This window comes from Boleophthalmus pectinirostris, unplaced genomic scaffold (genome assembly GCF_026225935.1).
Source record: "Boleophthalmus pectinirostris isolate CB_2022bp ecotype Guang Dong unplaced genomic scaffold, ASM2622593v1 HiC_scaffold_15, whole genome shotgun sequence".
Taxonomy (NCBI): domain Eukaryota; kingdom Metazoa; phylum Chordata; class Actinopteri; order Gobiiformes; family Gobiidae; genus Boleophthalmus; species Boleophthalmus pectinirostris.
Genome location: NW_026571070.1, coordinates 12,202,973 through 12,338,366, shown reverse-complemented (window position 1 = coordinate 12,338,366; position 135,394 = coordinate 12,202,973). Strand labels below are relative to the sequence as shown.

The 135,394-nt window shown below is 39.4% G+C and overlaps 1 protein-coding gene across 1 annotated transcript; it reads right to left on the bottom strand.

Moving 5' to 3' along the window:
- Window positions 1-15,400: 15,400 nt before the first annotated feature.
- Window positions 15,401-100,389, bottom strand: LOC129408186 (uncharacterized). The gene is made up of 4 exons (XM_055151250.1): window positions 100,271-100,389; window positions 82,069-82,354; window positions 81,287-81,474; window positions 15,401-15,509 (listed from the first exon to the last, which is right to left on the bottom strand). The coding sequence occupies exons 1-4, from the start codon at window positions 100,387-100,389 to the stop codon at window positions 15,401-15,403; spliced, it is 702 nt and encodes a 233-aa protein (XP_055007225.1).
- Window positions 100,390-135,394: the final 35,005 nt, after the last annotated feature.

Sequence of the window (135,394 nt, the reverse complement as noted above, 5' to 3'; positions counted from 1 at the left end):
GGACCCTTCACAATGTACTTTAAAGACATTTTTTAGCTAACCCCCAAAGATTGGATACTGAATGATAAATGTTCTTTTCCTCACTAATATTACATGAGTATATGTTGTCTTCTTAGTAACATTCTTGCAGTGGACATATGGAGCCTTCTGATTGGCTGGTGCGATGGGCCATGGCCTGGGTTTGCACTAGTGTCAGTGAAAGTGATCGAGCTCCTGTTTCTTTGGCCCACTTTCAGCAGCGGTGGAGTCGTTAACGTTTGGGTCACTCAGAAGAATGTGCACATGAGTCTGATACTGGAGCCTTGTATATCCACTCCTCCACTGGGACATGTGGTTTCCCTGCTCCAAATATGATCACTATTTTACACTATCTCACAATATGCTCTGCTACTGCTCCCTCCTACTGCGGCCCCATTAAGTTCATGTCCTATATTACGCAAAACTGACTCTTGTGAGCTTTAAGCCGTGTTATAATGTTGTTACCTGCTCAAAAACATACCTGGAGTTGTGTTTTCTTTCATTCACACGTTTGATTAATCCTTTATTAGTCTACGGCAGGGGTCGCCAATCTTTTGCCTCAGGTGAGCTACCTTTACAAAACAAAAATTCCAGAGAGCTACTACGGAAATTAAGTTAAGTATATACAGTATAAGAGCGATGGCAAGACTTAGATAGGGTACAATTAGATAAAACATAAACCATTATTTATTTATGAGTGCACAGTCATTCATCATAATGATAGGTTTACAATAATAACACATTTAATTCATCAAATTTGAGTTATTCAGAATAATACGTGTAATTCAGAAATCCCTTGGCGAGCTACTTGGAAGGGAGTGGAGAGCTACTGGTTGTTCCTGAGCTACAGGTTGGAGATCCCTCATCTAAGGCTTTACACATAGCCGTGTATATTGAGAAACAAATATTTTTCTCCCTATGTTTTCCAAAATAGCATCGTGCACATAGCATTGTTTTCCAAAAAGTTTTCGTTTACATCAGCCTGCATGAATACGCCAACGAGCGCCGTCATATCTACGCCAAGCCTCTGGGCGACACCTGGATTAGATTGAAACCTGTAGCTTTTATTTCATTACAGTTGTAAGTGTTACTCAAAAACACCTCGAAAAACGTGCATTACTGGTGGGCTCACCTCTCCACAGATATGATAAAGTAGTGGTAAAATCACTGACCTCCGAGCCTCATTCGTCTCTGGTCATGGACATGAAACATCAGCTGTGTGCGAATGTAAACACATGAAAAGTGTTTGCACCAGAAGAAATGCGACTGCTGCTCTGAATGCTCCATCATCATCATCAGTGCAAAAAGGTAAACACTTGTCACACTTTTGGCGCGTCACTTTTGGCGCGTCACCGTTTATCTCACTTTACACGCAAATGCGAAACCAGTTTTCAAGAATCTCCACTGTAGCCAGAGTTTTTAGAAAGATTTGTTTTCAGAGGTGAATTCACTGTTCATGTAAAAGATTAGTACAAATGAAGAGAAATATCTCAGTTTTAAAAAATATCCATGTATGTCTCTACATCTCCAAAGCTCAGAATGTTCTTTTCCACCTTATGATGCCATGATAGTTTTCAAGTTAACAGCTACCTTTCACATTTTGTTCAGCAGAGATTGTGAATTCCAGGGCTGACTTTATCTAAATGATTCTAGTGAAGGTGTATGAGGTTTAAAAACACAGTGAAGCACTTCCTGTATTACCACATGACATCAAATGGTGGAAGAGAGTGTTTTCTGTTTAAGAGAAGAACTTTAAAGCCTAAATATGCAGGGTTTGTGTGTTAAACATGTGTGAATGAAACAAAACACAACTCCAGGTCTGTTTATGATGAGGAAACAAGATTATAACATAACTCAGAAATAGTGTAATCTGGGCCCTTTAAGGTATGATCATTATTTTACACTGTCTGTCTCTGTTACAGCTGCTTTGTGCCACTGTGGACCGTTTCTGTTTACTTAGTGTCTAAATATGAGGACATTATTGATCCACAGCTCTGCAGGTCTGTACTCAATCAATACAGAGGATGAGATGTGCAGTCTGCGCTCCCAAATGCATTGTATCCAACAAGGTTATAACATAAAGAAATATATACACACACACACAATCTCGACCAGCCGCAGACCAGGCACATACACAATGAAAATGTACAAGCACTTAGCCACATTTTTGTTCATTTTATTCAATTTGACTTATAATTCAGTGTCATCTCATCCTCTACAGGTTATCACATTTTTTTGACACCTAAATAAAGCAAAATTATTACTCCCAGAGATCCACCGCCAATGGACTATTTTACTTATAAATGGACTTTTATTTAACCTTTTATTACTGGTTTTGAGTGTGAAGATAATGATATAAAAGTGATACAAATAGACTATATTAACTCACTTAGACCTTTATGAATTGTACAGACAGGCAGCAGTAGCTCAAATGGTAGAGCGTTTGTCCACTGATCCAAAAGGTTGGCAGTTCGAATCCTACATACAAAAAAAAAAAAAAAAACATCACTGGTTGAGCTGTCAGATCTACTGACCCACAGGCTGGCGATGCAATTCTAGCTCAAACAGATGAATGTTGTCATTGTGTCCTTGGCAGTGTTTGCATGAACGAGTTCAAAAGAACGTGTAACACCATTTTTCAGTGAACTTTGAACTGAACGCAACACTTTGTAAATCAAGAACTTGAACGTGAATTTGTTCAAATTATGTGTGATGAACGACGTACGTGTTGGGGTTCAGTTAAACGTCGGAATTTGACGAGTGACGATCTGCTCGCATTCACCTCGCGAAACCACAGCCGGTGTCAACGCGAAGGCGACTCCACCGGCAGCTCTAGCGGAACGTACGGTCTTGTGTTCTCAATGGAAAGTCAATCAAACTTGACTGGGCGCGTTTAGCTGCTTGTAACCTTCTGTACAGTCTGACCACGGCAAACGCAAGGATTTCAAAAGTAAATTTCAAAGCACTATTAAAGTCTATGTGATCTGGCTCTTTCACATGAATACACAACTGCCCAGGGAGCACGATGTGCTGATGGTAAATGCAAAATACAACAGATACATGCTCTCTGTGGATTTTGACGGGGACGCTCGGTAAGCGTCAAAAAATAGGATGGATCCTATTTTCTGAAATCTACACGCACAGGACGTCTGCTCCGCGCGCGTATTATTTTACTTGGTACATATGTCAGTAACGCGCGTCACAATTCTTTTTTATCCTGGATTGAAATGGTGTGTTTTTCGTTTTTCTTCATACAATTTGCTAAAATCACCGCGATATCAGCAGCGGTGAAACGCGGAGGTGCGCCCGGTAGACCGTGATCCTGAGCGAAAGACGACGCAGAAGTCCGCGTCCACCGAATAAACGCAGCTGACGCTCGAACTCGGGGTTCTCTCAGGGGCGGTCCTAAATTCCAAGTTCTAGTCCAGGATTAGTCTGGTTTGGTCCTGGTTTAGTCTTGGTTTAGTCCTGGTTCAGTTTTGTTGGTTTAACCTGGTTTAGTCCTGGTTTAACCTGGTTCCCTGGTTCAGTCCTGGTTTAGACTGGTTTAGTCCTGGTTTACCTGGTTCACCTGGTTCAGTCTATACGGCGCAGAAGTTCAGCATCTTAACAGTTCTTTTGGTGAGAGTAAATTAAAGTGCTGTAATAGTCATGTAATGTTTTACATTTTAATACAGTAATATTGTAATGTAACAAATGACTTAGAAATTACAGTAACAAGTCATAAATAACACATTACAGTTTTAAAGTCACTTGTCCAACAGTATCTTGTAAAGTTGTTGTAAACTAGAAGTCAGTTTGAAAAATAAAAGCAGCCTTTCATTTACAGATCTCATCTAAATATAAATGAACTGAACTTTGAACTAGTTCGAAATTAAATTGTGAACTATGAACGTGAACTAACTTTGAACAAGTGTGAACTGAACTTTGAACTAGTTCATGAAAGTGTGAACTTGCACAACACTGGTCCTTGGGCAGACACTTAAACTCGTCCCTAGTGTCTGTGTACACTGGTATATGAACGGGTGAATGGTCCCTTGTTGTAAAGCGCTTTGAAGGTGGAAAAATTATATATAAAAATGTGACCATTTACAAACTTCCATACTCTAAATATAACAACTAAAATCATAAATCAAATCAGTCTGATCCTTTGTTGTCATTTTCTGCCTCAACTTTACCCTTAAACTCGAACTAAACAACAAAACTCCACTCACAACCACATTTCAAATAGAGCTGCTGAACTGGTCAATACCTGAAGAACTAAAGAAGAGAGTGAGAAATATGAAGGGGCGAAGTCTGGAGGTGTAAGGAGCAGTGTGATTGGACTAACATGTATCTACACTTCAAACTCCGCCCCTTCAGCCAAGTATTTGTATCAGAAACATCTGGGCAGTCATATGTGATGTCCCCAACTACTTGAAATTGCAGAGGCTACTGAAGATAGCACAAACTTGCAAATGTATCTACTTTGCACTAAAGTCGCCAAAAAAATGACTAGGAACAGTAGATAATCCCATTAAAACACAATTTAGTAGTGAAACAAAGTGGATTTATTGTTTAGTTCCTCTTTAAAAAATCAAGTATACACCAAAACATAATAATGAATAAATAAACATTTGCATAACTGAATGAATAACTCCAGATTACAAAACATACACTGACTTCACAAATGGGTCCATCTGGCCACAACAATTGGACAAGAACTTAAATGCCCTTATACCAAAATACTGTAGATAATGTCCAATACAAATACATAAAGCCAACATTAATTTTATCAACATATATCCCGTGTGAAAGTAGCGGTCCATGTTACATAGTACCGATGAGGTCCTGTTCGTGAGAGGGGGCACAGGGACAATGGGACCACGTACACTGTCTGCTATCTGATCCTGGAGTCCTGCAGTTCAAATACACACAGCCAAAAGAAAATATATTACTCCCCGAGATCCACTGCCAACGGATTATTTTACTTATAAATGAACTTTTATTATTTTCATGGAACTCTGTCCTCTCCGCTCCGCTGTTTGGCTTCACTTAGGTCAAGGAAACTCCATTAAAGAGCTAAAGATTAAGGAGAAGACTTGAGAGCAGATGAGGTACGTTTAAAAGGACAAGAGCAGGAGCTATTGAATGTAACATATTAAAAGGTCATATATATTACGCAAAATTGACTCTTGTGTGCCATTTTATGATGCTGTTACCTCCTCAAAACATACCTGGAGTTGCATTTTCTTTCTTTCACATATGTCTGAGTAACTCTTTATTATTTAGTCTGTATATCTCCAAAGTTCAAAACACTTAGTTAGCAGCTACTTTTTACCTTTAGTTCGGTAGAAATGGTCAATTCCATGTCTGAAATCATCCAAATGATTCTAGTGAAGGCGTATGAAGTTTAAAAACACCGTGGGGCTCTTCCTGTATTACCACATGCCATCACAAGGTACAAAAATAAATAAATAAATAAATAAAATTAAAAAAGTACATAGATCAGAAAATGCACATATGGGCTCTTTAGTAATAATATTAGTCTTATATAGTGCTTTTCTAGAAGCTTGTACATACTCCTTACTAGGGGCAGTGTTGGGAAGGTTACTTTTAAAATGTAATCCGCTACAGATTACAGATTACACACCCCAAAATGTACTTTGTAACGTAATCCATTAAATTACTTAAAGTGAGTAACGTAATCTGATTACTTTGGATTACTTGATATTGTCATGTTTTTTTAAACGACATGAATGTAGCAACCACATCCTGAAAATTCTTGTTTGTTGTCTTCAAATTGTCTGAGCCCAAGTCTCCATGAATAAGCAACTGTTTGGTGTAGAGAAACAAAGACCACGATATCTGAACATAAGAGGTTTTGTCTGTTAAAAAACAGTAACAAGATAAGCCTTTCCTTCACCATATTAAAAAATATTATTGATAGAGAAATTATTTTTTGTATGAGATCACCTTAAATTATGGTCAACCTACTGTTAGGTGTCGTTTAGTTGTTTAGTCCTGGTTTAGTCCTGGTTTTAGTCCTGGTTTAGTCCTGGTTTTGTCCTGGTTTTAGTCCTGGTTTAGTCCTGGTTTAGTCCTGGTTTAGTCCTGGTTTAGTCCTGGTTTAGTCCTAGTCCTTTAGTCCTGGTAGTCCTGGCCTGTTCTGTTTGGGTTTCCTGGCAATGAGTGAAATTACCGAAATAAAAAAAATAAATAAATGGGATGTAGCACAAAATGTGAAAACAGGAAAATACCGCCTTGTAATCCACTTATTTCAGCAAAGTAACTGTAATCCAATTACCACTCATTGAAACAGTAACTGTAACGGAATACAGTTACTCATAATTTGTACTCTGATTACATAACGGCGGTACATGTAATCCGTTACTCCCCAACACTGACTAGGGGTGTGCAAAAATATTGAAATATCGATATATCGTATTGTCTAATGTAATTACACAGCATCAATATCACGGTCTGCTGAATCGATATATCGCCAAGAATAATTTTAGGTATATTTGACTAAATTATTTTGTAAAAGCTACTATTGTTTTGACATTTTCACTGTTTTGATGAGTAAAATAGGTGTTTTTCATTTTAATTTTGCACAGACTTAGTGGACTTCAGTTGACTTTTAGTATCACAGCCATGATTTAGCCTTGTTTTCAGTGAACTGTATCGAATCGATTTGAAATATATCGTATCAAATCAAACGTGCACTGTACCAAAAAACGTATCTTATCAAGGCCTATGTATCGAGGTATGTATCGTATCGGCAACTTCTTAATGACACCCAGCCCTACTCCATACTTAGTTGTGGTAACGTATGGCCACATCTGCCCTGGGGTAGACTGACAAGAGAGAAATTGCCTATCTGTGCCATCAGCCCCTCACTCAAACACAACAGTAAAATTAAGGAAGCAGGGGAAAGTGTCTTGCCTAAGGACAGCTCAGAAGAGCTACAAGCTTCTATGTCCAGAGGTTTTTTACTGTCACTAGGTCAGAGGTCAAACAAGACAGGGAATTCTCAAGGTGGTACAGGCAGAGAACTTTAGTCTTACTTCTTTTTATTAAGTTTGAGGTGCCATTGATTATCTTAACTTAAATTATTGCACTATGACAATCCCTTCTAAAATATCTCTCAAGTTATGTGTTTACTCAAAGATTTATAACTTTGCAAAAGCATTTAGTTGTCAAGAGCCTTCAGGTCCTGTTGGTCCACCGGTACAAAGGTTCAAAGGTTCAAATAAAACTAGTTTGAACTCTTTAAATCAGATAAATCAAATTATTTATCCACCCAAAACAGAATGACATTTTGATTTCTTGCATCGTTGCTGTCAGAACTTAGTAGCCTAATCCTGTATTGACTCAATTATTATGAGAAAGTAGTATGGTGCTATTGACTTATCTTAACTTTTAAGTTCATTGGCCACTATTGCAAACCGTTCTAAAATCTTACTCAAGTTAAAGATTTGTAACTTTTCCAACAGCATTTAGTTCCAGATAATCCTCCTAAAACAGGGAACTCAAATTCACAGAGGGTCAAAAGAAAAAAGAAAAACTGGGACTAAGTCGTGGGCCAAACTAAATATTTATTGTATAATTTCAACAATATCTGCATGTTTTCTCTTCTTTTGAGATATGTAATGTTAAACCTTTTCTTATTAAAATAAATGTTTAATAATAGTTTTGCTTAAACACTGAATCCACAAGTATAATATAAAATAACAACACAATTTTAGATAAATAAGGTCTATAGTCTATCTGTAGCCGGTGGACCAGCTCTAATACATATTTGATATGATCTCATCGGCCAAATATAATTATATCGTGGGCAAAATTTGACCCCCGGGCCTGAGTTTGACGTGTCTGTACTAAAACACTGGATGCTCAATATTAGTAGTACAAATTGATTTCTTTCTCACAGATACCAAATCAGGGTCTTTCATTTTAATAACATAACATAGTATATTCTGTCGCCCTCTCAAGTTAAAGATTTAAACCTTTTCCAACAGCATTTAGTTGTCTAGAGCCTATATGTCTAGTCCTATTTGTCTGCCCATACCAAAATGTTCAAATAAAACTATAGTCTGAATTCCCTTTAAATTGGATTAATTAAAGTGTTTATCCACCAAAAACAGAATGATGTTTTTTGCATTGTTGTCAGAACTTACTAGCATCCATCTGTCAACTGTATTTAGAGCAAGAAGGGTACATAAACCTGGCCAGGATCCAGGTCTGGAGAATAATCCTGTACCGACTCAATTAAGCATGGCATTATAAAGTTCCTCTGATAACATCAAAACCTCTTTCCAGGATTACATTAATTTGATTCTGCCTCACATCCTTCTTCATTAAGCGTATGTCTGTTTACTTCAAGTGCACCTCGTCTTTGGAGTCTTCTGATGACTTTGTTGGTTGATAGATCTGAGGAGGACCCAGCACCAGCCCAAGGTCAAGTTAGCTTTGCCCGTCTCCTCCTTAACGCGGCGTGAAGTCTCTGATACTGGCTGTTTAATGGAATGACACAATGCATCTCAGTGGGCCGCTCCGAACAGGTTTGATCATCTCCACCCAAGCAGAAACCCCACCAGGAGCACCGCGAAACTTCAATACTTCTCCCGACAGCTTGTATTAGGCTAATAGGGGGCTAACCCGGCTTGGCGTGGGGTGACCGGGGTCCGTGCCTCGCCCCCCCCTCCTTGGCACCGGGCGGGCGCAGCGAGGGCCGTCGCGGAGGGGCAGGATCGGGGGTCCGGATTGGAGAAAACGGGACAATAATGGCACAGGGCACAGCTCGTGTCAGATAGGCTTAATGACTGGAGCTGTCCCATCACACACGCAGGACAGCACAGGAATGTGAGGAATGGGGCAGAGCGAGGGTCCACAGAGGGTGTACGGGCGCTGCTAACATGAGGAGTTAATCTACTCTGCAAGTTGTTCATAACAGACTAATTTTGGACATTTATGTAACAAAAAATATTGGAAAATCATGTCGGTGAACCTGCTTAAAGGCACTGCTCTGTCTGAAGCTCTGTTAGTCAAGTTAGACTTTAATCTGACTGGAACTACAACAGATGAGCTGATTTGTACTGTCATTGTGTACTTTTTTTTTTTTTTTTTTTTTTAAGTCATTCCTATTTATGCTAAAAATAAAAGATAGGTTGTGCAAAAATATGATGATACAGTATTGATATCGTGAGCTGCTGTATCAATACATCGCCAAGAGTATTTTTTTGGTATATTTTAATACATTATTTTATGACAGTGCGACAGTTTTGTTGCTTGTTTAGAGGAAGGAAACTCATTTATGCGACACATTTGACATTTTCACTGTTTTGATGATTAAAATGTTTGTGTTTCATATTCACTTTGCACAAAAAGTGGTTTAACAAAGACTTTTAGTATCACAGCCATGATTTTTTTTATTGAACTGTATCGAATCGTTTTGAAATATATCGTATCGAATCAGAAGTGCACTGTATTGAGATATGTATCGTATCGTGGCCTATGTATCAAGGTATTTATTGTATCTGCAACTTCTTAATGATAAACAGTCCTAAACCTAAGGCTCACAAAATGTAATTACTTAAATCCATTTTGTATTTTTCTTCACTTTTCAGTCAGTCTAGAAACATAGCAGGCTGTGTTTGTATGCATTCTGTCATCGTAGTAACCTGCTGAACAATCCACCACAGACATGCACACGCTTCTCCCCAGCAGGTGCAGAATATTACTTTTCCAGGGTGACCAGATTTTCAAAATGAAAAACTGGGACACCCCCGGTTTTGGGTGGTTAGTAATAATAAAAACTGTGAAACATGTATGTAATTAAGGAAAAGTGCAATCGGCCCCTTCAAGTCAGTGTAGTCACATTTTCCTTGTGTTTCGGTAATTTTTAAGCAACTTTTATGTATTTTTACCTAAACAAATGACAATTTACGTCTCTCTTTACTGCTGGCAGGTATCAAAATGGTCAAAAATAGGGACACCTGGGACATTTCTTGTATAAAACTGGGACAAATCAATGGTTTTGGATAAATTTGTTGTGACAGGGGACACAGGGCTCAAAAATGGGACTGAAGGGACGTCTGGTCACCCTATACTTTTCTAAAGGAGGGTCCGCCACATACTAGGAGACAAGAAAGTAGGGCTGGGTATCATTAAGAAGTTGCTGATGCGATACATATCTTGATACATAGGCCACGATATGATACATATCTCGATACACTGCACTGCCGGTTTCAAATCAATTTGATTAGTTCAATAAAAAATAAAGGCTAAATCATGTCTGTGATACTAAAAGTCTTTGTTAAACCACTTCCTGTGCAAAGTTCATATGAAACACAAACATTTTAATCATCAAAACAGTGAAAATGTCAAATGTGTTGCATAAGCGAGTTTCCTTCCACTAAACAAGCAACAAAACTGTAGCTGTAACAAAATAATTTAGTAAAACATACAAAAAAAATAGTCTTGGCGATATATCGATTCAGCAGTCCATGATATCAATACTGTATAATCACATTAAACGATACGATATATTGATATTTCAATATTTTTGCATGCCCGTACAAGAAAGTCTAGGCCAAGCACAGATTAGATCTCTGAAGAGGCAAAAATAGAATAAATACAACATGGACACGTTTAATGCCATATTGCTGAACTTTAAATAACAAGTAGTAACATCTGGAGACGAAGCAAGTGGTAGAACCTTCATAAAACAGAAAGCCTAAACTGTCCATCTTTATATAAACTGGATAAAAATGTTAATAATCAATCAAACTATATTCAGGCTAATTGACGGAGTGCTGTCAAACCCCAGATCCTCGTGATTATTTAAATATCTTTGCTGGTTGATAATACTAATTTAGTTTACAGTAAAAATACCCACAGTAGCTTAGACTGTCAAGCCGTAATCACAAGCCGCAAAGGAAGATAAACATAAAGCATAAAACGGTGAAAAAAATGTTATAATTTAACACGAGGAATGCGAAACGTAACACCGATTTATCTAAAAGTGACGTTTTTATACACAAACTTTCCGCCGTAAGACATATGGCCCGCGCATTCCAGCGTCTGCCGCAATCTGACGAGTAAAGCCTTGACCAAACTCCGGCGCTCGCTAATGGAAGTCAGACAAAACATTTTCTTAGCTCGATAGCATCTGTTTGCACTGCTAGCGTGTTAGCGTGTTAGCCCGTTAGCGTGGGGAGCAGGGCACGGTGACACATTTCAGACAAGTGCTAATGAATGTAAACACCACTTTTGTAAAGACACACACTGGGAAGATTGGCGGTCGCTAAGGAGACGCTAATTCAACTCGGTTTTTTTTTTTTTTTTTTCCCCCTAAATGTCGCTCTCTCAACCTTATCATTGTCATCTTAGGAAATGGAAAAACAAGCCGGGGATTGTGGTGTTGTGTTAGCCGCGGTAGCTCTAGCCAGACCTCCCGATGTGAACATGAAGGGGACGTTTTCAGCGAGAGGAAAGGCAATTGGAGGCGCCATTCACGCGTTATAAAAACAGAGATACAACAGAAGCGTTTTGGGACTAATTGGGAATGAGCTCGGGGTTGTGTGACTCGACAGGAAGTTCAAGTTCAAAAACACAATTATATGAAGCTACAAGATAATGACGTTTAGTTCATAGCATATTTCTTAACCTTTTTTTTTTTTTATTATGACAAGTTTCTTACACCTGTTTTTCATTCAAGTTTAGTTTCACCTTGTAATAGCTGACATAAAGCTGAAGTTTAAAGCCTCACTGTGTAACTTTAAAGGCAGAAAACAGATTAAAATAAATGCTTTTTTGAAATATCGTGATATCATATCATCAAAAGTCTCACAATAATATCGTGGGCCATCGCAATATATCGAATTACAAGTTTCTTTGCATAAATTCATAGTCATAAAAAAAAATAAAATTTAGAACTACATAGACCATGATCCTTTGCTCTGTCTAAGTGATGAAATAATTGTTATAAAGCACTTTTAAATCTCATTATTTTTTGATTATGACAGAAAAGTGGCATATGCACAATTTGGTTTGCCTCCACAAAATATCGCAATAAATATCGTACTGTGAGAAATTTGGATATTGTTACATCCCTACTTTTTTCTGTTTGGCTGTTTTTATTTCACTGAAAAAAAAAATAAATAAAAATGCATTCTTACTATGACCAGGCTTACATCTCCACAAACCAGACTCTTATTTGGCCTAGTGGAAGGTGTTGTTCCTTTTTGCTATAATATTCCATAGTATGGGATGAAACATACCTATGTCCAAAAAAAAAAAAGTTCCAAAGATGAAGCCACAAGATAATGACACTTGAATTAGCATGTTTCTTAACCTTTTTTATGATGACAAGTTTCTCACACCAGTTTTTTCATTCTAGTTTAGTTTCACCTTGTAATAGCTGATGTAACGCTGAAGTTTAAAGCCTCACTGTCTAAGTTTGTAGGCAGAAAACAGATTAAAATAAAGGCTTTTTTTCTGTTTGGCTGTTTTTATTGCACCGAAAAAACATGCATTCTTACGATGATCCAGCTTGCATCTCCACAAACCTGACTCTTATCTGGACTAAAGTAGGGCCTTCTCCTGCTTGTCTCCATGGAAATGTTATTTTTGCTATAATATTCCACAGTATGGGATTAATCATTAGCCAGATTCATCAGTCGGTTTCACTTCGTGGAACTTTTTTTTTTTTTTACCAATCGCTGCTATTTGGTTGTGACATATGTAATGCACCAGTAACGGCACTAACTGGTATATTAAGCTTTTCCCAAATCACATAGGAAGAAGGGCAATAACGTCTTTCCCCTTGATTCCGGCTGTAAATTCTTGATCTTGGGAATCATTGCCAACACAGAATGTATGGCTCTTCGCTGGTTGGTGCCCAGACTCGCACTTCCGGGGTTCTTGCAAACCGTCTAGTGTATTCTGATTCTTGAGCTAGTCGCTGGAGAGAAATGAAATTGAGCAGAGGCACTAGGTGGCGCCAGCCTGGCTAATGAAACATATTTTTATTTTCTGTTTCCATGGAATCAGTTGACTTGACATACAATCTCCAGAAAGTTGCACAGTTGTTTTAAATCTATGTATATAAGCTCTATTCATGCTTACATCACAAACCAGGATGTAAGTGTCTGACAAAATCTAGGAAAATGAGAAAAGAACAAGAATCCCTACAAAATCTGACTTTTGTGAAAGCTGTCAATTCCCTGTCAGCCAAACACGGGCAGTTTGAATTCCCAAAAATGCATTGTGATATGGGAGAATTTCTTTCTGGGCCAAAGCTCCCAGGAGCTGCAGTACCTGGAACAGTCGGGCTCAACCGGGACACAGGTAGAGGGCCTTATCCAGTTTTTTATTATAGATCCATGGTTTTATCACAGTGAGTCGGCGAGCCCAGAAGTCATCATTGCTTGTTTCCAAACGGTTCCTGGTTTGTGACGTAAGCGTGAATCGAGCCTATTGTTTTGTAAAGGAGTCAAACCTACAGGAGCCTTTCAGGGACAAAGGTTATCAGAACAGATAAGAAAAACACAGCGGAAGGTCTTAATGCATACAAAGTTTTCTCAAGTTCTCTCAACTTTTGTTTCTCCACTGGCCCCTTGTGGCTGGAGGTTGTATCATTGGACCATTGAATTGTGAAGTTTGTTTGAGTCATTTTTAATTGTAAAGAGCAATGTTGTCTCTCACCAAGAACTAATATTTAAGCTGGTCATCCAAGTTTACATTTTAATTTGCCACATTTCATGCATATTAACGTCATCATTGTGTCCCAAATCATTCCCATTCTGTTCCCTGTTGAATCGCTTCCCATTCCACAAACTCCCGAATCCATTTGTTCTTGTTTAGATTGATAGATTTCCCATAATGCCATTGCAACACACAAACTGTGACACCCGAGGTCCAGCCCCCCGACCTCTGACCCCTGTTGACCCTCATTAGTCAGGCCACACACAGCATTAGCGGGTTCACTCCGGGCCACGTCAACCCCATCCATCTCTGACAGCTAAATGACTGCAGCCAGTGCTCGGGACCCCCACCCCGCAATTGTGCAAATAAATTTAGGAGCAGTTTGAGGAAATTGTAAACACGGTGATTTGCGCTGATTGCTGGGGGCTCGTGGGCTGAGTTTTAAAATTACGACAACCGATAATTAACCTGTCAATAAAGTAATCCGACGTTTGGCCAAGACACCACCTGTGGTAAAGAATGTGACTTAAATCTCCAAAGTTTACTTGTACGTGTATCGAATAAAAAGTAAAAAACATCAAAGTAGTTGGCTGATTTCTAGAAAAGTTGAAATAGTTAAACCTGGATTTTTATGATCTAAAAAGAAGTAAATAAGGTGGAAATATTAAGATTTTTTTGCCAAATTTCTCACTCAAAACCTCTTGACCTCTTCTCGGGTTGTCCAAATTGTACTAACACATTCTGAACGTGTTGATTTCTAGAAAAGTTGAAAGAGTTTGGGGTTAAACCTGGATTTTTATTATCTAAAAAGAATTAAATAAGGTGGAAATATTACGATTTTTTTGCCAAATTTCTCACTCAAAACCTCTTGACCTCTTCTTGGGTTGTCCAAATTGTACTAACACATTCTAAACGTGTGGATTTCTAGAAAAGTTGAAAGAGTTTGGGGATGAACTTGGATTTTTATGATCTATTAAGTAAATAAGGAGGTCGATATTTACTTTTTTTTTTTTTTTTTTCAAATTTCTCACTTAAATCACCTGACCCCTTTTCTCAGGTTGTCAAAATCATACTGACTGATTCGAAAACTGTATGAAAACTGTTCTGATACTGACAAAAATGCATAAACAGGACCAAATCTGTCATTTCCTGAGTAATTTTAGAAGAATTTGAACTATATCTAATCTGTCATAATGTTGTTTCCTTTGGACAATTTCAGACCTGGAATTTTCAATCTCTACTGAACAAAAAAATAAGAAGATAGTTGTTAACTTTAAACTGTTTTTTGGTAACTTTGGGTAGATATTGTGTATTTTTATGTTATGTGGAGAGATTGGACTGTCAATTTTGCATTGCTTATCCCTCGTGAATTTCTCCTTAAGAATGTAATAGGCCTAAAATCAGCCCAAAATCAGTAGCGAGCCTTTCCTTAGTCTCGGAAGATATTTTAGTATTTAGTCATTGAATATTGACACAAGCTACCACGACACGCTGACTTAACGTTCACATTAACACACAAAGCTCAGTGGGTTCTGTCATGACTCAGTGTCTAGTCCTAAATCCAGACCTAAAAAAATCCAGTGATTATTTTCCTTTGAGTTTTAGTGCGTGGCGTGAACGGACTCACTCATCATAGCCCTAACATACACACTCCCCAGAGCGTTCACAAGGATGTCATTTCTCATGGACTGCTTCAAAACACAATATACAAACTGTGTAACACCAGGGGACCTCCGAGAGACCACCAACACAGCACGGCGACAGCTCTCGTTCTCATAAGTGCTCCATTCAGACGAGCAGCCCTGCAAAATAAACACGTGGAGGCTGATAAGAGCTGTCACAGACTCCGCAGACAAATGGACTCGTGTGTGTATAGGGGAGAAGAGGCGGGCGAGTACGGGCAGGTACGTGGGATTCTTCTGTTGTCACTGAGTGGTCTGTGTGATGACATCTGGGTTTGGCTATTTCCATTTGGGTGAATGGGGTCACCGCCGCAATATGTCGACTTCTGGTAACATCTTTCTACATGGAAAACAACCGGATGACATCACCTGGCCCGACTTACTGGTCACGACTGCGGAGGAAGGTATATGAATCCACGTGTCATTCGTTCATGCGTTTTTCAAAATAAAACCAAAAATAAGACAATGGAAAAAAATAAAAAAATAAAAAAAAAGGATAACGATTAGTTTTTTTCAGTTTTCGATTTTGTCTTTAAATGAATAATGAAAAAAAAGGATATCGGTCGTTTCCCATTTCTGTGACTTAAACTGTGAGGTCGGACTTTTGAGCAGCACAGAAACTAAATCCAGGTACTGAACCAGGACTAAACCGGTCTCAGTCTCGGTGTCAATTGAGGTCTGGTTCCAGTTTCAGTCGCAGTCTCCATCGCAGTCTCAGTCCCGGTCTGGTCCCAGTCTGAGTCTAGGTCTGGTCCTGATCTCAGTCCTGATCTTGTCCCGTTCTGGTCCCAGTCTTGTCCCAATCTCAGTCCTGGTCTGGTCTCGGTCTCAGGCTTGATCGCCTGACAGTGTACGCAAGCAAACCACTGGGCCCGTCCCGACACTCCTGGTTCAGTCCTGGTTCAGTCCTGGTTTAGGACTGAGACCGGAACTAAACCGGGAGCAGGACCGGGACTGAGACCGGGACTGAGACCGGTTTAGTCCTGGTTTTGTCCTGGTAGACCTGGTTTAGTCCTGGTTTAGTCCTGGTTCAGTCCTGGTTTAGTCCTGGTTCAGTCCTGGTTTAGTCCTGGTTCAGTTCTGGTTTAGACCTGGTTTAGTCCTGGTTTAGACCTGGTTTAGTCTGTATGCGGCGCAAAAGTCCGGCATAGCAGTTTAATTCACAAAAACGGGAAATGGAATTATCTGTTTTTTCCACTATTCATTTACACACAAAATCAAAAACTGAAAAAAAAAACAAATCGTTATCCATTTTTCCATTTTGGTTTTGGAGACAGGATAATGAAGAAAACAGTTTTTTAGTTTCCTTATTTTCGCTTTTATTCTGAAAAACAAATGAACGAACGATACGTGGATTTATATGGGATTCTTCTGTTCTCAGGGAGTGGTTTGTGTAATGACATTTGGGCACGGTTATTTCTATTTGTGTGATTGAGGTCGCGACTGCAATTTGTTGACATTAAACGAGACAATCGGTTGACGGCACGGGGCCAAGTTAACGGTCAGATCTGTGGAGGCAGGATAAGAGGTGGGCGTGTGAGGGCAGGTCTGTGGGATTCTTCTGTTGTCAGTGAGTGGTCTGTGTAATGTCGTTTAGGATACAGCTATTTCCATTTGGGTGAATGGGTTCGCCACTGCAATTTAACGTCATCTATAATAACATCTAGTAACATATCAATCTCCATGGAGACAATCAGTTGACACCACCATGCAGGACAGGTTACTGATCATATCTGTGGAGGAAGGTATATGGGATTCTTCTGTTGTCAGTGAGTGGTTTGTGTAATGACATTTAGATAAGCCTATTTCCATTTGTGCAAAAGGGGCCACGGCAATTTGTTGACATCTATTACAATATCTATTAAAGCAGACCTGTTATGTAAAATTGGCTTTTCAGAGCTTTTAACCATCTTTATCATCCATAGTTGTTTCCCCTCGACGATTCCCCTCTTGAGCAATCTTTAATCACTTATTTCCAGAACGCCATTTTGCAGATCAACCCCCATTTTCACCATTTTCACCGCCACCAGCAGACGCCCACTGCTCTGTACTGATTTAGTTCTCCAATATTTTTGGTACAAATGAGAAAAAAATAAAAATAAATCCACAGCTTGCTAGTGTGAGCTGCAGCTATCCAGCAGATCTGTCGACTTTTTGTTGTTTAGAATTGGGGTTTACAATCGAAAAACTGTACAAAAAAAGTATAATTCCTAAAGACAGAGTTCAATACCACGCTTTTCTGGTTGAGGCAGGTGAGAGTTTGTCGTCAGAGAAGGTCCACGAAGAGCAGGAGAGGAGTTTCCAGGAGAGAGAAGATACCTGGAAACTCTGACTGACTACTGTGGAACATTCCTAGTCAGGCTGGTGCCACCTAGTGCCTCCGTTCAATTTCATTTCTCTCCAGCAACTAGGTCAGGAATCGGAATACACTAGACGGTTTGCAAGAACCCTGGAAGTTGTAGACCACACATCAGTTAATCAGTGAAGAGCTGAACCAACCCGAGTTGCAATAGCAGACTGCAAACGCTATCCTCCTTTGGACTTCCTTTGTCAAACTGCATGCCATTGTTTGTATGCTTATGTTATACTACCAAGCTATAACAGTGACTCTTTGTCCGCACTTGTATATAGTTCATAAAGTTTAATTCAAAATGTCTGAAAAATGCAAACAATAGCTCATTGTGTTAGATTAGAAGAGTGGGGGTGGGTTTAAATACATTTTCTTCTTCCCATTCCTTTTTGGGCAATTTTTTGTTGTGGTTATTTTCATTTCTATTATGACTTCACTTATGTTATATGTTCCATTGTATAAGAACGCACATCTCTACTTGCCCCAAAAAAAATAAATAAATAAAAATACAAACTTAGAATTTTTTATTGCACCTTTAATTTGCAACTTCATCTCACAAAAGCAACAAGGATTACGGCAATTACTTGGACACATTACATACGTCAAGACCAAATAGCAGCGTCTGGTTAAATTAAAAAAAGTATCTGCCAACTGTCAACTGCAAGGTCAGATGGTTTCCACAAAGTGAAACCGGCTGATGAATCAGGCTAGAACACTGCAGACGTTTCAATAAGTCAAGTCTGTACAGATCGTAGATAAATGATATTGATGCAACTCTTTGTTTACACCAGGGTTTGGGACATGCACCAAAACTACATTAAACCTATTAAAAAGTCGATTTAATCTGTTAATCTGTGTTAGGTACCATTATCGTAATCAACATATTTATAATTTGTCTTCACACTGATGAGAGACAGATGGATTTTGCGAACAGTGTGTTGGAATCTGTTTTAGTACAACAAAAATAATTCATTTCTTGGCTAAAAATAGATTTTAATTAAATGCTTTTATCAATTCATTTGCATCTTGTTTTACGGCGTGCGCATATTAAACCAGCACTTCCAATTTTGACTTCTCCAAAACAGAAATAATCCTGGTACGGGTGTAAAAATGTACTACTATGTATTATTCATTACACATCTGTACTACTCATTCAGCCTGAAGCTACACATCCCCAAGAAGAGCCATTTAATTAAACCCAACTAAATTGACGGACAACTGCTCAAAACTGTTTATTTTCTCGTCCAAATGTTGCCGTGGCGATTACAATGCATCAAATATTCCTCAACTCGGACGCCAATCAAACCGTGTGTTGGGGCGCGTTGCTTTCCTCATTTGAAATATTAATACGCGTTAGCCTTGTGAGATGCTTACTGCGGACAGGGGCAGGGCTGGCACTAGGAGCAAGGCCAAAACTTGACAAGTAAAAACAACAGGATCTGAATAAATGATGAGAGAAACTGTGCGGAGAGGATTTCTGTCATAAACGCACACTTTTAGAACACGCCCAGCCCTGACCCGCGGACGAGAGGCTGACCCCTGCTGGCCCAGAGGGGAATTGTCAGCAAACTCCAGCGAACTCCAGGCGCAAAGACAAATTTAATGAGAATTTGACGGTGGAAACTGCAGGGTATTGACAGCTGCTGATGTGATTTTAAAATATTCAAGAGAAAAAAGGAAAAAAGGAAGATTATTTAGCTTCACTTTGGTCAGAAAATACTTGGAGACTTAAAGATGCATTGTGTGACTTTTCTGGTGGAGGGTCTGTCCAATGCTTTTCTCCATGAAGATGTTGTCGTTTTGTCTGGAATGTTTCACAGTATGGTATTAGACCTTTTTATCTGGAGACTGGTCACAGAGGCGACCCCGCTCACAGTCAGAATGCCTGTTTTTCTAAGTTTTTTGGGCTATAAAACTACCTGTAATTGAACAAATAAGGCAAGGTAGAAATGTTTGCTGTCATATTGTGGAACATTCCAGGCAGAGCAATGACATATCCATAGAAACAAGCAGGTGAAGGACCCTCCAACAGAAAAGTTACACAACGCACCTTTAAATTTGAGCAAAACAATTAAGGCTACATTTATATGATGATGGTCTGAACAGAAGACGCAAAAGTGGTGTCTAGGGATGGGCATTCGATGAAATTTTCTTAATTGATCGTCGGAAGAATTAACGATCGATTATCGATTAGCCATTAACGTTTTTATATTAAAATGATCATTATTATTATTACTATCTGCACTACTAATGTGCATAAATAAATTCAACTTTACAACATATAAACCGTAATGACTCTAGAGTCACATCAATCCATTTGAGATTATAATGTGTTTAATTCAGTTTTGCGCAACTCTCACAAAAACGAAACTTAAAACCGCATCTCTAATTTGCATAAACTCAGGGAAGATAAAACTACAGCTCTTGTGTCGCTGATGCGGTTCAACTTCTGTCGGATTAAAAGACATGACTCAGCGGAATACAGGTTAGTGTGACCATATTTGCGTTTGTCAAAACCAGGACACCGTACGGGGGGAGGGAGGTGGGGACTCGTCATTGACATTGCGCGACTCTCACCTGGCAAAGCTTTTTCCCACTGGACACCGAAACATATGTGCTGCTTTGTACACTGTGCACATGGACTCACACTTGTCCCGAACGCAACGGAAAGCCTGGAATTTCTTGTACAAATCATCGTTAAATACGCATTTGTGCTTCGGTACGCTGCAGACAGACCGACTGTTTGTGTTTGTTCGCTCCTTCTGAGTGCAGAGAGACACATGTACGGACCCTGTTTGGTCACGCTACGCACAGCAACCTACATTCGGTTTGTCGATTAAAATTAACGTAATCGATGAAATTCTTAATGATCAATTATCGATTAATCGATTAATCATGCCCATCCCTAGTGGTGTCATGTCTTCACTTTTTGTTCCGTGTTTAGACAAGCGTTTGAGAGGAAATCTGCGTGCATACGGTGACGCAAAAGTGTGTGGAATTCGACTGGATATGCATGCCAGCTTTCTGTGTACTGTATGTATGTGACATAAACAGATCTGAACAGAGTTTTGCGTCTTGGGCAGTGTAGACGGAAATGCTACGGCGGAGCGTATTCAACTTTTCCACACTGGAGGGTGGTTTCAGATTTTTGTGTTTTTAAGCCCCAAAAACGTCGCCACCATCTAAACAAAAGCCACTTGCGATAAAATATTTTGTTGTTTTTACCCGCAAACAGGCCCTAAAAGTGCAATGTGTTTTATGGAGTAGGGTCCACAACAAGCTTTACCTAGAATATTGCACTGTACTGGTGGGTTTCAGAAGTCATCACAGCATTTTATAAAATACAGAGAGGGGGGGCAGGTATTTAATTTAATTTAATTTATTTCTCCCTCTCTTCATTTTCTTACGACCAATTTCTCTTTTTCGAAAATCTGCTTGCTCGGCACTCCCTAAACTCTCATTCTACTCTGTTCCACCTTGTGATGTCACGTAGTGGTAATTTTCAAGTTAACAGCTTCGATTTACTTTTAGTTCAGTAAAGATTGGGACTCCCAGAGCTGAAAACATCCAAATTATTCTCGTGAAGATGTATGGAGTTTAAAAACACAGTGGAGCACGTCCTGTATTACCACATGACATCACAAGGTGGAACAGTGTTTTTTCATTCTGGAGAAAAACACAACTCAAATATGCAGGTTTTGTGATTAAAACGTGCCTGAATGAAACAAAACACGACTCGAGGAATGTTTGAAATAACATAACAAATCAGGAAATAACAAAATATGGGCCCTTTAAATTATTAGTTTAAAATATAAACATAAAAGTTAAAGATACAGTTTCAAGCCCTTCTGTTTTGCGTGTTTTTATGGTACTGTCAGGACCATATTCACCTTAAAAGCCCAAAGAGAAACTCCAACCTCGAGGTGTAGAGGGGCTAATGAGCCACGAGCCTTCATCCACTGTGGAAGAAAAGGTCTCATCCTAAATAGTTTTTGTTGACTGTTTCAAAACACTTCAAAAATCTGACTTAAAATAACATGGGGCCCTTATTTTGGAGGGAATAAAAAGTATTACAACACAGGATCTACACTTTACCTGTCTCTTTGAGGAAAATTTAAAGTGATTTTTGGTATAGGGGTAATAGATGTCTAGAGGAATACAAATATGTGATATGAGACCGTGGATTTCCTGTTTCCGTGGTGATGATGGAGGAGTGAGGAAGTTACACGGATATGCAATGGTGAGGTTCCAGATTGTTCAGGGATTTGTCCAGATGAGACAAACAGATACGGGAGAAGTAGGGAATGAGAGAATGCTCTTTTTTTTCCCAGCCCAGTATCGAATCAGGCCATAATAAAATGTCTATCTGGTAAATTTATCAAAAATATAGTGAAGTACAAGACTGGAAATCTCCATGGACAAATCTGTGGAAAGGTGATACCCCTCACAGTAAGGAAGCATGTTTTTTAGTCTTTTTTTGCCAAATAAACCTGTAATTGTATAAAGTTACGACACATAGGTTTAATCCCATACTGTGCAACATTTCAGGCAAAGCAGTAACAGTAACAGTAGACAGTTAGAAAGCAAAGTTACAAAGTGCATCTTTAAAACGTCACAATTAAATAAAACTTAAATCAGAATTGTCAGAAATGTCCATGGCCACATTAAAATCAGTGTGAATGATGACATATGCTTTAAGGACTCAGAAACCCATTTATTTAGCGATGAAAACCTGTTTTGAGTCTCTGATATATAAAGAGTGGACGTTAAATTATGTCACTGTTACCCTGTTTTTTGTTTTAATGGAAATATTTGCATTGATTTAAATCATTGCATTATTGCAAAAAAAAAAAAGAAAGAAAAATCTGTGTGAAAAGGTGGGGTTTAAACTTGAGACCATCTGGTTGGTGGGCAAACACTATCAACTATGCCACTGTTGCCTTCATCTGGCTTCTGTGAAGATACAACAGATATCTATAGTACCATGGAAGGATGGGTGGATAGATAAATTAGATAGATTAGATAGATAGAATACTTCTATTATCCTGAAGGAAATTCATTTTTATTCATGTCATGGGGATTATTTGACTAGCAAATTTGTGAAACAATTGTATATCACTGATATTATATCACCAATAGTAAATGCTAGTAGTGTTGTCAAATGCAAAAACTTCATTTCTATATTAAAGATTATACTCAATACTGATTCCTATACCACGATGATAATAAAAAAACTAAATTTCTTTAGAGCAGGGGTCAACAAACTAAGGCCTGTGGGCCAACTCTGGCCCGCCACGCCCCTTGGACTATCCCCCCTGCCCCTCTGCCCCGACCACTTAAACAGGCACTATGAGGCAATCCTCAAAAGTTGTCATGACCAATTTTTTAAAATACATTTTTGGCAAATAACAACACATCTGCATCTTGTATTTTGTTGATCTTTTTCAGTTAAAAAATGATATTTATATGAAGTATTTATATTCTTATTTAAATAATTATATGGCATATGCTGCCAAATTTGCCGCTGAATTTTCATCACCACAGTGACAAACTCGAGATCAAACAGTGACAGTTGCACGTGCAGTGTTCTGTAGTGCAGTTAAGAACAGCAAAATGGCAAAGTGTTAAAGTACAAAAAGTTGACAGAGAGTGCAGAGTTTTCAAAGAACAATGGACAACTGATTATTTTTTTGTTCAGTGTAAAGACCGTGCAGTTTGTCTGATATGTAAAGAAAGTGTGGAGGAATATAATCCTCATGCAATTCTGTTACGCAGCCGACCCAACCCTGGCCCCCATCACAGTCAGGATGTTTAATGTGGCCCCCAGAGAAAAAAGTTTGGTGACCCCTGATCTAGAGAATAGAATGTGATTTTAAACATTATATTACAGTACTTTATTTTATATTACCATGTGGTATAATCCCTCAGTGGTCCAGGTAGGTTCCATAGTGGTCCATGGGCGTGTACACTAGTACACGACCATGTGCTCTTATATTGTTCTGATACAGCTCAAGATCATTCTAAAACTATTCAGAAAAGGTTCATTTCTGTCCTGTGAGTGTGGCTTTTTTTAGTATCGGTATTTGTCCAAATAAGTATATACTTTCGATACTAGTTTTTCTATCAATTTGTATGTGACTTTTGATATTTTTGACAGCTCTATACGCTACACAAGTCCATCAACACAAACAATCTTTCCAAAATACATGTTAAACAGCTAAAAGAAACAACTGACATAAATGGTCTTGTGGGTGGACGGTTTGCGCATCAGAAAGACTTCGTCAATTTGGTTTAGACACAACGTTACACTTGTCTGAACCCGGAATACTGCATTTCCATAATTACAGACACTTCCTAACAATACAGTCCCACAAAAGACTTTCTATTTGTCCGAGCTTAATCTCCTTTTATACGACCTGCCCCATATCACCAGCTAAACTCCCTCACAAACCAACGAACCATGTCTTTATCAACTGTCTGTCATTAAAATCCTCCTTCTTTGTCAAATACGAGCAGGAAATACGAGGGAGAAAGGGGCGAAAAATCAATTTACCTTGCATTTGTGCGCGTCTGTTTGGGGTTTTCACGGCGAAACCTAATTAAATTAAGCTCAAAGGCGACAGGAGGGGCTGGGAAGGGAGGGCATCAGGAGCAGGTCCCATGATTAGCGCATCGATTTATTAAAATGGTGGAGAGGAGACCCAGGTCCCGATTGGGGTCTTGTTTACTCCAGGACTGAGGAAGAGTTAATTAGACGAGAGAGAGGGAGCGGTTTTGGAGATAGCTGGAGTTTAATAGGCACTGCTTTGTCCACTGTGGCAGTAATGAGCGGTGACTGTGTAAACTTGCTGGTGTCTTATCTGACTGCGAAGACTTTTTTACTTGCGGTTTTATGAAAAGTTTTAATGTAAGAAGTTATAGCCTATACTGAGGTGTTCTATTATATTTCTATATGAACCCAAGTCACATTCATTCATTTGAAAACTTCCTGCTGAGACTGTAATCTTAAAAGTGGACCGTTTTAGCCAATTAGGAGGTCCGCCATCTGTTATTGCTTTATCGTTACAGGTGTTTTTATTCAGTACCTTGAAAAACATGCATTCTCAGGGTGGATGGGCTTGCCTCTCCACAGAGCTGGCCAGTCACATGCTTGTCTCTGTTGAAATAGATAAATTTAATGCAACCAGACACCAGAAAGGTTAGTTCTCCTCTGAACTTACTATAGCTTTTATATGATCAATAAGACTCATTCGTTTGCTTAATTTGGAAAACAGAGGTACTTGTGAGACAAATATACCGTATTTTCCAAGCTATAAATCACTCCGGAGTAAGTCACACCAGCCAAAAAATGCATAATGAAGAAGAAAAAAACATAAGTCACACTGGACTCTAAAATCACACTTTTTGGGGAAAACTTATTTTATAAAATCAGACCAGGGATTGACATTTCATGTTGAAATGCAAATTATAGTAATAACAATAGCACAGAGAACAACAGGCTGTTAACGTCACATATGAACACTAATTCAGATAACTATAACATAAACAACATAATATAACAACTTAACTAAACTCTTGCTCTCACTCCTGGGTGTCACAAGTTTCTCGCTCATTCCAAACTTTCTTTTACGGCTGCATATTTTACCACTTACAGCTTGTAATCTGCAAAATACGATTTTCTTTTGGGGGCATTTGTGTTCAATATTCTCAGTTGTCTTTATAAGTTTGTTTAAATTTTTAATTTTCAGTGGTTCAGAAGTAACGGTGCAATTGACTGACATCTGATACAGACAGGACAGAGGCTCTTTCTGCAGGAGACATGCGCAGTAGAGCGAAGTGACAGTGGTACAGGAGTAATAGGAGTAGGAGTATCATATACTGGCATCCAAGCCTTGTCAGTGTGAAAATTTTAATATATAAGTCGCACCAGAGTATAAGTTGCAGGACCACTCAAACCATGAAAAAAAGTACAACTTACAGTCCGAAAAATATGGTACTTCACTTTGCTAATATGTTTTGTTATGGCTGGGATTTTGCTTGGAGATAAGGGATGGTCTCCAACTTGAAGCTAATATACTCAACTATAACCCATTTTCCACATTCTCCATGTTGTATTGTGAAATTGTACAGTGACTGAAGTTTGACCTCAATCAGGAAAAGCTGCAGAGACATGAGGTCGTCGGTTCAAGGTCCAGGTCTCATTTAGGTCATTTTAGTTTGTGTAAAATCTGCTGCTCTAGTCCACAGACAGGATATCCTCACAGCAAGCAATACTCAGTCAGCAACAGGCCAGAAACACATGCCAAGAGAGCTATATGGACAGTTTCAACATGTTCAAAAACAAGTTAGCAATGTCCACACCACCCAAATAAAACAACTATGGACATTTGTGTGGACCTAAACATATACTGTATTTTTCAGACGCGCACTGGATTATAAGGCGCAATATCAATGATGTTGAATTCTCTCATCTATTTTCATACATAAGGTGCATTAAGCGAAACAAACAGACGACACTTGAGACTGATCCCTTAGTCCAGGCATCCATGATCCATTGGCAGATCGTGGCGTAATTTGCCCAGCGTTGCCTCCCTGTCTTGGTGAATCGGGACTATGAATGTTTGGTTTTTATTTCCTATGAGAAGGACTCAAATATATATTGAGTAATGATGTGTTTAATACAATTTTGCACACATTTGTTTACATTTTACAGAAACTAAACTTAAAACCACATGGCTAATTTGCATAAACTACAAGCTCTGAAAAAACTGCTTGCTCCTTGTGCACTGATGCGGTCAACTTCTGTCGGAATCTGTTGTACTCTGCGAGGCTCCTGAGTAAGGTACGACAGTCCATGAAGTTGAGCGGCTTCGTAGTTTACCAAAGTTGTACTAAAATATTCTGACAGATTTTTGAGCGCCATGTACCACATAAAATTGGTTCGAGGTCAGTAAGCACAACCAGAATTATTAAGGCGCACTGTCGATTTTTGAGAAAATTTAAGAATTTTAAGTGCACCTTATAGTCCAAAAAATACGGTAATGTGAATTAATAGACAAATTATTTACAAAAACATAAATTTTCTTGTTTTTAATCATCCAACCTACAATATTATTTTAATAGGATATGATACCAATTCATGCATCTCCTTCAACAGTTAATAATAATTCAAGTACTGACCATCCTGACCCCATAAACCAACCTGATAATTTAAAGATGCATTACGTAACTTTTCTGATGGCGAGTCTACTAAATTCTCCATGGAGATGCTATTGCTTCGTTAGAAATTATCCACAGTATGGTATTAAATGTGTGCAGCTCCATAATGGCAAACTGAAAAATATACCAAAACAATAATGTACATGCAGGTGTCAAAACTGCTACCAGAAATGTTACATAGTACAACTTTAACATCTTTAATCTAATATAAGAATACAACATGTTTCTACCTATTCCCTCTGTATTAGGAAGTATTAGTGTTAATAATTTGTAAGAAATGGATATTAAATGGATATTAAGGGTCTTGGAAAGGCTAAAACATCAGATCTTAAGTTCTATTGTAAACCAGTCATTACACATTTAACTTTTTATTTCTCAATCACATGCTAATATTTCATTTTGTCAGCTCGGTTTATGATGCAATCTTGAATTTCATGCTCTACACTGCCTCTCTGTACCAGGTGCCTTCGGGCTACACATTTTTCATAACAGTCACCTTACAGTGACCTCATGGGAGACGCCAGGTTGGGTTTTAAATAGCGGTGTTGTTCAGTGTCGCTCAATAGCTGGAAGTTGGGTTAGTGACCTTTGACCGAACATTCCGGTCGGGCCTCTGCTGACACTGGCTTTTTGTATCATTATGGTCATGTAACTAACTCATGACTTGCTCGTTATATTATTTATGTTAGAGAACTTGCCACAATTTCTACTGCTTCACTGTATTCATCAACAAAACTGTCATTTTTGTTGTTATGGGACTAAAAATTAACTGTATTCCTATATGAAGTATGATTATTTTATGTTAAAAGACCCAAATCAGGCTATTCTCTGATCTTTGTTATTATGTTGCATTTAGTTTCATTCACACATGTTTAACACACAAACCCTGCATATTTAGGCTGAGTTCTTCCCTCCCTGAAAGGGTGTCCGGCTGGAAATACCTGGGTCTGCACATCACCGACAGCCTAACTTGGTCCACTAATGCAGCTGGCATTGTTAAGAAGGCCCACCAGCGTCTGTATTTTTTGAGGAGACTCAAGGCTGCTGGACTAGGCCTCCCTGCTCTCATGTCTTTTTATCGATGTGGAGTGGAAAGTGTGTTGACCCAGTCCATCACAGTGTGGTACGGCCACTGCTCAGCCCAGGACAGGAAAGCTCTACAGCGTGTGGTCAGAGCAGCAGAGAAGATCACTGGATGTGACTTTACACCCATCTGTGAAGTTTATGAGGAGCATTGTAGAAGACGGGCCTCCAGGATCATGGGGGACCCCTCGCACCCCTCCCACCATCTGTTTGTTCCTCTGCCCTCTGGGAGGAGACTGAGGAGCATTAAAGCTAGAACTTCTCGGCTGAAGTTCAGCTTCTTTCCTGAGGCTGTCAGACTTGTGAACAGTGCACACTGACTTCCTGCTTTGGTTGCCTCTCTCTCTATCTTGCCACGTTTTACTACTTGTTCATTGGAACTGCTAAATGTTGTTGTTTTAAATGTATTTATTTTTTAACATTGCTTATTATTATTGTTTTTTATCTCTTTCTGGATCACTGGGCCTCGGGGAGCACATTTCGTTCTGTCATGTGTTTCTCTCACATGTTTGAATGACAAAATAAAGAACCTTGAACCTTGAACCTTGAACCTTGAAATGGAAAACACTCTGGACAACAGCTTGTGATGTCATGTGGTAATACAGGAAGTGCTCGATATTATTGTGTAGTATAGAAACTTTATAAAAGGTCTATGTATACGCACATCACTGGTGCAAGGCTACTACAGTGTAGCCTGATTCATCAGCCGGTTTCACTTCGTGGAAACGTCTAACCTAGGATTAATTCGCTTGACAGTAGACAGGTTTTTTTTGTTTTTTTTTATTTAACCAATTGCTGCTATTTGGTCGTGACGTATGTAATGCAAACATTCTCTTTGTTTCGGCTTTAAATCCTCGATCTCGGGAATCATTGCCAACACAGAATGTATGTCTTTGTCTACATCCATCTCGACCACTTTGTTTACTGTTGTGCTGTACCACAAAGGGACCCAGACAGGCGTTTGAGTTTGACGTCATGGATTCATGTCTCTTCTCTGATTGGCTGGTGCGTGGTCTACAAATTCTGGGGTTCATGTAAACAGTCTAGTGTATTCTGATTCCTGACCTAGTCACTGGAGAGAAATGAAATTGAGCAGAGGCACTAGGTGGCACCAACCTGGCTAACTACAGTGAATATAGAATTCAAATTCAATACGTTTATTGTCAATTTTCATATGAAACATATGAAGAATTGAAATGGTTTTCCTCACTCCCAATTCAGGTCATTACGATCCACTGATTGAAACGTAAAATGCAAGTTTTGTCTCACTTTCTAATGCAGGAACTTTAAACACACACTACCAGTCAAAAGTTAGGACACACCCTCCCATTCAGTGTATTTTTTTTTATTTTTTTCCCATACATTTTTACTGCTTTCTACATTTTAGATAATACATTAAATATATGAAGCAAGATACTGTATATGGAACTATGTAGTAAAGACAAAAAGTTACTTTCAACACTCTACAAAATATTTTTCGACCAAGCAAAGGATGGCTACTTGACGATTTGATTATAAAATATATATTATAATAAATATTTAGGTGAGTTAATTGTGTTTTTTTCCTCCACTACATTATTCCATACATCTTGCTTCATATATTTATCTTCTGTATGTATATAAAATGTAGGAAGCAGTAAAAATAAAGAAAAAAAAACACTGAATGAGATAGTCCGTCCAAACTTTTGACTGGTAGTGCATACTTTTAATTAACATGATATATTTACATAAAAAGATAACATAACAAAAATGCTTATCTGCTCTGAGAAAGAATGTGGCGCCTTTGGGTTATTGCAACTGTGTTTTTAGAAGAAATAACTGAAGACAAGCCAAACATGGAGAAGGCAGCAGACCCACGAGAGGCGTCCGTCTGGTTCATATAGTACAGTCTTACATACAGCTTCTTATAGTGTATTTTGTTACGTGCAAAGCTCGAATTTCTTACACAACTTGCAAAGGTCTGTTTAATCCCTCAATCATCCAAGTAAAGTCCACTGCAAAGGAACATTTAACTCTGTCAGCTGGACAAAATACAATACTTCAAGTCACTCAAAGAACTTTACATCAAGGAACCACTCACCCATTCACACATACTGTACAATAGGCGTGTGCAAAATTACCAAAATATCAATATATCATATCATTTAATGTGATGATACAGTATTGGTATCGTGGGCTGCTGTATCGATGTATCGCCAAGAGTATTTTTGGTATATTTTACTGAATTATTTTGTTACAGAACTACAGTTTTGTTGCTTGTTTAGAGGAAGGAAACAAATTTATCCAACACATTTGACATTTTCACTGTTTTGATTATTAAAACCGTTTGTGTTTCATATTCACTTTGCACAAGAAGTAGTTTAACAAAGAATTTTTTTGTATCACAGCCACAATTTAGCCTTCATTTTTTATTGAACAGTATTGAATCGATTTGAAATATATCGTATCGAACCGAAAGTGTGCAATGTATCGAGATATGAATCGTATCGGCAACTTCTTAATGATACCCAGCCCTAACGCGGCAACTGGGGGAGAGGGGGGTTAAGTGTCTTGCCCAAGGATACAATGACTGCTCTACCAACAATGATTTTATGATGAGAGAAGAATTTAAACTGGAAACCTTCAATTTCACACACACTTTTTACCTAAATGTGGGATTTTATTTTATTTCATTCTTCTGTTCTGATCACAGTCTGTATATATAACTAGGAACAAATAGGAAGTGAGCACATGCGCTGCCTCATCGTTTTGGCCTTAAAATAATTTGACCATTAATAAATTCCAAATATGGAACTCAGCTCCAAATTCGCCCCTGTAACCGCAAGCCTCAATGAGCTTCATTTGACTGGAACTAAACACTATGGGTGACGTCACAATCCTTTAGCCCAGTGTCTCTCAAACTTTTTTTCTAGGGACCCATATTTTAAAAGTCACAAACTTTCACAACACACGTCAATAGACATTATTCTTAAATTACAAAATAAAGGTGGATTTGAGCATTATTGAACATTAATGAGGATATATTATTGTTGACAATGGAATAATTAGTATTACTGAAGTTTTAAACAATGAAAAACAGTCACTGAAGCAGCGATTCAAGGATCCAGAAGTCGTCTATTTGGACATTAAATGTAGCCCATTTCTTTTTCTTTTCAACATTCAATTGAACCAGCAATATTGGAACAAAATAGTCAATAAAATCATTACAAAAAGATTAGAAATTATACAAAACATGTCTAAACATTTCAACATTTCTAGTGAGATAGGTGGGCCTGTCTGCGTTTTTGTAGTGCATTCTAGTCTGGGGTGCAAGAGGCGCATATCAGGCGACCCAAAAAAAATAAATAAATCTTTTGCGAATGAGTCTTTGGGAAACGATGCTTTAGTCCACTTCTTTATACAGTCTATCGGACTATTACTATTACAAATAATATGTAGTCTTTATGCAATTCAAACACATTATTTCTGTACTATTTACAGTGAAAAATACAATAGTTGTTTGGGTGTTTTGCGATATCTATAATACTGTATCCCCTCTCACTCTATGTATCTCTTATATTTGCGGTGGTCTTTACCTCCCCCCGGGACAAACCACAAACCAGCCCCAGCGCCTCAGATCCTCTCCACTGCTCTGAATGTAATTGGCAGCTCCTCTCTCTCCTTCACTTATTGCTTTCCCCTCTCGGCGATCCCTAGCACCCGTGGGAGCACTTCACACCGCGCCGTATCCCTTGGGTGCCCCTCTGTAGGACACACAGGACTTGATATAGCTGTATTTAAGAGAAGTCTGCAGGCCTGCTCTCCATAATGGGCCATCATAAGGTTTAACTGGTATAATGAGCTGATAAGTGGAGGATTTAATGGACTCAATTAGCATTTTAAATATACCAGTGTTCACTATGCATATGGAGATTTGGTACAATTGGAGAAACACTAATGTTAATCTGCCCATTAGGATCAAGAGTGAACTTAGAATTTACATAGAGGAGATAATAACTTGCTGAGGAAGCTTATACACTGTTTAGCCTTTTTCTGTGGATTTATTTCTTACAAAGACATTAATATTAATACATATTTTGGTTTATATAGGGGTGTAACAGTACAGAAAAATCACGGTTTGGTACATACGTCTTTAAATATGACTGTAAAGAGGCAGAATAACAGTAAATGTCACCTAAATAAACCCAATTTAAAATCCAGTAGAGCCAGAGTTGAGTTTTATAACTAATTGAAGATTTACAGTGAATTTTTACATCACTAAATATATCAGCTTTTATATCAGCTATCGGCAGCTCCAACTTATATTTTATTGGTATCATATCGGCCACAAAAAAAATCCATATCGGTCGGGCCCTACTAATAAGTGAAATTAAATATTCTCAAATAAGCAACAGATGTATGGAATATTATAAAAAAAATTTAAAAATTCCTTGTAAACAGTAAACAAAACTTTTCAAAAAGTAAAGTGCAGCATTAACAGTTCCAGGATGAAGTTTTAGTCAATCTTCATATTTATGGCCAGAAAAAACAACTTGTCCACATTGTTGAAAGCGAGGACCGCGGTGCGACAACAGTAGTTTAGCGAGGATTCTCGTGGTTCGGAGGGACGTAGTCAAGGCGGGGGGGCAACTGTTGTCAAGGCGCTCGTCCTAACTATAAAGCGCCGCTGAGAAACAGTGCCAACAAAATCACAGATGAGTTCCCTCTTGAATATTAAAGAGCCGAGCCTTCCGTGTAGCTGCACATGTAGTGACAGAATGTAAACACACACAAACTGCATGAATTCCCTCGTGCACTGCCCTACACCGAACCAAACGTCCTGTACCGAAACAGTTCGACACAAATACATACACTGTTACACCCCTAGTTTTACATTAGTAGAAAATACTTACATTTTTTTCCATTTTTTTTGTGTTTATTGCACTGAAAAACAAAGAACAAATACGTAACAGGCTTGCATTTCCACAAACCTGACTGTGATTTGACCTCCTCCTGCTTGTTTTAATTGAAATGTAGTTCTTTTAGCTATAATATTCTACAATATTCAATAAATGCCATCTATCTCCATGGAGATTAATGTTCCCAAGTATGGTTTCATCTCTCTATTTTCGTAGAATTATGCAGATGGTGCCCCACCTCAATAAAATTACATACTGCATCTTTAAAATGTATACATTTAATTGATATTAGTAACAGTTGGATACTGCCTGACTTTTTATGATCCACCTATTTTAGACTTTTTATTCCCTCTGTTTCACATGTTTATTGCAATTTTGTGTAGTCATTGTTATACATGATTTACAGTATTTTTACATTTTAGATTCAAATTGATTTATTTTCATTATTTAACGCATTTCCGTGGCACAAAATGACCATGGGTGCATATAAATATGTTGTAAAAAAGTACAAAAAATTTCATTAAAAACACCCTGAGAGGAAAAAAGTGTTACATAGACTATACAATACACTCAATTATCATTCCCAAATATATGTATTTATGTCAAGAGTCAGTGTATGGTATGTTGATATGTTATTCACTATAAACAACCAAAACAATTAGGCGCTAAAAAAGGGTTAGCAAAAACGGGCTAATCGCTCCCTCTTCAAAGACTCGTCTGCAGAGAGGGGTGAGAATGGGTCTACTTCTCCACCGGATCCAGGTCGCTTTCAACTTGACATTTCTTCTGAGCGCTTTTATGATTTATTCCCAAACGCTAAAGTCGTGCAAAGTCAAAAAAATAAACAGGATTTGGGGCTGCTTGTGTCACCGCTAAGTAAACACAACATTCAACGCAATTAGGAGACTCCGCTATGCACCAATCCACCGAAACAGGAGAGGGCACGGTCCATTTCTACTCCAGCTACTTTTCTTCGGAAGTAATTGGAGACCGTGTTTGTATGTGAATGAGGTCTGCAGTTTAACATTTTGTTGACTCAGTTCTCGGCCAAAGTAAACCTTGACGCAGACTTAAGGATGTGCACTGCAAAAAACTCAAATCCAGCCAATTTCAAGCGCCTATGACAGTTTTGGACTACTCATTTTACTGAAATACAGTTAAAATCATTGTATTTAAGATTTATGCAACTACATTCATGCTCGTTTTCCCACTTTGGACATTTTTAAGTTTAAAAATTTCACTTTCTGGTTGGAAATTGTGACACCAATAGGCAATTGCATAACAGTTTCTTAACAAAACTCCTCCAGTGTGCACACAAATAATTATCGGACGAATACAAATGGAAGAAAAACCTTTATTTTGTTGAAATCTTGTTTAAAGTATTCGAAAAAGAATGTGTTTCTTGTGTGTAAACTGTACCAAACTTTTGGATAGAATTGTCCTGGTAATGTCATTAATATGTTTGTGGTCTCTACTTCCTGTAATTTTCAACATATTTTTTCACTTTTCTTTGCAAATAGGCCTTATCCACGTTTATTGAAAGATGTTTGGAAGCTACAATAACTTTTTTTTTTTTTATTCATTTTTCTTGGAGACAAACTGTAATACACAAATTAATAGGCAATTTATAAAAGGAAAAAAAAGTGAATACAATGACATCTAGATAAAGAAAACCGGGAAATTTTTCTCAGTTTTTCCCAGATTTTGTCCAGGTTTCTATTACGAACAGAGCCCAAAGGAAGTCGTCATCCTCATGTTTCCAAACGTCTTCCGGTTTTGTGACGTAAGCGTGAATAGAGCCCATTACTTCTTGATTGTAAAAACTTAGAATGTTAGAATCTCACCAAATTACCATATTTTTCAGACTATAAGGTGCACTTAAAGTCTCTTAATTTTCACAAAAATCGACAGTGCACCTTACGTATTAATTCTGGTTGTGCTTACTGACCTCGAACCGGTTTTATGTGGTACACCGCGCTTAAAAAATTTGTCTAAATGTTTCAGTATGACTTTGGTAAGCTACAAAGCCGCAACGGTTGATGGATTGTCGGAACATTACGGCTGTCGTAGTCAGGGGGCGGGGTTCGGATTCGACCCGATCCACACTTTAGCCTGGGCTGAGTTATTGTGAATGAGTAAAGATTGAAAAAAGTTTGACTTGGACTGTTTTGTTCCACTTACTGCGCCTTATGTATGAAAATAGACGAGATAATTCAAAATTGATATTGCGCACTTATAATCCGGTGGGCTTTATTGTCCAAAAAATATGGTACGTCAAAATGAGAGAATAATAAAATGACTTCAATTAAACACACACAAACTGCATGAATTCCGTCCTGTACCGAAACAGTTCGACACAAATACATACACTGTTACACCCCTAGTTTACATTAGTAGAAAATACTTACATTTTTTCCATTTTTTTTGTGTTATTGCACTGAAAAACAAAGAACAAATACGTAACAGGCTTGCATTTCCACAAACCTGACTGTGATTTGACCTCCTCCTGCTTGTTTTAATGAAATGTAGTTCTTTTAGCTATAATATTCTACAATATTCAATAAATGCCATCTATCTCCATGGAGATTAATGTTCCCAAGTATGGTTTCATCTCTCTATTTTCGTAGAATTATGCAGATGGTGCCCCACCTCAATAAAATTACATACTGCATCTTTAAAATGTATACATTTAATTGATATTAGTAACAGTTGGATACTGCCTGACTTTTTATGATCCACCTATTTTAGACTTTTTATTCCCTCTGTTTCACATGTTTATTGCAATTTTGTGTAGTCATTGTTATACATGATTTACAGTATTTTTACATTTTAGATTCAAATTGATTTATTTTCATTATTTAACGCATTTCCGTGGCACAAAATGACCATGGGTGCATATAAATATGTTGTAAAAAAGTACAAAAAATTTCATTAAAAACACCCTGAGAGGAAAAAAGTGTTACATAGACTATACAATACACTCAATTATCATTCCCAAATATATGTATTTATGTCAAGAGTCAGTGTATGGTATGTTGATATGTTATTCACTATAAACAACCAAAACAATTAGGCGCTAAAAGGGTTAGCAAAACGGGCTAATCGCTCCCTCTTCAAAGACTCGTCTGCAGAGAGGGGTGAGAATGGGTCTACTTCTCCACCGGATCCAGGTCGCTTTCAACTTGACATTTCTTCTGAGCGCTTTTATGATTTATTCCCAAACGCTAAAGTCGTGCAAAGTCAAAAAATAAACAGGATTTGGGGCTGCTTGTGTCACCGCTAAGTAAACACAACATTCAACGCAATTAGGAGACTCCGCTATGCACCAATCCACCGAAACAGGAGAGGGCACGGTCCATTTCTACTCCAGCTACTTTTCTTCGGAAGTAATTGGAGACCGTGTTTGTATGTGAATGAGGTCTGCAGTTTAACATTTTGTTGACTCAGTTCTCGGCCAAAGTAAACCTTGACGCAGACTTAAGGATGTGCACTGCAAAAAACTCAAATCCAGCCAATTTCAAGCGCCTATGACAGTTTTGGACTACTCATTTTACTGAAATACAGTTAAAATCATTGTATTTAAGATTTATGCAACTACATTCATGCTCGTTTTCCCACTTTGGACATTTTTAAGTTTAAAATTTCACTTTCTGGTTGGAAATTGTGACACCAATAGGCAATTGCATAACAGTTTCTTAACAAAACTCCTCCAGTGTGCACACAAATAATTATCGGACGAATACAAATGGAAGAAAAACCTTTATTTTGTTGAAATCTTGTTTAAAGTATTCGAAAAAGAAATGTGTTTCTTGTGTGTAAACTGTACCAAACTTTTGGATAGAATTGTCCTGGTAATGTCATTAATATGTTTGTGGTCTCTACTTCCTGTAATTTTCAACATATTTTTTCACTTTTCTTTGCAAATAGGCCTTATCCACGTTTATTGAAAGATGTTTGGAAGCTACAATAACATTTTTTTTTTTATTCATTTTTCTTGGAGACAAACTGTAATACACAAATTAATAGGCAATTTATAAAAGGAAAAAAAAGTGAATACAATGACATCTAGATAAAGAAAACCGGGAAATTTTCTCAGTTTTTCCCAGATTTTGTCCAGGTTTCTATTACGAACAGAGCCCAAAGGAAGTCGTCATCCTCATGTTTCCAAACGTCTTCCGGTTTTGTGACGTAAGCGTGAATAGAGCCCATTACTTCTTGATTGTAAAAACTTAGAATGTTAGAATCTCACCAAATTACCATATTTTTCAGATTACAAGGTGCACTTAAAGTCTCTTAATTTTCACAAAAATCGACAGTGCACCTTACGTATTAATTCTGGTTGTGCTTACTGACCTCGAACCGGTTTTATGTGGTACACCGCGCTTAAAAATTTGTCTAAATGTTTCAGTATGACTTTGGTAAGCTACAAAGCCGCAACGGTTGATGGATTGTCGGAACATTACGGCTGTCGTAGTCAGGGGGCGGGGTTCGGATTCGACCCGATCCACACTTTAGCCTGGGCTGAGTTATTGTGAATGAGTAAAGATTGAAAAAAGTTTGACTTGGACTGTTTTGTTTCACTTAATGCGCCTTATGTATGAAAATAGACGAGACAATTCAAAATTGATATTGCGCATTATAATCCGATGGGCTTTATTGTCCAAAAAATATGGTACGTCAAAATGAGAGAATAATAAAATGACTTCAATTAAGAAAGTTTTTATCATGATTTGACTCAATTTCACTTGACAAGTAAAATGATCCACCAATGGAAGATTTATTGTTCTTAAAATATGAAAATACATCTTTGCTATACTTGAGATAAAACTCTCAAATAAAGTAAAACGTTCTTTATTTAAGTAATTTTAACTTAACTAGGCATTGCTTTTTGCAGTGTAGTAATTAAACAGAGCAATGACGTGTACCAAACTTGTGATGTGATGTATGTGTAAAGGATCCAGTGGTGAGAGGTGAGATTGGCCATTCTTCCTCTTCGTTGTAAGACTAAATCAGGGGAGAACTGCCTCAACTCCTGCAATCAGTAAAGCAAACATAACCTGCAGATGGACCCGCTGTTGTAATGGGATAAGCAGACTGACTATTCTGCCTATTGTGAGAGCTGGGGAAATCTTAGTTAGTTTCAGCCTTTTTTAGATAACATAAAAACTAGAGCCCGACCGATATGGATTTTGTTGTGGCCGATATGAAACCGGTATAATGGGAGTAGGAGCTGCCGATAGCCGATAAAGTCACCGATATATTTAGTGATGTAAAAATTCACTGTAAATCTTGAATTGATTAAAAAACTTAGGTTTGGCTCTAGTGGATTCTAAATTGGGTTTATTTAGGCAACATTTATTGTTATTTTGACTCTTTACATCATATTTACATACAGTAGATTGGCCTAATAGCATTTTTGCATCACATTCTAGCTACTAGTGATGGGTATTCCAGTTTTTGTTTTTTTGTTTTTTTGAGAACCGGCTCTTTTGGCTCGGCTCACTAAAGCAGCTGGCTCTTTCGGCTCCCAAGCGACTCTTGAGATTGATTTGTTGCAAGCAGGACTAAACCAAAAAACTGAAAAACCAGGACTAAACCAGAGTGTCGGGACTCGGTTTCTATCTCTCTCCTGCACTCGAGCCCAAGAGATTAGTCCTGGTTTATTCATTTTATGCTGAACTGCAGCCAAATATGCACTTTTTTTTAATCCTATGCACACGCAGATTTCTGAAAGTTTCGTTTTCAGCCGCTGCTGCTGTCAAACTACGGGTCTACAAGCGGCATGAAGAGAAAAAGTGAGAAAAAGAGAAAACACGGCTCCCAATAAGCAGGCTTCCGCTGTTCGCTCTAAGAGCCGCTTCGATCGCAACCGACCCATAACTCCTAGCTAGTAAACTATCGCTATTAGCCTTTAGCCGTAAATGCTGCGCACCGCGGTAATTAATTATATGCATAAATGTGGATCATTCACACGTCTATTCACAGCTCATTTACATATCAATGCAGGTCCAGTAACAAATATACGGCCAATATAGTCACTTTACAATAGACCAATAGAAAACAGCCTGTTTATGTGTGGGAGCTACAGCAGCTAACCGCTAACAAAACCTAAACTAGCTTCAAAGTCGATGTATTTCCAACACTCACCGCTCACACAGGCTCCTCCTCACATCACAAGTTTGCACTAATAAATGTCCTTTTAATCCAGACTCAAACCGATTGTCCGAAAAAAGAATATAATCTCAATGTTGTGCGCACCGCTGCGGGTGTAAACAAACACACGTGTGTGAAGTGACGCGACTCTGGTGGTGTGTTCAGGGACAGTACGGACACAGACAAATTACACCGCAGATAAATACTGATGCGGAGCCACATATGAGGACATTTATCTGTCTGTAAATTGGATTAAATGAACATAATGTAGAGAGTCTAAGATTTATAACGAGGTATAACATGCCCATATGAAATATCGGCCCATATCAGCGAGCATATCGGATGATAGCCGATATGTCTCCAGGTGCCCATATTGGCCGATAATATCGGCCAGCCGATATATCGGTCGGGCTCTAATAAAAACTATTGTGTTGAATAAATGTTGTTTCCTCATCACAAACAAACCTGGAGTTGTATTTTGTTTTGTTTTTATTCTCCATACAACTTCATTAGAATCATTAGGAGCCCAGGCATCCACGATTTTTATTTCCTACAATGAGGACTCAAATATACATTAAGTAATAATGTGTTTATTGCAGCTTTGTGCACATTTGTTTATGTTTTACAGAAACCAAACTTAAAACCGCATGACTATTTTGCAACTTATTTGCATAAACTAAAAGCACTGAGAAGAGTTCGCTCCTTGTGCCCTGATGCAGCTTCTGTCTGACTAAAAGACACGACTCAGTGGAATAATTGTGTTTTTTCTGCGACAGGATGTGCTGCTGCTGATGAGTTAATTCTGTGCGTATATCACGTTGGAGATGGTTCATGTGAAACTTTTCGTGGCCAAGCGTGGCTTTGTATCTTACCAAGGTTGTACTAAAACATTTTGACAGAGTTTTGAGCGCCGTGTACCACATAAAAATCAGATTGAGGTCAGTACACACAACCAGAATTAATATATAAGGCGTACTGGATTATAAGGCACACTGTCGACTTTTGAGAAAATGTAAGGATTTTAAGTGTGCCTTATAGTGCGAGAAATACGATACTCTGACATGTATGAATGAAACAAAACACAACTCCAGATATGTTTTTGATGAGGTAACAGTATTCTAACATGGCTAACAGCTCACAAGAGTCGATGTGCGTAATGTAGGACCTTCAATACATTTGTTTTGTTTTCCACAGGGTCACAAGTTCAATTCCCAGATGTAATTTGTCTCTGGATAAGACACTTGACTCCCATTCAGCACAGTAACTTTTTTGTATCCTCTTATTTTAAGCAGCTCTTGAGGTCAAAATTGTGTCTGCTTCAAATTATAAAGCATTTTACTGTCCAGTAATCAGGAAGTGTGTCTTTAGCATGCTAGTTGTCATGAAATATCCATCCATCCATCCATTTTCGTCCGCTTATCTGGGGCCGGGTCGCGGGGGCAGCAGCCTAAGCAGGGACTCCCAGACTTCCTTCCCAGACACGTCCTCCAGCTCCTCCGGGGGGACCCCGAGACGTTCCCAGGCCAGACGAGAGACATAGTCCCTCCAGCATGTCCTGGGTCTTCCCCGGGGCCTCCTGCCGGTGGGACATGCCCGGAACACCTCCCAAGGGAGGTGCCCAGGAGGCATCCGGAACAGATGCCCGAGCCACCTCAACTGGCTCCTCTCGACGTGGAGGAGCAGCGGCTCTACTCCGAGCTCCTCCCGCGTGACTGAGCTCCTCACCCTATCTCTAAGGGAGCGCCCAGCCACCCTGCGAAGGAAACTCATTTTGAGCGCTTGTATCCGCGATCTCGTCCTTTCGGTCACTACCCAGAGCTCATGACCTTAGGTGAGAGTAGGAACGAAGACTGAGCGGTAAATCGAGAGCTTCGCCTCGATTTCGTCATGAAATGTGTCACTATTTTTTCCATGAGGACAAAACCCTGCTCTGAAAGTTGGGAAAAGTGCTTGTAAACTCATCAGTGTGAATAATTATGATGTTCTGAACGCATAAGGTAAATGACTTTGGATCGCTGCAAACTATTTAAAAACTAGTTCTGTTTTTCACATTTTCAAGACATTAAAATCATCACAATAGTAGACACATTGTACTTCAGTCCAGCTATATTTCTCCATCATGATGAATTGCCAACTGTTACTGTTTAAAAGTTATTCTTCTTCTTTGCTGATGTGAATTACGTGTGACACTTCTCGCCTCTCAATACATCTTTGTCTCACTGTCCACAGACACACAGTGGTTTTATTATTTCAAATATCCAGTTGCTTCTTCTTTCCCCTTAATTCAAGCCCCAGCTGTCTGACTAAAGTGTTTAATAGTCCACTCCATCTCAAACACAATGCAGTCTAGACGATAGACTATAAATATTTAACCTGTAACTTATTCTTATAAGTTAATGTTTTTCAAGTAATGTTTATAACTGGGCCAAACCACAAGGAGACTTTCTGTACTGAGCACTGTGTCAAGAAGGGTTTATTTCTCCCTATGAATCTGCACAGAAGGCCAATCCTCCAGCTATACTTCTGACCAAGATCTTAATGCTGGCAGCAGGCGTTGAAGAAGAGTTAAAGGAGAGTGACATCACAGGATTTTAAAGTATATCTAAATATTAAGACTAAACTAGGGCATATTCAATTTGTTTTATGCCCCACGCCAATTATATTTGTGACCGCTACTGCCGTTTTAAGAAGAGTAATGTCGACCTGATAAAACATACTAACAGTAGACGTTCATGTGCATCAACCAGAGACTGTATACATAAATGTACAAAGCTAACCCGCCAGCTGTTGCCTTCCAAACAGGAAGTGATCATAGGTGCACTTTTAGTTCCAATGACTCTACTGAAAAGCCATCGTACCTCTCTCTGTAACTCCTGCAGTCAGACTCATCATTTTGGTCTAAAATGCTTGAACTAATCTGCACTACATGATCCTGATGTTTCCATTTCGCTAATTTGTCTGTAAATTAAGATATGAACATTAACATATGAACATTAGTGCAGCGTCGGCAGTGATGCGGTCGCTGTAACGAACCGTTGTGGTGAAGAGGGAGTTGAGTTGAATGGCGAAGCTCTCGATTTATATGTTTCTATGTTCCGCCCCTCACCTATGGTCATGAGCTTTGGGTAATGACCAAAAGGACAAGATTGCAGATACAAGAGGCCAGAATGAGTTTCCTCTGCAGAGTGGCTGGGCGCTCCCTTAGAAATAGCCCCGGATAAGTGGAAGAAATTGGATGGATGGATCTCCAGCCTTGTAAAACCATGGGACTGGAAAAAAGGCCTAATAATGTAGACACCTGTGCCAACTTCCCAACTAAGGCGGCTCACTAGGCGCGTCTCATTTCTCTTTCCTCGCCTCCTCCTCCTTGTATCCTTTCCTCGATTCAGCAGGAAATGGGTGAGGAAGTCCTGACCACGAAGACACAGCAGTCGTGTTTCCTCCTTGGTTTCCTTCCCTCGTGTGTGCAGTGATTTGGGATACCACTTAATATGGCACATTTGATTGACAGCTGCAAAATGGAAACTAGAGTAGACGAATAAAGCAGCAGGAAGTGGGGAAAGAGAAATGAGAAATGAGCCATGACCACTATCTGGCAAGAATACTACAGACATTAAAATACATGTATTATTGTACTGCTCCAATAATTAAATAAAAGCAAAATGAAAAATATATGTACACGTTCCAACTCAACACCTGGTTAAACTTCACATAAAACTGTAGTTAACAAGGTGACAACATAATTCTTTATTTTAGGACATTATACTGAGGAAAATTTAGTAGCTTTGATCAGCGGCAAAGGCATTAAACAAACACCAGCCAAGTTACACCACCAAACCATAATATGAACCTACAACTGGCCACTTTTAACACAAAATCCAACGCACAAAAATGACCAAAACTATTACGGCAATTAGAGATTTTTATTTTCCATATTTTCCAACCTTTGAAATCGTAATTGGAAAATTGTTTGGCAGTTGCCCTGGTTACTCCAAAGCTTCGAAAAAGCGACTGAAGTTGTTTTTCCAATGCTATAGGTTAATTACAGTAATAACAAATGTGCTGTGAATGAATAGCAAAACCAGAGCCAGGGACTGCAGCTGGAAGGTAGTTATACGGTGTCAAATGCTGAGTAGGAGTTTCTAACGCTAACTGTACATTATATTGAATGTTTTTTTGAGCTGGGAGGGAGCAGGGGTTTTATGAGGGTGACGCTCGCACTGGTCAGATCTGGGAAACCAAAAGGACGAAGAAAATATTTATAAAGTTATGAAAATGTCAAGTCACCGCACTCACCTTCGTAACAGTAACTCAGTCAAGGAAAACGATGTGAAAATGAAAATGACAGTAATTTGGATCTCATTGGTAAGTGGGTGTGAGGTGCAGTAGTTGTAAAAGTAAAAGCAGTAGTAGAACATATAAAGCGGTTAAGTTACAATAATAGAAATGTGTAACTCCAATACTTTTACTGTCACAGTCAGTGTTAGAAGTTGTGGCATATTTGTAGTTTATAACCAAAATAAATCACTTTTTATAGAGCTTATGTTGCTAAGTCAGCATCTAAAACCTCTGAACACCACCGATCATACAGTTGCAGGAACACATTGATGGAATGGTTTAGAAGTCTTGCCCAAAGACACAATGGCAGTATATTTGCTGCATGTAGACCAAACCTGGGCATCGTACAGCTCCTGGGCCACATACAGTCCTTTGGCTGATTCTGACCGGTCCATTTAAGATAATTTGAAATGACAAAATAAACATATTTTATGGTACAGAGAGACTTTTAAAGTTTTTCCAATGGAGCGCCTCAGTGCCCTCTTAAAAGGCAATTCAAACTCTTTCTATAAAATATGGCAACCCTTTCTGGACCATCTACCTCAGGACTTGGCTAATGTGCTTTATTAAAGAGGCTCCTGGTTTATTTTTACTTTGTGACCGTCTTTGTCCATTTAGTTTTATGCAGACTGTGCTGTGCTGGATTGTATTGCTCTGTTTTGTTAAAAAAGGCAATACAATTATTGTTTGTTTGTTTTTTTAAACAGATTTTATCATTTTACCTCAAGCATTGCTTTGTTGTTTGAATTTCATTCATTGAGTCATTGAGTTTTTTTTTTTTAATTACTTTTTTTTAAGGCAGCCTCATTTTTCAGTGCTTAGTTATAATATAAACTCTTACCAGTCTTACCAGCTTGTCTAAACAATATTATTTACTGCTTTGTATAAATACAATTAATATTATGCAGAACTGAGTTAAGCATTTTGGCCTGGCCCTTCACAATATTTTTTGTTTCTCAAGTGACCCCATGGAGAAAATAATTGCCCACCCCTAATGTAGACGAAACTGAACTTCAAATTTCTATGCAAATGAGCCACTGCAGCCTGTACTATTCACCTGTACTAAATAGAATGTTCTTGAACTATATGCAATAGTTTTCACTACTTTTTATTGTAAATATGATTCGCTATAGTAAGAAAATCCAAAAATATGCAAACACTTAAGTAAAAATGAACAGATTAACAGTTTAACAACCATTTCTAAAGTGCACCGTGCAACTTTGTATTATACATTAAACACGTCCGTCTAGAATTCAACTCCGTGGAGACGTACACGATGCCACTAGGCCAATTTACGGGTCAGGTCTGTGGAGTCCATATTACACTATTTTCTGATCACTCACAATGTTGTTTCCTCATGAAAAACAAACCTGGAGTTGTGTTTTGTTTCATTTCACACAAATCCTGCATATTTAGGCTGTGTTTTCTTCACATAGAAAACTGAAAACGCTCTGTTCCACCTTGTGATGTCATGCTGAGGGTAATACTGGAAGTGCTCCAATGTGTTTTTAAACTCCACACACCTTCACTAGAATCATTTGGATAATTTCAGACCAGCACAAAAAGGGTAAAAGGCTGTTAACCTGAGAACTACAGCTTCATGACATCACAAGGTGGAACAGAGCCTTTTGAGCTTTGGAGATATAGACGGACTAATAATGCAGGATTACTACTATTACTACTATTACTATAACTCCAGGTATGTTTTTGATGAGGTAACAATCCCACAGAACACACCTCTGCCCCCTGCCCTCCTCTCCGGGCCCCCTGGCTGCAAGTGACCCGGGTGTTCATGACTTGACATTTTCTGGGTTGAAACTGAATCCAGTGACAGTAAAATAAGATCAATGCTTTTTCTTTCAGCTCCAGAGGCCAGTGCAATGTTGGTCACGCACAAGAAACACGCTCCACCCATTCCTCCTGTGTCTCCGGTATCTCGCACTCACTACCTTCCCAATATGGCCGACCTCTGTACTTAAAAAAAGTGAATGACCTAGATAACTCATTAAAAAAAACAAAATAAATAATAAACAAATGCTACAGTTATAATTATGATTCTCAAATTATGATTTCAAACGTTGGTTATATCATTCAACTTTTGTTTTTATGCTTTTTACTTTTGAGCAATAAGAACACCTGCAACATGGATCAGTTTAATGCTATACTGTGGAACATTCCAGGGAAAGCAACAGCATTAGTCATGCACAACATACACGCTCTGTCCATTCCTTCTGCTTCTCCGATATCTTTCAGTACCTTCCCAATATGGCTGAAGTTAGGAGCGTCACACTTTCTATTCCTATTTTTTGCGTTTACATCACAAAAGCACCTGACCTGTTGTTTATGCCATGTATGTGTTGGAGGTCAAACTATCTGGACCAGCATGTAGTATTTGAGTGGGATAAAATAAAAATAATGAGGAATAAAATAAGGACGTGCTGTGCGGTCCTCAATTTCCACCGCCCGGGGAAGCTACGGCTCTGATTTTGACCCCTATTCCCCTCACTCCGGCTGTTATCAGGAACAGATGTGATGGTTTGGTGATCAACAAAGATCTCACGCATCCATCTACAAAATATTTATAAGCCTCTAACCTCTTGTAACTTTTCAGCTCTTGGTTGGTGTAGGACGATGTAGAATGAATTAAGTAGTTATAAATATCTGAGTTTTGGAGGTTGGGCACAGAGCGAGCGCTGATTAGACTGACAAAGTGGTCAGTCGGAATTAGATAAGGATCTAGTCCGCAATCCAGGAGGATGACTTTACTATTATATCTTTCTAATGATGGCTGATCTAAAGAGCTGGCAATTTCAGACAGTTTTATGTTATTTGTGCTGTTTAAAGTAGCCATGATTATATTGTAATGACTGAAAAACTCCAACCTTAACCTCCAGTATGGTTGCCAAAATATTAAGGCTACGTTCACACGGAAACAAATCACCGTATCGGAAATGATCTGCATCCAGACACGTGGTTTCTGTTTCCGCAAGCTTTCTCTATCCACACAGCTTTCCGCATATTTGTTTACATTTTACAGAAACGAAACTTAAAATCGAATTTGCATAAACTGAGCGCTCAAAAAACTGCTCACTATTGTGCGCTGATGCGGTTCAGCTTCTTTCGGACTAAAGGACACGACTCAGTGGATTGTGTGTGTTCTTTCTGTGACAGAGGGGTGTTCTGCTGATGGTGAGTCTGTTCTGTGCTTCTGTCGTGTTGGAGATGGTTCATGTTAAACTTTTCAGAGATTATACATCTGCAGGTCATACGCATAGACCTTATATATGAATGGACATATATTCTAGCCCCTTAGCGTTTTGGCAGTGAATTACGTCACTGCGCATAGACCTACATCAGCGTTTTCAGGCGTCTACTCAGTGCCCGATCAAATCCACTCAGATGAATTCGTAGGAGCTGGCGGCACCAAATCGTTCCGTCTCTGGACCCATTTTCCAGTGGATTAGTGTGGACAAACACTGCATCCACAACGAAAATGTCTCAAAAAGGTACTAGTGTGGACGGGGCTTAAGTCACGTGACTGCCATGTCACATGCAAAACCTTCACACGTCACACGAAACTACTTCAACTGGCAGTAGTTCTATAATTTTGGCTCTCAAATGGCGATTTCAAACCTCTTGCGGTCATGGACATGTTATTGCTTCAGCTAGAATGTTCCACAGTATGGCTTTAGACATCTCCACATCTCCATACTGATAAGAAAGATCCTCAGTAACCATAAAAATGTATGTATGTTTTTTTGTTTTATTTTTGTTTTGAGGAATAATAAAAACACCTGTGATGAAATGAATGCACCATTGATAAGTTTAATGCTATACTGTGGAACATTCCGGACTAAATAAGACATATGCTCCACCCATTCCCCCTGCGTCTCCAGTATCTCTCGCCCTACCTTCCCAATATGGCCGACCTGTCACCTCATCGTGCTTAGAGGGAGAAGACCGGTAGCAGCCTGATAGAAGTGCTGAGTGTGATTTGTGGAAGGTCTCGTCGGCTTGTAGCAGGAAGCAGAAACAGATGGGCAGACTTTGCACTTTTTTCTTTTTTTTTTTTTGGTTGTTGCATAACTTCCACTCTCTGACAAACGTTTTAATCCATCTGTCAGCGCAGAAGCTTCCGAAACACAGACAGGAAAAGGGAAAAGAGGTCAAAATATAAAAATTCAAGGCCGAGTCCAAGTGCTTTTTGTCTATAAACCCCACGTAAATATATATGAGATCCTAGTTTTATTGTCCGTCTACACACTGTTATGAAATCTTATATTACAAAACATGTCTCGTCTCCATGGAGATGTTATTGCTCTGGAATGTTTCCCAGTGCGGTTTTAAACATCTACTAGTATCTCCGTGTACGCAAGCAAATCAATCCACCAGACCAAGTTACAGGTTAGATCTGTGGAGAGTAGGACTGGGGATCATTAAGAAGCTGCCGATACGATACATACCTCGATACACAGATCACGATACGATACATACCTCGATGCATAGACCACGATACGATACATACCTCGATACATAAACCACGATACGATACATACATAGGCCACGATACGATACATACCTCGATACATAGACCACGATACGATACATACCTCGATACATAGGCCACGATACGATACATACTCGATACATACACATGAGACCACGATACGATACATACCTCGATACATAGACCACGATACGATACATACCTCGATACATAGGCCACGACACGATACATACTCGATACATACCACGATACGATACGATACATACCTCGATACATAGACCACGATACGATACATACCTCGATACATAGGCCACGATACATACGATACATAGGCCACGATACATATACATACCTCGATACATAGACCACAATACGATACATACCTCGATACATACCACGATATAGACCATACGATACGATACATACCTCGATACATAGACCACGATACGATACATACCTCGATACATAGGCCACGATACGATACATACCTCGATACATAGGCCACGATACATACCTCGATACATAGGCCACGATACAATACATACCTCGATACATAGACCACAATACAATACATACCTCGATACATAGGCCACGATACGATACATAACTCGATACATACACATCGCATAGACCACAATACGATACATACCTCGATACATAGGCCACCATACGATACATACCTCGATACATAGACCACGATACATACCTCGATACATACACCACAATATGATACATACCTCGATACATAGACCACAACACGATACATATCCCGATACATACCATGATACGATACACACCTCGATACATAGACCATGACTGAAGTCTTTGTTAAACCACTTCTTGTGCAAAGTTAAACAAAGTTAAACACACACATTTTAATCATCAAAACAGTGAAAATGTCAAATGTGTTGTATAAATGAGTTTCCGTCCTCTGAACAAGCAACAAAACTGTAGAGCTATAACAAAATAATTTAGTAAAATATACCAAAAAATACTCTTGGTGATATATCGATACAGCAGCCCACGATATCGATACTGTATCATCACATTAAACGATACGATATACTGATATTTTTTTTTATTTTTGCACACCCCGTAGTGGACACAGAGTAATCCTTTATTATTACTCTGATTACATCTCCAAAGCTCAAAATGCTCTGTTCAACCTTGTGATGTCATGAAGTAGTAGTTTTCAAGTTAGCAGCCTTTACCTTTGACCTTTAGTTCGATAGAGACTGACAATTCCGGGTCTGAAATCATCCAAATGATTCAAGTGAAGGTTTATGGAGTTTTAAAACACAGTGGAGCACCTCTTGTGTTACCACGTGACATCACAAGGTGGAACTGGGTATTTTCTGTTTGATAGAAGAACTCAACCTAAATGTGCAGGGTTTGTGTGTTAAACGTGTGTGAATGAATGAAAAAAAACCAAAAAAAAACTCTAGGTATGTTTGTGATGAGGAAACATCAAAATTACTGTTGCCATTTTTATTTTTAATTTGTTTTATGTTTATTAAAGGACATCACAATCGCATTAGACAAGCCAGATAGTTTCAACACCTGTCCATATAAAAAAAAATAATAATAAAAATCTAAATTACCTGCATAAAAACAGATAAGACAAGACACATAAGTTACATACAGATTGAATATATACAGCTCAATTTCATTATTTTTAATTTATATTTACATTTACTGTTATTGGTTTCCTACTTTAAATCACCTGATAAACATTTACAGCTATAACAACACAATACAAACTCTTAATCATAAGTTATGTCTAAAATAAGGAATAATTTATGTGTATAAGACAGATAAAAAAAAAAAAAGTAGTGTCACTATATTTTTATAAATGAAAGTTGGGTGGATTGCACCTGTTGTTCCGATGGCATCCAGAGCTCCAGCTGAGACAATGGACGACCCTGAACATTTGCCAAATACTTGATATGTCCAGCCTTACCACACCGCTAATGTATGTGTGCGTAATTCCTCATTTCCTGGCTTTCGTTCTGGTTGTGAATGACTTTTTGTTAAACTAATCCCACATTAAGTCTTGGTTAGCGCAGTTTAAAGCGGGAGCGTATATAGAGCAACTGCTACAGCGCGGCTCAGGTTTCGGGGAGACAGATGTTTTTCATATTTGGGGTTCGTGCGAGGTTTTAGGAGCACTCTGCACCTGTGATTCATGTCACACTCTCAATGAGGACGTCACCGCAGCGCGCCGGACAAAACACACTCTCACCAACACGAGGGACGAGGAGAGGAGGAGAGGAGGAGGAGGAGGAGAGATGGGGGAAGGGAGAGGTGGCATGAAGGAAAGGAGGGTTAGAGGGAAGGAGATATGGAATGATAGAGGAAAGGAGGAAGGGAGGAAGGAGAGGGAGAGGAGAGGAGAGGAGGAAGGAGGGAGAGAGGAGGAGAGGAGAAGGAGGGAGGAGGGAGGGATGGAGGAGAGAGGGAAGAGGATGGAGGAAGGGGAGAGGGGATGGAAGAAAGAGAAGAGAGGAAGGGAGGATGGAGAGAGGGAGGAAGGAGGGAGAGGAGAGAGGAGAGGATGGGAAAGAAGGAGGAAGGGAGGGAGAATGGAAGAGGAAATGAGGGAGAGGAGAGAAAGAGAGAGATGGATGGACGGATGATGGAGGGAGAGGAGGAGGAAGGGAGAGGAGGAGGAAGGAAGGAGGGAGGAGAGGAAGGAGAGAAGGAGATGGAGAGGGAGAGGAGGGAGGAGGGAGGGAGGAAGGAGGAGGAAGGGAGAGGAGGATGAGAAAGGAAGGAGGAAGGGAGGGAAGGATGGAGGGAGAGGAGAAAGGAAGAGGAGAGGAGAGAGAGGAGGAAAGAAGGGAGGAGAGAGGAGGGAGAAGGAAGGAGAGGAAGGGAGAGAGGGAAGAGAGAGGGAGAAGAAGGGAGAGGGGGAGGAGAGCGTGGAGGGAGTAAGGAAGGAAGGAAAGGAGGAAGGGAGAGAGAGATGGAATGAGGGAGGTAGGGAGAGATAGATGGATGGACAGATGGATGGAGGGAGAAGAGGGAAAGATGGAGAGAGAGAAGGGAGTGAGGGATGGAAGGAGAGGAGGGATAGATAGATTGATAGATAGATGGGAGCGAGGGATGGAGGGAGCGGAGGCAAAGATGGAGAGAGGGGAAGGAGAGAAGGCAGAGGCAGAGGAGAGAAGGGCGAGAGGGACGGAGAAAGAGGAAGGAGGGAGAGGAGGGAGCAAAAGAGGGCGGAAAGGAGGGCAGAAAGGAGGGAGGAAGGGAGGAAAGGAGGAAGACAGAAAGGGAGAGAGGAAGGGAGGGAGAGCGGGAGGGAGAGGACATAGGGAGAGAGGGAGGAAAGGAGGTAAAACATAGTCACATGTTTGTGGATGATGTAAGAATAATTCAAAACCCTCTTCTTGTCTTCAAAAATCACTGCTCCACTCCTTCCATTTTTTTGTTTTGTTTGTGCTTTATCTTTCCTATTGAAAAGTTAAAATAATTCCTCTGTATGGAAAACCAGTTCACACATTCAAATATCACATTTTTAAATATGTCCTTTTTAAATTGTATTCTTTGTAAAGCGTCTATTATTACTATTATTAAAGGTTGTATGGAGGATTTTTTTTTAGGTTCAAATTGTCATTGAAAGTTTAAAATAACATTACAGAGACGAAGCAGCCTTGGAATTATGATGACCAAAAAAAAAAAGAATGAAAATCTATCAACTGTGGACGTAGTGAGTCCAGACAAACATCAGCCAATAGATAACGAGGCTCCCTCTTTATCTATTGGCTGTTAGGTTGTCAATCAAACTCCTTATGTTTCTAGTGTAACTGACTCTCGGCGCGCGGGGATGACGTGGTTTATGCGGCGGTTCTTAGAGGCTTTTTTAAAACTGTCGCTTCCTCGCAGTTCGCACAAAGTTTGTCGCGACGGCGGACGAGAATCCACGACCGGTTCGCCGCAAAAGAAAGTCGGTTTTTGAGGTCGCTGAAAGAAGAAGAGAAGGAGAAAAGGAGCAAAGACAAACTGAGGTGATTCTTGGAGATTCCTTCCAGCGACGGTGCGACTGAAGCGGACGAAGGGTCTAAAAACTGACGCGTCGGTTGTTAAATTATTTCAACAGTGATTCTGAACGTGCACTGGATGTAAACAAGTGTGATTTCTAGAGTAAAGAGGCGGGAGGAGGAGATGTTTCTACTGAGGAGCTGTGGAGGAGGAAGGTGGAGTCACACAAGCACAACATTTGACAAAGGACTGTCGCTGTATTTTTCTTCCGTGAAAAAATCCTCTATACAACCTATACAGCCAAGAATTTAAAGAACACATTTGTGCTTCACCCTGCTATACATAAACTACAACATGTGTGCATTATTGTGTTAAAATTTTGACATTTTAAATCATTATACTGATCTAAAACAACTTAATAAAGTAAACAAATTTGCTGACTTCTGTGTTAGAAAACTATGGCACCCAATCAGAGCTGTAAACGTCACCACAACAAAGAGTCGGCTGCTCCGATAGACAGCTGCAGCTCACGCTTGCATTTGTACAAAACTGACATTTTACAGATTAAAACTGGAGAATGAAGAGCAGTGGGCGTTTGCCGGTGGCGGTGAGAACTGGGGGTTGATGGGTAATACGTCGTCTTGAAAGTAAGCGCTGAAAGATCGCTCAAATATGCATGAATCACTCGTACTTTCCACATTTCGAGCCTATATTCGCTTAACAGAGCAGCACCACAAACACCAGAGTGGCCACAACAGACCCAGGTGCACACACTGTTCCCTGTATTTTAACGCGTCCTGTTGGAAAAATAATCTGTTTTTTAATAAGTCCCTCCAGGAGCCGAGAGGGCGTCTGTCTGGGAAACAGCTCTGAGGTGTGTGTGCTGTGTGTTACATTAGACCTGCTGTAAACGCTCTATACTTTCTAATGAAGAACAGGGAGAGGGCTGGGGTGGGATGATCTTAGCATCTGTGCCGGTAGCATGGCTCATTCACTTGTTATTACTGTCACTTTGTTGGATATACAAGTCAATTTGAACATATGCACACACTGTCATAACTTTTTGATTCAGTGGAGGTTGTATTCACTGTCCTGATGTAGATTTGGTTTGGAACTGTTCTGATTTTGTCCAGGTTTAGTTCCGTTTTTAGCCCCAGTTGTGATTTCTTATATACGCAAGTGTGGATGCGAAGTAATTCTCAATACAATTTCCAAGTTTCCCTGATACATTTTTGTTGTCCTACAAATGTGTATAGATAATAACAGTTCCAAATAAATAAATACACTTCATTTCTCTCCAGCGACTAGGTCAGGAATCGGAATACACTAGATGGTTCGCAAAAACTCCAGAAGTGCAAGTTCAGGCACCAACGAAAGAGCCATATATTCTGTTTTTGCCAACGATTCCCGAGATTGAGGATTTAAAGCTGGAACAAAGAGAATGTTTGGTGAATTTTATCAAGGGGAAAGACGAGCCCTTCTTCCTACAGGATTTGGCACATTACATACGTCACGACCAAATAGCAGCGATTGGTTAAATGAAAAAAGTACCCATCTACCATTGAGCGAACGAATTCTAACACTGCGAGGTCAGACGGTTTCCACAAAGTGAAATCGGCTGATGAATCAAGCTAGGAGATATGACCAACAAATAAAATCTTGATTTTTTTGCACGCCCTTTAAACAAAGGAACTTGTAATTCGATACATTGTGACAGCCCACTATATTATTGAAAGACTTTTGACGATTAAGATATCACGATATTTTGGTTATTGTTACATCCGTATAAACTGCCTTCAGTTACATTTGTACAGATATCTAACTGAAAACTGCACAATAACCCTGCTTTGTGAGTAATAAAGTCAGGAGCAAACTTGTTTCATAACTTTTTTTATCTCAGTTATTTCAAACCTAAATTCTTTTCATTCATTGCCCAGCTCTAATTGCATACTTTTAAATTACAGACTAACACAGCAATATATCTGATAGGGGTGTGCAAAAATATCAAAATATTGATATATCAAATCAAATCAAATCAAAGCGCTTTTCATACAAAACTGTAACACAAAGTGCTTTACAGTGATTAAAAACAATCCCACATTTCCATCCACCCACCCACTTGCCCGACCCTCACGCACTAAAAACATAAAATGAGACATAGTAAGATGTGAGGCTGAATACAGCACCATCAGAGGAGCCGTCTACACCAGGAGCAGAGAGACGTCCACCACCACCAGGAGTGAAGCCCAGGCACCATCCCAGGAGCCCACGGGATACAGCCGACCTCTGCTCCTGATGCAGAGGCTCCTACAGAGGAAACACTGGAAAAATCCTAAAATAAATAAATAAAATAAATAAATATATAGACTAGAAACAAGTAAATATCATATCATTTAATGCGATGATACAGTATCAGTATCATGGGCTGCTGTATCGATATATCGCCAAGAGTATTTTTTGGTATATTTTACTACAGTTTTGTTGTTTGTTTAGAGAAAGGAAACTCATTTGTGACTCATTTGACATTTTCACTATTTTAATGATTAAAATGTTTGTGTTTCATATGAACTTTGCACAAGAAGTGGTTTAACAAAAACTTTTAGTATCACAGCCATGATTTAGCCTTTATTTTTATTGAAACGAATCAAATCGATTTGAAATATATCATACTGAATCAAAATCTCAAAGGTTCAGTTATGCCAGCTCCTCCTCTATAACTACTTTAACTTCTTGGGTTCTTTTTAGAGACAATACAGTAAAGTATATTTACCTTGGTGACATGTTTCGGTCCTGCTGCGGTGGTCCTCTATAACGACACTGATCTGGTCGTAAATCTGACTGCATTTGACTTCACTGAGTTGTGAGTCGTATTTCAAAAAGTGAAACACCGAACCCACACTGAGAAATGAAAGACAATATAAGATAAACAATTATGATCTCAATAAAAAAAAGAACAAATTACACAAATGCTTATTTCCGAGTGTTCTAAAAGTCAAAACAAAAGCTTCCTTCTACACACAAACTGTAGTCATTTCTATCACTCCACACATATGTCTTTAAACACACGTCTATGTCGGTCTGTGTCTCTGGCTGACAGTAACAAACCACAAATGAAGCTGTGACTGACGCCAACTAAAACAAAAACTGTATAAAAATAAACACCAAATCTCCCCTCTTCAGCTCCAGATTCCTTATTTACCGAACACTGCTGTCTCGTTGCTTTCCCAATTTGAGCTCCAATTTCAGGAAGTGCATCTGTCTCGGTTTTCTCCACATGTTTTCTAAGTCTCTCAATTATTCAACCACAAATCAATGCTGGCGTGGTCCCGGTGAGAGAAAGAGGAGCTGATCTAGTCTGGATTATGGATTTGTATCAATTTATGTGCGGCCACTCCAGTGAGAAATTGGTGGAAAACACTGCAGCTCCAAAACTGAAAATCTCCTTTTAAACACTGGTGCTTTCGGGGTCCGATACAGCGAACGCCAATTATCAGAGAAAAGCAGGTTTATTTTTAAGGTTGAAGCCGGCTATTATTTGTGGCTCAACTCGATCAATATTTAAGCTGTGATATGTTTGACTCGGGACGTTGAAATTGTACTTAAAATTTGGAAAGTATTTAATATTTTTGCCAATAAATGTGTTTTGTAATTCAGAAGTATTCTAATGTAAGATTTTAAAAACTGAATTGTAAAATGTAAACAAAATTTGGTTGCGACAATAGTGAAAGATAAAAGGGATTGTGTTGATGTTAGAGTTCAAGAATCGTTACTTCAGATTGTTTTCGGTGAAGAAATAAAAATTGAGACAAAATGTAAGCTGATAAACAAAAGGTAACGTACTTTTATTTATTCGACGGAAAGGGATGAAAGACAAAACAAAACAAAAAGTAAAAACAAAAAAACACACATTTGATCAATAGAATAGCAAATTACTTTTTTTTTTGCTAATGTCCGCAAGCCAACACCTGTATTTACGAGTATATGGTACAATTTCCTCGCCACTGAAGTAATGTACACAATAAAAAGATCATACTGGACTTAAAGGTTCACTAAGGAACTTTTCTACAGAACTTTTGCCTGGATGAGTACGGTATTAAACATCTATCTACAGGTGTTTTTGTTTTGTTTTTTATTGCTTGCCTTTCCACAGATCTGTCCTGTAACTTGACCTGTTGGCATCCTCTGCTCGTCTGCATGGACTTAGATACGTTTAATGCCGTAGTGCGGAACATTTCAGGCAAAAATAGCAATTCAAAAATTCAGTTCTGTCAACTGTGGATCCTACATGAACGACTGAGGGTTTACACAGGCAAAGAAATACGATTTGCACGGAGACAAGCAGGTGGCAAAACCTTTAACGCAGACATGTCAAATTCAGGCCCGGGGACCAAATTTGGCCCGCGATATAATTATATTTGGCCCGCGAGATCATATCAAATACGTATAAGAGCTGGCCCGCCGGCTACAGATAGACTATAGAGATATAATTTATTTAAAATGTTGTTAGTATTTTATATTTTAGTTGTTCTGGATTGAATGTTTAAGCAAAAATATTATTAAACATTTATTTTAATAAGAAAAGGTTAAACATTACATATCTCGAAAAAAGAGAAAACATGTAGATCTTGAAATTTTTAATAAATATTTAGTTTGGCCCACGACCCAGTTTTTAATTTTGGCCCTATGAGAATTTGAGTTTGACACCCCCGCTTTAACGGAAAAGTTACATAGTGCAGCTTTAATTCATATGCAGTTGGACTTCATTAGGGTTTGCAGTGTGTTCATACAAGGTCCTAGCCCCACTGTTTGAGATGCTCTTCACTCCTGATTTTGTTTGGGAGCCTGTCAGCATTTAAAACTTAATTATAAAAACTAAAAATGAGAAATGGAGTTACAGGATGAACTTATTTTGACATGTCTGGACTCTTTCCAGCTTTAACTCCCCGTTCTGTCCGTGACCACTTTGGGCCATTCATTACACGGAGTTTGTCAAAGGCGCCTTGCTCATTAACCCAGCTCTAGTTCACTACACCCTCGTCCTAATCAACGTGCCTCGAGTTAGACCGGTTTAAGATCGGTTTAGAGGCAAAAACACGGCAGCGGCAGCGGTCACACATGAGTGGGGAGACTAACAAGAAAAAGAACAACAACACTGTGGTTAGAGAAAGCAGAGAGAGCAGAGAGAGCAGAGAGAGCAGAGAGAGCAGAGAGAGCAGAGAGAGCAGAGAGAGCAGAGCAGAGAGAGCAGAGAGAGCAGAGAGAGCAGAGAGAGAGCAGAGAGCAGAGAGAGCAGAGAGAAGCAGAGAAGCAGAGAGAGCAGAGAGAGCAGAGAGAGAGCAGAGAGAGAGCAGAGAGAGAGCAGAGAGAGCAGAGAGAGCAGAGAGCAGAGAGAGCAGAGAGAGCAGAGAGAGCAGAGAGAGCAGAGAGAGCAGAGAGAGAGAGAGCAGAGAGAGCAGAGACAGCAGAGAGCAGCAGAGAGAGCAGAGAGAGCAGAGAGAGCAGAGAGAGCAGAGAGAGCAGAGAGAAGCAGAGAGAGAGAGAGCAGAGAGAGCAGAGAGAGCAGAGAGAGCAGAGAGAGCAGAGAGAGCAGAGAGAGCAGAGAGAGCAGAGAGAGCAGAGAGAGCAGAGAGAGCAGAGAGAGAGAGAGCAGAGAGAGCAGAGAGAGCAGAGAAAGCAGAGAGAGCAGAGAGAGAGAGAGCAGAGAGAGCAGAGAGAGCAGAGAGAGAGCAGAGAGCAGAGAGCAGAGAAAGCAGAGAGAGAGAGCAGAGAGAGCAGAGAGCAGAGAGAGAGAGAGCAGAGAGAGCAGAGAGAGAGAGAGCAGAGAGAGCAGAGAGAGAGAGACAGAGAGCAGAGCAGAGAGAGCAGAGAGAGAGAGAGCAGAGAGAGGAGAGAGAGCAGAGAGAGCAGAGAGAGCAGAGAGAGCAGAGAAAGCAGAGAGAGCAGAGAAAGCAGAGAGAGCAGAGAGAGCAGAGAGAGCAGAGAGAGCAGAGAGAGCAGAGAGAGAGAGAGAGAGAGCAGAGAGAGCAGAGAGCAGAGAGAGAGCAGAGAGAGCAGAGAGAGAAGCAGAGAGAGCAGAGAGAGAGAGAGCAGAGAGAGCAGAGAGAGCAGAGAGAGAGAGCAGAGAGAGCAGAGAGAGCAGAGAGCAGAGAGAGCAGAGAGAGCAGAGAGAGAGAGAGCAGAGAGCAGAGAGCAGAGAGAGCAGAGAGAGAGAGAGCAGAGAGAGAGAGAGCAGAGAGAGCAGAGAGAGCAGAGAGCAGAGAGAGCAGAGAGAGAGAGAGCAGAGAGAGAGAGCAGAGAGAGCAGAGAGAGCAGAGAGAGCAGAGAGAGCAGAGAGAGCAGAGAGAGCAGAGAGAGCAGAGAAAGCAGAGAGCAGAGAGAGCAGAGAGAGCAGAGAGCAGAGAGCAGAGAGAGCAGAGAGAGCAGAGAGAGCAGAGAGAGCAGAGAGAGCAGAGAATGGGTTAACGCCACAAACTCATTTAAGCAACGGGGATGTTGTTTTGAAAGCTGCTGCAGGGGTTTTGCTGTGGTTTGGCGCCCTCTAGTGTCAGTCTCTACTGTCCAGAGTCAAACAAAAAGGCAAACAAATATAACTTTCAGAATGGATTCAAACACAAACATTAAGTTTTACTATGCAAGCAGTAAACAGTCAAATTATGTTCTGTTTAAGTCGATATTTTCTGATCTATGTTATAATGTCTCCCTATCAAAAACATATCTGGAGTTGTCTTTTGCTTCATTCACACAAGTTTAACACAGAAACATTGCATATTTAGGCTGCATATTTTCTCTCAAACTGAAAACACGCTGTTCCACCTTGTGATGTCATGTGGTAATACAGCTCCACTGTGTTTTCAAACTCCACAGAGAATCAGAATCATTTGGATGATTTTTCATGTATTTATTTATTGCTCATGTTATTATTTTGTTGACATCAATTTAAAGAGAACAACAACAACAACAAAAAATCTGACAATTAACATAACATAATACATATTTCTACCATTATTTGCCTTGTCTTCGCTGCATGAACAAAAGAAACAGGAAGATGATACATTTTATAAAATTTCACACTTGGAACTGCCAATCTCTACTGAACAAAAAGGTAAAAGGTCGCCTGAAAACTACAACTACATGACATCACGAGGTGGAACAGAGCATTTTGGACTTCGGAGATGTAAACAGACTAATAATAAAGAGTTACTCAGACATGTGAGAATGAAACAGAACACAACTCCAGGTGTGTTTATGACGAGGTAACTTTCACAAGAGTCAATTTTGTGCAATATAGGACCTTTAAGTAATAAGCATTATTTAATATATTTTCCGATTTAATGACTTCATCCATATATTTTTATAAAAACTTAAGTTTGGTTAAAATGTTGTAGTTCCCATGGTTGCAAAGTTATCAAAAGCGGTATAGTCTTTCTCAAATACTGGTTCGACAGAGATTAGTGAATTCTTCGAAAATTACGTTAAGTACGTTGAGGAAAATGTACAATATTGGCCAAAATAAGTCAACAATGGATAAACTCAACTCTAATAAGCAAAACAACCAATCTATTTAAACAAAATTAAGTCCATTAATTGTACTTGGGAGTGTCCATATATAACCGCTCTGTGTAATGCCCATGGAATAGCATTAGCTGGACATTTGTGTCATGTGAAAGCTGTTTTCTAACAACGCTGAGAATGTAGTAAACAGAGTACAGCAGAAATACAGGCTCAAATCTGATCAACAAAGTTTCCAGCTGTAATTTACTTTTATTGGGTCAGTTTCTCACCTGATCCTCAAGTACAATGACTATTCAAAAGCAACAACAAAGAATACACAGAGAACTTTTACAGTACTGCGAAGAGATGGTTGGATGGGTATAAGTTGCTTCTATAAACTTATTTTCTGTCTTAAACTTGAACTTGAACTTGCTGTTTAAAATTGGACTTGGGAAGAGATATGGACTAAAGTCAGTAAGTAAAATTGTAAAGTAAGTAACGTAAAGTTGTTTTAATCCGCTTATACCACGGCTACAACCTGAAACGTCTCACCTGCGAATCTGAAAAGCCTGTCCACTATCTGTAAATGTCTGTAATGTTTTGCTCAAGGACACAAGAACAGAATTCAATATTGATGACGTATCCTGTTGATTAATAGGTAGGGATGTACCTAAGGCTGGGAATCATTACGAAGTTGCTGATACCTCAATACATAGACCACGATACGATACATATCTCGATACTGTGCACTTTCGGTTACATACAATATAATTTCAAATCGATTCAATACGGTTCAGTAAAAAAGGTTAAAATATTGTGATATATTGTGATATCGTATCACCAAAAGTCGTATTGTGGCTCATCACAATATATCGAATCACAAGTCTCCTTCCTTAAATTTGTTGTTATGTTATGGTGCCACAAAAAACAGAGGGAACTACATAGACCATGATCCTTTGCTCTTTCAGTGCAGACTACATGAAGAAATAACTGTTATTAAGCACTTTTAAATCTTAATTCTTTGTATTATAATGGTACGCAACATTCACAATTTAGTTAGTTCTGTTGACTTGGTTTAGTCCCGTTTTAGTCCTGGTTTAATCCTGGTTCAGTCCGTTTGTGGAGCAAAAGTCTGGCATCGTAGTTTAAGTCACGGAAACGGGGAATCCGTTTTTATTAATTAATTCATTATTTATTTAAACACAAAATCGAAAACTGAAACAAATAATGAAGAAAATAGTTGTTTTTTTCATTTTCATAGTTTTGGTTTTATTTAGAAAAACGAATGAATGAATGATACATGGATTGTGGAAGTATTGTATCGAGAGATTTGTTTCGTTACATCACTAGTAGTAGTCGTAGGTATGACCAGTTTCTCTTAGGTTATCCCAAATTTATCATATATTGTACTACTACGACATTTTATTTCAAGGCGCACTAACTTTTCAGGTGGAGCGTCCATCATCTGCTTGTTTCCATAGAGATGTTATTGAAATATGGCTTTAAAGTCACCTACAGCTCCACGGAAACAAGCAGCCAAAGTTACAAAAACATTACAGATCTGTGGAGAATCAAACCTGCTTACGGTAAGAATGCAAACTTTAATAGTGTTTTGCGGCAAAAAACACAATAAAGAACAAGCATTCTTGCTGTAATTGAATAAATGCAAAGTAGATAATGCCGCACAGGGGAACATTGAAAGCTACAAGCAGCTGGCACTCAAATCTGATAAGCTTGAGACAGCATTTTCTGTGTTCTCTATTGTTATTGCGAAAAGCGCTCTGGTCTATTCATCACGCAAACCTCAAAACAAAGCACGCGTCCACATTAAACTCATATTTTACTGTTGCATCACTTTTCTTTCTATATCTCCTCGTCTGTCAGTGCCTGTGGTTCTTCATATCTTTGGACGCTCACCCCAAACCTCAGAGCTGCTGTGTTCCTCCCTCTGCACATGCATCTCTATCCACAAAACCCAGCTCCAGAATTAGAACCAGCCTAAGAAGGGACCTGGTCTATTACTATGGGCTTCTTGTGTTTGGATTGGCACATGGGCCGCTGCAGTGCATTGTGGGTAGGCTGCCTGTAACACTGGGTATACACAACGCTCTGAAAAGCCTTTCTTTCAGACAGAAGCCAGAGAGATAATGCGATGTTTGGGATTGAAATTAGAGGAGGGACTGGGCTCTGTTGGTAAAAACCATCTCTGCTGCAATCGGGCCGTTTGTTTACAAAGGACATGCAAAGCGGTATTCAACTTTTACTCGGGTTTAAAGGGCCTATATTACGCAAAATTTACTGGAATGTTGTTCGCTCATCAAAAACATACCTGGAGCTGTTTCTTGTTTATTCACATATGTTCACACAGAAATCCAAAACCCAAATTGGCAATTCCAGGGCTGAAAAGATCCAAATGATTCTAGTGAAGGTGCATGGAGTTTAAAAACATACTGGAGCACAACTGTTATAATGTCATATGTTGTTAGTGAAAGTGAAAACAACAATGATCTAGAACAGGGGTCATCAAACTAAGTCCACACCCCTTTGACCGGCCCCCTAGTCCCTCTGTCCCCCACCACTTAAACTAGCCCTATGAGGCAATCCTCAAAAGTTGTCATTAGGGATGGGCATGATTAATCGATTAATCGATAATTGATCATTAAGAAATTCATCGATTACGTTCATTTTAATCGACAAACCGAATGTAGGTTGCTGTGCGTAGCGTGACCAAACAGGGGTCCGTACATGTAGCTCTCTGCACTCAGAAGGAGCGAGCAAACACAAACAGTCGGTCAGTCTGCAACGCAAATGTGTATTTAACGATGACTTGTACAAGAAATTCCACGCTTTCCGTTGCGTTTCGGGACAAGTGTGAGTCCATGTGCACAGTGTACAAAGCAGCACATATGTTTCGGTGTCCAGTGGGAAAAAGCTTTACCAGGTGAGAGTCGCGCAATGTCGATGACGAGTCCCCACCTCCCTCCCCCCGTACGGTGTCCTGGTTTTGACAAACGCAAATCTGGTCACACTAACCTGTATTCCACTGAGTCATGTCTTTTAATCCAACAGAAGTTGACCGCATCAGCGACACAAGAGCTGTAGTTTTATCTTCGCTGAGTTTATGCAAATTAGCGATGCAGTTTTAAGTTTCGTTTCTGTGAGAGTTGCTCAAAACTGCGTTAAACACATTATAATCTCAAACGGATTGATGTGACTCTAGAGTCGCTACGGTTTATATGTCGTAAAGTTGAATTTATTTATGCAGATTAGTAGTGCAGATAGTAATAATAATGATGATCATTTTAATATAAACAAGTTAATGATTAATTGATAATTGATCGTTAATTCTTTCAACGATCGATTAAGAAAATTTCATCGAATGCCCATCCCTAGTTGTCATGGCCTTTTTTTTTTTTTTTTTTTTTTAACTCTTTGGCAAATAATTAGCCAGGCTGGCACCATCTAGTGCCGCCGCTCAATTTTATTTCTCTCCAGCAACTAGGTCAGGAATTGGCATACACTAGACGGTTCGTGAAGTGCAAGTTCGGGCACCAGCCAAACAGCGAAGATTTATTCAGTGTTGTCAAAGATTCCCAAGATCGAGGATGTAAAGCCAGAACAAAGAGAATGTTTGGTGAATTTTATCAAGGGGAAAGACATTATTGTCCTTCTTCCTACAGGATTTGGGAAAAGCTTAATATACCAGTTAGCCCCATTAGAGGCGCATAACATTCGTCATGACCAAATGATAAAAGGTACAGTCGAGAGAACGAAATCTAAGGCTGCGAGGTCAGACGGTTTGTACGAAGTGAAACGAAGTAAAATCGTCTGATTAATCAGGCTAGCAAATAATAGCACATCTGCGTCTTGAATTTTAATGATTTTTTTCTATTAAAAATTATATTTATATGAAGTATTTATACCTGTATTTAAATAATTATATGACGTATTTACATTTGTCGCCGACTTTTCGTCACCTGACAAGCTCGAGATCAAACAGCGACGGTCAATGCACGCGCAAAGTTCTGTAGTGCAGTTAAGGACAGCAAAATGACTTGTGTTAAAGTATAAAAAAGTTGACAGAGAGTGCTGAGTTTTCAAAGAACAGTGGACGACCGATTATTTTTTTGTTCAGTGTGAGGACCATGCAGTTCGTCTGATATGTAAAGAAAGTGTGGCAGTTTTCAAAGAATATAATCTGCATCGTCAAGGTCATACAATTCTGTTCTACGGCCGACCCGACCGCACCCCCATCACAGTCAGGAGCAATAATGTGGCCCCCAGAGAAAAAAGTCTGGTGACCCCTGATCAAGAAGACATCATCATTCGATTTATAAGATATCGATTTTTTTTGTTTTTATCATCATTCTATCTGGTGATTTATGGAGATTATCTTTTGCAACTCTCACAGAAACAAAACTGCATGCTTATCGTATACACTTATTATCACTACAAACGATATTATTGTTTACTGCTTCATCCCTATTCACGTCCCCTGCTGGATTCCAAGGAAACAGGAGGTTAAAAAATCCTCCGGGCCAAATAAGAGTCAGGTTTGTGGAGAGGCAAGCCCACAGAGTATGGATACCAAATCAGAAAAGAGCACAATATTGTCCGCCAACATCTTCAATAAATCATTCATGAGGAAATGCAGAAATAAATTGGCTCTTGAGGTCAGATTATGTTTACTTTACAATACAGATTATGTTTAGATTTCATTTACATACATTACATTTTAAAAGGCATTATAGTAATCACAATACTTTATAGAATGTCTGTTTCAAAGCATGTAAACAAACCTTTTATGCTGGGAAAGAGGTCAAAGGAAAAACATTTTAATTACAACAAAACAACCGATTTGGTCAGCCGGGAAACCAAGAACATTTTTATAGTGTTTTAGAACGAAAGACAGATTCTAGGAGGGTTGAACGTGAATTTCTCTTTCACACGTTATGTACCTTGAAATACATTACTTAACACAACACTGTGAAATCTTCTGGAGGTCATGTCCTTTGCTGGATTCCACGACAATAGAAAGTTAAAACCTCCTCCAGACCAAATAAGAGTCAGGTTTGTGGAGAGGCAAGCCCACTCAAAGGATAAATGTTTTTTTTTTTTTCATAGTTGATACCAATAGTTTGTAATCCTGAGAAATCGATGGTCAATCAGCTCTTCTGATATTTTTGCGCCAATATATAGAACAGATTTCGATTATTTTCCACAAACTGTTATTAAAATGCAACTAAAAGCTCATCCACAGCCCTTTTTTTTAACCACATACCTGTCAGAGAGCTGTGTAGTCATGTTTTGTGTGGTTGCTTCTTTGCACTAGATCACAGGTGTCAAACATGCGGCCCGGGGGTCAGATCCGGCCCTCCAATACTTTTAATCTGGCCCTCGGCTGATTTTCTAATAAAATATTTTAATTCTATTTTTTATTAAAATATTGTTAATTTTCTGTGGTGCTGCTTATCATAGCAGCGTCTCCAGCGTCTCTGTATGTGGCCCCTCCCACCAGAGCAGCACAAATGAAGACTTGTCTCTTTCCAAACGCTCTTAAAGGACGATCGTTTTGACTGTTGACCGTGACACCTCATCAGCAAAATGTCAAAAAATGAGAAAAGTGGAGGCGAGTGCAGGATTTTCCAAGAAAATTTTACTTATTCCTATATATACAAGTTAATGTTAAACAATTTCATGTTAAAACATTGTGTTAAAATTGTATTTTTCTTAAAGTTTCAGGTTGTTCATAATAGTATAATATTTTGTAAAAGAAAGAGTTCATCATTTAAAAAAATATTTCTGTATTATATTTGTGTTTCTCTGCACAAATATTTGAACTTATTGTTATTTTTGGGGTTTATATGACATGAGTTTTCTGATCCGGCCCCTTTGGGATCAAAGTCAGTTGGATACGGCCCCCGGACCAAAATGAGTTTGACACCCCTGCACTAGAGTATTAAAATGAAGTTTTGTGTGGACTTTTTAGGCAGCAGGTCGGGCAAAATTAAATATCGGACTGTGTTGGAGATTTAAGGCCGATTATTGATCCACGGAAAAGTCCAAATATCGGTCTCTCTCTACTACAGGCCAAATAAGAGTCAGGTTTGTGGAAATGTAAGGCCAAAGTTTGTTGGTGCAATAAAAGCATCCAAAACTCAGCTAAAAATGGAAAAAAAAAAAAAAAGATCCACAATAAGTATTCCATCTGAATTCTCCTCAAATGCCACCGTCCTTACCTACCTCTCTTAACCTCCTCTGACATCCCAAAATCTCTCCTCTCGGACTCTTACATAAACTTCATATTTTGCCCAGTTCCAGAGAAAATACCAAAACTGGAGATCATAGGCCAAAGATTAAAGGAAGTAGCCCCAAAATGCAAAAATAATAACAGAGAATGAGGTCTGAAAATAGAGCGGGTTAAAATACATGGCAGGGAAATCCTATCCTGCACAGAGGGACAGATATGTAATTTGAAAAAAGAAAAATACATGTAAGGGGGTAATTATAGACCGTGAATGGACAGAATGAGCTGAAATAATAAAATTCCACCTTAAAACTCGTGAGGAGAAGGGCCTTGGGTCTAAAAAGGACACAGCCACCCACCGCTACTGCTGGCCTTACGGGAATCATCACTCACATGTTAACTCTCTATTCACTTTGGCCCTGCACGCACGGACTCTGCACGGCACACGAGCAGAGGACTGACTGCTGTTTTGGTTTTGTTTTGGTTTTTGTTCTGTACTATATATATGCAACTTAAAAGTGCACTATAACTTTTTGGTTCGGAGTTCATCGCCTGCTTTTTTCAATGCATATGTCATTATTCTGCCTGGAATGCTCCGTAGTGTGACTTTAAAGAGCTCCACCTTACGTTTATTCAATTGCAGGTGGTTTTCTAGCTCAAAAATGCCTAGAAAAACAGGTATTCTGACTGAGCGGGGTTGCCTCTCCACAGATCTGACCTGTAACTTGGTTTGCTTTGGTCTCCATGAAGATAGAAAGTAAAGCGTTTGACGAGCCCTCCACCAGAAAAGTTACACAGTGAACCTTTAAATGAGCTCAACATTTCTCACGGTACAATATCTGTTAAAATACGCTGAGATGTACATGCCCATATAAGGAAAAGAGTTAGGTGAGGTATTATTAAAGTGTTTCTATCCTGCGTAGACAGGGAAGTAATGCTGATGCGCTGTTAGCATGCTAGTTGTTGTTGTTTTAGTGAAAAACCACTGGTGTCTGTTCTGAAAGTTGCGAAAAGTTGTGAATAATCAGGAATAGAAAAACAGGTATTCTGACTGAGCGGGGTCGCCTCTCCATAGATCTGACCTGTAACTTGGTCTGGTTTGGTCTCCATGAAGATAGAAAGTAAAGCATCTGACAGACCCTCCACCAGAAAAGTTACACAATGCACCTTTAAATGAGCTCAACATTTCTCATGGTACAATATCTGTTAAATTATGCTGAAATGTCCATGCCCATATAAGGAAAAGGGTTAGGTGAGGTCATAATTTAAACTGGAAATCACACATAAATACAATTAGGAACAAACTATCCAAAGTGATCGCAATTATATATAAATATAGATATACCCTAGATAAAAACAGTCTTTTTATTATATATAACTCGCTGGTAATGCCCTACATAACCTACGGTATTGAGATTTGGGGCAATACATATAAGACGAATACAAAGCCAATCTTTACCCTACAAAAAAAGGCAATAAGAGCAATCACATTATCAACTTATAACGAACCAACCAATGCATTATTTATAAACCTTCAAACGCTGAAATTTTATGATTTAGTCGACCTTTACACTCTTAAAATCATGTTCAAAGTAAACAACAATCTCCTGTCGAAATCGTTACAGAACATGTTCAAAATCCGAAAGAGCCGATATGAGCTCAGAGGCACGACCATGTTTATTAAAAAGAAAATCAGAACAAACATTATGAAATTTTGTATATCTGTTAAAGGGGTGGAGCTCTGGAACAACTGTACAGAAAACCTAAAATTGTGCACCACTTTCTTTCACTTCATAAAGAAGTTTAAATGTTTAACTCTGGACAGATACATGAAATATGAGACTTAGTTTGTGCTGTAGAACTTTGTTGTTCTGTTACTGATTAGCTTGTTTCTTCCTGCTGTATTTATGAAGATGAACTGGTGTCAAGATGAAGCTCTGGCAAAGGAATAAAGGGTAAAGGCATAATAAGCTTAAGCTTCAGCCTGCACCTTTTCGGTCTGTATATGTTAAATATGACTGTTTATGAATTAATGTCAAAATATACCTGTGACCGAAATAAATAAATAAATAAATTGGGAAAATAATAAATAAATGCTGGTGTGCTGTTAGCATGCTAGTTGTTGTTTTAGTGAAAACCCACTGGTGTCTGTTCTGAAAGTTGTGAAAAGTTGTGAATAATCAGGCAAAGGGATGGGCATGAATATTCAACTAATCCCTAACTGAACTTTAAAAATGTCATCGATCACGTTCATTTTTAAATCGACAAATCGAATTTAGGCTGCTGAGCGTAGTGTAGAGTAAGGAGATGAGTCCACGTCTGACACCAACACTAGAGTTGGTTTATCTAAATTAATCACCATCTAAAAAACTGAATGTTTGAATCATTTTTATTCTGGATTTTAGTTGGTGAAATTTAGTATACTTTTTCAAGTGTTTAAAATTCAATATAAATCACATTTTAAATATTCAGCACAAATATTATCAAGCCTTGAAATTCCACGGTCAAAATTCAGAGTGTAAAATTCGCAGTGAAAAAAATTCTCAGGAAAGATGCCAAGGCCTAAGAAATCGATCCAAAGTGATCCAATCTAACTTAGTAACAAGGGAAATGGAGCAGTGAAACGATCTCATCAAAACCTCATCTCTTATTTCTTAAGTGTAAACTCCGCCCACAGATGAGAACGACCAATAGGAAACAGACTCTGTCCTCCTCACTCACATAGAATCAACTGCATCTGTCTTGGCATCTTGGATCTTTGCTGTTTTCTCTGTGAATTTTACACTCTGAATTTTTGACTGTTGAATTTGTGATCTTGAAAAAAAAATGTGCTGAATATTTAAAAGGTGATTTCTTTTTCTTTTTATTTATGTTTTTATTATAATTATTATTGCATTTGAAACATATTGAAAATTTATACTTAAAATTTCAGCAACCAAAATTCAGAATAAAAATAATTCACACATTTTTTTTCAGAGTTAAAAAATCCAAAGTGAAACATTCAAAATCTGATGACAAATTATCTTCCATAGAACAGAGCATTTTGAGCCCTGAAGATGTAGACAGGCTAATAATAAAGGATTACTCAAACGTGTGGGAAAAAATAAAATAAAATCAACAACTTTGCATATGTTTCTGAAGGGAAAACAACATTATAACATGGCTAAAAGCTCAATTTTGCGTAATATTGGACCTTTAAGCTGCCCTATGCACTCTGCTATACTACAAAAACATAAAAACAATAATTAAATTCTTAAGACACTGCGCGTAGTCTGTGGAAGGTGAGACTTCAAAAGGCCAGAGCACTTCATTAGCCCGTGTCCCTCGTCTGCTCCACTGATCTCCACGTTATAAGTGTCATGTTATACCTGATGGATCACACCCCCGTCTGCAGCCCCCCTCTTTATCCCCATTAGCCCTCTATGGGTCATTATGATGTACTGCGCGTGTTTGTATAAGTGGATTTGATAGATGACAGCGTGCTAGCAGTGTCACGGTTCATGTAATTATGCCGCTAACCTTTCATTTAAACGCTCTGATGGTTTGTCACAGCGTTCAGATGGAAACCCAAACGGGACACTGGAGAGGATCAGGCACACGAGGCCAAAGGGAGATTTCAGCGTTAATGCAAGCTGACGTTTAGTGGTGGCGGCAAACTACTAAAATAAAAATATGCCTGTGTTTTGGTAATTTCATTAAATGGTGGTTACAGGGTGCATACGGCTAAAACCAGGGAAGTACAAGATCTGGAAGATGAATCAAAGATGGAGTCGCGTTGGTTTCAATGGACCGAGATCACTGGTGCATGCGGCTAAAAGTTACTTCCTAAATACTTGGCCAGTGCTGTCTGCCATGTCATGACAGAAATGTGCATCACATGATCAGCTCTGACCAATCAGCACGATCAACAGGGTACACTTTGATTATTTCAGAATATGTTTTAAAATGTTAGCGTTTTCTCAAGAGGTGTGCAAAGATATCGAAATATTGATATATCGCATAGTGTGATGATACAGTATCGATATCGTGGGCTGCTGTATCAATATATCACCAAGAGTATTTTTTGGTGTATTTTAGCTCAATTATTTTGTTACAGCTATAGTTTTGTTGCTTGTTTAGAGGAAAGAAACTAATTTATGCGACACATTTGACATTTTCACTGTTTTTATGATTTAAAATGTTTGTTTCATATGAACTTTGTACAAGTAGTGGTTTAACAAAGACTTTTAGCATCACAGCCATGATTTATCCTTTATTTTTATTGAACCCTATCAAATGGATTTGAAATATATCAAATCGAAAGTTCACTGTATCGAGATATCTATCGTATCAGCAACTTCTTAATGATACCCAGCCCTAGTTTTCCTTCTTCTTTAATATTTTGCATGTTTTTATATTATATCTTTTGTCACCTTGAGTGTTCTAAAGGGCTTTATGAATAAAGACTGACTAAAAATGAGAGATACTGCATGTAAAAATGTATCAAAATGTACATGTGTTGTTTGTATTATGTAGTGCGTGCAGCATTTCTGCCGGAAGGTATGTCACCGACTTGTTTCTATGGCAATGTTACTTTGCCTGAAAAGTTCCACAGCATATCATTCAACTTAACTAACCTGCATTTACAGATAATTCCTTGACAAATGTTAGGAGTGTAATGGTATATGTATTTGTGCTGAACTGTTTCGGTACGGGACGTTCGGGTCGGTGTAGGGCAATTTGTGTGTGTTCACATTTCGCCACTACACGTGCAGCTACACGGAAGGCTCGACTCTTTAATATTCACGAAGGAACTTGTCCGTGATTGGTGTCGCAGTGTTTCCTACAGCGCTTTATAGTTAGGGCGGTCAACTTGACAACAAAACTACGGTCGTCGCACCCTGGTTCTCACTTTCACCTTTCGTTTGACCCAGAATCTCCGATAACTTCCCCCATACCCATGACCTCTGTCCCAAGTGAAAGTGCATTTTCAACCACTGGGGACATAGTAACTGCAGCAGATCTGCACTTACAGCAGACAATGTGGACACGTTGTTTTTTTCTGACCAAAAATATGAAGATTGAGTAAAACTTCATGCTGGAACCGTTAGTGTTGCACTTTACTTTTTGAAAAGTTTGTTCACTGTTTATGAGGAATTAATTTTTTTGTAATATTTCATACATTTGTTGCTTATTTGAGAATATTTTATTTAACTTATTAGTATTACAAAGCAGCACTTTGCATTTATTTTATTCTTACGTTTGTATAATTTTAAAACAAATTGTTGGTTTAATAAACACACAAATAAAAAACAAGCGAATGGTTTTGCATTTTCAAACAACGGATTCCAGGCACTCCAAACAAGCAGAAAAAGTAAAAAATCGCACGAGGAAAAATATAGTTAAAAGGCCTTTATTTGAAGGCCTGCATTCAAATAAAGGCCTTTTAACTATATTTTTCCTTGTGCGATTTTCTACTTTTTCTACTTGTTTGGAGTGCCTGGAATCCGTTGTGTTTGAGTTTTGATCCTTTTTCCAAGAGCACCCTCTACCTGCTCCTACTGATTGGAACACCTGCAGCAAACAGCCACATTTTTCTTCTTTCTGGTTTTGCATTTTGTTCCCATTCTGTACCGAAAATAAACTGAACCATGATTTTTGTGTACCGTTACACCCATGACACATATGCATTCTTATGTGAGCACATTCAACCAAATGTGTCCTGTAACTTTAATCTTGTGACGTCACCTGTTTGTCTCCATGGATTTTATTAATTTTGGCCTTAGTGTGGAACATAGGCAAAGCAAAAACACATCCATGGAGACAAGCAGACAGTGCACCTTAACCTCACCCCTCCACCTTCGCATGTTACACCAAATACTCAACAGGGTCAAGACATGGGCCATGTTTGTTGACATCAATCACTTGGCAACCTCAACTTCACCTTTGACCTAAACAAGAACAGAACATACCTAAATACATTCTTGACATTTCTCACCGAGGCTCCAACAAATCTCAATAAACATATTTTTGTCTGGAATACAAGCAGAAAAACAGCTATTTAACTGTAGTGGTACACAGAAGAGTCAAGGTTAGACTAGATCCACAAGGGGAATTATTTCATTATTATTTTATTATTATTTAAAGATGTATTGTGTAACTTTTTGGCTGAGGGTATGTCACTTGCTTGTGTCCATGGAGATGTCATTGCTCTGCCCAGTGTTCCACAGTATGACATTAAACAGCTCTACCTTACATTTATTCAGTTGCAGGTGGTTTTATAGCTCAAAAATACCTAGAAAACTGTAACCTCTCCACAGATCTGACCTGTAACTTGGTCTGGTTTGTTCTTCATGAAGACAGAAAGGTTTAATACCAGATAAATCAATAACATCTCCATGGAGAAAAGCATTTGACGGACCCTCGAAGTTACAAAATGCACCTTTAAGATCATTTTCATGGCGTCAAATCAGGAGAAAACATTCATTACCAAGACATGTATATCTTAAAACTTAAAGAAAAATCATCAACCATGTCTTGGCAGTGAAGAGCGATGTTCCAGTGTAATATTGTGTTTGGTGAGCTTTTGGAGAGGGTTCAGTTTTCGCACAGCTCTGTCAGATCCACCGAGCCTGGCAGTTTGCTGTTACATACTCTACACTGTTTGCTGACCAACACTTTTGGGAAATACTTCGAGACACTTTTGGTTCCCAGAAAAAGTGAAGGCTTGTTTTGACGCGGCATTATGAGCCCTGAGAAATAGGTAGGTAGATTTATAAATACAATGCACTGTCTAATGCACGTCTAATAGAGCAAAGTGATTCAACGTAAAAACACACACTAGCAATTTTTGTGTTAAATAGAGGAATGAGGAAAAGACATGATGCTCAATACCGATTCTAGGGCCCGGCCAATATGGATTTTTCTGTGGCAGATATGATACCGATAAAATGGGAGTTGGAGGTGCCGATATAAAGGCCGATATATATATAGCAATGTAAAAATTCATTGTAAGTTTTTAATTGATTATAAAATTTAAGTCTGGCTCTACTGGATTTTAAATTGGGTTTATTTAGGCAACATTTATTGTTATTCTGCCTCTTTACAGTCATAGTTAAAGACAGTAGGTTGACCTAATGGCATTTTTGCAGGACACTCAAGCCAGTAAAGAAAGCACGTAAAATACCACTATCAGTCTTAAGCGGTAAATGCGTGCGCGCCGCGGTAGTTAATTATATGTGTAAATGCCGATCAGTCACACCTCTGTTCACTCTCTTCATTATCTGTCTGGAAATGGGATTAAATTGATATAATATGTGAGGTATAACATGCTCACGTGGACTATCGGCCCAGATCGGCGAGATTTAGGCCGATTGCCGATATGTCTCCAAGTGCCCATATCGACTGATAATATCGGCCAACAGATATATCGGTCAGGCCATGACAAATAAGTAAATGCAAAGATTGTACTGATTGTTTGCCGTACAATGCAATGTCTAATGCATGTTTAATAGAGCAAAGTGATTTAATGTAAAAACACTACTACTACTACTACTAGCAATTTTTGTTTCGATCTAAAATCAAGTACTACAATGACAAGTATCGGCATATCAGTCCGATTCTGATACCAGTCTGTTGTGTATTAAAATGGAATGAAAATCTTTTAATCTTTTAACTTTTAAACAACCACAGTCATTTGTTACAGTAAAAATCTACTGTCACAATACTAGACTAAACTAGATTTTAGTACTAAGGAATAGACACAATACTCAATGATTCTGATACCACAACAATTTAAAAAAACAACAACAACAACAACAACAACACTCTCTCCTTAGACAATAGAACATGATTTTCACCATGAAATCGCAGTACTTTCTTTAACTTTTTACCAAATATCTGTGTAATCCCTCAGTGGTCCAGGCAGGTTCCATAGTGGTCCAGGTCTAAACCAGGTCTAAACCAGGTTCATGAGTGTATACTAATCTCTTACACTTGTACTGAAACAGCTCAAAATCATTCAAAAACTTCAGGAAAGGTTCATTTTTGTCCTGTTAATGTGACTTTTTTAGTATTGACACCTGCTCAAATGAGTATCTAGTCTCAGTACTGGTTTTAGTATCGATTAGTATCTACTTTTCAATCTATAAATAAAATAATAATAAAAATCTTTACCCCCTAAGCAACGACTGACTGATATTATCTCTTGCAAAAAAGTATGAATCAATAGAAACACAGGCTATACTAAAAGGTGAAGGTGTGTAACTTTTCTGGCAGCACTTGCTTGACTCCATGTTGTTGTTTTTTCCTTGAAATGTTCTACAATATGGCATTTCATTTAACTATCTCCGTGCCATCCAAATTACAGGTCAGATCTGCGGAGTAGGGGACCTGCTCACAGTAATAATGCATGTTTTTGTGGTAGTTTTGAGAAATAAAAACACCTGTAATTGAAAATAAAAAGAAGTATGTGAGTTTCAATACACTCTTGACAACTGTACAAGGAAGGACATCAGATTTAACCAACATTTAAGGTTTTAACTGAGAGATTGAAGCATGTATTTACTAGTGATCTACAAGATGTCAAATTGTAGTTCTGGGTCTCGGCCGTGGCAGTTTTTGACCAGTAAATATGTTCTCCACCTCCTGTTAGCTACCGAGTGACGTGCAGAAATGCCAGCCTCGAAATGGAAAATGGTATTGTGGTTAGCGGTCGAACTGAAAACCATTTATGGATGTTTATTTTAGCACATCTGTTCCTAATACTCTCCTTCTGATTTAGGTCCCCGGTCTGTTCCTCAATCTGTCACCACACACAAACATCACATCTGGATTCATAATGGAGCTTCGGTTTAAATTTATACTAAAACCAACGGGCCCACTAACTCCCCGCTCATATATCTAATACACAGGCGGTGATTTGTGTGGCTGAAGGTCGGACTGGGCAGTTTAGAGCTCAAATTATCCACTTGAAAAGAGACCATAGATTTCAATGTAGTTTAGAAACATTCACCGCAATGTTGGTGCTTCGATGTAACAGCTCAATTACTTACTGCAAGGCAAATTTATCATATTTCCTGCTATGATGTAGTAGATAAGGAACAGTTATGTTAAAAGATACTTGCAAAAAAGCTTGATCGATATAATATTAGTAAAAATATTTGATTCAATTTATGCCATATGCTCTCCCCAGCTGTAATCATCTGCCAGACAAGGTTTCTTCACATTTTTACTGCACACAACACATTAAAATTGGGATTAAAAGTCAGAAACTGGGACTAACCCAAAACTAAACCTGGATTTAACTATAAAAGGGCTAGAACTGGACCAGAACAAGTCTATATTGGAACTAAACTGGGGGAAATTAGAGTCAAAGTGTGAAAAATAGTTCAATGGCACTACAAAATAATAATAATTTGGTGAAAATGCACATCAATAACTTTAAATTTCATTAAAACAACAAAACAATCTTGAAACTGGACAACACAAAGGACCAATTTAGAGACTACAACTAATCAGATGGAAATGGATTGGAAACAAATAGAAAAAAGCAAATTTAACAGTAATCTTTAATAAACATTAAAATAGAAATACAAATAAACAAGAGCTTTGTATACATGTGGCAGTTCAGTTCTTTCAAGATTTCTTTACATTTCTACTGCAAACAACACATTAAAATTGGGATTAAACTGAGACTGGGACCAAAACTAAACCTGGACTAAACCAGGACTATAACAGGGCTAGAACTGGACCAGACCAAGTCTATACTGGGGCTAAACTGGATCAAACTGAAGCCAAAGTGTGAAAAATAGTTCAATAGCACTTCAAAAACTAATAATTTAGTGAAAAAGTACATCAATAATTTTACATTTTATTAAAACATTGAATTAAAATTGGGCATTTTTCTACTGCACACAACACATTAAAATTGGGAAACTCAAAAGCTGGGACTAACTCAAAACTAAACCTGGACTATAACAGGGTTAGAACTGGACCAGACCAAGTCTATACTCAGACTAAACTGGATCAAACTGAAGCCAAAGTGTGAAAAATAGTTCAGTGGCTTATGTAGATAATCTGAAGAACTAGAAACTATAATAATTTGGTGAAAATGCACATCAATCATTTTAAATTTCATCAAAATTTAAAAAAATAAAACAATCTTGAATTAAAATGGGGCCACACATAGGACCAACTTGGAGACTACAACAAATCATCTGGAAATGGACTTCAAGTCATTTCAAGTCTTTTAACCAAAATACCAAATACATCTTAGATTTTCTGCAGTTTATATGAATTTTAAACTCAATTGTACTTAAAAGTCATAGTATTTTGTATATGAGTATTTATATAAGAGTTGAAGAAAAGTTTTTTTTTTTTCTTCCATTTTTTTTTCTTTTTTAAATCTTAGTGTGAATCATCACGGTCAGAACAGAAAGAACTAAGAATTAAAAGAGCTTAATAAGTTATTTTGTCAAGTTGTTCAATCTGTTTTACTGTATTGTACTGCATTGTACTGTATATTACTGTAGTAGATTTGAGGATACCATACCCCAGTACTTCAGTTACAACTAAAGTAACAAACAGAGAAGTGGGAGGGACATGTTCCAGTTTGTTTCTGTAAAATTAATCATCACATTTATCAACTGTAAAGGGAAAAGTAGTTTTTAAAAACATATATTTTTAGGAAAAGCATCAAGTCTTTCTCAATTCACAGTCCCAAAAGTCCCAAATCACTGACCTTCACATCCAAGTCGAGCCCAAATCTTAGTCTATTTTATCAAGTCAAGTCTCAAAATCCAAAAATACTGGCTCAAGTCTGAACTGAGTCCAAATCACAACTTGCAAGTCCCCAACATTTTCACTCTGTGCCCTATATTTCTTCAATAGTCCGTTCTCTAGCTGCTCCAACTACTACTTTAAAGCTCTATATTAACTTCCATTTGCTATTTTAGGCCCGCCAGTATCATGCATGAGTACACATTTGGCTGCTCCATGTGGTCCACGCCTAGTATTTATCAGATCACTTCAGACCACTGTATGTTCAATAACAGCAGCAGCGCCCCAGCCCTCCCAGTACACCCTCATCTGCCCCAGCACCACACGCCGTAGTCTATAATAATAAAAATAATAATAATAATGATAATAATAATGTGACTTCTGCTAATACACGCCAGTTTTCCACACACGGTTTTGAAAAAAGGACAGAGAAAACAGCATTTATGTCGAGGCTTTGAAAGTCTAACTGTAATTTTTGGCAGTAGGAGGACGGTGATTCATATGTGGAGGATATGGAGAAGGGTAATTTGCTATAATGTGTGTATTTCCGTGGGCTTCACCTCTGCTGAGTCAGGGGAACATAAGGACAGTGTAACCTTGTGTGCGGTTTACCTACAAAGCTCATAAAAACAGTATTAGGATAAATGGTGTCTATAATGTGCTGTTTTATGGTTCTGTCAATGATTATAGAGAAGTCACGCTGGTTAATGTTGGCAGAGGAGAAATAGAAACGGATACAAACAGCAGTGTGTGTCTGCTGTGAGGTTACGCTGACATCTAGTGGACAGTGAAGGACTTGCAAGTAAATTGTGTAAGTATTCAAAATCTCATATACAGCCATTTGGTCAAATACACTGAATGTTAAAATTAAAAAAAATATACAGTAACTTGTATGTTTATTGTATTAAACAGAACAATGTGGTGGTTTAAGAAATTACTCTAGTAACAGTAAAAAAGTATTTGTGAAAAGTACTACTCTGATTAGGGATGGGCATACGATGAAATTTTCTTAAAGGTTGTATGGAGGATTTTTTTTAGTTTCAAATTGTCAATGAAAGTTTAAAATACCATTACAGAGATGCAGCAGCTTTGTAATTACGACCAAAAAAAAAAAAAAAAGAATAAAAATCGATCAACTGTGGACGTGTTGAGGCCAGACAAACATCAGCCAATAGATAACGAGGCTGCCCCATTTTCTATTGGCTGTTAGGTTGTCAATCAAACTCCCTACGTGTCTAGAGTGTAACTGACTCATCGGCGGCGAGTGGGATTACGTGGTTTACGCAGTGGTTCTTAAAGGCTTTTTTAAACTGTAGGTTCCTCACAGTTATCACAAAGTTTGTTGAGATGGTGGACGAGAATCCACGACCGGTTCGCCGCAAGAGAAAATCAGTTTTTGATGTCGCTGAGAGAAGAAGAGAAGGGGAAATGAAACGAAGCCAAACTGAGGTGATTCTTGGAGATCTCGTCCAGCGATTGCGCGAATGAAGCAGACAAAGGGTCTAAAAACTGACGTGTCGGTCGCTAAATTATTTCTATACAGGTCACTTCAACGGTAATTCTGAACGTGCACTGGCTGTAAAAAAAAACGTGATTTCTAGCGTAAAGAGGCGGGAGGAGGAGATGTTTCTACTGAAGGAGCTGTGGAGGAGGAAGGTGGTGTCACTCATGCACAACATTTGAAAAAGGACTGTCGCTGTATTTCTCTTCCCTTAAAAAATCCTCTATACAACCTTTAATAGATCGTCGGAAGAATTAATGATCGATTATCGATTAATCATTAACGTATTTATATTAAAATGATCATCCAACCTACATTCAAGCAACTTACATTCGGTTTGTCAGTTAAAATGAACGTAATCGATGAAATTCTTAATGATCAATTATCGATTAACCGTCTAATCATTCCCATCCCTAACTCTGATTTATAATTTGAAGTTCATGTACCGGTAATTGGACAAAACATTAAAGATGCATTTTTTTTACTTTTCTGGTGGAGGGTCCGCTACCTGCTCTTCTCCACGGAGATGCTTTCCCTGGAATGTTCTATAGCAGGGGTGTCAAACTCATTTTGGTTCGGGGGCCATATCCAACCTACTTTGATCTCAAAGGGGCCGGATCAGAAAACTCATGGAATATAAACCTCAAAAATAACAATAAGTTCAAATATTTGTGCAGAGAAATGCAAATCTATTACAGAAATCTTTTTTAATTGATGAACTCTTTCTTTTACAAAATATTATATTATTATGAGGAACCTGAAACTTTAAGAAAAATGCAATTTCAACACAATATTTTAACATTAACTTGTATGTAAATAGGAATAAGTTAATTTTTCTTGGAAAATCCTGCACTCTGCGTCCAGTTTTCTCATTTTTGACATTTTGTTGATGAGGGTGTCACGGTCAACAGTCAAAACGATCGTCCTTTAAGAGCGTTTGGAAAGAGCAAGTCTTCATTTGTGCTGCTCTGGTGGGAGGGGCCACGTACAGAGACGCTGGAGACGCTGCTGTGATAAACACCACAGAAAATTAACAATATTTTAATTGAAATATTTAAGTTGAAAATCAGCCAAGGGCCAGATTAAAGGTCTTGGAGGGCCGGATCTGGCCCCCGGGCCTTATGTTTGACACCTGTGTTCTATAGTATTGTTTCCCGAAGACTGGATCGCAAGAGATTTTTTTTTTTTGGGTCGCCTTGTCACAGTCTACATGTTGGAACAGTTTTATACATGGATTTGTGAACTTATTGTCAATCTAGATGAGCATTTCTTCAGAATATCTTGTCCTTAGTAGGGCCACATTTCTATGCTTATTCGTTTCACTACTACATACATGTGTGAGTTGGGATTTTCTGTGCTCACAAAAATGAAGACAAAGCACAGAAACAGACTGAACACTGCACTTGATCTGCTGCTGCGCTCTCCTTCTGCACCCTAACTGGAACACGCTAAAAAAAAAACGCAGACAGGCCCACCTACCTCATTGAAATGTTGAAATGTTAAGACATGTTTTGTATCATTTCTAATCTTTTTGTAATTATTTGTTCCAATATTGCAGGTCCAACTGAATGTTGAAAAGAAAAAGAAACAAGCTACATTTAATGTCCAAATAGGCGACTTATGGATCCTTCAATTGTTGGTTCAGTGACTATTTTTCATTGTTTAAAACTTGAGTAATACTAATTGTTCAGAGAGTCAACAATAAAATATCCTCATTAATGTTCAGTAATGGTCAAATCCACCTTTATTTTGTGATTTACGAATAATATCTGTTGACTTGTGTCGTGAAGGTTTGTGACTGTTACAGCCCCAGGCCTTAGTTGTAATATTTCTGCAGAGTTCTCTTGATTCCTGCTGCACGAGCCCTGGTCTGTGATTGGTGGGGCAAGTCCACGCCCACTTCACCTGCAGCCACCTCCCCCCTATTTAAGGAGATTGCCAGCACCTGTTCGGGGCTGCTGGCCTTGGTGGCCAGTCTGCCATTTTGTTTTGTGTTTGTGTTTGTGTGTAGTTTAGTGCCTTTTTTGATTTGGTCACTCGATTCTGTTTGTGGGTTTATGTGGTTTAATTTGGGGAACTTGTGTTTTAGTTTAGTGTGTGTCCCTAAGTTTTACCACTTGTTTTTGTGTAAGCCTGCGTGACCCCTTTTCTGGCACAAAACTCTGTTTATTCTGTTGTTCTGTTTCTTAGTTTAGGTTGTTTTCTGTATATTTTTAGTGTTTTGTTAATTTACCTTTACATTCCTGTTAATTAAACATTACTTAATTTATTCCATTTTACATCTTGGTTTTATTTTTGTTACTTCCCTCACCCCAAACGAGCTGGGTCGTAACAGTGACTTTTACAATATGGGTCGCAAGAGAAAATGTTTGGAAAACACTGGACTCTAGTATGATATTAACCGTATCCACCGAGCATTTATTCATTAGGAGTGTTTCTATTGCTCAGAAATACAAACATTCTTTCTGTGAATAGGGGCGACTCTCCACAGATGTGAACTGTAATATAGCGTAGTGCTGTAACCTGCTTGTCTCCCTCATGATAAACAGTAGGTTTAATCTATACTGTGGAACTTTCTAGACAAAGCAATAACATTTCCATGGAGACAAGCAGGTGGCAAACCCTTCACCAGAAAGTTGAGCAGTGCACTTTTAAAAGCAAGGGAATACGCTGATTGATAAAATATGTTTTTAGTAACAATTAAAATAAGGAAAAAGTTTACTCTTTGCAAGAATATATTATAAGTAAATGTTAACGGTTCTTACAATAAAGAATGATTTTGGGGTAAAGATAACTCGGGGTAATTGCGTGAACACTCAAATTGTCTTATAAAATGTGGACATGATCAGTATCGTTCATAATATTCCTTGGAACAGTCCGTGACTTTTACTGCCTCTCCAGCTCCTGCATTTGAGTCGTGTAAAATATACAGCCAAACCACAGCACCTCATCTAGGACCAGAGTATCCAGAAACTCAATTAAGAGCTCAGTTTCTTGAAAATAATATTACTCAAGTTGAAGTACAAAGTGGCAGTCGAAGAAATGACTCAAAAATAAAAGTAAAAAGTATTTGGGTTAAGCTTAAAGAGTATGTAACATCAAAGGACAGACACAAAAATAAGACAAACTAAATTATATCTGAAGGAGCAGTGCAAGAAACTCAAATATTTAAAAGAATTTCATATTGTCAGCATAAGCTTTTGTCACTTGTAGACTTGTAAAAAAAACAAAACTTTTAATCTAGTAAGAGTACTGTTACTTCAATAAAAAATATAACTGAAGTAGTGGGTAAAGTATAGTGATAGAAAAGTACTCTGAAAAGTACAAGTTTACGTAACTGAGTAGTAAAAACTGATTTCACAGTGCACCTTTGCAGAGGAGATGGATGAACAGGAGTGGACTTGTTGCTTGTTTGAGATTGATGGCTCCACAGGGGGACGCCGTAGTTCTTCAGGGCTGACAGCGGGGGGCTCCACTGGGCACGGGGAGAGTTGTTAGAGTTGATGGAGATCACAGACTGTCTGTCTCTGAGAGGATGAATCAAGCTCCACTGCTCCTAAACACACACACATACATAAATAAATACACGTGAGGGTTCTGTGTTTTATGGGGTAAGTAAGGACATAACAATATGACACAAGTACACAGAAGAAAGGTTGTTTTTATGAAAATATGGGTCTAAGGTTGATGTGATTTTTTTAGTTTGTTGCTACAGTAGGATGGATTGCAATTTTAAAGGTCCTATGTTACACAAAACTGACTCTTGTGAGGTTTATGCCATGTTATAATAATGTTAGGGAATTAAAAACATGCCTTGAGTTGTGTTTTGTTTCATTCACACATGTTTGAGTAACACTTTATTACGAGTCTGTTTACATCTCAAAGCTCAAAATGTTCTGTTCCAACTTGTGTTGAGGAAACAACATTATAACACACTGTGGATGAGAAAACAGCATAATACGGGCCCTTCACTGTGTAACTTGGAGATGATGTCATTGTTTTACCCGCATGTTCAGTAGTATGGCATTAAAATTATCTATCCCCATGGAAACTAAGAAGTGTCCCAACCAGGCCAAGTTACTGGTTGGTGAAGAATAAGTGTTTTTCAAGATCTTGTATTTAAATATAGATTTTTTTTAATACCACACACCATTCCAGGCTCGGTGCGTCTCTTTCTCCAGCCGGACAGTCCCGCGCGCCTCCGCCGGTGAAACACGCAGGGCGCTCCGCTTGTTTTGCGGAGAAAAATCTTCGGTAAACTGTTTCCTCGCGGTCCTGCACTTGTGTCCCGCGCTAATGTACCCGCAGAAACTTTCTTCGCTGCCTGGACTCTGTTCTCCCGCAGGTGCACACGCCCCGTACCTGTTCCCGTCTCCACGCGGGTCTTTGGTTCACGTGTCAACCCGGAGCACTTCCTGGTCGCGCTGTAAATAGCTCTTATTGGACATCATGTGACCACGGATTAAACTAAACTAAATTATTGATCATTTGTGTGGTTATTCCCTGATTTATTGGGTTTATGGTTGTTTGAATCATTTTGATTAGACTATGTTAATATACAATTTATGGTTATATACATTTATGGTTAATATACAATTTATGGTTATGAGTACAGTTTTTGCTAAATTAAATCTTAAAACCCAATGTTTTGTTAATTGGTTGCGTCAGGGGAGGAGCTAAGAGATATTTAATGGGGAGCTCTACTCATAGGGTTGTCTTTGGTCTATTGTGTGGATACTGGCCTTCTGCACAAGTTCTGCTGTTAATAGGTTTATGTGCAAGGCCAGGAATTTTTTATTTGTTTTTCATTGATTTTTTTTTGCTTTTTATCTTGCATTTTGCATCAGCATGAACTTTGCTGAACTTTGGGTGGGAACTGCTCCACATGAATGTGAAAAACATTTCTTCGTGGCAGTTATATTATAGATTTTTTATTTATTTGGTTTATTTGTTTATTTGTTTGCATCCAGCACTTTTGAACTGTGGGGCTCTGAAGTGACATTAGATTTTTATTTTTTTTTTTTTTGTTAATTATGTCCAGTCTTCTTTTTTAAGGTCAGCGGTTACCCCTCGATAATTGATTTATTGATAGATAGAAACCAAAACTATATGTCATTCTGTAAAACAGCACACTAACTTACATAACTTAACAATTTAATCAAATCTCTGTAGAATAAGATGATTTTAAAAGTGGAATTTCACATAAGAGAGATCACAAATACTGAACCATAACTACTCAAACCGTTGAATCCTAAATGTGATTTGATTGTAAAGCGTCCTGTGCCTGAATATCATCATATCACATTTTTATAGATGATGTTTTCTTATTCTGTCTCCACATCTGGATCTCCGCTGTATTTCCGTGATGTTTTTTTGGCCTGTTTCTTGTATTTCCTGATCCTAATGGGTTTAACATGAACATCTCGCCACAGTCAGTGTCAGAACATCAGTGTAAGCTTGTTATCACACACACATCTGCTTTAATCCGGTTACATGAAGCTTATGGAAGAGCTGGGACCAGTGTTCAGTCTGTGTCAGGTCTGAACACACACACACACACACACACACAGGGATAAACTGTTTACCGCTAATAGCTTTAAAATCTGGTGAGGCTTTAATGATTATAACATGTGCAGAGAGAGGAATGCGTGGAGAAAATAGGGTGTAATGTCTGCGTGTGGCCACCAGGGGGACACCATTGCTGATTATTGATTGGATTATAAAGTATGTGTCTACTGTGCGCGGCTGGAGTCGGTTTTCTCCGTTACACTGGACAAAGCTTTCAAATGTAATAGATTCCTGCCAAAAACAACCAAATAAACAAGGAAATAAATGTCATCCTCACGATATAAAAAGCAGATTCAAATGTCAGGTCATTCCAAAAGCTCCAGCAGACTCCCTCTCTCCCCCTTTAACTCTCTTTCTACTCTCTCTGTCTGTTTCTCTACCTTTCTCTCTCTGTCTCTCTGTGTCTCTGTACTCCTTTGTCTCTCTCCCTCTCATCCTCTCTCTATCTCTCTGTCTCTCTCTGTAGTTTTACTTCTCTCTCTCGCTCTCTTTCTACCTCTACCTTTCTCTGTCTCTCTCTCTCTCTACCTTTTTCTCCCTCTTGCTCTCCCTGTCTCTCTCTGTCTCTCTCTCTACCTTTATCTGTCTCTTGCTGTATTTCTCCCTCTCTCTCTCTCTCACTCTCTTTCTGTCATTCTATCTCTCTACCTCTCTCTCTCTCCTCCTTGACCTCTCTCTCTTTGTCTCTCTCTCTTTTTGTCTCTCTCTCTCTCTCTCTCTAGCCCTCTCTGTCTCTCTCTACATCTCTGTCTGTCTCTCTCTCTACCTCTCTCTCTCTCCTCCTTGACCTCTCTCTCTTTGTCTCTCTCTCTTTTTGTCTCTCTCTCTCTCTCTCTAACCCTCTCTGTCTCTCTTTACATCTATGTCTGTCTCTCTCTCTACCTCTCTCTCTCTCCTCCTTGACCTCTCTCTCTTTGTCTCTCTCTCTTTTTGTCTCTCTCTCTCTCTCTAGCCCTCTCTGTCTCTCTCTACATCTCTGTCTGTTTCTCTCTCTACCCCTCTCTCTTTGTCTCTTTCTCTTTTCGTCTCCCTCTCTCTCTACCCCTCTCTTTCTCTCTCTCTACCTTTCTCTCACCCTCTCCACCTCTGTCTGTTTGCCTGTCTCTCTACCTTTCTCTGTCTCTCGCTGTATTTCGACCTCTCTCTCTCTCTCTCGCTCTCTTTCTGTTTTTCTATCTCTTTACCTTTCTCTCTTCCATGACCTCTCACTCTTTGTCTCTCTCTCTCTTTGTCTCTCTCTCTCTAGCCCTCTCTGTCTCTCTCTACATCTCTGTCTGTCTCTCTCACTACCTCTTTACCTCTCTCTCTCTGTTTCTCTCTCTACCCCTCTCTCTTTGTCTCTTTCTCTTTTCGTCTCCCCCTCTCTCTACCCCTCTCTTTCTCTCTCTCTACCTTTCTCTCACCCTCTCTACCTCTGTCTGTTTGCCTGTCTCTCCACCTTTCTCTGTCTCTCGCTCTCTTTCTGTTTTTCTATCTCTTTACCTTTCTCTCTTCCATGACCTCTCACTCTCTGTCTCTCTCTACATCTCTGTCTCTATCTCTCTGTCTGTCTCTCTCTACCCCTCTCCTTTTGTCTCTCTCTTTCTCTCTCTACCTTTCCTTCCCTCTGTCTGTCTCTCTCTTTCTCTGTCTGTCTCTCTCCCTCTCTGACCCGCTCTCTTTCTCTCTCTCTAGACCTTTCTTCCTCTCTGTTGGCTGTCTGTCTCTATCTTTCTCTCTCTACCTCTCTCTTTTACTCTACCTCACTCGCTCTGTCTCTCTCTTTGTCTCTCTCTCTACCCCTCTCTCACTCTCTTTGTCTTTCTCTCTCTATGGCTCTCTCTCTCTATCTCTCTACGTCTTTGCTTCTCTCTGTCTCTCTCGCTGTACATCTCGCTCTTTGTCTCTGTCTCTTTTTGTCTCTCTTTCTCTACCCTTTTCTCTATCTGTTTCTTTCTTTTTCTCTCCCTCTGCTTCTCTCTCTGTCTCCCTCTCTTCACAGTGACACATTGCATTGAAACCCGCCTTTACGTCTTTTTCTCACATCGCAGAAATCCCCCGCTCCTCCCCTCCATCCTCCCGCACAGTCCGCAGCAGCAGCAGTGGCAGAGTCTATAGCTGGACCTGCTTCATGCATTTCAATGAGCTCCCGGGCAATTTGTGGTGCAGTTCTCCCGTCTCCTGCCTCCTCGTGTGTTGTCTTCGCTCCGGCCCCTCTCACGCTGGATAATGAGGGACTTAGTGCTTGTCAGTGCCCGCCCGGTGATGCTCTGAGCTGGGGGAGAAAAACTACAACAAGAGGGGGAGCTCTGGAGGTCCTGGCTGAAGGCTACGGGTGCAGGTTAATGAGGAGGATACATGGAAAACAGAAGGGAACAATACTGGCACGAGAAAAGGTTGGAAGGTTTTGCAAAGTATCTGTCATACACTTGTGCACTGGTTGTACTTTTTATTGTAAATTATGTTGACAATAAGATAATAATTCACCTCATGTATTCATATCCAAGATCCTAGTTTAACATTTTGACATATTTGATCTCTCAAGGTAGTAGTTCAGTGCATCTAGCAGTTTCCGCAGCAGAACTGGTAGTAGGAAGGGTCAAATGCACTTGGAATAAAGTTCACACTGTACCAAACACCATTAAATATATAAAATGTGTTACAAGCATCAACAGCCTAACAACTTTAAGCTATACACACCTTCACTCGAATCATTTGGATAATTACAAATGGGGCTTGAAAACTACCGCTTCATGACATCACAAGGTGGAACAGAGCATTTTCAGCTTTGGAAATGTAGACTAACACGTTAATACAGGGTTACTCAAACGTGTGAATGAAACAAAACACAACTCCAGATACCGTATTTTTCGGACTATAAGGTGCACTTAAAATCCTTTAATTTTCTCAAAAATCGACAGTGCACTTTATGTATAAATTCTGGTTGTGTTTACTGACCACAAACCGATTTTTATGTGGTACACGATGCTCAGAAATCTGTCAAAATGTTTTAGTACGACTTTTGTAAGTTACGAAGCTGCACCACTTAATGGATTGTTGGACCATTACGGCTACTGTAGTTAAGTCAGGAGCCTCGCGGAGTCATGTCCTTTAGACCCCGTCCACACTAGTACGTGTTTGAATCCTTTTCATTGCAGATGCAGTGTTCGTCCACACTAATCCAATTGAAAACGGCTCCAGAGACGGAACGATGTGGTGCCACCAGCTCCCACAAATTAATTCACCGTCAAACGCTAAGAGTCTGGAATATATGTTCATTCATATATAAGGTCTGTGTGTATGACCTGCAGACGTATAATCCCTGAAAAGTTTAATATGAACCATCTCCAACACGACATACACAAAGAACAGACTCACCATCAGCAGAAAACCCCTCTGTCACAGAAAGAACACATATATTCCACTGAGTCGTGTCCTTTAGCTCGACAGAAGATGAACTGCATAAGCGCTCAACAGCGAGTTGTTTTTTGAATGCTTAGTTTATGCAAATTAAGTTTTGTTTCTGTAAAACGTACACAAATACACTCAAAGCTGTGTGGATAGGGAAGGCTTGCAGACACAGAAACGACGTGTCTGAATGTAAATCGTTTCCAATACGGCGATACAGTGATTCGTTTCAGTGTAAACATAGCCTTAGTCCGACAAAATGCCAATGGATCGTGGACGCCTGGGCTAAAGGATCAGTCTCAAGTGTCGTCCGTTTGTTTCGCTTAATGCGCCTTGTACTCTGGTGCGCTTTATGTATGAAAATAGACAAGAGAATTCAACATTACTGATACTGTGCCTTATAATCTGGTGTGCCTTGTAGTCTGAAAACTACTGTATATTTTTAATGAGGTAACAACTTACATGTCTTAAAGCTCTCGAGTCAGTTTTGCGTAATATAAGATCTTTAAACTTAAATAATCCAGGTTAGTGGTTATAACTACTAACCTACTACTGTATACTACTTGATCCCATGGAGATAGTAATGTTTTGTATTTGTTCCAGTATGACATTAAAGGTGCACTGTGTAACTTTTCTCGTGTAGAGTCCGTCATAGGCTTGTTTCTATGGCGTTGTCATTGCTGTGCCTGGAATGTTCCACAGTATGACATTAAACAACTTGACTTTACATGTATTCATGGTTTTATTGCTCAAAAATACCAAGAACAACAGATATTCTGACTGTGAGTGGGGTTGTTTTAGGTTTAATGCCATACTATGAAACATTCCAGGCAAAGCAATAACATCTACGTGGAGAAAAGAAAGAAAATTTGACGTTCCCTTCACCAGAAATGTTACACAATGCACCTTTAACATTGAAAAAGATGCATATATACTATTAGCAGAATCTACAAATCTGGAGTCAAGCAGTCTACCTAGAAAAAAAGTTACACGATGCAGCTTTAAAGTGAAATTAATACATTTACATCGGTTGCAAACATCAGCAGTAACAGTCATTGATGTCATTCTTAAGTATAACGTAATGTCGGCTTGAATTTGACCCGTGAACAACCCCAGAAACACGTTATAAAATGCACGTGGGTTCCCCTCTCATTATAAAGCCCATGTACAAATCTATGCAGGTGAAATGACGCCCCACATGCTCCGCTCCTGTCACCTTGCCAGGGCTGTCAGGGTCCCGGGACGAGCGAGACAGCCCCTTCTGACGGAGACATCATTAGTNATGAAATTCTTAATGATCAATTATCGATTAAGCGATTAATCATGCCCATCCCTAGTTCCAGGCAGAGTTGTATTAAGCCAATTATTACTTTTTGGCAAATAATGCTAATCTGCATCTTGAATTTTGTTGATTTTTTTCTATTACAAAATTATATTTATATGAAACATTTATATTTTTATTTGAATACTTAAATGACGAATTTATATTTGCCACCCGAAGTTTCATAACGTGACAAACTCGAGATCAAACAGTGACAAGTCAACGCACGCGCAGAGTTCTGTAGTGAAGGTAAAAACTCCAAAATGGCGAGTGTTGACAGAGAGTACCGAGTTTTCAAAGAAGTGTGAACAATTTATTTATTTTTTGTTCAGTTCAGATATGTAAAGAAAGTGCGGTGTTTTTCAAAGAATATAATCTGTGTCGTCAGGGTCAAACAAATCTTTTCTATAAATACGGCCGACACAACCCCGGCCCCTCATCACAGTCAGGAGCCAAAATGTGGCCGGCAGAGAAAAAAGTCTAGTGACCCCTGCAGTACATGATACATGTGCACAGACTTGTGGACTGACTCAACTCACAGATTGAGGAAAGGGGGATTGAATGGTCATGTAATCTTGATTTGTTCAGTATTATCATTATTATTATTGTTGTTGTTATGAAATTTGTGTTGATGATGAGTTATGTATGGCCATTTGACATTTTCAAGTGAATAACAAACATGCAATCATACAAATTTACAAAAAATAAATAAAGTTTGTGTCATGTGGTGCCCCCCGCTGGTTCCAGGTTGAGGGCCTGTTTACACGAGAACGCTTGTGGGTAAAAATTACAAAATATTTTATCGGAAGTGCCTTTCGTTTAGACGGTGACGGCGTTTTGGGGGGTTAAAAACGCAAAAAATCTGGAACCACCCTCCAGAGTGGAAAAGTAGAATAGTGTTTCCGTCTACACTGCCCAAGACGCAAAACTCTGGTCAGATCTGCTCACGTCGCGTTTGTGTTTACGTCACATACATCGCCACCGAGCCCCCTGGCATGCATACTTAATCAAATTCCACACACTTTTGCGTCACCATGTGCACATAGATTTCCTCCTGAAAACTCTTGTCGAAACGCGGAATAAAAAGTGAAGACGCGACGCCACTTTTGCGTCTTCCGTTCAGACCGTCATCATATAAACGTCGCCTTAGTCAAAGTTTTGTCCCAATTCAGATGTAGTGATTGTGATTGTGCGAAGTCAGACTCCATGTTCAACTCTCAAAACACTTTGTCCCACCATATGAAGTCATTAAGTGGCAATGCAGACGTGCTCCTCTGAGTTTTTGAAGTCAATTAACCTTCACCTGACTCATTCTAAAGTATAGCTCATCTTTAGTGTTCAGATTTGATTTAATAAGCTTCTCATTAACTTTGACGACCATTATTAATTGAATCTACATTAATATTAGTTTACTGCCTTGGTGAATGGTAACGGTCACATTTTTATACACAGCTTTTCCACCTTGGAGGCTCTCAAAGCACTTTACATAAAGGAACCACTCACCCATTCATACACCGTTGTACACAGTGTCCTTGAGTACACTGTCCTTGGGTTGAGTGTCTTGCCCAAGGAAACAATGACACAATGTGTGAGTGCTCAGACTGCTCAATCCATGATGTTTTTATCTCTAAAGTAGGATTCAAACCACCAACCTTTGGATCAGTGAACAAACGCTCTACCAACTGAGCTACTGCCAAACACGGTGACAGGAGATGACTGACAAAAAGGTTCCAGGTTTGACTCCCAGGCTCCTCAGGTCTTTCTGTGTGGAGTTTGCATGTTCTTCCTGTGTCTGCAGGGGTTTCCTCTAGTCAGGCCGGCGCCACCTAGTGCCTCCGCTCAATTTCATTTCTCTCCAGCGACTAGGTCAGGAATCAGAATACACTAGACGTGTGAAGAATCCCTCAGTCGTCCAGGTAGAATCCATGGCGAGGAGAAAATTCAGTTTGTCGACTGGACAAAAGTTAGTTTGGTTGAACACATTTCGCAGCTCATCCAAGCTGTTTCTTCTGGTTCTAGAATTGAAGAAGCAGCTTGGATGAGCTGCGAAACGTCTTCAACCAAACTAACTTTTGTCCAGTCGACAAACCGAATTTTCTCCTCGCCAATACAGTAGACGGTTTGCGAGAACCCGGAAGTTGTTGACCGCACACCGGCCAATCAGGGCAGAGCTTTGAAGCCATGACGTCAAACTCAAGCGCCTGTCTGGGTGGTACAGCGCAACAGTAAACAAAGCGGTCGAGATGGATGTACGATTCCTGAGATCGAGGATTTAAAGCCGGAACAAAAAGAATGTTTGGTGAATTTTATCAAGAGGAAAGACGTTATTGCCCTTCTTCCCACGGGATTTGGCGCATTACATACATCACGACCAAACAGCAGCGATTGGTTAAATATAAAAAAAGTACCCGCCTACTGTTGGGCAAACAAATCCTAATGCTGCGAGGTCAGACGGTTTCTACGAAGTGAAACCGGATGACGAATCAAGCTACTGGTTTCCCACATCAACCCAAAACATTCACAAATCCTCCAGCTAAAGTTGTACTGACCAGGACTTTCTCAAGACCTGGAGATGGTCCGCTTAAAGGTGCACTATGTAACTTTCTGGTTGGGGTCTATCACCTGCTTGTTTCTATGGATATGTCGCTGATCTGCTTAGAATGTCCCACAGGGTGACATTAAACAGCTCTACTTTACATTTATTCAATTACAGGTGGTTTTATGGCTCAAAAATACCAAGAAAAAACACATTCTGACTGTGAGCGGGGTCGCCTCTCCACAGATCTGGCCTGTCACTTGGTCTGGTTCGGTTCGGTCTCCACGAAGACAGAAACTTTTAACACCACACTGCGAAACATTCCAGACAAAACGACAACATCTCCACGGAGAAAAGCGTTCGACGGACCCTCCGCGACTCACCTTTAATAACATACGAGAAAAAGCAATCGAAAAAGTTCCGCATTGCTGCTTTAAAGACCGAAGGGGGGGAAAAAAAGAGAGATATATTTTGTTGTTGAAAATATTGCAGAGTCACTGAACCTTTGCACCTGGATTCATCGAAAACACACAGTGACTGAGCAAACCAAATTGCAACCATTTAAATGTCATCTCAGGAATGACCGGCGCATTTGAACGCACCATCTCTGCTCCGTGTGTGTGTGTGTGTGCGTCCGTGTGTGTGTGTGCGTGTGTGTGTGTGCGTGGTGCCTTCACTGACCTTTCGGGGCGCAGGATTTCTCAGTGATTTAAGCCTGGCCCGGTCGCCCTTGTCTCCACCTGAAACTCTCCATCACAAGATTAACTCCTGTGGCTCATAAAATATACAGCGGCCATTACGGGGCGACCTTCCCAAGGCATTCTGGGTAAAAAACAAGACTAAATCATTGTGTTGATGGGCTGAGGCTGCTCCCTGTCGCCGTGGAGGTGAAGGAGGAGGAGGAAGAGGGAGGTAAATGTAGAGGTGGATCTTAAAGTGCCCATGACGAGTTTTGGTGATTCTCTAATTTGGACTTAACCTGTTTTCAATATAAATAATAGTTTTACACCAATCAAGAAGCAGTTTGTGAAGAAAAGTTGGAAAATATGTTGAAAATTACGATTGCTGGCGAAAATATCGTGTTAGTAACGAGTTAACGCGAAACTTTTTTTTTTAAATCTCAAGATTAACGTTCTTTGTGAATTCGTGTATCATTCGTTCATTCATTCGTTTTTCAATACAAAACCAAAAATAAGAAAATGAAAAAGCAACAGTTTTCTTCATTATTTGTCTCCAAAACCAAAATGAAAAAGCGGATAACGATTTGTTTTTTCAGTTTTTGGTTTTGTGTTTAAATGAAAAATGGAAAAAATCGGATAACGGCCGTTTCCCGTTTACGTGACTTCCGTGACTGACTGCGATGTCGGACTGAACCAGGACTGATCCAGGTCCGGGACCAGAGCGGGACCAGACCGAGACTGAGACCAGAGCGGGAACAGACCGAGACCAGACAGGGACCAGATTGAGACTGCTGAGATCAGAACTGGACTCCGAGCTTTGACTCCGAGCCTCAGCTTCGAGCTCCGGCCCTGCTGTGGGCTCTGAGCCTCCGGTCTGGTCCTTGTCTGGTCCCAACCTGGTTTCGATCTGGTCCCGCTCTGGTCTCAGTCTCGGTCTGGTCGCTGTCTGGTCCCGGTCTGGTCCCAGTCTGGTCTCGGTCTGGTCTGGTCTCAATCTCGGTCTAGTCCCGGTCTCAGTCCTGGTCTGGTTCCAGTCTGGTTCCAGTCTAGTCCTGGACCTGGATCAGTCCTGGTTCAGTCCGACATCGCAGTCACGGAAGTCACGTAAACGGCCGTTATCTGTTTTTTTCCAGTCTTCATTTAAACACAAAATCGAAAACGGAAAAAACGAATCATTATCTGTTTTTTCATTTTGGTTTTGGAGACAAATAATGAAGAAAACAGTTGTTTTTTTCGTTTTCTTATTTTTGGTTTTATATTGAAAAACGAATGAACGAAATGACACACGGATTCACACACAACAATCGCGCTTGAGCAAAAGTCCTAGTGTGATTCACCTTTTAGTACAGCGGCACAGGGCAGAGAAACGGTTTTGTCTAAATGGAGATCACTGGACGTCCCTCAGTCACGAGAACTACATCACGTCACAGCACATTAGTATTATTATTATTAATTCGCCCACAGTGGAAACTTGAGTCGCTTTGACTGTTGTGAAGACAGAAGAGGCACTTCGCTCACACTGTTGCAGAGCACTTCATCCAAGTGGAACACTGAACACAAAGTTTTCTCACTGACAATTGTTCTGGTTTGCAATTCCAAAAAACATTTTCACAAAGCCTATCCACTTTTCTCTGTTGATAAGAGTATTAAAATGATGCTTCAAGAGACAAAAATGTGCAATTCATTTGTGCTTAATCGCAAGTTAACTGTGACATTCATGAGACTAATCGCGATTAAATATTTTGATAAAAAATATTCTAAGTAGAGAGTTTTATTTTTAAAGAGTTCCTCACTGAAGACGTCACACTGAGAGAATTCTATCCACAGGTTCAACACAATTTCCACACAAGAAACACATTTTTCTGATACTTTAAATCTGACTTCAGCAAAGTAAAGACGTTTTCTTATATTTTTATTTGTCAGCTTTGTAACTTTTCTGGTGGAGGCTCTGTCAAATGGTATTTTTGAGCTTTAAAACCAACTGTAACTGAATAAATATGAGACAGAGCTGTTTATCGAGTTGTTTTAGACCTAAAAGGAGTTTCTCTGTGATTTAAATCCTCACTAAACTCCAGCACCGGCAGCCGATTATTAATACCTTTATGCGAGGTACTGGAGAGAAACAATTATAAAAACAAGGAGGTCGATTAGACAGACCTGCTGACTTTTAAAACAGCCATTTCCCTGAGACAAAACTCAAGTGTAGTCAAAAACAAACGCTTTCTCGCGGCCATTCATTAAGCGCGTGGGTAATAAATGAGCAGAGGCTGTACTGGACTGGAGATTTAAAGGGAAGGGAGCGGAGGGAGCGCAGAGGGAGCCCACACTCGTCCTTTTGGCCTGTTTCTTCTCATTACTAAAGTAGCTGTGTCCCAGAGCTGCTGATGTGCATTCATCTCACATGGATTATCTGTCGGCTCCTCCTTTTGTTTACACTCCACTTTAAACCAACACGAACCTCTTCTTATCTGCTGCTACGGCAAATGCGCGGCGTTACGTCACGATAAGGAGCCCGAGCAGGAGCACGTACGGGGTAAAATAGTGTGAGGAGGAGGTTTGAAAGTGCATGGTGTGACCTGGTCTGTGGTTCATATCTCTGTGATTACAGGGCCTATCCTGATGAAACAAAAACTGATATAAAGATTGATATGTAATAATAATGTGATATATAATTATAAAATGGACCAGGTCAAGCAGAAGTAAACATCAAGGCCAAAAATTCAAGTTAATGCATCTGATATAAAAATGTATTGAACAGATACATATGTACTCTAGTTTATGAAACTGTTGACCTTTTTTCTGTACCATTTTTGGTTCTAAAGTTCCATATGTTTTAAACAGACCATGTATGAAACATGGAACAAAAATTATTTCCCAAATTTCAAAGACCTGAAAATCATGTAAATAAATGGATGTATTTCATCATATCTTGTGTTATTCCATCTTTGAACTGTTGATGAAGGGACAGGATTTTTCAAAAAACTATTTTTATTAAATTGATGAGGAATATATTGACTTGGATAGCAAGGACCTGAATTATCTCTTAAGAAATACGGTTCTTTCATTTGAGACGTAATAGCCTCTAAAAGGTATGCTGGTTCAGAGAAATTATGTGACAGAAGGAGATTTGTTAAATAATCCTAGCATTTTATAGGTAGAACAATCTGTCCGTGTTATGCACAAGGTTTTTCTCGAATCCGTTAACTCTGTACCTTCCGTATACGCTCCGAAGTTTTATCTAGGAAAATTCTCTCAAACATAGAGTCAAAAAGTTAAGTAGGTTCTTCCAGTTACAGTTGGTTTAAAAATAGTCAACACACTAATCTTCGTACACATGAACTGGTAAAAGAAAGAAGCTATACCTGAACCGAAAAAATAATGTTCAATACCAGTTATGCTTGGAACTAAGGATTGTGTAGTGAGAACCAAAGCCGTTATCACTGTTTGGAATATAATATTATAAGACAAATATAAAGTTTTGCAAGCATATATCCTCGGTATTTCTCCCTTCCGTTTAGCCGGGAAGTCAGATGACATGTAAAATTAGTTTCTTGTTAAATAAATATTTTTTTGGTGTTTCACACATTTTGAGAGATGTAAGTATAAGTTTAACTGTGATCGCCTGGTTTGGAGTTGTAGACTCGTTTCTACTTAGAGAACTTATACTTATTTTCAATAGTCCTCTACTTCAGTTTCTTGAAATATGAGAGACATGATTGTAACTGCTAAGAGGATCGGGTAGCTCCTCTGTATTATATACTTCTACTGATGGATTAACTTTTATCACAAAATTGAATTTGTGAATCAAACGGATACAAGGACTTATAATGTACACTGAGGAGTGGTGACCACATTAGTTTTAATCACCGTTTGCTATGTGAAAAACCTTGATACACCATATAAGCCGAGGGTTGCAGTATTTGCGGTCGCCTCGACACCTGAGTTTCTACTCTTCTTACCTTCGCTAGACAGTCGATTGATCATGGTTCGTTAACTCAAACTCTGTTCTCGAAACATAACAATGAGAAATTTCTTGTACAAGTCATCAATCCATCAATCAACAAGGAGGCTTGAATTTATAGTTCTGTGATAAGCTACCTTTGGCGGAGGAGGAGCCGGAAAGCGGAGGACAGGACCAGATCTTTTATTAGATACGTTGAGTTCGGAGAGAAGATTCACCACTCTTGAGACATTAGTCACTTACTGACACGAGTACAACCCAATTGTGTACCTAAACATAGGAACGTAAACAACTTCAATTGTGGTTTCAACAACAATGTTCCCAACATCAGCAATCACAACCAATTGATGTCACCATATAATTATATTGAGAGAGAGACTACCTCGATAGACGTACATGCGAATGCATTGTATGGATTGAGATCACTCGTGTAAAATTGGAATCACAATAAACAATAAATGATACATGTAGCAAATATAGGAGTGATTTATATATGGATCATAAGAGAGTGTGATAGTCAAAGGTGGAATTTTATATCTTATCACTCTTGTAGTTTAGGGTGTGAGATATACGGATATCGCATTAACACGATAATTATAATATAGTTCCTAGGTCCTAAAAATTTTAAACTCATACATAATCTGATTACCTTTGTTGCGTGATGGGTCTAGGTGACCCCGTTATGATCAGATATTCTAAAAGCTTCATACAGTGAGGAGATGGAACTCAAACATGTGTTGCAGGCTAGGAATATTGACTGTATTACAGACTTTATATATCATAGATCACCAGATACTACTAGCTTCATCGATGTTGTGCGAGGTTATAAAATTTACATTAAGAGTTGCGATGCTTTTAGGACTATCTCAGCTCTATAGGATCGTATGATTCCGAACTGGGTTTGGTTGATGTGGATACAATCTAGTATGGTAACAGCTATCACGTCTGTGGATGAAAAACAGCATAATACGGGCCCTTCACTGTGTAACTTGGAGATGATGTCATTGTTTTACCCGCATGTTCAGTAGTATGGCATTAAAATTATCTATCCCCATGGAAACTAAGAAGTGTCCCAACCAGGCCAAGTTACTGGTTGGTGAAGAATAAGTGTTTTTCAAGATCTTCTATTTAAATATAGATTTTTTTTAATACCACACACCATTCCAGGCTCGGTGCGTCTCTTTCTCCAGCCGGACAGTCCTCCCGGGTGCTTTCGCATTGCCACCACATGACTGCGGCCGAGTCGCTTGTTACATTGCCAGTCGCGCTTCCGCTGTTTGTTGCTGGAGCCAAATCATGCAACAGCGAAAGTTGACAATACAAGAGCATCACGAATTATTCAATAGCATCCATTACATCGTTATATTGTCCGAAAGCTAAGTGTGCGCCCGCGATTGCTAAAGTGCGGAGTTATCATAGAGCCATGAGCACATGATCCTCTGCGGAAATTGCTGCTCATCGTAGAGTTTATGTATCACTGATACCTGCTGCCATAGCTCGGACACGATGCACAGTCAACCTGTTCAAGTGTGCAGTCACGATACGACCAAGCCCCTTATGACTCTGCTTAGATCGTCAGACGAGACTCCAGATCTGCTCTCACAACGCGACAGCAAGGAAGTATCCTTTAGTGTTGAAGCAATGCAGATGTAGCACACGAAGAGGCAGATCGTCATATGAGGGGCGCGACACGCGGAGCTAGGTATTAATCATCAAGAATATCAAAATTGAGACATGCAATCACCACAACTAGAAGAACATCTTCTGACGATGAGTGAAAAAACTGAAATAGATCATAAAGAGAGAGGTATTGATCCTCTTTCAAAGGTTATGTGTGTGAGTAGGTACAGCTGAGTACCAGATCATTAGATAATAGAACATTCTCGTCGTCTTCTCTGCGATGATTGATCTTCACGACAGATTCACCGATTAGGCTTATACAATCAGTGCCTGTTCAGATATTGGAAGTGTATTGGGATACAGCGATGCGGCCTGGCCGTACGAAACTACGCATTATTTTGAGACCTTAGAGACTCAGAGATATGAGGGCGACGAATCTTCTACGCGGGGTACAGATCTTATGATTTTAGACAGAGCGCTCGAGAGCTTTCTTTCTATCTTCTTGCGCCGAGTTGGCTGCCCATCAAGGTGTGTGTACGTGCTTTGAGAGAGGAGGTTGAAGGAGGAGAGTGGTTGTGCGTAGGGGAGTGTATCCTTGTGGTGTCGCACGGGGTGAGAATTGGACTGCGCGAGGGTGGGAGGGAAGCTATTTTAGGGGAGCCGTGCGGTCAGTCGAGGAGTATGGGTGGGTGCGGTGAGGGGTGCGGGAGGACGTGGGTGGGTCTGGCGCTTGTTGCGACAAAGGTGTAGCGCACGTGGAGAGGGGGAGTCATTCGGTGGTTAGGTTGTGTGAGGTCGAGTGTGGGGACTGTGGTGTGGAGAGCGTGGAGAGAGTGACGGGAGGGATGTGTGTGAATGGGTGGTTGGTTAGTTGGATGTTATGGTGTGTGTAGGTGTATTGTATTTCGTGGTAATTTATTTATTCCGACGCGGTAACGACAGCTATCATGGCCTTGTATTCGAGAGTCGCGAAACGAGCGGAGTAGGCGACAGGTATTAGTATATGCGCACTCTCACAGAGAACGCCGATAATGTTGGACTCTTAGAGGATAATTTCTGATATTCCGGGATAGCTAGCAGCGATTGATTATCAGGTTTCGACTAAGAGGAAATATCTCGGATAGAAATCTTCAAATATGTCTATTTGTATACCACACACCATAGACCACGACTTCATCAATTGTACATCGCAGCACTGTACCTCTGAGTATTTAGGATCCAGATGGAGCTGAGTAATTAGTCATATCTTGTATGAATTAAATCTGTCCTCACATACGTTTCCCATTAAGCTAAGAGTATGTTTAAAAATTGTGCCGCATATATTCTTTCACATACTTTGTTTAATGATCAGGGAGATCATTACACTAATACTGAACTTAAGAAAAAGCAGCACAGTCTGTAGTAACTATAGGTTCATTAAATCCTAAACTTGGTTCGAGATAACTGACTATCTACTTATTTTAAAATGCCCACACATAAATAAATAAGATCTCTTCCATCATCGAGATACCTGTCTAAAGACGGTTGAGCATGCTTCCCGGTACAACCTGTCCACGCCACAGGAGACAGGACCTACTGAATCAAGGAGCACAGGTCTTCCTATCTTTTTCTTAATATTATTATAGAGGAAGTGTTCTATAACTGGATTATAATTACACTCGTGTGCATCAGCATAAATAGGACTCTTCATGGAGGAGTAGCTTTTCTCGGTCGCTGTTATAGGTGATTATTCGTGTTATGTTCTCTCGTCGTTCTCTCTGTGCGCCGTGGATTGTTGTTATTGTCTCTCGCTCTTTTTATGTCCTTGTAATAGAAGAAAGGGTAAGCTGTGTGGGGTATTATTATCTATATAGAACTGACGCCTGCTGAGCTAGCACAAGCATTGCTCTCATAGAGTGTATAGAGGTCGTAAAAAAGGCTTGACGCGTAGCCGAACAGGACCGGGTGCGTTTCGATCGTGGAGTTAAATATGCTTGACGATCTGTGAATTTAATGGGAAAGATAACTACCTGTGCTGACCGATCAGGGAACTAATTAGCGAGATGATGGAAGCTTAGTTCACGACACCAACCACAATTCAATGCTATTTAATTTCACAACAGTAGAGAGAATAGTAGTCAACAGTGGAACGATAACTGTAGTGTTGAAAAGCCAATGTCATAGAGCTATAGTGAAACATGGTATGGCAGTTTTAAGATATGGCTTTGAACAGAGGCAGGTCAGGGATGGACCCTAACTCAAGGGAGACCAGGGACGTCCAGCAGATGTTGCCCAGTGGATCGTAGAGCTCTGCTGGGCTGGTGAGGGGTCAAAATGTCGACACCAATAGTGAAGGTCAACAAACTCACTAGAGATCTGAGCTAAAACGCCACACGCGAGCTTACACTACACACACACCGGGCAACATATCACAGATTTAATACAACATGGAGGTCTATAGACTAGTTGATCACCAGGAAGCCGATGAGAGTTATTTATGGCACGTTAAGGATGGAGAAGGGGTATTAGAGTTGATTGTCGTCATCATCTTGACAGTGTGTCCACCGAGACGAGTGTGGTTAAGATGAAGCAAGTCATTGCGATAGGATTATATGCGAATATTGAGTACTGCAGGCGTGGGGCTAGCAGTTAGAACACGGATCTTTCGTGTTGTGCCTGATCCGCACGGGTACATCCATTAATCTGCGTAGATTGTTACACATGCACTGCCTACAGATAGATGTCTTAAGACGCTTCAGTTAGTTTGTCGCGAATATTGAGGTATATAAGGTCGCCTTACAGACCGCTAGGCGGCCGGCGTGGGACATTTTCGGTTTCTCCGTGTAACTTTGTCATCTCTCTCAGGCGAGAGTTTCAAGAGAAAAGAGAAATCAGAATCTCATGACGTAGCATGGTAGTCCGGACGAGCGCGGAAGAGTCAACACAGAGACATACCAAAGTCATTATGAAATCTGAGGAGTATGAGATACCGAGATCGTGGGATTGGCCTTGGACGTATGCATTAGTAATACAGCGTTAATAGAGCGAGTGAGGAGAGGAGTTTTTCACGTTGATCTCATGCTTGGTCACTAGCATGTCTTCGCGTCAGGAGAGGCGCACAACGTACATCCACATACTCACACACAGACAACGATGATGTCTCTTCTTCGTTCGTTCCGTTCGATGAGCTGTAAACGCTCACTTACGCATTTGGACTCCTTGTCTCTTAATGGTCAGGAGCGTAGGGTCTACTCAGCACAGCCTTCAGTAAAAGCACTAGCGTCTAGGTGTTTCGCTCACTCCTTGACCTTTCCTCTTTGCGTCTCTGTAGACTCACCTATTGTCTCATACACTCTTTCTCGCGTCTCCCTCTCCTGTGCGACGCCAATCATCCATACATCATCATCGAGATACGCCATCATGCGTGGCCTTATATACCTGTCTGGAGTAAGATGGTTTACGCGAGTACTTAATCGTCTGGATCGCGCTATCTTATTCATTCTCCATTCTTCACTGTTCTAGTGTGCAGTGATAGAGAGACTGATGGGCATATCTATCCAGATATCGGCCTGGCCTTACATATCTACGATCTTACGCGTCTCCTCATTGCTATACTACCGGTTGGACATCATCATTATGTTATTGCGTATAACCACGCCAATCTCTGATGTCTAATGCAGCGCCATATCTCAAGTTTCTCTGTCACTCGTTCTTGCTTCTCTGGTCTACCCCGTGTGGATACCACTTACCTGTTCGCTGTAGGCTTTACACTCTCCTCTGCACTACCAATACTCATCTACTCATGCTTTCGTAGCTTGATGTCAGATCGACCAGGTCGACCCTGTTCTGAGCGCTCCACTCGCTGTGCCAGTCATACATCCGCTCCTCCTTTGCTGACCTCTATTCTTCCTGCGTGTTGTCATGCTCTCGCACGTGGTGTTTTGGAGCGTCGTGGCTCGCGGCGTCTGGTCTGCCGCTTGCTCTTCGCTACATGCCTGTCTGGCTGTCGCTGTCAATGACTGTCTAGCTGCTCTTCTGTGATGCCTCTGAGCATCTCTCTTCGCTTCTCAGGGAGTTCGATCTTTAGGCCTACGTTGGCGTGCACACTCTCCTCGTAACTCTGTCTGTGCTGGTCCTCTGCTAGCTCTATGCATGCATCGTCCTCAGTGTATCCCTTGTCGCGAGCTCGCGTCCTCTCTGTGGAGAACGCCGCTAGCTTGGTCATCTCCCTCTGTGTCGCTTGGCGTGGAAGCACGCTTGCTGACTGTGCGGGGAGTCCGAGCCCTCCCAGTCCTCTAAATTCTTAGTCATCTTCGAGGCTCCAAATGGACTCGGATATAGTGTTTATTCGCTCCAGACTGTATGCCTGAAGTGACCCAATGATTTTTGGCCCTATGCTTCCTTGTATCTTCGTAATCTTTTTCAACTGCACATTCTTCTGACTATTGTCACAATGTAATCAAGATATTTTTCACTACTGTAGACCACGCGCACACTGGTTATGTGCTCTCTTCAATTCCTCGATCATCATGATCCACACTTCCCTTTGATCTCCATTCTGTGCACTGACTCTCTTCTCTGATTATCGTGTCGTCCACATATGAACGCCCTCAGTCTTGATCCATCTCTTACAACTCTCTGCTCATGCGTTTCTTATCCAACAAGCACAATTGTACACCATGATTCTTTCTCCTTCGTCTGTATTTACTACCTATCTAATTGGGTAATGAATTCCGTGTCACTGAAGCGAAAGCAGCACCTCTACTCTCTCTTTATTCGAGTCTCTTTCTTGGTGTTTCGTCTTCCATCACTCCCTCTACCGCCTTTCCTCATTCATACGCATCCGTCTCGTCTGACCTGCTGCACCACATAACTAACACCCAGGATCTCGATATTGCACAACCTCGCTTGTCCTCTCTTACTCCATCCTCCTCTCTTGAATACACATCGGTCAGTTGTTCTCTATTTTGCTTGTTTTCTGGTCTCAGTCTCTACTGTTAGACCGGAACTTTTCATACATCTCACCTGACGTGCTCGTGCTGCGTCCTGTCACGTCTTGTACATGACTTCTCTCGCTAAACCTACAGAGTACTCTCGTCGCGTGTATGTCCGTGTCGTGTCTGTTCGTGCTTCCTCACACGCGCTCCAATCATTGTGGTGTCTCATCACTTTCGGGTCGTTTCTTAATTTCGTCTCTCTATCTCAACTGGAGTCCACATACGATTCACATCCTTCTCCCACTTGGATACACTTGTCGCTGACTAGATCCCTTGCACAATACTCTATGATTCCTGGATCTTCTCACATAAACAACACATAATATGAATCCACGGCTGCTAAGTCTGTCCTCTGCATGCTCTCTGAACGCTATGTCCTAAGTCTCTGACTGGTCATGTAGGGTTGGGCTCACTGTCCGTGTCTTGGTCTTCAAGTGTGCCAATCAAATCTGGTAAGAATGTCTTCTGACATTACATGCATACGAACAGGTTACAGCCCCTTCTTATATCTGTAATTATTACATACACACATTCCAGGTGGTCTCTCTCTACATCTCTGTCTCTATCTCTCTGTCTGTCTCTCTCTACCCCTCTCCTTTTGTCTCTCTCTTTCTCTCTCTACCTTTCCTTCCCTCTGTCTGTCTCTCTGTCTCTCTCTTTCTCTGTCTGTCTCTCTCCCTCTCTGACCCGCTCTCTTTCTCTCTCTCTAGACCTTTCTTCCTCTCTGTTGGCTGTCTGTCTCTTGTCTTTCTCTCTCTGTGTATCTTTCTCTCTCTACCTCTCTCTTTTACTCTACCTCTCTCGCTCTGTCTCTCTCTTTGTCTCTCTCTCTACCCCTCTCTCACTCTCTTTGTCTTTCTCTCTCTCTCTATGGCTCTCTCTCTCTATCTCTCTACGTCTTTGCTTCTCTCTGTCTCTCTCGCTGTACATCTCGCTCTTTGTCTCTGTCTCTTGTTCTCTTTTGTCTCTCTTTCTCTACCCTGTTTCTTTCTTTCTTTTTCTCTCCCTCTCTTCTTCTCTCTCTGTCTCCCTCTCTTCACAGTGACACATTGCATTCATTGAAACCCGCCTTTACGTCTTTTTCTCACATCGCAGAAATCCCCCGTTCCTCCCCTCCATCCTCCCGCACAGTCCGCAGCAGCAGCAGTGGCAGAGTCTATAGCTGGACCTGCTTCATGCATTTCAATGAGCTCCCGGGCAATTTGTGGTGCAGTTCTCCCGTCTCCTGCCTCCTCGTGTGTTGTCTTCGCTCCGGCCCCTCTCACGCTGGATAATGAGGGACTTAGTGCTTGTCAGTGCCCGCCCGGTGATGCTCTGAGCTGGGGGAGAAAAACTACAACAAGAGGGGGAGCTCTGGAGGTCCTGGCTGAAGGCTACGGGTGCAGGTTAATGAGGAGGATACATGGAAAACAGAAGGGAACAATACTGGCACGAGAAAAGGTTGGAAGGTTTTGCAAAGTATCTGTCATACACTTGTGCACTGGTTGTACTTTTTATTGTAAATTATGTTGACAATAAGATAATAATTCACCTCATGTATTCATATCCAAGATCCTAGTTTAACATTTTGACATATTTGATCTCTCAAGGTAGTAGTTCAGTGCATCTAGCAGTTTCCGCAGCAGAACTGGTAGTAGGAAGGGTCAAATGCACTTGGAATAAAGTTCACACTGTACCAAACACCATAAATATATAAAATGTGTTACAAGCATCAACAGCCTAACAACTTTAAGCTATACACACCTTCACTCGAATCATTTGGATAATTACAAATGGGGCTTGAAAACTACCGCTTCATGACATCACAAGGTGGAACAGAGCATTTTCAGCTTTGGAAATGTAGACTAACACGTTAATACAGGGTTACTCAAACGTGTGAATGAAACAAAACACAACTCCAGATACCGTATTTTTCGGACTATAAGGTGCACTTAAAATCCTTTAATTTTCTCAAAAATCGACAGTGCACTTTATGTATTAATTCTGGTTGTGTTTACTGACCACAAACCGATTTTATGTGGTACACGATGCTCAGAAATCTGTCAAAATGTTTTAGTACGACGTTTGTAAGTTACGAAGCTGCACCACTTAATGGATTGTTGGACCATTACGGCTACTGTAGTTAAGTCAGGAGCCTCGCGGAGTCATGTCCTTTAGACCCCGTCCACACTAGTACGTGTTTGAATCGTTTTCATTGCAGATGCAGTGTTCGTCCACACTAATCCAATTGAAAACGGCTCCAGAGACGGAACGAGGTGGTGCCACCAGCTCCCACAAATTAATTCACCGTCAAACGCTAAGAGTCTGGAATATATGTTCATTCATATATACGGTCTGTGTGTATGACCTGCAGACGTATAATCCCTGAAAAGTTTAATATGAACCATCTCCAACACGACATACACAAAGAACAGACTCACCATCAGCAGAAAACCCCTCTGTCACAGAAAGAACACATATATTCCACTGAGTCGTGTCCTTTAGCTCGACAGAAGATGAACTGCATAAGCGCTCAACAGCGAGCTGTTTTTTGAATGCTTAGTTTATGCAAATTAAGTTTTGTTTCTGTAAAACGTACACAAATACACTCAAAGCTGTGTGGATAGGGAAGGCTTGCAGACACAGAAACGACGTGTCTGAATGTAAATCGTTTCCAATACGGTGATACAGTGATTCGTTTCAGTGTAAACATAGCCTTAGTCCGACAAAATGCCAATGGATCGTGGACGCCTGGGCTAAAGGATCAGTCTCAAGTGTCGTCCGTTTGTTTCGCTTAATGCGCCTTGTAATCTGGTGCGCTTTATGTATGAAAATAGACAAGAGAATTCAACATTACTGATACTGTGCCTTATAATCTGGTGTGCCTTGTAGTCTGAAAAATACTGTATATTTTTAATGAGGTAACAACTTATATGTCTTAAAGCTCTCGAGTCAGTTTTGCGTAATATAAGATCTTTAAACTTAAATAATCCAGGTTAGTGGTTATAACTACTAACCTACTACTGTATACTACTTGATCCCATGGAGATAGTAATGTTTTGTATTTGTTCCAGTATGACATTAAAGGTGCACTGTGTAACTTTTCTCGTGTAGAGTCCGTCATAGGCTTGTTTCTATGGCGTTGTCATTGCTGTGCCTGGAATGTTCCACAGTATGACATTAAACAACTTGACTTTACATGTATTCATGGTTTTATTGCTCAAAAATACCAAGAACAACAGATATTCTGACTGTGAGTGGGGTTGTTTTAGGTTTAATGCCATACTATGAAACATTCCAGGCAAAGCAATAACATCTACGTGGAGAAAAGAAAGAAAATTTGACGTTCCCTTCACCAGAAATGTTACACAATGCACCTTTAACATTGAAAAAGATGCATATATACTATTAGCAGAATCTACAAATCTGGAGTCAAGCAGTCTACCTAGAAAAAAAGTTACACGATGCAGCTTTAAAGTGAAATTAATACATTTACATCGGTTGCAAACATCAGCAGTAACAGTCATTGATGTCATTCTTAAGTATAACGTAATGTCGGCTTGAATTTGACCCGTGAACAACCCCAGAAACACGTTATAAAATGCACGTGGGTTCCCCTCTCATTATAAAGCCCATGTACAAATCTATGCAGGTGAAATGACGCCCCACATGCTCCGCTCCTGTCACCTCGCCAGGGCTGTCAGGGTCCCGGGACGAGCGAGACAGCCCCTTCTGACGGAGACATCATTAGTGTTACTCCTCCTCCCTCCTCCCTCCTTCCTCCTCTCTCTATCTCCCCCCTCTTTCTTTCTCTCCCTCTTCCTTTTGTCCTGTTGCCGTTCCAGAGTCAGTTTTGTTCATTTTGTCCCATCTCCCCCCACACACACTTCTCTGTCACTATATGCAGCCTGGCAAGTCGCTTCACACTCAGGCAACTAAGGCAATAGTAAGTCCTGGGTTGCAGTGACCTATATACATCTGGTATTGTAGAGCCGTGCTTTTTCTGCCAACCTTTTTCATTTTTTTTTTTTTACTAAAAGAAAAAAAAAATATTGTGAATATTTCATGCCACTGTCTGGTTCTTTAATTTAGTCCATGTTGATTGTTTTGCTGAGATTCTGGTGCAGATATTAGTAGCTCAGAACACTTCAGAATGGTAAATTATTTGATTAAATGTGAATCTATAAATTCAAATTGGACATTTTGTCAACTTACACCTGGAAATACAATACCTCAAGACATAAAATGAAAGATGTACATGTCAAACTGAGTTACAGCATCAAGGAAAGGAAATACTGTAAGACTTGAAAATATATATTTTTTAAAAAGCAATTCTATTTTCACTTGACAGTCTCAGCTTTGAGTTACATAATTAACTCCAGATACATTTTGTACTTTCAATTATACAGTCATATTTTATTCATTATTATTAATTAATTGTAATTAATCATTGAATTTCTATAGCACCTTTCAAGACACCCATAATGCTTTACAGATCATTATTCATTCACTCAACACTCAGCGGTGGTAAGTTAATACTGTAGCCACAGCTGCCCTGGGGCAGACTGATGGAAGCAAGGCTGCCAATCTGCACCATCGGTCCCTCCGACCACCACCATCACTCACACACACACATCACTTTCATACAAGACAGTGTGGGTGAAGTGTCTTGCCTAAGGACACAACAACTGCTTTTTTTTTTTTTTACAACTGGCGCCCCCCTGTGGCTCCTGGGATTCCCAGTGTCTCCCATCCAAGTACTGCCCAGGTCCGGCCTTGCTGAGCTTCTGAGATCTGAGGAGATCAGGCTTTGACAAACCGCATGGTCACCAATATTGTAATTGTATATTATTCATTTTTGGCTAACCCATGTTCTAAGCACAGCATTATGTGCTCTTACCATCCAGGTGATTAAAGTATTAATACTTTAAAGTATTAAAGTATCTAATGTCATATCTACTTTGCATGAAATTCATACTACTGATTCTAAACCTTAAAGGAGCATTGTGTAACTTTTCTGGTCCATCAAATGCTTTTCTCAATGGAAATGTTGCTTTGTGTAGAAAGTTTCACAGTATGGCATTAAACCTTTCTACCTTCATAGAGACCAAATCAGATTAAGTTGCAGGTCAGATCTGTGGAAAGGCAACCCCGCTCACAGTCAGAATGAATGTTTTTCTAGGTATTTTTTGAGCTTTAAAACCATAATGTCATACGGTGGAACATTCCAGGCAGAGCAGTGACATATCTGCAGGTGAAGGATGCTCAAAGAAAAAGGTAAAAGGAGCTCTTAACTTGAAAACTACCACTTCGTGACATCACAAGGAGCTTTGGAGATGTAAACAGACTAAAAAATGAAATAAAACATGACTCGTGCGTATGTTTTTAAAGATGTAACAACATTATGTGAAGGTTTAAAGCTCACGAGAGTCATAAGATCTTTAAGACGCATTGTTAAATCAAGTGTACGTATTATTATTTTTGTTCCACCAGTAAACCGATGCAATATCTCCACGCTCATAAACATATAAACTGTGATCACAATGACAGTAATTAATCCAATGATATTTTAGCTTAGCGACATATGGCCTGCTACGACTCAGAGCCAATTTAGCGAGCAAAGAACCCCAATAACTGTCTTATAATTATCTTTGGTCTGATGTTTATAATCTGCTAATTAAAGATATCACTGGAACCATCAGACACCATAAACCAGACCATAAAAGACCAAATCAAGTCACGGGAGAATCTAAATTAAAATTAATTAGGGGGCAAAGAAGCTGTCGCCCCGGCAACAAAAGACGGTTAAAGATTTGAGGAGACAATAAAGCCGGGGTTACACGTGTGCATCAAGGCGACACTGTTGTTTTGGGGGAAATTTGAACACATTTTTTACCAGCGTGACCTCGTAAAACTCATAGCAGCAGCGTAAATGTCTGAGAAAATACTAAAACTTACATAAACACTCAATTGGGTTTTATTGCGAGCTAATAAGAGGGTCATTATTGAAGAGACTAAAGAGAAAATATAACACAGAACTACTTAAAAGTCCAGTACCTAATTTTATTTCCATGTTTTTATTTATTTTTTTGGTCTTGTTCCAGTACAGACAGATTGTATAAGCAGATCTAGAGGTCAAAATATGTCTGTTTGTCTAAGAATCAGGAAGTGTGTGTTTGCATTCTAGTTTTTGTTCGCTTTACCGTCACAACAAAACTCTGTAAAAGTTGTGAAAAGCGCTTCTAAAGTCATCATGGTGAATAATTACTCTGAATTGCTCGTGAGGCAAGCGAGGAATAACTTTGGATCACTGCAAACTGTTTGAAATGAACTAGTTTTCATGTTTTTAAGACAGTAAACCACAAGTACAATGATTTTAAGATGTGACGTGTGCGTGAGTGTTCAGCGATAATAGGATTTTGATGGAACATTGTGATAACTGTTGGCTCCAAAAAAGAAGTGTATCAGATCACAAAGGTTATATGAAAAAGTCTAAAAGAAAAAAAAAAAAAATTGTGTTGACTAAAGAGAGAGAAACTGAGGTTATGAAAAGTATTAAAGGTGCTCTGTGTAAATGTTCTGATGAGAGGTGTGCTACCTGCTTGTCTCCATGGAGATGTCATTGCTTTACCTGGAATGTTTCACAGTGTGGTATTAAACTAATCAATATCCTTAGAAACAAACAGGTGATGCCACTAAAGTTACAGGTTAGAGCTATGGAGAAGTGACTCTTTTTACAGTAAGAATGCACATGTTTCCTCAAGGAATTTTAGTAAAACATTTAGAAAAAAAAACAAAAATCAAGATGTAATGCCATAATGTGAAACGTGAAACTATACAGGCAAAGGCTAACATCTCCATGGAAACAAGAAGGTGACCACCAGAAAAGTTACATAGTGAACCTGGATTGACCAGATGAGATTGGCTGAAATTAGCCCTGACACATGAAATAATAGACAAAAAAAAAATTCAGATTTGATATTTAACTCTTTATTGGACCTTTCAACAAAATGTAAAAAAAAAAAGAAAGAAGTCTGACCATTTTTTTTTTTTATAAATAAAATGTTTCATATTTGATACTTTGGGCCTTCATGGACAGTATATAGAACCCAACCATGTTTATTTTAGGACAAAACAAAATTCTCTTTGGCTACGTTCAGACTGCAGGGCTTAATGCTCAATTCCGATTTTTTTGTGAAATCCGATGTTTTTGCGAGGTCGTTCACATCTCCAATTAAATGCGACTTGTCTGTGACTTCAGTGTGAACGGTAAACGGCCCGAAAGTGTCCCGCGTGCGCACTGGAGACACGATGACGTCAACCCCATGCGTCAGCCGCAGCGAGCGTGCTCTGTGTTTATGGAAGTTGTCCAAATATGGTCGCGAGCATTGAGCACCTGGCGATTTTACAGTTCCGGTTTCCGCCCGCTTCAGCGCAGAATAGTGACGTTTGTCGCTTGTTAATGACGTGTAGGTCGGATGGATGCGCTTTGGCCGTTCAGACTGAAGTCGCATGTCAAAAGATCGGATATGTATCGGATTCAGGACCACATATCCAAGTGGCCTGAGTCGCATTTGAAAAATTCGGATCTGTGCCGTTCAGACTGTCATTAAAAGATCAGATACAGGTCACATAGAAGCCAAAAAATCGGATTTGGGTCACTTCAGGCTGCAGTCTGAACGCAGCCTTTGATGCATTTAGAACTCAGAGAAACTTTTCTGAACATTTCCTTTTATAATTTTTTTTTTAAATGTCTAAACTGGATGCTTTTTATTTTACCATGTGGTGGTGAGAAAACAGTTTCTGTCCTTGTTCAAGCACAGATGTACATTATATTTCCCACCATAGAAAAATGAAATGAAATGATTATAAATATATGTAAAAAATAAATGAGTGAATCCTCTATAATCAGTAAAATACAGATAATTGGTTATTTTGTGTGTGAAAATTGAAGAGTTACTACCAAATAGACCATTGCACCATTCATTTACATACAAGTCATGTAAAGATCAAAATTCCAGTAACATTAATAATAACAATTGAAAACCTATTTTTAAGGTGACATCTTAATTATGAAATACTAAAAACTGTGTGGGGTTAAATTTAGTGATAGATGAGGAACATAATCAAAAAAACCTGCTGTATCAAATTTGATACATACAATTTTAACATGATTTTTGATTGTGATTTGCTGATGATGCATAGACAATATTTTAAATTTTCAAGCCTGTCACAAACCTGTAGTCTAACATCTGCCTCCAGTCCATGAGAAACACCAAACTCTTCTCTACACACTTTACAGATTGCTTTCATTTCACCGCTTAGAACTTTGGCAATATTGATGGATACTTCCCCACCCACTGATCCCCGGTACCTGCATTGACACTTTTACTTTTTAGCAGCGTGTTGGGGTTCTGATACACCAGCCAAGTTGAATGAATGAAATTTAGCTTATCCTTCGTGCATATTCTTACCTAAATGCAGAACGTCAAAAAATAAACAAAATAGATAGATTGAAGCCGGGGCTGCAGCCACTTAGAAACTGTCAGGGGCTACGTTCAGTCGACTCAACCTCTCTACGAACAGTTTTTAATGTTTATCAGAAAATAACCACTCAGTATTCTGTTTGAGTGTAATTTTCTGGACATTTAGGGACAGATTCTGGATTCGGGACAGCAGTTTATACTCCGTGAACCTTTACTTAGACTTAAACTTTATTGATCCACAAGGTAAATAATTTGGACACTTTAGCTCGCACATCACAATAAATATAATAACAAAGAGCAAAAATATAGGCAAGGCAAGGCAAGGCAAGTTTATTTGTATAGCACAATTCGTACACAAAGTAATTCAAAGTGCTTTACAGAATAAGAAATACATTAAAATCATAATAAAAACAAATCAAAACATAAATAATCATGAAGATTAAAATTAAAAAAGAGAGACATAAATTGGAGAGAAGAGTGCGGAATGAAAACCTTTCAGTTATTTGCACAGTTAAACAGAAATGTTTTGAGTCTGGATTTAAACAGCGTCACAGAAGAGTCTGTCTCACATGTTCAGACTGTTCCAGGTTTTAGCTGCATAAACCTGAAACGCTGACTCCCCTTGTTTAGTCGTGACTCTGGGCACCAGCAGGAGGCCGGTCCCTGAGGTCCTCAGAGTGTGAGATGTTCATATGACACTAACATGTCACAGATGTACTTTGGTGCTCGGCCATGGAGAGACTTGTACAAGCAGAGCTGCTTTAAAGTCTATTCTCTGAGCCACAGGGGGCCAGTGCAGAGACCTGAGCACAGGACTTATGTGCTCGTACTTCCTAGTTCGAGTAAGGACCCGAGCTGCAGCATTCTGGATGTTCTGCAGCGTCTCACAGCTCGTTTGGAGAGACCAGTGAGCAGACCATTACAGTATCTAACCTACTGGAGACAAATGCATGGATAAGTTTCTCCAAGTCTGATTTAGACAGTAAACCTTTGATTTTTGCTATGTTTTTTAGATGGTAAAAGGCTGCAGATGTTATTGATTTTATGTGACTGTTAAAGTTCAAGTCTGAGTCCATTATTACCCCTAGATTTCTTGCCTGATTTGAAGGTTTTAGAGCGAGAGACTGGAGGTGACTGCTGACACTGTCCCTTTGTTTCTGTGGACCAAACACTATGACTTCAGTCTTGTCAGAGTTTAGCTGGAGAAAGTTGTTTTGCATCCACACACTGATCTGTTGGATGCAATGAATGGATGAAATATAAGTGGTAATAACAAATTTAAAACAAGAATAGACAGATTAGAATGGATTCATGTTTCTTTATTCGTCCAAAACAATGTGGAAAACAAATCGCAGCTACATTTTCATATCCAAAGATGACTGTACACTTCTTACATAGATTACCAATAAAATACGCGGAGTGGATTTCCTTTGGGACGAGCACTTACAGCTTTTAAAATCCCGTCACCCTTCGCTAACCCCCCTTTACCGTAAACCTGAATCATATCGACATCACACTACACTTAAGGTCAATAGCCTCGCATACGTTCAGAGCCAGCCCCTCTCCACGCCGCCGCCGTACGCAGCATTAAATCTGTATAATTTGCTGCTCGGGGCCGGTGTCATGGTGCCCTTGTACGAACATATGATTCACCATCTGTTAGCGCTCGCTTTAGCATCACAGACGGCCATTAGCGGTTTTATAGCCGCGCTGGATGCGAGGATGCTAAGGTCAGAAGATCAGAAATGTGTGGAGATACCTGGACGTGGTGTTAGCGTGGAGAGCGACGGCACTGAGTGGGCGGTATTTGTGCTTTTATGTGGTATTGTTAAGTGGATAAATATAAATTGTGGAAAAAACAGGCAATTATGAGCCGAGGTTAGATGTTATAAAGATGATTTCGTTTGAAGTGCGGCGGTAAAGAGGACAAAGAACAAGTAATAGTGATCTAATGTAGCCCTGCTGTTAAAGGTTCACTCTGTAATGTTTTTTTTGGTCTGGGTCGGCCATCTGCTTGTCACTTTGGAATTTAGGGCTGGGTATCATTCAGAAGTTGCCAATACGATAAATACAGGTTATCCCCAGGTTTGACTACCCCAGATTTAAGACGTTTCTAAAGACCTTTTTAAGACCACTTAACTGAAAATTAATTTAAAAAGACTATATCTAGAAAAGGGGTGCCCACACTTTTACAGCATCCGAATAAAATTATCTACCTACTACAAAGCCAAGCTGCACTTAAACACTCTGAGCCTCTTTTTTGGACCCTCACCCACAGTTTGAGAACCCCTTCTTCAAAAGAACTTCCCCTGGCACTTTACAGAAAACTGAAAAATGTGAAGAAAGTGGGTAGGATTTTTAAACCTGTTTTTTCAAGTTCCTAACTGGAGTTAAATTCTCTTACTGGTTTTGCAGTGGGATTCAGCCTCTGCACATTTACTAAACCAAATGCACATTGTGACAATGCAGATGCACTGGTGCACTTTTATCAGGCAAATTTCAGCTTCACGTTGTTGCTGTTGTTGTTGTTGTTTTTCCCTCCATTTAACATTGCACTGCCCAGTTGAGTATACAAAAAAATAGACTAATGAAATTTATAACCTCTGTGACAAAATTAAGACTTGGACAACATAATTTAAGACTTTTTAAGGCCTTAATTTAGGAACATGAAATTTAAGGCCTTTTTAAGACCCTGCAGCTACCCTGTAAATACCTTGATACATAGGCCACGATATGAAACATATCTCGATACAGTGCACTTTCAATTCGATTTGATATATCAATAATATATATAATATAAGGGTCACATGTTTCATTAACTTTGGACTTGATTACAACCTGTTCATTTTGATGTGTATTCTATAGACTTTAAAGGTCTTATATTATGTGCAACTGACTCTTGTGAGCTTTAAGTCATATTATAATATTGTTACCTTCTCAAACATACATGGAGTTGTGTTTTGTTTCATTCACACATGTTTGAGTAACCCTACATTATTAGTCTGTCTACATTGCTAAAGCTCAAAATCCTCTGTTCCACCTTGTGATGTCACGAAGCAGTAGTTTTCAAGTTAACAGCATTTTATTTAACCTTTTGTTCAGTAGAGACTGACAATCCCAGGGCTGAAATCATCAAAATGATTCTAGTGAATGTTTGAGGAGTTTAAAAACACAGTGGAGCTGTATTAAATAGGGGTGTAACAATAACCAAAATATTGTGATATCATCTTGTCAAAAGTCTCTCAATAATATCGTGGGCCATCACAATATATTGAATTACAAGTTTCTTTGCTTAAATTCATAGTTATGGTGCAGCAATAGCTACAAAAACAGAGGGAACTACATCGACCATGATCCTTTGCTCCATTTTGGTGCAAACTACATGAAGAAATAACAGTTCTAAGCACTTTTAAATCTTAGTTCTTTGAATTCTTGAAGTCTTGTCAAGGCATTTTAAGAGGAAAAAGTAACATATTCACAATTTTGTTAACCTCCACAAAATATTGTAATAAATACCATACCGTGAGATGTATACCGTGAAAATATCGTACCGTGAGATTTGGATATTTTTACATCCCTAGTCTTAAACTGTATTATCACAAGACATAACAAGGTGGAACTGAGTGTTTTCTGTTTGAGTGAAGAACTAAATATGCAGGTTTTGTTTGTTTAACATGTGTGAATGAAACAAAACACAACTCCATGTCTGTTTGTGACGAGGAAACAACATTATAAATAAAATAGATCAGTAAATAGTGTAATATGGACACTTTAACTTATTCTGTCGTGTTCTTCTATCAGTATGTTATTCATTGAGATCCAAATATAATGTTACATATTTGGAGGATTCATGTAAAAGTAACACAATACACACACACACTCACAGGGAGACTTGGCATCTAGCGTCCGGACAAAATGTTTTAAATGTGGACAGCTGAATAATCTTGGCTCACAAAATACTACAAGTCTGTGTGCAAGCTGCCGAAGAGAAAACAATGAAGTGTAACTCAGCGCTGGCTTTGGGCCTAGTTATAAATATTGTGTCTGCTTTGTCTCTCAGCTCAATTTGGGCGATTGCTGCAGACCGCGGACACTAGGTGGCACTGTAGGCTTTGCAAAGACTCGGATCTGCGGCGGCAAAGCGCTGCAGCAGAAACCTGGAGTCTCCATTTAGTCGGTGTATCTTGAGCACATGCCACTGCACAATCTTACATAACGAGCTCAACGCAAGATTCATTCATTATTACGACATTAGAACTGTAAATAAAGCGCTGTTTCTCGATATGTAGTACCGGCAATGCGAGTGGTATGGATAAAGGTGCATTTTGAGGGTTAATTTCTTCATATTTGCAAGTTTTACGTCTGGTACTTCGGCTGGTATTGGTTTTTGTTTAGTTCGGATTCAGGCCCGGTTCGATACTGCTTTGTACGTTTGTTGAAATCCGTATTACACGATCAATACAGAGTCCCATGTAGTTCTATGTTAAATCCTTCATTTTGTCTCGTTTAGTTCTCATTCAGACTTGCTTTCTCCAGTTTTAGTGTTGTTCAGATTAAAGTCTAAGACCTGGTTTTGTTTAGTCCTGCAAAATACTTCTGATATTTAGTCTAGGCAAGGTTTAGTCCTTTTAAAATCTCGGTTTAGTTCTTGTTCTGACCTGGAAATGCCCTGCTAGTTTGGACCCAAGACCTGCTTTTCATCTGATATGATTTAAATCTGGTTTAGTCTTAAGAGTTTTTGGTTTTATTTAGTCCTATATTACGTAATCCAGAGTCCAGACATGGTTGAGTTCTGACTGAGTCTTGGTTTGGTTCTTGTTCAAACGTGGATTTTTCTTGGTTTCTTTGAGTTAAATAAGGCTGCTCTGAAATATTCTTACTTAACGTTTCTAGAAATCACAAGTACTTTTAAAAATTTTGATGTAACAAGGCCACTCTTTCTTATAAAACACGTTTTGGCGTGTGGTAAGAGTTCGGATATCGACTCACGATTATTAAAAAGGTCCACTAAATACTATATTCTGATTTAGGCTTACACTATAGTCCTTATTTGCAGAGTTGGGGACTTGTGACTTGGACTTGACTCAGACTTGAGTCACTATTTTGACTTGATAAAATGGACTAAAACTTGGGACTTTGAAGGTCAGTGACTTGGAACTTGAGGCTTGTGACTTGAAAAGCCTTGAGAAGCACTTTTAAATCTGATTTTTTTTCAATTTTGACCATAATTATTCACACAAAATTAATTTCTCCAATTCTTATTTACTCTATAAATACTCAAATATAAATATACTATGATTTTTTAAGTACAATTTGTTTGAAAAGTCAAATAAATTGCAAAAATATCAGCTATATTTTTGGTACTTTGGTTTAAAGACTTGAAATGGCTTGAAGCTCAAAGCAGACGACTTGGACTTGACTTGGACTTATGGGCCAGTGATTTGAGTTTCGACTTGGACTAAGACTTGTGCTTATTAGACTTGGGTTACACCTTTTTTTTTCAATTCTGTAACCCATTATCCCGAGTCCTGGTCTAGACCTGGTTTAGTCTTGGTTAAGTTCTTTTTTTAGACCTCAGTTTGTCCTAGTTTGGTCCTGGTAAGATCTGATTTTGTGCATTTTTAGTGAGAAAGCCAAATATTTCCAGAGATGGGACTTGACAGAAATAAAGTACTCCCACGCACTCTGTAGGTAGACACTATGCAGTATTGTGTGTACGTGTGTGTATATGCTGTACTGTATGTTGTACTGTGTATATGTGTGTGTATCTGCATGCCTATACGAGTACATCTCATAATTTGGAAAGGTTAGCAGTGCACAGTGTCAAATTGTCAGCGTGGAAAATTAATGAGCCCTCCAGGGTTGTTTCAGTGCCAGTCCCATCTCCGTTCACACCAGCACGCACTCGGAGCAGGCTACGCTCCCCCTGCATCTGGAGATTTGACTTTAGTGAAGACACAAAGTCGCTCTGGACACGGAGAGAAAGACAGAAATGGAGGGATGAAGATAGAGAAAATGGAGTGAGATAGAAGGAGAGGATGAAAAGAGTTGGAGTGAGTGAAGAAGGAGATGGAAATATAAGGGGGGACTGCCTGCATAGCCATTAAAAAGGTCGACATGGAAGAAAGTAACTTAGGCTACGTTCAGACTGCAGGGCTTAATGCTCATTTCAGATTTTTTTGTGAAATCCGATGTTTTTGCGAGGTCGTTCACGTTTCCTATTAAATGCGACTTGTATGTGACTCCAGTGTGAACAGTAAACGTCCCAAAAGTGTCCCGCATGTGCACTGGAGACACGATGACGTCAACCGCAGCGAGCGTGCTCTGTGTTTACGGAAGTTGTCCAAACATGGACGCGAGCATCGAGCACCTGGCGATATTAAAGTTCCTCTCGTACCGGAGCCAGAACATGAACAACTTACTTGTTTTTAGGAGGAGATTGAGAAGGAGAAGGACAAGGTTTTTGGCATTTTGTGGGGCAGTGGCAGTGACGTCCGTTGAAAGGAACGTGTGGATGTGGAGACGTAGCCAAGAGTGGTGAGTGGTGATGTGTTTCGCTTCACTGACATGGAGTTCATTAACAATTTTCACCTACTTCAGCGCAGAATAGTGATGTTTGTGGCTTGTTGATAACGTGTAGTTCGGATGAATCAGACTGAAGTCACATGTCAAAAGATCGGATATGTATCGGTTTCAGGAACACATATCGAAGTGGCCTGGGTCGCATTTGAAAAAATCGGATCTGTGTCATTAAAAGATCAGATACAATTCACATAGATGCCAAAAAATTGGATTTGGGTCACTTCAGGCTGCAGTCTGAACGTAGCCTAAGTAGAGCTTACATAAAGGTGCACTATGTAACATTTCCTGACAGGGAGTTTACCACCTGTCTGTCTGTCTCCATGGAGATGTTATAGCTCTCCCTGCATGTCTGTAGGTGTTTTATCGCTAAAACAATAACTTGGAAAAGGGGCTTGCCTCCTCAGATCTGGCCTCTCTTCTGTAAATCATGTGACTCAAAGCGATTCACAAAAAGATAAGTTAACATGGGAATCCCCGCACTCATCCGTGAACCCTGACCTTTGCCTGCGTGGGCTTTCGGATGTAACTCAGAAGACAATCTGGCTCAGAAGGAGAGATTCTCACGTAATAATTCTTAGGAAATGTTTGGAAAAGATTCTGGTGGGAAAGTGGGAAGTAGAAGCAGTCATAGTAATTCATCGTATTAGAGGCTGTAAAAGCACACTCCCGCCTCACAGCTTCAAAGACGGTTCCTAATTCAACTTCCGGACCTTTCGTTGTGGAGTTTGCATGTTCTCCCTGTGTCTGGGTGGGTTTTCTCTGGGCACATGAGTCTACAATCTGCCCCTGACAGTTGTCCCAGTGGCATTCATTGAAGAATAGCTCAAATGCAGAGGACGAAGTAAACCCAAATAAAGTCCTGGCAGCTCCATTTTGTTGAGTTGGGTCCTTCAACTTAAAGCAGAATAATAATATTTTGTTTAGGGGTGTAACAATAACCGAAATATCGTGATATCGTATCGTCTAAAGCCTCTTAATAATATCGTGGACCATCACAATATATCGAATCACAAGTTTCTTTGCTTAAATTCATTGTTATGGTGCAGCAATAGCTAAAAAAACAGAGACAACTACATGCTCTGTTTTGGTGCAAACTACATGAAGAAATAACAGTTCTAAGCACTTTTAAATCTTAGTTCTTTGAATTAAGTCTTTTCAAGGCATTTTAAGAGGAAAAAGTAGCATATTCACAGTTTTTTTAAGCAAAATATCGCAATAAATATCGTACCGTGAGATGAATATCGTGAAAACATTCTATCAAGAGATTTGGATATTGTTACATCCCTAATTGTGTTGTAGTTTTTCTATAGCCTGATTCATCAGCCGGTTTCACTTTGTAGAAACCGTCTGACCTTGCAGCATTAGAATTCATTCGCTCGACGGTAGGCGGGTACTTTTTTTACTTAACCAATCCCTGTTATTTGGTCATGATGTATATAACACGGATAACTGGTATATTAAGTTTTTCCCAAATCCCGTAGGAAGAAGGGAAATAACATCTTTCACTTTGATAAAATTCACCAAACATTCTCTTTGTTCCGGCTTTAAATCCTCGATCTCGGGAATCGTTGCCAACACAGAATGTATGTCTCTTTGCTGATTGGCTGGTGCCCAAACTCGCACTCCTTGGGTTTTTGCGAACCATCTAATGTATTCTGATTCCTGACCTAGTCACTGGAGAGAAATGAAATTGAGCGGAGGCACTAGATGGCGCCAACTTGGTTAATTCATTTGTGTTACCTAATAACTAAATCTGGTTTTACTTTTTACTTTTCTTGCTCTAAGACACAGGTGTCAAACATAAGGCCCGGGGGCCAGATCCGGCCCTCCAAGACCTTTAATCTGGCCCTTGGCTGATTTTCAACTTAAATATTTCAATTAAAATATTGTTAATTTTCTGTGGTGTTTATCACAGCAGCGTCTCCAGCGTCTCTGTACGTGGCCCCTCCCACCAGAGCAGCACAAATGAAGACTTGTCTCTTTCCAAACGCTCTTAAAGGACGATCGTTTTGACTGTTGACTGTGACACCCTCATCAACAAAATGTCAAAAATGAGAAAACTGGACGCAGAGTGCAGGATTTTCCAAGAAAAATTGACTTATTCCTATTTACATACAAATTAATGTTAAAATATTGTGTTGAAATTGCATTTTTCTTAAAGTTTCAGGTTCCTCATAATAATATAATATTTTGTAAAAGAAAGAGTTCATCAATTAAAAAAGATTTCTGTAATAGATTTGCATTTCTCTGCACAAATAGTTGAACTTATTGTTATTTTTGAGGTTTATATTCCATGAGTTTTCTGATCCGGCCCCTTTGAGATCAAAGTAGGTTGGATATGGCCCCCGAACCAAAATGAGTTTGACACCCCTGCTCTAAGAGAAGACGCCTCATCCATACAGTCTTCTAAAACTGCCCCAAATTGCTTAAAAGTAACACAGATGTTTTCAGAGCTGCTTCTGCATTAACTTTATCTCAGTTTTAAATCCGCTGCAAGTAACAGCTCCAGTTCTTCTCATAATTTTGATATATCTATTGAAACCTCTTGTCTGCACTCCTCCGTATACATCTATCCCTCATCTATCCTCTCCTCTATCCCCTTTTTCTCCCCCCTTCTCTCCTCTTGGACCCTTTGCTCAGATCTCCGGAGAATTGACGCGCCCGGCAGCAGTACACGCCGACAGCTTGTACCACAGCGGAGTAGGACACACGCTGCTAGGACTGCGAGCTTTGAACTCTGCCACAAGATCCTGAGCAAAGAAAAGAGCAGTGTTGTACAAGAGAGGTAAAAGTGAGTGCACCAGCGAGGGGAGGACGAGAAGAGAGAGAGAGAAGAGAAGAGAGAGAATAAGAGAGGTGAGAAGTAACATGAACTGAGCCTGAACCTGAAAGTTTAAGGATTTGGGAATATTTTGTTATTCTAAAAGTACATTGTCAGACTCGACTAGTGGTTTGCATAAAAATCTATATGCGACAAAAGTAAGGCCATGAAAAATGTATACTAGAATAAAATTGTGTTGGAATTAGGGGAGCAGTAGGTAGTAGTAGTTTGGAATGAAAGTTGTAGTAGTAAAAAATGTAGTAGTAATAGTTAAAGGCAGGAAGCAAGAATATATTGAGAGGTTTTGATCATTTTCAGCATTCAAATAGAAGGAGACTTTCTGATTTGGAGTCCGTCACCTGCTTGTTTCTATGGATTCCACAGTGCGACATTAAACAGCACTACTTTACATTTATTTACAATTTTACCGGTGGTTTTATAGCTCAAAAATACAGAGAAAAAGAGGCATTCTAATCCATGTATCATTTGTTCATTTGTTTTTCCAAATAAAACCAAAAATAAGAAAATGAAAAAAAAAAAAAATGTATTTCCTTTATTATTTGTCTCCAAAACCAAATTTTTTTCAGTTTTCGATTTTCTGTTTAAATGAATAATGAAACAAAAAAATGTTTCTGCGACTTAAACTGTGATGTCGGACTTTTGCGCTGCATATGGACTGAACCAGGACTAAACCAGGTCAAACCAGTGCTAAACCAGTCTCAGTCCTGGTCTCAGTCCTGGTCTCAGTCCTGATCTAAGTCTTGGTACTGGTTTGGTCCCAGTCTCAGTCCTGGTTCTGGTCCCGGTCTGGCCCCAGTCTGGTCTCGGTCTCTATCTCGGTCTCAATCCCGGTCTGTCCTGGTCTGGTTCTGGTCTGGTCCCGGTCTCAGTCCCGGTCTCATTCCTGGTCTCAGTCCTGGTTTGGTCCCAGTCTCAGTCCCGGTCTCAGTCCCGGTCTCATTCCTGGTCTCAGTCCTGATGACCCAATAGTCTATGTAGGTGCGCCTCTCCGACACTCAGTCCTGGTTCAGTCCTGGTTTAGACCTGGTTTAGTCCTGGTTCAGTCTGTATGCGGCGCAAAAGTCCATAAAAAAGGCATCGCAGTTTAAGTCACAGAAACGCAAAATCACAAAATCGAAAACTGCAAAAAACAAATCTATATCTGTTTTTTCATTTTGGTTTTGGAGACAAATAATAATAATAATTTTAAAAAGTTGTTTTTTCATTTTCTTATTTTTGGTTTTATTTTGAAAAAAACAAATGAACGGATGATTCATGGATTCATTCTGACTGTGAGCGGGTTTCCTCTCCACAGTGTTTTAAATAGTAAGTATTAAAAGTGAATATTGTTTACATTCTGGAAAATAATCCTGAAAGTAATTTTAATTTGTTTTTAATACGACAAGACTCTTATAAACTTATTTGCCATGTATATTTTACTATAGTTGTATGTTTTATTTTTACTTGTACATATACATTTATATAATTATGCCTTATATGACACTCTTTTAAATTTTTTTCAGAATTTATTACAATGTATATTTTCTATTATTATTATTATTATTATTATTATTATTATTATTATTATTATTATTATTATTAATGTATTAATTAATTTATGTATTTATTATATTTATAGTGATGTGTGAGCCTCTGTGTCCAAATAATTTCCTTTGTGTATCAATAAAATTTAAGTTGTAAGATATTTTAAGGTGAGTAGTTCTTTTTCTTTTAGTTATTTAAAATGGTGCCAAGAAACATAGCTTTTTTTTTTTTTTTTCCAGGGGGGGCATCCAAGCATTTTTCTGTGTATTAAAACTTCAATGATGAGCCTAAACATGTCCGACAAAGCCAAAATAATGCTCTTTCTGCAGACCCATGTCCTCAGAGCTCATTACAGATTTCTCCTCCAGCAGACGAGATAAAAAGTCCCAAACAAAACCTCTGTCTGTGTGGCTGTTGTCTAACTCATGAATGACATTTGTTCAAATCAGATTGTACCAAGGCATTTACATAGCGACAAGGAAACTGCCCGGAAATGTCAGAAAGAATTAGCTGGTAGTGATAGGGCGCTGTGCTGTACTCTGTGGCATTTTGGCATTTGTGAAAGTCAAATGCGTTTCATTGATTGGTCTTTATGCTGATGCTCCTCTGTGTATAATGGTCTGGGAGCTTTGTTTAGGCTCCTGTTCACCAGCTTTGGGTCTGAGCTAACACAGTACGAAGTCTGGGGTTTTCAGCTTTAAAGGTCCGAAATTACACAAAACTGACTCTTGTGAGCGTTTAGTCGTGTTATAATGTTGTTACTTCATCAAAAAACATACCTGGAGTTGTGTTTGTGTACATCTCCAAAGCTCAAAATGCTCTGTTCCCCCTTGTGATGTAATTTACAGCTGCACCTTTTACCTTTTGTTCAGTAGAGATTCACAATTCCAGGGCTGAAATTATCCAAATGATTCCAGTGAAGGTTAGCCAGACTGGTGCCACCTAGTGCCTCCGCGTAATTTAATTTCTCTCCAGCGACTAGGTCAGGAATCGGAATACAATAGACGGTTTGCAAAAACCCCGGAAGTACGAGTTTGGGCAACAGCCAATCAGCGAAGAGCCGTACAATCTGTGTTGGCAACAATTCCCGAGATCGAGGATTTAAAGCTGAAACAAAGAGAATGTTTGGTCAATTTTATCAAGGGGAAAGACGTTATTGTCCTTCTTCCTACGGGATTTGGGAAAAGTTTCATACGCCAGTTAGCCCCGTTAATGGTGCATTACATACGTCACGACCAAATAGCAGTGATTGGTTAAATAAAAAAAGTACCCGCCTACCGTCGAGCAAACGAATCCTAATGCTGTGATGTCAGACAGTTTCCACAAAGTGAAACCAGCTGATGCATCAGGTTAAGTGAAGGTGAGTGGAGTTTAAAAACACAGTGGAGCACTTCCTGTATAACCACTTGACATCACAAGGTTGAACAGAGTAGAAGAACTCAACTGAAACATGCAGGTTTTTGTGTTAAACATGTGTGACTGAAACAAAATGCAACTCCAGGTCTGTTTGTGATGAGGAAATATTTTCATTATAACTATTTCTTTAAATAATGATGAATTGCATTATTTTTGTCTTATAATTTCATAACAAAACTGCTTATTTCCAACTCTCTTTGTAAACATAGAATACAATTATATACTAATGTAACTGTATATATTATGGATTTCATGGATGGTATATTATATTGTAAGTATTATTGTAAACTAAATGACCATTACCAAGTCTGAACAGCTTTTTTACAGCAATCTGTCCTAAGTCCTAATTATAATAACAAGTAGTTTAAAGCAGTGTTTTCCAAAGACTGGGTCGTGACACTCAGGTGGGTCACAAGAGATTTTTTTTGGGTCACCTTGTCACAATCTGCATGTATGTCTGCAATATACAGTTCTGACACTGATCTGCTGCTGTGCTTTCCTGGACTGAAACACGCTAAAAAAAAAAAATACAGACAGGAACACTTATCTCATTAGAAATATTGAAATGTTAAGACAGGTTTTGTACAATTTTATAATCTTTTCTTGTAATGATTTTATTGACTATTTTGTTCCAATATTGCTGTTCCAATTGAATGTTGAAAAGGAAAAGAAACGGGCTCCATTTAAAGTCCAAATAGGCGACTTATGGATCCTTTTATTGCTGCTTCAATTACTGTTTTTCATTGTTTAAAATGCTCATTAATGTTCAATAATGGTCAGATCCATCTTTATTTTGTGATTTAATAATAATAATAATGTCTATTGACTTGGGTCGTGAAGCTTTGTGACTTTTAAAAGATGGGTCCCCAGAAAAAAAAAAAAAACTTTGGGAAACACTGGTTTAAAAGTTTCATTTACACAATTTTCTGACCTGTGTTATAATGTTTCCTCATGACAAACAGACCTGGAGTTGTGTTTTATTTCATTCACACATGTTTAACACACAAACCCTAGATATTAACCCCTTAACAAGTATAACCGTCACAAATATGCAACCAACCGCAGCTGCTTTTCCCTCATGCTGTTTAGTGAATGTGCAGTGAACCTACTCAAATTTCTATTTAGTTATTTTGCTATAGTCAAATTAATAATCTCAATTTAATTTACAATCTTTACAAAAGGCAAAAACACACACAAAACATGTTTTTATATACACCTTCACTACAATCATTTGGAGAATTTCAGCCCTGGAATTATCGATCTCCACTGGACAAAAGGTAAACGGTAGCTATTAACGTGAAAACTACCACTTCATGACATCACAAGGTGGAAAAGAACATTATAGAGCTTTGGATTTGTAGACAGATTAATGTGAATGAAACAAAACACAACTCCAGGTATTTTTTTGACGAGGTAACCACATTATAACCGTGACTGCGCAGTAAATTCTCCTCATGTGAATAAGAAAGAAACTCAAAATCAGTAGAAAATGCACGTACCTAATAATTTGGCCAGTCCATTCATTCCTACAGCCTATTTTGGTCAACACAGTTCCCGTTTGACTCCTTTAGAGGGCACTACATTACAGAATAAAGACCCCAATTGATCTCACACGAAGCCTGCATCTTTTTACAAATAAGAAAAATGAAACGACAAAAATACTCCCTTGTATCATAGTCAACATGTGTTTATCCTCTCGGTTGCAGTCAGCTGGAGATTGTGTTTCAATTGCAGAACGCTTTTCTTTGGAAATTTTTCAAAAAGGACCCACGCTGCGTCGTATTTGTGAAAGCTATAAACTCCACTCAACAACAGCCCCATTCCCGTTCCCCTTGGATAAAACAAAACGGAATTCACAAGGGAATCATAGAACGCCAGCTTTCCTCCTTCACACATCATTATACCTCCTACTGAAAGCTCTGCGTCGCTTGAAAATATATATCTTGGCTTATGCATACTACGTGCTAATTTGTCCAAAAACGCACTTGGCAGATTGGAGACGCTGGGTTTTCGCGAACACTCCGGTCTATTGCAGGGGCGGTTTGATTTAGGGGAATTGGAAATGCTTTTTTTGCGATTTTGAATAAGTTTGGGCACAGTGGAGAATGTGCTTAGAATAGAATAAAAAGCAGTATTTTATAAAACGCGTTTGTTTAGGATCTCGGTTTTATCCGGTGTTGAAATAACTGTTGGCAGCCTCGCTTATGCCAGTTTGCCCCAGGGCAGCTGTGGCTATGATAGTATTTTCCCACCACAAGTATGGGAATCAAATGAAAACTGTGAACAGGAATGAATGGACTGGCCAAATTATTAGGTACGCACATTTTTGCTGGTTTTGAATCTTTTACATATTCACATCAAGGGTAGTTACTGCACATTACTGTTATAATGTTGTTTTAGAGCTGGGTATCATTCAGAAGTTGCCGATACGATGCATTGGCCACGATACGATACATATCTCGATACAGTGAGCTTATGATTTGATACGATATATTTCAAATCGACACGGTTCAATAAAAAATAAAGGCTAAATCATGGCTGTGATACTAAAAGTCTTTGTTAAATCTCTTCTTGTGCAAAGTGAATATGAAACACAAACATTTTTAATCACCGAAACAGTGAAAATGTCAAATGTGTTTCCTTCCTCTGAACAAGCAACAAAACTGTAGCACTGTAACAAAATCATTTTGTAAAATATACCAAAAAATACTCTTGGTGATATATCAATACAACAGCCCACAATATCAATATATTGATATTTCAATATTTTTGCACGACCCTAGGTTGTTACTTTGTCAAAAACCTAGAGTTGTGTTTGGTTTAATTTGCACATGTTTGAGTAATCCTGCATGACACTAGCCAGACCTGCACCACCTAGTGCCTCCGCTCAATTTCATTTCTCTCCAGCGACTAGGTCAGGAATTGGAATACACTAGACAGTTTGCAAAAACCCCGGAACTGTGAGTTCGGGCACCAGCCAAGCAGCAAAGAGCCATTCTGTGTTGGCAACGATTCCTAAGATCGAGAATTTAAAGCTGGAACAAAGAGAATATTTGGTGAATTTCATCAAGGGGAAAGACGTTATTGTCCTTCTTCCTACGGAATTTGGGAAAAAAAACCCTAACCCTAATATACCAGTGAGCTTCGTTAGCGGTGCATTTCATACGTCACGAGCATTGAGCGGACAAATCCTAATGCGGCGAGGTCAGACAGTTTCTACATAGTGAAACCGAATAATGAATCAGGCTAACATGACATCACAAAGTGGAACAGAGTCTTTTCCATGTGAGAGAAGATCTCAGTCATGTGTGAATGAAACAAAACACAACTCCAGGTATGTTTTTGATGAGGAAACAACATTATAACATATAAGAAACCAGTGTAATTTGTGCCCTTTAAAAGCCTTGTTAGTGCAATTAGGACTTAGGACCGATTCCTGTAAACTAGGGATGTAACGATATCCAAATCTCTCTGTACGATATTATCACGATGTGCATGACACGGTACGATATTTATTGTGATATTTTGGAGAGGCTAATATAATTCTAGATAGGACACTTTTTTGCTTTTAAAATACCTTGACAAGATTTTGGTGTGAAGTGTTACTGTCATAATCCCAAGAATTCAAGTAAAAAACATATTTCTTCATGTTTTCTGCACCGAAATGAATTATGGGATATGTAGTTCCTGATGTTCATTAGCTGTTCCTGCTAAAGAACAATATATTTAAGCAAGGCAACTCATAATTCAATATATTGTGACAGTTTTTGATATTACTGTGAGACTTCTGACGATACGATATCATGATATTTGGGTTATTGTTACAGCCCTACTGTAAACGCTGTTAGGGATGGGACAAGATCTCATGCCACAAGATCTCGAGAGACAAAATTGCCACAAGATTATGCAAACATGAGGAAAATTATCTCGTGAGACTTTCATCTCCTGAATTTACCTTCAGCTTGGGCAAAAAAGAGTTATAAGACCTGGTAAGTTTTACAATATGAGAAGCTGTAATTCCAAAAAGCAGTACAATGCAAAAACTAAAATCCAGCCAAGTTGAATGATGACTTGAAACATTACTTAAATTAAGAAAGTTTCATCATGATTTGAGTAAATTTCACTTGACAAGTAAAATTATCTGCCAACGGAACAAGACTTTTTGTACTTAAGATATGAAAATACATCTTGCTACACTTAAAATAAGAAAAACAACAACTTATTGCACTTAAAATAAGAAACAAAATCGAATGTTGCTTGAATTAAGAAAAACACGCTTGTTCCATTGGTAGATAATTTTACTCATCAAGTTAAATCTTCTCAAATAAAGTCAAATGTTCTCAAATCTAAGTACTTTTAACTTTACCTAGATATTGCTTTTTGCCTTGTAGTACACTGACTGCGAAAGTATTACATAAAATAAATAGAAGCCAAAATTGTGAAATGGATTGCACTGCTTATTTATTAGAAATTATGTCAAAGTCTCGTCTTGCCTCGTTCTCATGGACCCAATTTCGTGGTGTGTCTCGTCTTGTGAAAATTGTGTCTCACTCTTCTGTGCTCTGTGAAGCTCTTTTGGTGTCTTAAAATGTGCTTATAAATGCAGTGGTTTATTTGTCTTGTCCAAAATGTGGCGTTTTTAAGTAATAATATAACTGTGCCTTTTTAACTCTAAAATGTCAGATGTTAAAGGTGCACTTTGTAACTTTGCCGGTGGAGGTTCTGCCATATGTTTGTCTCCGTGAAGGTGGCATAGCTTAGGAATGTTCCACAGTATGGCATTAAAGGAGCAGTCAGGAATTTTGGACATACAGACGTGGACAAAATTGTTGGTACCCCTCTGGTAAGGAAAGAACAATCAACAATGGTCACTGAAATAACTTGAAACTGAGAAAAGCAATAATAAAAAAAAAAAAATCCTGAAAAATAACCAATGAAAATCAGACACTGTTTTTGAATTGTTGTTCAAGACTAAACCAGGGCTAAACCAGATCAGAACCGAGACAAGGTGGGAACTAAAAAGGGACTAAATAAGGATCTAAACCATGACTAAATCAGGGATATACCGGGATTTAACCGGGACTAAACCAGGGCTATACTGAGACAAAACCAGGATTGGACCAGGACTGAACCAGGACTAGACTAGGACTAAACCAGGACAAAGCCAAGACTAAACCAGGACTGGTCCAAAACAAAACCAGAAAAACTATTACTAAACCGAGGCAGAATCAGGACTAAACCAAAGGTGTAAAAGAGACTAAAACAGGTCTAAACCAGGATTATTCTTATTATTCTCAGGATTAATTTATCACTGAAACAATGTAATCCAATACACTATATTTCTAGAGCACATTTGACAAACAAATAACATTTCCAAAGTGCTGCATATATAGTGAAATTAAAATTTTAATTGATTACGTCCAGGTCAGATCTATGAAGAGACAAGCCATTCATTCATTCTAAGAATGCATTTTATCTTATTTCTTTAGTAACTGACTAAATATAACATTAAAAAAAAAGAAACAAATGAAACTGGCCTGTACAAAAATGATGATACCCCTAGAAAAGATGGTAAGTAATTGGACAATAGGGACACGTTAAACTTCGGTGTGTCCTCTAATCTGCATCACAGGTGTCTTCAAACTTCAGTCAGTCTGTCTGTTTGAAGGAGACATGATGGAGACGCTGAACATGGACCAGAGAAAGTGAAAAAGAGAACTGTGTCAGGAGACTAGGACAGTTTCAAGTTATTTCAGTGATGATTGTTGATTTTTCTTTCATTGCCACAAGGGTACCAACAATTTTGTCCACGTCTGTAGGACCTCATTTCCTAGTGAGCCAGAGTGTTGGAGACGTGTGGAGACACTTTTTAAAATATTCCATCCAGTCCTTGTATTTGCAGAGGTCGCTGGTGCTAGGCTAGTGCATGTCAATGGCCATAAGTTATCCTGCCACTAAAAACAGTCTTACCCACTCCACAAAACACCCGAAGCAAATCTATTATTACACCAGACTCTTGATATAAATGTTTGTGTTGATAGAATAATGTTTGAAATTAAACTAACATTGCATCGCATAAATCGTCGCATGCTGAGGGACTATTTTCTCATATATCAGTCCGCCGCTGCCGAACTTTCTATCAGGAAGTACAACTCACTGCTGCTGCTCAGACATAAATCCTTCAGATGCAAGGTTGGTTTTACTTCAGACATTATTCTGTCAACACAGACATTCACATCGACAGTCTGGTGTAATAATAGATTTGCTTCGGGTGTTTTGTGGAGTGGGTAAGACTGTTTTTAGTGGCAGGATAACTATGGCCATTGACATGCACTAGCCTAGCACCAGCGACCTCTGCAAATACAAGGACTGGATGGAATATTTTCAAAAGTGTCTCCACACGTCTCCAACACTCTGGCTCACTAGGAAATGAGGTCCAATGTCCAAAATTCGGGACTGTACCTTTAAATTCCGATCATAGCTCAGTTGGTAGAGCATTTGTCCACTGATCTCAACATAGGCGTCTTTGGTAGAGCGTTCAGATCCACTAACGCAAAGGTTGGCGTAGCGATTCCATATCTCACAGATGAAGGCTGTCCTTGTGTCCTTGGGCAAGACACTTAACCCACTTCGCCCTAATGTCTGCGTACACTGGTGTATGAATGGATGAATGGCTCCTTGATGGAAAGAGCTTTGAGTGTCTTGAAGGTGGAAAACCGCTGTATAAAAACGTGACCATTCACCAATTTCTTATCGAGCACCAGGGCAAGGTCCAGGTCAGATCTACAGAGACACAAGCCCATTCAAAGTAAGAATGTATTTTTATCTTATTTCTTTAGTAACTGAACAAATAGAACATTTAGTTCAATGACATACTGTGGGACATTTAAGATGAAAGAACAGCATCACCATAGAGACATCACCAGACACCACACATCACCAGAACTGGACCAGGACAAAACCAAGAAGAACCAGAGCTAAACTGAGACGAAACCAGGACTGAACCAAGATAAAGCCAGGACTGGACCAGAACTAAACCAGGACTGGACCAGAACTAAACCAGGACAAAACCAAGAAGAACCAGGGCTAAACTGAGACAAAATCAGGACTGAACCAAGAAAAAGCCAGGACTGGACCAGAACTGGACCAGGACTTGACCAGAACTAAATCAGGACAAAACCAAGACAAAACCAGGGCTAAACTGAGACAAAACCAGGACTGGACAAAGACAAAGCCAGGACTGGACCAGAACTGGACCAGGACTGGACCAGGACTAAACCAGAACAAAACCAAGACAAAACCAGGGCTAAATTGCGACAAAACCAGGACTGGACCGGGACAAAGCCATGACTGAACCAAAACTGGACCAGGCCTGGACCAGAACTAAACCAGGGCTATTGCGACAAAACCAGGACTGGATCAGAACTGGACCAGGACTGGACCAGAACTAAACCAGGACAAAACCAAGACAAAACCAGAGCTAAACTGAGACAAAACCAGGACTGGACCTAGACAAAGCCAGGACTGGACCAGAACTAAACCAGGACAAAACCAAGACAAAACCAGGGCTAAATTGCGACAAAATCAGGACTGGACCATAGCTGGACCAGGCCTGGACCAGAACTAAACCGGGACAAAACCAGGGCTATTGCGACAAAACCAGGACTGGATCAGAACTGGACCAGGATAAAACCAAGACAAAACCAGGGCTAAACTGAGACAAAACCAGGACTGGACCAAAACTGGACCAGGACTGGACCAGGACTAAACCAGGACAAAACCAAGACAAAACAAGGACTAAACTGAGACAAAACCCGGACCTGGACCGAGACAAAGCCAGGACTGGACCAGGACTAAACCAGGACAAAACCAAGACAAAACAAGGACTAAACTGAGACAAAACCCGGACTGGACCGAGACAAAGCCAGGACTGGACCAGGACTAAATCACAACAAAGCCAGGACTGGACTATGACAAACCCAGAAAAACTATTACTGAACCGGGGCAGAATCAGGACTAAACCAAAGCTGTAAAACACACTAAAACAGGTCTAAACTAGGATTATTTTAACACTAATTCATCATTAAAATAATTTAATCCAATTCCATGGACATACTGCGGAACATTCCAGTTGAGAGAACAGCGTCGCCATGGGGACGTCACCATGGAGACTGCTACCAGTACTTTCACATTTTCCACCGTGTCCCGACATTTGTAGATTTAAAGGAGGTTTGTCTGACCCAGTTGTGTTTGATGCATCTGTGTATAAATCCGATCTGACATTTTTGTGATTTTGTTGCCGTGACGATGAGCGAGGGATGAGGTGTGGGAGTGGACTCTTCTCCGGACCAGTCGTGATTATTCCAGCGTTTATTAAATTACAATGATTTATGGGGGCTTTGTACGGAGCGCAGTATATTAACTAAATGACTATTTAACTCAACACAGGAATTTCATTAACATCTGACCCCAGCAGCACCACACGGCACAGAGACAGAGGACCGACGAGGCAAGACCAGGACCACAGGACCAGGACTAAACCAGGACAGAACCAGGACTAAACCAGGACTAAACCAGGACAGAACCAGAAATAAACCAGGACAGAACCAGAAATAAACCAGGACAGAACCAGAAATAAACCAGGACAGAACCAGAAATAAACCAGGACAGAACCAGAAATAAACCAGGACTAAACCAGGGCTAAACCAGAAATAAACCAGGACTAAACCAGGACTAAACCAGAACAGAACCAGAAATAAACCAGGACAGAACCAGAAATAAACCAGGACTAAACCAAAACTGAACCAGGGCTAAACCAGGACAGAACCAGAAATAAACCAGGATAGAACCAGAAATAAACCAGGACAGAACCAAAAATAAACCAGGACTAAACCAGGGCTAAACCAGAAATAAACCAGGACTAAACCAGAAATAAACCAGGACTAAACCAGGGCTAAACCAGAACAGAACCAGAAATAAACCAGGACTAAACCAGAACAGAACCAGAAATAAACCAGGACTAAACCAGGACAGAACCAGAAATAAACCAGGACTAAACCAGGACAGAACCAGAAATAAACCAGGACTAAACCAGGACTGAACCAGAAATAAACCAGGACTAAACCAGGGCTAAACCAGGGCTAAATTAGGGCTAAACCAGGACTAAACCAAGTCTAATCTAAGGCTAAACCAGAAATAAACCAGGACTAAACCAGGGCTAAACCAGAACAGAACCAGAAATAAACCAGGACTAAACCAGAAATAAACCAGGACTAAACCAGGGCTAAACCAGAACAGAACCAGAAATAAACCAGGACTAAACCAGGACTGAACCAGAAATAAACCAGGACAGAACCAGAAATAAACCAGGACTAAATCAGGACTGAACCAGAAATAAACCAGGGCTAAACCAGGGCTAAATTAGGGCTAAACCAGGACTAAACCAAGTCTAATCTAAGGCTAAACCAGAAATAAACCAGGACTAAACTAGGACTAAACCAGGCCTAAACAGGACTAAACTAAGGCTAAACCAGAAATAAACCAGAAATAAACCAGGACTAAACAGGACTAAACTAAGGCTAAACCAGAAATAAACCAGAAATAAACCAGGACTAAACCAGGATTAACCAGGACTAAACTAGGTATAAACTAAGGCTAAACCAGGGCTGAACCAGGGCTGAACCAGGACTAAACTAGGACTAAATGAGGGCTAAACCAGAAATAAACCAGGGCTAAACCAGGACAGAACCGAGACAGGGTGGGAACTAAAAAGGGACTAAATAAGGATCTAAACATGGGCAATATCTATTCTAAACCAGGGAACCAGGACTAAAACATGACTAAATCAGGACTACACCAGGACTAGACCAGGACTAAACCAGGGCTAAACTGAGACAAAACAAGGACTGGACCAGGACAAAACCAGAATTTTTTTTTTACAAGATCAGGGCAGAATCAAAACTTAACCAAGGCTGTAAAACAGACTAAAACAAGTCTAAACCAGGATTATTTTCACAACTCCATCACTAAAACAATGTAATCCAATACACAATATTTCCAGAGCACATTTTACAAACAAACATTTCCGAAGTGCTGCACATTTTGTGAAATTAAACCTAATAAACACTGTAAATAGCCAATAAAACAAGACTAAACAATGACCAGAGCAGTTCTCAAACAAATCCACATTTGGACTAAAGCTGGACTAAAACCAAGACTAAACCAGGACTAAACCAGGACTAAACCAGGACTAAACCAGGACTAAACCAGGACTAAACCAGGACTAAACCAAGACTAAACCAGGACTAAACCAGGACTAAACCAGGACTAAAGCAGGACTAAAGCAGGACTAAACCAGGACTAAACCAAGACTAAACCAGGAATAAACCAGGAATAAACCAAGACTAAAGCAAGGACTAAAGCAGGACTAAAGCAGGACTAAACCAAGACTAAACCAAGACTAAACCAAGACTAAACCAGGACTAAACCAGGACTAAACCAAGACTAAACCAGGACTAAACCAGGAATAAACCAAGACTAAAGCAGGACTAAAGCATCACTAAACCAAGGACTAAACCAAGACTAAACCAAGGACTAAACCAGGACTAAAACCAAGACTAAACCAGGACTAAACCAGAACTAAACCAGGACTAAACCAAGACTAAACCAGAACTAAACCAGACTAAACCAGGACTAAACCAGGACTAAACCAGGACTAAACCAGGACTAAACCAGGACTAAACCAGGACTAAAGCAGGACTAAACCAGGACTAAACCAAGACTAAAGCAGGACTAAAGCAGGACTAAACCAGGACTAAACCAAGACTCAACCAGGACTAAAACCAAGACTAAACCAGGACTAAACCAGAACTAAACCAGGACTAAACCAAGACTAAACCAGGACTAAACCAGGACTAAACCAAGACTAAACCAAAACTAAACCAGGACTAAACCAAGACTAAACCAAAACTAAACCAGGACTAAACCAAGACTAAACCAGGACTAAACCAAGACTAAACCAGGACTAAACCAAGACTAAACCAGGACTAAACCAGGACTAAACCAGGACTAAACAGCATCCAACCAGAACTGACCCAAGTCTGATGTAGTATTCAGACTTACACTGAGTACTGTTCCCGTTTATCAAGATACAAATGGACTGACAAAGCATGTTTAATGACATATACTGTAATTTTTTTTTAAATATTACCTCTTCTTACCTGCGGGCTCATTTGTTTAATCAGCACCAGCACAGTGTAAAACAAACCCTCACTATGAAATAACACGACAAGGATTAATCCCTGTATTTAAAGCTGCTGATGGGAGATAAGAGACTGTTGTTTTGTAAATGAGCCTGACGTGAGATACTGATCTGGTGCTACATTGATTTAAACACGGCGTAACAGGATAAATTACACTTTTCATTAAATGTTGAGATAATAATTAGGCCTAAATGATTATGAATGAATGCATATCAAAGCCTCTATAAATCACCAAACCTCTACTGTCAACAATGTGGTTTTTACAATAACCAAGCTACAGGTTAAGAAACGCGTTCATCAAGTTTAAATCAACACTGTAAAAGCCGAATGAGGCAATGAAACAAAGCAAGACTGGTGTGAGGCTTTTAAAGATGCACTGCGGAATATTTTTATTGGAGGGACTTGTTTGTCTCCATGGAGATGTCATTCAAATCAAATTCAAAACCTTACTGTATTTATTCAATTACAGGTGGTTTTACAGCTCAAAAATAACTGTAACTTTGTCTAGTTGGTTTACATGAAGATAGAAAGGTTTAATGCCATCAGTAACAGATTACATGTACCGGAGTTACGTAATCAGAGTACAAATTATGAGTACCTGTATTCAGTTACTGTTACTGTTTCAGTGAGTGGTAATTGGATTATAGTTACTTTGTTGAAATAAATGGATTACACAGAGGTATTTTCCTGTTTTCACATTTGGGACTAAATCCCTTTTTTTTTCTCAGTAATTCCATTCATTGCAGGACAATAACAAGGTCTAAACCATGTCTAATGTAGGTCTAAACCCAAGTCTAAACCCAGGTCTAAAATCAGGTGTAAACTAGGTGTAAACCAGGTCTAAACCAGGTCTAAATCAGGTCTAAAACCAAGTCTAAACTAGGTCTAAACCCAGGTCTAAACCAGGTCTAAATCAGGTCTAAAACCAAGTCTAAACCAGGTCTAAACCAGGTCTAAACCCAGGTCTAAAACTAGGTCTAAACTAGGTCTAAACCAGGTCTAAACCAGGTCTAAATCAGGTCTAAAACCAAGTCTAAACCAGGTCTAAACCCAGGTCTAAACCCAGGTCTAAAACTAGGTCTAAACCAGGACTAAACCAGATCTAAACTAGGTCCAAAACAGGATTTAACAGGACTAAACCAGGTCTAAACCAGATCTAAATCAGGTCTAAAACCAGGTCTAAAATCAGGTCTAAACCCAGGTCTAAAACTAGGTCTAAACTAGGTCTAAACCAGGACTAAACCAGATCTAAACTAGGTCCAAAACAGGATTTAACAGGACTAAACCAGGTCTAAACCAGATCTAAATCAGGTCTAAAACCAGGTCTAAAATCAGGT

Excerpts from the sequence above, each read along its gene's own strand:
- LOC129408186 (XM_055151250.1), bottom strand. The coding sequence starts at position 100,389 with ATGGCGTATCTCGATGATGATGTATGGATGATTGGCGTCGCACAGGAG. Across the intron at positions 81,475-82,068 it reads GACGCACCGAGCCTGGAATG|GAGCAGTGGAGCTTGATTCA; the intron begins GTGTGTGGTATT and ends GTGTGTGTTTAG. Across the intron at positions 15,510-81,286 it reads CATCCATCTCCTCTGCAAAG|GGCTGCTCGTCTGAATGGAG; the intron begins GTGCACTGTGAA and ends TTTATTTTGCAG.